This window comes from Myotis nattereri, assembly GCF_964212035.1.
Source record: "Myotis nattereri genome assembly, chromosome: 1".
NCBI lineage: Eukaryota > Metazoa > Chordata > Mammalia > Chiroptera > Vespertilionidae > Myotis > Myotis nattereri.
This window is the reverse complement of record NC_138075.1, coordinates 104,961,208-105,084,098: the sequence shown is the minus strand read 5'-3', so window position 1 is coordinate 105,084,098 and position 122,891 is coordinate 104,961,208. Positions and strand designations below refer to the sequence as shown.

Below are 122,891 nucleotides of genomic sequence, written 5' to 3'. Positions count from 1 at the left end.
CTAGAAGATGGAGACACAGATGTTGGACAGTGTCCCGGGGGAACCAAGTTCCTCACAAAACACAGCGCAGTTCTTAGCAACAAACTGTTTTTTTACCGGTTCCACCATCAGCTCATGCTGACCCGGGTCTCCTTCAGCTTTGACTGGCCAGCCTGTCTTTCTGGGGAGAAGGGGATGTACACTCAGGGTGTAGCTTTGAGCAGAAGGATTGTGTAGGGCCACAGACAGTTACGTGTGACTTCTCTGCTTTGAAGACTCCCAAAATCTCTTAGGGATTCCCCTAAAATGTGGTACAAGGTACACTTCAGTCATCTTGACTGACTTAGAGCTTAAAATCTATTTTCACTGGGTTATTGTCAATCTCAGCGAGACTCTCATTGTATTTATTTTGCTAAGTTATTGGTGTTTTTGCTTATATCTCACAACTGATTCAGTAACTGAGTTCTATAGCCTTCTCTTGCAATGTTTGGATTGGCTCAACGCTGAGAAAAGTGTTCCCACTGGACTTCATCTCAGAACAACATTGTTATAAATCTTTCTCTTTCCTCTACCGTCTTCTTACCCCTTCCTCCCCAACACCTGATCTCTGCCTCAGGAAGGCAAGTATATCTGCCCTGAGACATCAGGTCTGGATGTATATTTGGGGGAAGAGGGTGATCAGGACTCTTGGGGAGGAATTGAATTCTTCTCCGAACCCCTCTACAGCCCTCTGCTTCATGTGGGTCTGTTGTCCTCCTGGCTCCGAACAACTCTGCCACTGTAGTGTTTTGTTTAGGGCTCCTCCTGTAGCATCAAGAGGGAGAAAAGCATCAGTGGCACTATAGGGCACAGAAAAATAAAACACAAACGTAGATGAAGTCTTTAGGTTCTATTTGGTTCAAGACCAGAAGCCTAAGTCTGGGTGTTTCTGTGTGTCGTTCTGGCTTTGTCTATATTGGTGTTCTGGTTTCTTCGTGCAGTTTCTTCATTGGTAAAACCAAGGGTTTAGCCCTGGTTCAGTGGATTGAGTGTCATCCCATGCACCAAGGGGTTGCTGGTTTGATTCCCGGTCAGGGCATATGCCTGAGTGGTGGGCTCGATCCCCAGTGCTTCTGTAGCATCAATATTTCTATCATCTCTCCCTCTCCCTTCCTCTTTCTCTAAAAAAATCAATAAAAACATATTTTAAAATAAATAAATAAATCAAACCAGGGGTTCAGACTGGTTGATTTCCACGAGCCTTTCTGGTTCTTATCTTTTTCCCTGTGCTATCTTCTTTGTATGGTGAGTTTAATAAATTATATTCATGTGTCAAAAAAAAAAAAAGGATTAATTTTTCCCCATCTGACACTGGCCTCCCATTTAAATTGATTCGACGACGGTTTCCCGTGATGCCAGCACTTGTGATGACTATTAATAAATCACAAGACCAACTCTAGACAGAGTAGGCATGTTCCTACCTGAACCTGTTTTTGCACATGGTTAGTTATATGTTGCTTTCTCTCGAGTTTGAAGAGCATGTGATATTACAGTTAAAGTTCTAAGTACTTCATCACAAGGGAAATTAGTCAAGCACTCTGAAAGTGTTTTCACTCTTAATGTGGTGTACAGGGAGATATTAGAATAAATTTAATCACTTTATCAGTCATTGTTTGCATCACTGTTGTTTTTATATCATGTTTTTGTTGTCTTCATATCATGTTTTTGTCATTTTTATATCATGCCTCTGTTGTTGTTATATCCTTTTGTTACTGTTTATTTATTAATAAATTTATACATGATTTCCATATACATTTTACTAATTTCCTTTCATCTCTCACACTTCTATTATAGAGAAAGGGCAAATAGCAATGTTAAAATATCTCTGCTAATTAATTCCCTTTTTAAAAAAATATATTTTATTGATTTTTTACAGAGAGGAAGGGAGAGGGATAGAGAGTTAGAAACATCGATGAGAGAGAAACATCAATCAGCTGCCTCCTGCACACTCCCCACTGGTGATGTGCCCGCAACAAAGGTACATGCCCTTGACCAGAATCGAACCTGGGACCCTTGAGTCCGCAGGCTGATGCTCTATCCACTGAGCCAAACCGGTTAGGGCAATTAATTCCCTTTTAATGTGCACGGATTTCATGCACCGGGCTACATTAGGAGAACATTGGGTAAGGCGTGTTCTCCAACATTAGTGTGCTTCAGAAACACCCATGTAACTAGTTACAAGTAGGAATACCCTAACATACTGCATCAAAATTTTAGCTATATAGAATGCCAACTAAAAGAAACATATGGACACACTCATGTTCTCCTCTATCTAAAAAGCTAATTTTCATTAAGAAACTCCTTATTTGGGTTACCTCCTCAAAAGTGTACCAAGAATTACTGTTTTAGAAGAATTTAAATGTCCATTCCTAAGTCAAGCCTGACACTGGTCTGCTGTAAGTCAGTGTTTCTCAGAGTTCACCAAACTTTAAAAGCAGCACTCATCATAAGCCTTGTTAAGAGCCATTTGTTTTAGAAATCACTGTCCAATATGTCAAACATCCCCATAAGGTAGTCGGCCACAATGGATCTGGCAGGGTTCCTGTGTCCTCCCAGATTGGAGTTTGTACAGTGAGTGACAGACAAGGTTTTCCTTTCAGGCTTCCCATTTCTTCAAACCATAAGGCAAATAAATGCTTTCTAAGAAAGCTGTGCTTTCACCAAAAGCTGGTTGAAATTCATTTATAGAAAAATAGAGCCATCATCCTATCTAATAATAGACAAACATGGTAATTAACCGTAATTTCGCTACCCTTCCCATTGGCTAATCAGGGTGATATGCAAATTAACCGCCAACTAAGATGGTGGTTAACCGCCAACAAAGATGGTGGTTAATTTGCATACGTAGGCGCAATGCTGGGAGGTGAAAGGGGAAGGACAGAAGAAGCTGCCTGCAGCTTCCGGTGATCAGAAACCGAGGAGGCAGCCAAGAGCCAGGGGCAGGAGAACCGGGTGCCTTTGCCCACCCCCGGCCAGTGATCACGGGAAGCAGGGGCAGAGCCAGCAATGGGAGATGGGGGTCCCCTGCCCAGGCCTAACATCTTGGCCAGAAGTATTAAGTCTGGGTAGGGGCGGAGCTGGGGATGGTGGGAGCTGGGGTCCTCTGCCCAGGCCTAATGCCTTGGTCAGAGGCATTAGGCCTGGGCAGGTGCGGAGCCAGCAATCACGGGGAGCAGGGGTGGAGTCAGCGATCATAGGAAGCTCAGGGTCCCCTCCCAGGCATTAGGCCTAGGCAGGGGCAGAGCGGGAGATCGCAGGGGCCTGGGGGTCCCCTGCCCAGGCCTAATGCCTTGGCCAGAGGTGTTAGGCTGGGGCAGGGGCAGAGCCAGCCATCGCAACCAGGGGCGGATTTGGCGATCATAGGGAGCTGGGGGTCCCCTGCCCAGGCCTAACACCTTGGCCAGAGGCATTAGGCCGGGGCAGGGGCAGAACCAGCCATCGTTGGGAGCAGGGGCGGAGTCAGCGATGGGGGGAGCTGGGGGTCCCCTGTACATGCCTAATGCTTCCGCCAGAGGCATTAGGCCTAGGCAGGGGCGGAGCAGGAGATCGTGGGGAGCTGGGGGTCCCCTGCCCAGGCCTATTGCCTTGGTCGGAGGCATTAGGCCTGGGCATGGGCAGAGCCAGCGATCATGAGCAGGGGCGGAGTCGGTGATCATAGTGAGCTGAGGGTCCTCTGCCCAGGCCTAACTCCTTGGCCAGAGGTGTTAAGTCTGGGCAGGGGCACTGCCAGCGATCACGAGTAGCAGGGGGGGAGCCGGCCAAGGTGGGAGCTTGGAGTCCCCTGCCCAGGCCTATTGCCACAGCCAGAGGCATTAGGCCTGGGCAGGGGGCCCCCAGCCCCCCGCAATCTCCCGCTCTGCCCCTGCCCAGGCCTTAGGTCTGGCCAGGGGCAGTTCCAGCAATTGGGGGTAGCAGGGGCAGAGCCTGCAATGGTGGGAGCTGGGGTCCCTGCCCAGGCCTAAGGCCTTGGCCAGAGGCATTAGGCCTGTGCAGGGGCGGAGCCAGCAATTGTGGGGAGCAGGGAGGGAGCTGGCAATGGCGGGGAGAGGGGCAGAGCCAGTGATCATGGGGAGCAGGGGCTGAGCCAACAATTGAGGGAGCTGGAGGTTCCCTGCCCAGGTCTAATGACTCGGCCAGAGGCATTAGGCCTGGGCAGGGTCCAAGCCGGCAATTGGTGTGAACTACAGAGGAAACACCTTTCTGACCGCTCATTGGCTTAGCTCCCTATGTGCCACTGGTAATATTCTTAGTAACTTGGGTAATAAGAGTCCAAATAGGTGATCTAGGGTTTTTCACCACACTCCTGGAGAAAAAAAGGAAGGTCCGCCGCTGGAAGGTTAAGAAATGTCATATCCTGTCCTAGCTGGTTTTGCTCAGTGGATAATGCCTCGGCCTGCCCACTGCTGGGTCTGGGTTCAATTCTGATTAAGGGCATGTACCTAGGTTTCAGGCTCCTCCCTGGCTGGGGCCCAGGTCAGGGCTCATGCAGGAGGCAACTAATCAAAGTGTTCCTCTCACTTTGACGTTTCTTTCTCTCTTTCACTTTCTCTTCCACATTCTCTAAAAATCAATGGAAACATACCCTTAGGTGAGGATAAAAGATATAATAAAGAAATGTCATATCCTATGAAGGACACATCTTGAAAATGCCTAAAGAAAGTTGTCATTTTTTCATGGTAAAGGGACTGGAGTCTGTGTTGATGAAAACACCTTGGTGGCTGTGGTGACTGGCAGTGGCTGCAGCAGCGGGGTGATGGGGCTGTTGCCTTCCCCTAACCAGCCCAGTCGTCTCCCAAAAAGGGAGGCCAGACTGTGGCTTAGGCCCGCTCTCCAAGGGGAGCAGGGAGCAGGGAGTAGGACATCCCCTGAGGGCTCCCAGTATGTGATAGGGGGCAAGCTGGGCTGAGGGACGCCCCCTCCAGTGCACAAATTTTTGTGCACCAAGCCTCTAGTGGTAATATAATAGTTAAGAGGTCTGAGTATTTTTTAAATACATTTTTATTGATTTTTTACAGAGACGAAGGGAGAGGGATAGAGTTATAAACATCACTGAGAGAGAATCATCAATCAGCTGCCTCCCACATACACCCTAGTGGGAATGTGCCCACAACCAAGGTACATGTTCTTGACCAGAATCGAACCTGGGACCCTTCAGTCTGCAGGCCGATACTCCATCCACTGAGCCAAACCAGCTAGGGCAAGGTGTGAGTATTTTAAGTCTCTCTGTTGTCAATAACTATATTTATGTAAATCAACCTGAAATTTTGTGTACTTGTCTATAAAATTAAAGGAGTAATACCTTTATTATTTCTTTTAGCTTTATGATTGTTTCAGTGTGTACACTGTAGTTTTGATATTCCAATAGTCCTTCAACTGTAGAGTCATTTTCTCCTGATTATTATCAGGGATTTTAAAAACCAGAGAAAGAACCACCAAGATCACAGCATAAAGTTCAGACCTGTGCGTGCTGCCTCCCACAACAACATCGAGACTACCAACAATAAAACAAACAGTTATCATTCAGAGTCATGGGAAAGCTGGTCCAGTGGAAGCCCTACAACTGGAAGGAAAGAAAGAAGAGCATTGAGACTGAATAGGTTGTGCAGAGGCTCCAAGAACAGAGGTACGGAGTCATGCGCCAGGCGGGCTGCAACTGGATGCACGTTTTTTTTCAATCGGAAAGGGCTGCAGACTCTCGAGTCCACTGAACTTGTTTGGGGCAGAATTCTGAGGTCCCAGACCCCTACGGGGAGAGGCAGGATGGCCTTGCAACGGGCTGGAGAGCGAGAGTGGTTGCCTCATGGAGCTGCTCGCCGGCACTCCGGGATGCAAGATGCAGTCGCAGAGAGGCGAGGAGTCGCAGAAAAGCCATTGCCCCTTGCTCCGCCTTGGTGATTCCCGGGGACCCCGCCCTACTCAATTTACATCCCCGCCCAAGCTGTGCTAGTGGCACAAAGAGAACCACAGGCACTTTTGCAGCCCAGCCCAGCAGAATGCAGATTTCAACTCCTCGCATATATAAGGGACAAACTCAAGAAGCAGAATCAGGTTCGGAGGAAGCCAGAGCCGGAATCGGCTGGGCCAGTGACGTGGAACCGCTGTACCAGCAAATGCACAGGCAGGTCCACCAGATCCAGTCTCACATGGGATGCTGGGAGACAGCAAACAGGCAGTCTGTGCACTTGGTAGAAAACGAAATCCAAGCAAGCATACCAGATATTCAGCCACCAGGAGCGCCTGGAGATTTTGTCCAGCAAGGAGCTGCCCAACAAAGGACAGAATGCCAAACTTCGTGTTGCTGAGATGGCCCCTGTGAGGCCAGCCCCCGAGAGGCTGGGACGGCCCCCGTGAGGCTGAGGTGGCCCCGGTGAGGCTGGATGGCCCCAGTGGGGGTGGGACGGCCCCGGTGGGGTTGAGATGGCCCCAGTGAGGTTGAAACAGCCCCGGTGAGGTTGAAATAGGCCCCGGTGAGGTTGAAACAGGCCCGGTGAGATTGAATCGGCCCCAGTGAGGTTGAGACGGCCCCGGTGAGGTGGCAACAGCCCAGGTGAGGTTGAAACGGCCCCTGTGAGGTTGAGATGGCTCCTGTGAGGTTGAGACGGCCCCTGTGAGGTTGAGATGGCCCCGGTGAGGTCGAAATGGCCCCAGTGATGTAGAAACAGCCCTGGTGAGGCTGAGATGGCCCCGGTGAGGTTGAATTGGCCACAGTGAAGTCGAGACGGCACCAGTGAGGTCGAGACGGCCCCCAGTGAGGTCGAGATGGCCCCGGTGAGGTCAAAATGGCCCCAGTGATGTAGAAACGGCCCTGGTGAGGTTGAGACAGCCCCGGTGAGGTTGAGTCGGCCCATGTGAAGTTAAGACGGCCCCTGTGAGGCTGAGACGGCCCCAGTGAGGCTGGGACGGCTGAGGTGAGGCTGAGACAGCCCCTGTGAGGCTGAGATGGCCCCAGTGAAGTTGAGATGGCACCAGTGAGGTTGAGACGGCCCTGGTGAGGTCGAGATGGCCCCAGTGAAGTCGAAATGGCCCCAGTGAGGTAGAAATGGCCCCGGTGAGGTTGAAACGGCTCCGGTGAGGTTGAAACGGCCCCGGTGAGGCTGAGACGGCCCCTGTGAGGCTGAGACAGCCCCTGGGAAGCTGAGAAAAATACCACATGAACTCACTCATTTATGGATAATAAGGACCGTTATAGACTGATGAACAAAAATGGATACAGAGGCAGAGCAGCATTGAGCAGAATGTCAAACTATAGTGGGAACCCTGGGGAGGGTTGGGGGGGGGGTAGGAGATCAACCGAAGGACTTATATGCATGCATATGAGAATAACTAATGAACACAAGACACTGGGGGTGGGGGAAGCTGGGGGAATGTCAAGGGTGGGGGGAAGGAGACATGTTTAATATTCTTTGTAATACTTTAAGAAATAAAAAAAATAAAAATAAAATATCTGGTTCTCTTATCAAAAAATAAAAATAAAAACCAGAGAAAAACTAGCACATGTTTTTGTTCATTAGAACAGGAAAGGTAAGGGTATTCCTAAGTCTAACCACTCAGAACCTCAGAACTATCTTTCTTTCAGCAGCCAACACCTGCTTAGGCCATTGCCAGCATGCTCTTTGCTGCCCACATTCTGCCTGTGGGTCCCACCTGGGTGAGAGCCATTAGGACAGAAGATTTTCACTCCCTGCCTGGTTGTACTTCGGTTCTGAGCTCTAACAGCTCTGTGATATTGGCCAAGTTACTTAACCTCTCCAAACCTGTTTCCTTACCTGCAAAGTGGGGATAACATTTATTGGGTTGTTACATAAATAAAATGTGGTCAGTCCCACATGTGCATAGTGTGGTGCCTGTGTCAAGGTAAGCACTCAGTAAGTGGCAGGAACTTTTTTTTTTTTTTTTTTACCACCCTACAGCCTCCATATAATTCAGTACCTAACTGAAGGAACTAGTAGTCACAGTGTTGCCACAGCATCTGGTCCTCTCTTCTGGACTTATTTTTCCCCACATTATATAAACCAGCTAGTTTATGATTTTATAGTAAGAAGTATAACTTTTACCATTCAGACTGAAATACCTATGCCAGCATGGGACAATAATTTAAGGAAACAGGAGGCATAATCAATTAACCATAGGTATCTCTTTCACAAAAAATAAACCGGTAGTGGTTGCCCTGAGGACAACTGGGTGGTTTGGAATCAGAGATTGGAGATTGACTTTTCATTGTATACTATTTTACCTTTTAAATTTTGAACATAAAATATATTTTTGGCGTGATAATTTTTGAAAACTTGTAAGACAGAATTTTTATTTTTTAAAATATATTTTTATTGATTTCAGAGGGGAAGGGAGAGGGAGACAGAAACATCAATGATAGAAATCATTGATCAGATACCTTTGTCTACGGCCATCCCACCCTGAACGCGCCCGATCTCGTCAGATACCTTCCACATGCCCCTTACTGGGGATTGAGCCCACAACCTGGGCATGTACCCTGAGGGGATATCGAACAGTGAATTTCTAGTTCATGGGTCAATGCTCAACCACTGAGCCATGCCAGTGGGGACAGAATTTGTATATTTTTTAGTACATTTTTATTGATTTTATTGATTTCAGAGAGGAATGGAGAGGGAGAGAGAGATAGCAACATCAGTGATGAGAGAAAATCATTGATTGGCTGCCTCCTGCACGCCCCACACTGGGGATCAAGCCCACAACCCGGGCATGTGCCCTGACTGGGAATCAAAATGTGATCTGGCTCCTAGTGATCTCCTGGATCCTAGGTCGATGCTCAACCATTGAGCCACGGTGGCCAGGTCAGAATTTGTATTTTTAAAAAGTTATGTCTCAGCATAGAAAATAGTTAATAATATTGTAATAAGGATGGTGTCAGATGGGTACTAGACTTATTGGGATGATCACTTTTTAAGGTATATAAATGCCTAATCACTATGTTGTACACCTGAAGCTAATATAGTGTATGTCAAAAAATTTTTTAAGTATATGGTTTGGTTTATGAGGAGTATGGGGCTTATAATTCATGACTTTTTCAGTCCTATGTTTGGCTTTAGCTGATCACCACTTCATTTACATGAGTATATTATAACTTAGTGAGTTTTGTTCAATCAACCTTCTTGTCACATGAGCAAACAGAGGCTCATAATGATATAATTTGGATGATTGTAATGTACAAATACAGTCTTAGTTTGGAATAATGAAAACACCACAGTCACACAACTGAATGTCCTTAATGTCATTAAACTCTAGTTTTAAATGGATAAAATGAAACTCTATACCCATTAAACAACTCCTTTTTTTGTGGCATAGAATAACAGTTTTGTAAGGTTAGAAATTTCCCGAGATCTGATTCACATAAATGTGAATGTATTTCACACCATTTAACTGTACACTTTAAAAAAAATGGTAATGACAGCATAGTTCATGTTTTTTAAAACCTTTTTTTATTTTAAATTTTTTTTTATTGATTTCAGAGAGGGAGAGAGAGATAGAAACATCAATCATGAGAGAGAATCATTGATCGGCTGCTTCCCACGTTCCCCACCAGGGATCAAGCCATAAAAAAATGGTAAATTGTATGTTATGTATGTTTTACCACCATTTGTAAAATGTTCTTTGTGATCTATAGAGACTGAAAGTAGATTAATAGTTTTAAAGGCCTGGGACAGTGAGGGAGTGAGGGGCAGTGACTGCTAGTGGATATTGGGTTTATTTAGGGGTGATGAAAATTTCTAAAATTGGAGTGTGGTATGGTTTAACAACTCTAAATATACTAAAACACCATTGAATTACAAACTTTAAATGGGTGAACTATCGTATGTAATTTAGACCTCAAAGTTTTTAAAGAAACCAACAAGTTATGCCTTCCCTATGAGCTCCCTTCTGCGCTGTCTCGTCCATGCACCCCACAACTTGGTGCCATGAGAGGACAAAAGAGAAGGGAAATCTATTTGGTTCAGGATTATTCATATTTTGACTAGTTTCAGCACAAGGGAACCAAAGGAATTCCTATTGTAGATTTGGCACAGGGCTTTATCTCCAACTCTCATCTACTGCCCAGGGAGGGAAAGGCACCAATTAATAGAACAGGGCAAATGCAGTGTGAGTGGGTATTAGTTCAAATAACCCATGCTGACCCAGCCTTCAAAGCTGTTTTTCAAAATATTTTGAAAATGAAAACCTGGAAAAAAAACTGCATCCTTGTGAAAATTGACTGGCTTAGGAGAAACCAAGATGGCGGCATAGGTAAACACCTGAAATTGCTGCCTCGCACAACCACTACAAAAATACAACGAAAAGACAAAACGGACATCATCCAGAACCACAGGAAGGCTGGCTGAGTGGAAATTCTACAACTAGAGAGAAAGAGAAAAGCACACTGAGACTCAGAGGAGGTGCGGAAGTAAAGTGCAGAGGTACGGAGGTGCACGCAGAAAGGTCTGGCAACTGAGGACGTGGTTGTCTTTTTCAATTGGGAGGCAGACACAAGCTCCCAACTGCTCTGAACTCCAGTTCCGGGTGAACCTCTGGAGACCCAGACTCATACAGGGAGAAACTGGACTGTCTGGCATCGGTAAGAACTCGAGGGCGGCTTTCTCTCAGTGGTGCTTGCAGTGATTACTGGGACACTGAGATGCGGGGACCATTAGGGTAGGAATGAGGAGCAGCCATACCTGTTTGCTCCACCCTGTTGATTCCCTGAGACTCTGCCACACCCAAGCTGAGTGCATAGGCTTTTGCATATGAAAGGCCTGGCCCTTTGCAATCTGAAAATTACCTAACAAACTTCAGCTGGGTCAGAGACCCCCAGAACTTCCAAAAGAAGGCCCAAGGCCCCACAGCTACTTGCATTGCTTCACAGCTGGGCCTCATCTAGGCACCTCCAAACCCGAAACAAAGAAGAGGAATCTGCAGATTTCTCCGTAGCTCCAGCTGGGTACCTCAGGCAGAGGCTAAATTAGCACTTCCTTAGAGATCCAAGAGCCAGTGTACCCAGTGGTCAGAGTGGGACCATCCAGATTACAACTCCTCAGATCCAAAAGCGACACACTCAGGGGCAGTCTCAGTGAGCATCAAAGCCCCACTGAAGCAAGTCTTGGCCCAGAAGGGTGTCTCCAGCACAGAAGTTCTCCCACTGCAGACACAGCTGATTCTCACAGCCAATTGGCCTGGAGGTCAATTCCTCCCAGTGATACCAACAACAATCAAGGCTTAACTACAACAAGACTGTGCACAAAGCCCACAAAGGGATGCACCAAGAGTGTCCACCTCAGGTAATTGGGGAGGCTGAGCCACTGGGCCCTATAGAACACCTATCACACAAAGCCACTCTATCAACACAGGGAAGCATAAAAAAGGTGGAGAAGAGAAACAGGACACAAAGACAGAAATGGAGGAAAGCAAACTGCAGGATATAGAGTTCAAAACCACACTTACAAGGTTTTTCAAGAATTTTCTAGAAACCGCTGATAAACTTAGTGAGTCCCTCAAGAAATCTAGTGAGACCCTCGAGGATATGAAAAAGGACCAACTAGAAATTAAGCATACACTGACTGAAATAAAGAATATTATACAGAGTTCCAACAGCAGATGAGAGGATCGCAAGAATCAAGTCAAAGATTTGAAATACGAAGAAGTAAAAAACACCCAACCGGAAAAAAAAAAAAAAAGAAAAAAGAATACAAAAATATGAAGATAGTGTAAGGAGCCTCTGGGACAACTTCAAGCGTACCAACATCCGAATTATGGGGGTGCCAGAAGAAGAGAGAGAGCAAGATATTGAAAACCTATTTGAAGAAATAATGACAGAAAACTTCCTCTACCTGGTGAAAGAAATAGACTTAGAAGTCCAGGAAGTGCAGAGAACCCCAAACAAGAAGAATCCAAAGAGGGCCACACCAAGACACATCATAATTAAAATGCCAAGAGCAAAAGACAAAGAGAGAATCTTAAAAGCAGCAAGAGAAAAAATGTCAGTTATCTACCAGGGAGTACCCATAAGACTGTCAGCTAATTTCTCAACAGAAACTATGCAGGCCAGAAGAGAGTGGCAAGAAATATTCCAAGTAATGAAGAGCAAGAACCTACAACCAAGATTACTTTACCCAGCAAAACTATCATTCAGAATTGAAGGTCGGATAAAGATCTTCACAGATAAGAAAAAGCTAAAGGAGTTCATCACCACAAAACCAGTGAGAATCATATGAAATGCTAAAAGGTGTCCTTTAAGAAGAGGAAGAAGAAGAAAAAAGTAAAGATACAATTTATGAACAACAAATACACATCTATCAACAAGTGAATCTAAAAATCAAGTGAAGAAATAATTTGATGAACAGACTAAACTTGTGAATATAATAGAATCAGGGGCATAGAAAGGGAGTGGACTGACTATTCTTGGGGGGAAAGGGGTGTGGGGGTGCAGGAAGAGACTGGACAAAAATCTTACACCAGAGTACCAAGATGGTGGCATAGGTTAACGCCGGAGATTGCTGCCTTGAACAACCAAATCAAAACACATCTAAAAGACGGAACGGACATCATCCAGAACCACAGGAAGGCTGGCTGAGTGGAAATTCTACAACTTGGAGGAAAGAGAATATCATACCCAGACTCAGAGGAGGCGCAGTGCTGAAGTGAAATACTCAGATACGGAGTGCGCACGGAGCGGGCTGGTGGCGGAGGGCGTGGTTGGTGTTTACAATTGGGAGGGAGTCTCAGATTCTGAGCTCCAGATCCGGGCAAGTCTCTAGGGACCCAGACTCAAACAGGAGACGCGGGACTGTCTGGCTTCAGTCGGAACTCGAAGGCAGCTTTCTCTCCGAGGTTTGCAGCGGTTGCTGGGACTCTGTGAGGCAGAGCCCCTAGGGACGGAACTGAGAGCCGCCATAACTGCTCTCTCCGGCCCACCCTGTTGATCCCGAACCCGAGCGACCCACCCACCCCGCCCAAGCCCTGCGCAGAGCCATTTGCCAGATAGCCTCAGGCAAAGGCTAGATTTGCACCTCCCTAGAGGACAGAAGTTTTCCCACTGCAGACACAGCCGATTCTCACAGCCAGCTGGCCTGGAGGTCAAATCCTCCTAGTATTAACTACAACAATCAAGGCTTAACTACAGGAGGACTGCACACAAAGACCACTAGGGGGTGCACCAAGAAAGCATAAAAAATGCGGAGACAAAGAAACAGGACAAAACTGTCAATGGAGGATATTCAGTTCAGAACCACACTTTTAAGGTCTCTCAAGAACTGTCTAGAAGCTGCTGATAAACTTAATGAGATCCTCAACAAATCTAATGAGACCCTCGGTGTTATGATAAAGAACCAACTAGAAATTAAACATACACGGACTGAAATAATGAATATTATACAGACTCCCAACAGCAGACCAGAGGACAGCAAGAATCAAGGCAAAGATTTGAAATGCGAAGAAGCTAAAAACACCCAACCGGAAAAGCAAAATGAAAAAAGAATCCGAAAATACGAAGATAGTGTAAGGAGCCTCTGGGACAGCTTCAAGCGTATCAACATCAGAATTATAGGGGTGCCAGAAGAAGAGAGAGAGCAAGATATTGAAAACCTATTTGAAGAAATAATGACAGAAAACTTCCCCTACCTGGTGAAAGAAATAGAATTACAAGTCCAGGAAGCACGGAGAACCCCAAACAAAAGGAATCCAAAGAGGACCACACCAAGACACATCATAATTAAAATGCCAAGAGCAAAAGACAAAGAGAGACTCTTAAGAGCAGCAAGAGAAAGAAAGTCAGTTACCTACAAGGGAGTACCCATACGACTGTCAGCTGATTTCCCAACAGAAAATTTGCAGGCCAGAAGGGAATGGCAAGAAATATTCAAAGTGATGAATACCAAGAACCTACAACCAAGATTACTTTATCCAGCAAAGCTATCATTCAGAACTGAAGGTCAGATAAAGAGCTTCACAGATAAGGAAAAGCTAAAGGAGTTCATCACCACCAAACCAGTATTATATGAAATGCTGAAAGGTGTCCTTTAAGAAGAGGAAGAAGAAGAAAAAGGTAAAGATACAAATTATGAACAACAAATACACATCTATCAACAAGTGAATCTAAGAATGAAGTGAATAAATAATCTGGTGATCATAATAGAATCAGGGACATAGAAAGGGAATGGACTGACTATTCTTGGAGGGGAAAGGGGTGTGGGAGATGCGGGAAGAGACTGGACAAAAATCGTGCACCTATGGATGAGGACAGTGGGTGGGGAGTGAGGGCGGATGGTAGGGCGGGAACTGGGAGGAGGGGAGTTATGGGGGGAAAAAAGAGGAACAAATGTAATAATCTGAACAATAAAGATTTAATTAAGAAAAAATTAAAAAAATAAAAATAAGTGAAAGGAAGTCTGAATGCAAGGTTCTATCCTAATCGGACACTGAAACAGAAAGAGTGTCACTAGAGAAGCGGGTTAAACCTAGATAAATATGTAGTTCAGTCAATATTATTGTATAGTCAACTTGGCAATAATGTTTTGAAAATGCTGATATGTTTCAATAAATTGATACCTTGGGGAACAAAAAAAAAAAAAATCTTACACCTATGGATGAGGACAGTGGGGGGAGAGATGGTACGGGAAGAGGGTGGGGTGGGAACTGGTGGAGGGGAGCTATGGGGGGAAAAAAGAGGAACAACTGTAATAATCTGAACAATAAAGATTTAATTAAAAAATATATTTTTAAAAAATGTCTATACTGTATATTTGTTGAAAAAAAAAACATTGACTGGCTTAGAAATAACAGAGTTTGCCCTGGCCAGTAAGGCTCAGTTGGTTGGAGTATCGGCCCATGCATGGAAGGGTCATAGGTTCAATTCCCTGTCAGGGCACATACCCAGGTTGCAGGTTTGGTCCCCAGATGGATCGATGTTTCTCTCTCTCTCTCCCTCTCCCTTCCTCTCTCTAAAATCAGTAAAAATATATCCTCAGGTGAGGACTAAAGAAACAAAAAAGGCAATAACAAAGGTTGTATTCTATTTGAGCAAATACAATATAGTATAACAAAGCAGTTATTTTTCTCCTTTTATTCATCATTTTCCATCCCTGCTGGAATTATTTGTGTGTAAAGATAATAGTCCTGAAATAAATATCTTAAATCTCATTGTTAATTATCACATGGCCAAATGAGTTTTTGAAGAACAAAGTGTTAAAAACGTACTTATGAGAAAATGATTTATGTAGAAAAAAGCTACACATAAAGCATAAAGATTAAGATACACCAAGCTTAAGTAATTCAGAATCAGGCCCGTGTCTTTAGGATGACCTTAGAAAGAAAGGGGTACATTTCTGAGAATCTTGGTCTACTACGATGAAACAATGTCAGGCTAGCTGGCTGGCAACAGTTCCGCTTGTCTCAAACATGTCCAAATTGCTTAATTACTTTTCACTGCAATCTAGAAAAACACAGTGCTGGCTCCACAAGTCCTCACTATATATTTTAAAGGTGTACTTTAGGCACACAGGAAGCTGCATGTACTGGACACAAGAAGAAAACGGAAAAGGGATGGAATATGTCTTGTTTTGGGCAAGCGTAATGCACAAACACATTTCAACACAGAGAAGTTCACTTCTTTTATTTCCCCATTTCAAATGTTTTAACATTATGAACTATATAATGACAAGGTGGTGTAACCCCATGATCCAGGATCAGTAATTTCTATATTCAAAAGTCTTGATTCTAATTCTGAAACTTTTGGAATGAACGCCCCCCCCCCGCCCTCCCCCACCCCAAATGCAGTTCTGGATTCTATGAACCTATGTTGTCAAGATGTAGATATCCATGCAGCTTCCAATTTACTGCTTGCTGTGTTCAGCGCATTTGTAGGCAGTATCTATTGGAGGCTGAGTGGAGAGTTATAAAATCAAGCTATTTTTATAGCAAGAGCTGGTTTGAGGGACAAATTGAATGAGCAAGAATTCAGTTTCAGTGCACCTTTGACAGCTCAGCTGAAGCTGTTACCACCTTCCTGAGCAATGTATGTCCTCACCATCTCTGGATGGCAACATTGTCAGTTGCATCAACAGCTTTCTTCCAGAACCCATTTTATTCGATATTGATGGCCATGCCTCACAGAAGCCTGGGACCATCCCAGCCCCAGGAGTTGAATCTTCACTGGAAATCCAGTGCTTTTAATTCCATTCTCCTTACCAGTGACTGGTTATGATGAAAATCTAGCTAGTAAGGAGTCAGAGGGTCCTCTGTGCAAGTTGTCCTTGCTTTTCAAATAGGACAAAAGGAAGAGATGCTGCCTGTCTCCTCCCTGAAACTGCGGCAGCAACATTAGATCAGGGGACCCAGCCTGAACAGAGAGCAGGGGGAAACATCCGGTCATGATGCCATTATGTCACTATACTGAGCAGCCTACGATTTCCTACCTCTGGACTTATTTGGTGAGATAATAACATTTTATTTACTTATTTTTTTGTTTTTTGTTTAATCCTCACTGGAGGATATTTTTTTCCCTGTTGATTTTTAGAGAGTGCAAGGGAAGGAGGGTGCGAAGGGGGAGAGAAACATTGATGTGAGAGACACATAGATTGGTTGCCTCCTACACGCAGGATCAAACCTGCAACCCAGGTATGTGCCCTTGATTGAAAATCGAACCTGTGACCCTTCAGTCTGCAGTCCAATGCTCTAATCACATAGCAACACCGGCCAGGGCTAAAATTTTATTTTTAAAGCATTATGGAGATGAGGGGACATTTATTAAGTAATCAGATGCAATACTCTTCCTCTGAAATAACTATTTTAGAGTGAAGCACACATTCTTTTTTACACCAAACTAATTCTTGTGTGAATATTGACTTGACCTTCCCCCTCTCCTAAATTCAAGCACCTTGGAGTGTGTGCTCTGGATTTCATCTAGAGGACCTTCCTCCCCAGCACTATTACATCAAGGTCTGGTTCAAAATCTACCTCCTATAGAAATATTCTTATAAAATCCTTGCCTACATCTTTCTCTAATTCTAGCACATAGCATTTACTGCTTGTCTGCTGACCCCTGAGTCTTCTCTGTGTCTGCCATTAGGCACACATTTGATTTAGTGACTAACTGAACGAATGACTGACTAATTGACTGAGTACAAAGCACCATTTTTCTTCACCTGAAACTTGGGGTTTTCCTTACTCTTCTTCCTTGTCTTCTTTCCTCATCTAACTTCTCTATAAGACAAAAATTGAGATAAATTTAGAGCTCAGACTCTGAAAGAAGGATTCGTATTTCTAAAGAAAGCTCCAAATGGTATGCCCTGCCTTCTGGGAGTTACAAATAAGTGACAGAATTATGATGGGGGAGTAGTAGTTAGATGCTATATAAATGACCTCCTGCTGCTGTACCTCCCCACATGCATTGGCCAGTTCTTTTATTGAAACTAGGGGTGGGATGGCAGCTTCCTCAACAAGGCAGAAGTTATAGTAGAAAATATAGCAGAGTCTAGCACAGAGTAAGCCTTCAACAAAGGTCTGAAGAGTGAATGAGAGAAGACATAGGCAAAGAACAGGGCATGGTTAGGGCTTTGGGCTTATACCTTGAAGCTCTTTATTATAAACATAGAATGAAATGTGGATACCAGCAATAATACTGCTGTCTCAATGTAATGAACTTCATCTAAATGTGCTAACATAAAAGTATTTGACCTAATGTAGACTTCAAGCTATTTTGAAATGAAAAATTAAATCTTGGGTTGTTTTTACTTTAAAACCCCTATAGTTGTTACCTAAAACTCAAAATAGAAGTCTAGGCAAATGGAGTAAGCAGCTGAAACTAATAACACCCACTCCAAATTGGCAAAACTACTCAGCTGGTGAGACGGTCTGCAGCCGGGAAGGGCAGAGCTCCCCTGGAAAGGTAAAAAACCAGGGATCTGGGCAGGAAAGTTTGCCAGACCTCTGAGCCCAGAGGGATAGAGGCAGACCTCGCGGCAGACAGCCGCGTCCCTTGGGACAGGCACAGCCCCTGACTGGGGAAAGGAGATCCGCGGGATTCCTGGCGCCGCCAGAGGATTTGAGAGCTGGGTTCTGTGATCACGGAGGACTGAGCCTAAAGGGGGCAGCCTGAAGAGCTGACCAGAGCATGCAGTGCCGGTAATAGAAGAGCTTGTAAGAAAGTCAGCCTTCCCCGTTTCCGCGGCCGGCGTTTGCTTATTTATTTTCACTGAATCCTGTTCATAAGACATCTCGGATACAGACACTCACCTGTGCTGAAGAGAGGGAGAAGGTGCGGATGAGTGGAATCTGGGGAGAGACTGAGGAGAGAGGGGGGGACGGGAGAGGTGGCAGCGAATTGAGTGCTGAGACACCCCTGGGCCCAGGATCGGGGCAGCCATTCTCTCCGGAGGGTGGGACTCCCCTACCTAGCCCCCAGGCAAGGAGCACAGCCACACCCAGATTCCACCGTGAACGAGATCAAGGATTAAAATAATCTGATCAGTCCCTGGGAGTTAACAGGATCTGGCCTATAGAGGGATTTTCAATCCCAGCGATAGAGAAGCCATATAGCCTCAGAGGCCAACCCCAGAACACTGCCACCCAGAGGCTGACCCACAAACTGACTCTTTGCTAAACACAAAATAAGGCAGTCTGGGAAACAAATACGGCCTGCTTTAAAATAAGGACTGTGGTTTACAACACAGAGGAACAGGGTATCGCAGGGAAATTCAACACTCTCCTGAATACCTGGCAGGACGAAGGCGAGCCAGACTGACGAGTAGAAGAACCAAAGGACCGTCACTATTGCAATTTTTTTTTCTTTTTTCACCTTTTAACTAAGAAACCAATTTTTTTTTCTTCTTTTTCCATCACCTGATTTTACCCTTTTAATTACTACATTCTTATTTTTAACGAGTATTATTACTGCTACCATTTTACCATTTTTTAAAGTGCCATTTTATTTTCTCTTTATTTTATTTTGGGATTAGTGTTCTCCATTCTATTTTCATCATTCCTTTAGCAACAATTTTCACTACCTCAATTTTACCTCTATGCTAAAACCCTCTCCCTCACTTTTCCCCTTTTGTTGTCCTGTTTCTCTTATCCTATTCCTGCTTTAGATTGTCCCTATTCCTTCTGTTTACCTCCTGTCAAAATTTTACCCTACTTATATATCCTATTTCCAATCCACTGCTCTAAATCTTTATACACATACCCCTTATCTTTCTTCACTATCCAAAAATTTTTTTCTTTTTTTTCTTTTATCTTTCTATTGTTTTGTTGCTGTTTGCTTGATTGTTGAGTATATTGTTTTTTTTGTTGTTGTTGCTTGTTTTTTTGTGTGTGTCTGTGTGTGTGTGTATGTTTTAGGACTTGTTGTGAGGCTGTTTTGCTTTTTCTTTTTATTTTTTTCTGCTGGTTTTTCCCCTCCTTCCACCGATCCGCCCCGGTTATTTTTGTGCTTCTGTTTTCCCTGGCCTCTCTTGATATTATTGGTTGTTTCTAGTTTGCATTCATCTCCAGGGAACTGTTGCTGGAATTTGTTGGGATTAGTGGCGGTTCTATAGGAGTTTTCTCCTCATATAAAAAAGTCTCTTCCCCTCTTCCACTTCATTCTCTCTTTTCGCTCTTTTTTTTCTTTTCTTTTCTTTTCTCTATTTTCCCCCCTCCTTTTTCCCAATTTCATTTTTGCACTCCTTTTTTTTTTGGTCCCTACTTTTCTTTTCTTTTTTCTCTTTTATCTTTTTCTCTTCTTTCTTCCTTATCCCCTAATTCTCTTAATTCGGGTGGTCACCTTTATTTGGGGTTATTAATATCGTGAATATATTTGTGTTTAGTGCCTGGTACGTGGTGCCTTGTTGTGTTGTATTTTGTGCCTTTAAACCAACGCAGCAGATCCAAGCCACAGCAGCCTCCTGAGCACCACACCCTCTGTCTGAGGAACAGCAGCTGTACGTGAAACCTCCCCCCACGAGCCAGAGGAGCCACCACAGCTGTGAACAGCACCCACCAGAGGAGCTGCTGCTACCGCAACCGCCCGAAGAGCAACCACAGCCCAAGGAGTCACTGCCACCCAAGGAGCAGCTACTGAATGACTCAACGTCTAGATATGTCAGTGAGATCAAACATGGGTAGACAAAGAAACCCCCAAAGGAAAGAAAAAGAGGACTCTCCAGAAAAGCAGCTAAATGATACAGAGGCATGCAACATGACAGAAAAAGAATTCAGCATAAGGGTCCTAGAGTGCATAAACCGGACGGAGGAAAAAGTCAACAACTTATGCAAGAAGCTAGAAGAAACAGATGAAAAAGTCAACTACCTATGCAAGAAGCAAGAAGAAACAGATGAAAAAATCAATAACATATGGAAGAAGCTAGAAGAAACAGATGAAAAAATCAACAACTTAAGTAAGACACAAGAAGAAATGAAGAGTGATATAGCTGCAATAAAAAACACCATTGAAAGTATCAATAGTAGACTAGGAGAAGCGGAGGACCGAATTAGTGAATTAGAAGACAAGGAAGCAAAACACACCCAAACTGTACTGCATTTGGAGAAAAAAATTAAAAGACAGGAAGAGAGCCTAAGGGAGCTTTGGGACAACATGAAACGAAACAACATATGAATAATAGGGGTGCCAGAACAACAGAAAGACGAGCACGGATTAGAAAACCTACTCGAAGAAATAATATCAGAAAACTTCCCTGAGGTGGGGAAGAAAAAAGTCACACAAGCCAAGAGAGTCCCAAACAAGGTGAACCCCAAAACACCCACACCAAGACACATCATAATTACCATGGCAAACGTTCAGGACAAAGAGAGAATCTTACAGGCTACAAGAGAGAGACGGAAAGTTACATACAGGGGATCTCCCATTAGATTATCAAATGATTTCTCAACAGAAACACATCAGGCCAGAAAAGAATGGACGGAAATTTACAAAGTGATGCAAAGCAAAGGACTGAATCCAAGAATACTCTATCCAGCAAGGCTATCATTCTAACTTGAAGGGGAAATAAGAAGCTTCACAGACAAAAATAGGCTAAGGGAGTTTATCACCACCAAGCCAGCAATGCAAGAAATGCTAAAGGGACTGGTGTAAAAAGAAGAAATAAAAAGCTCAGAAAGAAAACAGCCACACAAAAAAAGAAATGGCTAGAATCAAATACCTTTCAATAATAACTTTAAACATAAATGGACTAAATGCTCCAACCAAAAGACATCGAGTGGCTGAATGGATAAAAAAACATGACCCATACATCTGCTGTCTACGAGACACCCACCTCATTAGACGGGACTCACACAGACTGAAAGTGAAGGGATGGAAAAATATCTTTCAGGCAAATGGAAAGGAAAAGAAAGCTGGGGTAGCAATACTTATATCGGATAAAATAGACCTCAAAGTGAAGGCCATAACAAGAGATAAGGAAGGCCACTTCATAATACTAAAGGGATCAATACAACAAGAAGATATAACTCTGGTAAACATATATGCAAACAATGCAGGAGCACCCAAATTCATAAAAAAACTCCTGGAAGAGATCAAAGGAGAGATTGACAACAATACAATCATAGTAGGGGACTTTAATACACCACTGACAGCATTGGATAAGTCCTCTATCAAACCATCAGCAAAGAAACAGCATTCCTAAATGACTCACTAGATCAGATGGACTTAATAGATATCTTCAGAACACTTCACCCCAAAGTCACGGAATATACATTTCACTTTGATGCTCATGGGACATATTCAAAAATAGACCACATATTGGGTCACAAGCTCAGTCTCCCCAAATTCAAGAAGATTGAAGTCATAAAGAGCATCTTCTCAGACCACGATGACATAATATTAGAAATAAACTACAATAAAAACAACCCAAAATACTCAAACACTTGGAAGCTGAATAGCATGTTATTCAATATTGATTGGGTTAACAATGAGATCAAAGAAGAAATCAAAATCATCCTGGAAACTAATGACAATGAAAACACAACAATCCAAAACCTATGGGACACAATGAAAGCAGTCCTGAGAGGGAAGTTTATAGCTCTACAGGCCTATCTCAAAAAACAAGAAAAAATGGTAGTAAATCATCTAACTCTACAACTCAAAGAATTAGAAAGACAGCAACAAGAAAACCCCAGAGTGAGCAGAAGGAAGGAGATAATAAAGATGAGAGCAGAAATAGCCGAAACCGGTTTGGCTCAGTGGATGGAGCGTCAGCCTGCGGACTGAAGGGTCCCAGGTTCGATTCCGGTCAAGGGCATGTACCTGGGTTGCGGGCACATCCCCAGTAGGAGATGTGCAGGAGGCAGCTGATCAATGTTTCTCTCTCATCGATGTTTCTAACTCTCTATCTCTCTCCCTTCCTCTCTGTAAAAAATCTATAAAATATATTTTAAAAAAAAAGATTAGAGCAGAAATAAATGACATACAGACCAAAAAAACAATACATAAAATCAATGAAACCAAGAGGTGGTTCTTTGAAAGGATAAACAAGATTGACAAACCTCTAGCCAGACTCACCAAGAAGCAAAGAGAGAGGACCCAAATAAACAAAATCAGAAACGATAGAGGCGAAATAACAACAGACCCCACAGAAATACAAATGATTGTTAAAAAATACTATGGACAGCTCTACTCCAACAAACTAGACAACCTGGAGGAAATGGACAAATTCCTAGAAAAATACAACATTCCAAAACTCAATCAGGAAGAATCCAAAAATCTCAACAGGCCAATAACTATGGAAGAAATTGAAGCAGTCATCAAAAAGCTTCCAGCAAACAAAAGCCCAGGACCAGATGGCTACACAGGGGAGTTTTACCAAACATTCAAGGAAGAACTAAAACCTATCCTCCTCAGACTACTACAAAAAATCCAAGAGGAAGGAACACTTACAAGCTCATTCTATGAAGCCAGCATCATCCTAATACCAAAACCAGGTAAAGACAACACAATGAAAGAGAATTACAGGCCAATATCCCTCATGAACATAGATGCCAAAATCCTCAACAAAATCTTAGCAAATCGGATCCAGCAGTACATCAGAAAGATCATACACCATGACCAAGTAGGATTTATCCCAGGGATGCAAGGATGGTACAATATCTGCAAATCAATAAACGTGATTCATCACATAAACAAATTGAAAAAAACCACATGGTCATATCAATTGATGCAGAAAAAGCATTTGACAAAATCCAACACCCATTTTTGATAAAAACTCTCAGCAAGGTGGGAGTAGAAGGATCATACCTCAACATAATAAAAGCCATATATGACAGGCCCACAGCCAACATCATACTCAATGGACAAAAACTAACACCATTTCCCCTAAGAACAGGAACAAGACAGGGATGCCCACTCTCACCACTCTTGTTCAACATAGTGCTGGAAGTGTTAGCCATTGCTATTCGGCAAGAAGAAGAAATAAAAGGCATCCAAATTGGAAAAGAGGAAGTAAAACTGTCCTTATTTGCAGACGACATGATATTATACATACAAAACCCTAGAGACTCCATCAAAAAGCTACTAGACTTAATACATGAATTTGGCAATGTAGCAGGATACAAAATTAACCCCAAGAAATCTGAGGCATTTCTATACACCAATAGTGAACTTTCAGAAAGAGAGATTATAAAAACAATCCCATTCACCATCGCACCAAAAAAATTAAGCTACCTAGGAATAAACTTAACTAAAGAGGTAAAAGACCTCTACTCAGAAAACTACTGGATGTTGAAAAAAGATATAGAGGAAGGCATAAACAGATGGAAGAACATACCGTGTTCATGGATTGGTAGAATCAACATCATTAAATTGTTCATACTACCCAAAGCAATCTATAAATTCAATGCACTTCCCATTAAAATACCAACGGCATACTTCACAGATCTAGAACGAACTCTCCAAAAATTCATCTGAAATAAAAAAAGACCCCGAATAGCTGCAGCGATCTTGAAAAAGAACAAAGTAGGTGGGATCTCAATACCAGATATCAAGATTTATTACAAAGCCACTGTTCTCAAAACTTCCTGGTACTGGCACAAGAACAGGCATATAGATCAATGGAATAGAATAGAGAGCCCAGAAATCGGCCCGAACCAATATGCTCAATTAAAATTTGACAAAGGAGGCAAGAACATACAATGGAGCCAAGATAGTCTCTTCAATAAATTGTGTTGGGAAAATTGTACAGATATATGCAAGAAAATGAAACTAGATCACCAACTTACACCATATACAAAAATAAACTCAAAATGGATAAAGGACTTAAATGTACGACAGGAAACCATAAAAATTCTAGAAGAATCCAAAGGTAACAAAATCTCAGACATATGCCAAAGCAATTTCTTCACTGATGCAGCTCCTAGGGCACTTGAAACTAAAGAGAAAATGAACAAATGGGACTACATCAAAATAAAAAGCTTCTGCACAGCAAAAGAAACCATCAACAAAACAACGAGAAAACCCACTGTGTGGGAAAACATATTTGCCAATGTCATATCTGATAAGGGCCTAATCTCCAAAATTTATAGGGAACTCATACAACTTAACAAAAGGAAGATAAACAATCCAATCAAAAAATGGGCAAAGGACCTAAATAGACACCTTTCAAAAGAGGACATTCAGAAAGCCAAGAGACATATGAAAACATGCTCAAAGTCACTAATCATCCGAGAGATGCAAATCAAAACAACAATGAGGTACCATCTCACACCTGTCAGACTGGCTATCATCAACAAATCAACAAACGACTAATGCTGGAGAGGATGTGGAGAAAAGGAACACTTGTGCACTGCTGGTGGGAATACAGACTGGTGCAGCCACTATGAAAGACAGTATGGAGTTTCCTCAAAAAACTAAAAATGGAACTCCCATTTGACCCTGTGATCCCACTTCTAGGAATATATCCCAGGAAACCAGAAACACCAATCAGAAAGGATATATGCACCCATATGTTCATAGCAGCACAATTCACCATAGCTAGAATCTGGAAACAGCCTAAGTGCCCATCAGTAGATGAATGGATTAGAAAACGGTGGTACATCTACATGATGGAATATTATGCTGCTGTAAAAAAGAAGGAACTCTTACCATTTGCAACGTCATGGATGGAACTGGAGAGCATTATGCTAAGTGAAATAAGCTAGTCAATGAAGGAAAAATACCACATGATCTCACTCATTCATGGATAATAGAGACCATTATAAACTGTTGAACAATAATAGATACAGAGGCAGAGCATCCTCAAACAGATTGTCAAACTGTAGCGGGAAGGCCGGGGAGGGGTGGGGGGCAGGAGGGAGGGGTGTAAGAGATCAACCAAAGGACTTGTATGCATGCATATAAGCATAACCAATGGACATAAGACACTGGGGGGTAGGGGAGGCCAGGGGATTGTCAAGGGCAGGGGGAAAAAAGGGACACATATGTAATACCCTTTGTAAGACTGTAAGCAATAAAATAAAATTTAAAAAAAAGAAAAAAAAGTCTATCAGCAGATTTCCAGACCATGTGCAGAGAGGCCTACTCCACCACACAAGCTGAACTTGAACAGTGGCTCTTCTGTGTAGCAGCTCTGGGGCCATCCTTCTGATGAGATGGCAGAAAAAGCATTTGCAGAAATCAGACCCAGTGTGGAATTCAGCTCGAGCACCCTTGAAGGTCTGCAAATACAGTTCTAACTCTAACTTCTACCCCATTCCAAGTTATTAACAATTTTTTGTAACTTTCATTAGGTAACATTAAATCGACACTGGAGTTTCTGCAAGATCTTTTCTATTACACAATAGAGTAAAAACTGTAGGAAACGTTCAGTTAGTTAAATGACCACTAAACACTACATGTGTATTCAACATGGTTCTATTAAGAACGTCCTTCAACTATGGCATTCAAGGACAGTAACACAATATTTCCCTTACAAAGCAACTGATTATAAAAATCTGCAAATGCCATAAATTCAATATAGGCTCTTATTTTCATAAAGGCATGTCACTAGTTTCTTTCAATTCTTTCCTGAAGTATTTTTTTGTGCTTTACTTTTATTGTATTGCCAGATGCATTACCTTTGATCATCCTTTCCTAAAACGATTTTTAAAAGACCTGCAGAAAATTTTATTGCATAGGACACTACTGAGGACACAGAAATTGGGAACTGCAAATATGTGGCACTGGAACAAGTCTTACAAATATTTCATTTTAAGAATTTGCTAAATACAATTTTTTGTAGTTTGTCTCTTTTAAAAAATTGAAGTTACAGCTAAGTTAACTACGTACAATGAAGCATTTTAGGAATGTTAGAATTTCGAGAATATGATGAATGATACAAAGGAAAAAAGCCATAATTCTTGTCGGCTACATATTGTATTGCCTTCAAAAGCAATTGTACATGTTGTATTCAGTTCATAGTTAAATATTTCTACTAATCTGTTTTAGGAGAGCAAATGTCTTTCAAGGTTTCAAGTTCCTCTATAAGCTTCTTGTTCTGAACTTCCAGCACTGCAACTCGACTCTCCAGACATTTTACATATTCTTTCTTTCGACGTCGACATTCTTTAGCAGCTTCCCTGAAAAAAAGTAGAAGCAAAAGGGCAAACAAAACAATTTTTGCATGCATGCTATTGACAAACAGACTGAAATAAGCTTGGTATATGTGACATGGTTGCACTCCAAATCTTGGAACAACATTTCTAATTAAATTTCAAACACTAAGCCAAACCGGATTCTTAAGGGTCACAAATGTCCCTTCCATATGTCCACATGGCAATTAGTAGAATTGCTCCATCTCCTGCCTTGATTAGAGTTCACAGTAAACAAGATCCAAGTCAAAGACCGTTACTCTGCTTTATGGCAATAAAGATCTTTAAGGGCCTTGAGTTCCTCAATGAGAGTCTTGTTTTGGTTTTCAAGCACAGCCACACGGTTTTCAAGACATTTGACATATTCTTTCTTCTTCTTGCGACACTCCCGAGCAGCTTCCCTGGAACCAACACAAGGCAAATGACTCAGGAACAACCTCCCCGCACACTCCAGAGGGACTCAGTGAACTTTGACCCCCCAAACTCAACAGCCAGTCAGTCCTAGGTAAGGTCTGTACAAAGCCACACAATATACCGAAGCACATGCCATTTTTAAAGGTGACTCTAAGACAGTGATGGCAAACCTATGACACGCGTGTCAGAGGTGACACGTGAACTCATTTTTTTGGTTGATTTTTCTTTGTTAAATGGCATTTAAATATATAAAATAAATATCAAAAAATATAAGTCTTTGTTTTACTATGGTTGCAAATATCAAAAAATTTCTATATGTGACACAGCACCAGAGTTAAGTTAGGGTTTTTCAAAATGCTGACACGCCGAGCTCAAAAGGTTCGCCATCACTGCTCTAAGACAACAGGAACAACTTGAGAGCAGTCCATTTGACCAGCATTTATCGTAAATGGTGTTTTCTTAGGGCATACATTCCATGAGAACTGTAACCAGAATTGTTTTCAGTAACCTAAAACAGTAGAACCACATCCCCAAGTGGAATTTCTACAAAAACATTTACAGATCCTTTCAATTATCTTAGTCATTTTTATCCACCAAAAGTCACATATTCCATCAGTTAACTTTATTTGATCAAAAATAATTACAAAAATCAATCCTCAGAAACCTTAAATGTCAATATGGGAGATTTTAATTCTTCAAGACTAAATCTCAGAGAAACAAGTAAATCAATCACAACTGCAAGAAACAGTTTATTGATTGGGAAACAACATGAATAAAAATAACAGTAAATGAATTATAAATCATGCACATTTTCATAAACAAAAATGAAATAAACTCTGCTTCTGGAAATTAAAAAAGGAAAGAAGGCATGGTACATAATAAATACTCAATAATTCAGACAATTTAAATCCAGGAATGTGAGACACCACAATTAAAACCATGAAAAAGAAGCTACTGAATAACTCAAAAGCGCACTTCAAGACTGTTCTCTCACCAAATGCCTTTACTAACCAATATACTGAATTTTAAAGTACTGTAGGCATGCCCAAAGGAAAGAATAGACCAGCAGCCAAAGCAACAAACACAATAAATAGATGATTTACAGTCATTTTCATGCATGACCCTACCCCCAAAAAACAAAACTATGAAAACAGCTAACATTTTCTTTCTCCTTTTCTTCAGGGCAGGGAGGGGATGGCAACTACATCATTTAATTCCTTTATAGGATGTATCCTGATAACAATTTTTTTTTGGAGTTTACAATTCAGAATAAATGACTTTGGGGTAACCTTCACATTAAATAAAAATCCTACATTGCAAGACAATTCAACATTTTATCAAAAGTTGTGATGAATGTCTAAATACCAATTACTGTGAAGCCAATTACCATCGCTGCATTTCTGAACTAGGATAGATGCACACAACATATTTGGCCAATTCTGCTCTATTTTTAGGATAGTTGACTCTAACTAATAATTGTCTATCTGTGTTTTCTCTGTGGGAAGGTAAAGTCAGCAGAAAAGAAGAGAACTTGAAATCCCAATGAACAGCAGAAAAAAAATCACCCCTATTTCCTAGCCAAGAACAAAGCACTCACCCTGTGAACCCACAAAGTTCTCAGACTTCTCAACTGGTTAATAAAACAGTAATAATATACAAGTGAACTGAACTTGATAAATATAGATTAACTTAATCTAAATGATGTACAGGAAAAAGTTAAGAATATATTCAAACACACATAAATCTGCCAGTTTGGGAACACAATTCAACTCTTCCAGGAGGAGCTAAAATATATTTAATGAAACTAAGGTTTTCATGAATAAATCATTATATTAAATTCCAAATCTGGAAGGAAGATAGTCATTTTTAAAAGAATTCACCATTAAATGAAAATTTAAATATGTAACAGATGCTTGCTTTGGCAGCACATACTAAAATTGGAATGATACAGAGAGGATTAGCATGGCCCCTGCGCAAGGATGACGCGCAAAGTCATGAAGTGTTCCATATTTTAAATAAATAAATAATAAATAAATATGTAACAGCAATGTTGTGGGCTGGTCAATTTTTAAATTTGTGTTTACCAAGGTGTACTATTTACTGTGAATACCCATACTTGGTATTTCACGTGCGTGCATGTGTGTGCTACCAGAGTCAAATGTTCCAAGCACAAAGCTTAAATAATCACACTAGTAGATGGCATATTCCTAAGTATTTCTCAGCTATTCAAAACACCTGTTTCTTCTATTAATAGTTAGCTCAGTTTTCAGGCCTTGCATTTGTCTGGATATATCTTCAGCATGGAGAGAAAATACATGGTAAACAAGAAAAGCTGACAAGGCTGTAAAAATATAAAAACTGTCTCCAGGTTGGTAGAAATATAATTAAATATCCATTATAAATGCTAGCCAAAGAGAAAAATGTATAAAGCTCTTTCATGTTAATGAGTAAAACCTATATTCTTTCCATAAAGTTAAATCTGAAGCCCACACTGAGGTCTTTTTGGGGTGACTCTGGTGTTAATGCAGTGGACAAGCTCTGGAATGACGCTTAATTGCATATCCAGGTTCTGTCCACTTTGCACTGTGTAACCAACTTATTATATAAACTCTCTGAACCTTAGTTCCTCAACTGTAAAGTAAGGATAATAACCAGCACTATCCACATGTGAAAGTTAGGTGACAGTTATAGAAACAGTAGTTATAAAGCACTTAAAACTTATATATGGTATTTACTCAACAGATACTGAACAACCTAATAGCCATTTATTATCTGCTTTTCTTTTGTCTTGCTCTGAAATTCAGATTTGGAAAGCTAAAATAGACCCTTCTCAGAATCCCTTGCAGCTAGAGATTCTATTAGCTATTTCTGGTCAATGAAATGTGGGTGAAAGTTGTTGGCAGGGTCTTCCAGGAAAAGTGTTTAGAAGGGTCAGACTTAACCAGCCCCCATTTCCAGCTCCAGTTCACCTCTCTTCTTCCTGACTGAAGTAATGCCTGGAGGTGTGGCAGCCATGTTGTAATCACAGGAACAAATGTCACCCTAAAGATGACAGAGCAGGGAGGAGGAGCTGGATCCTTGATGACACTGTGGAGCCTTTGTTCTGGCTGCATGCACCTCTGGACTGGCAATCAAAATAACACCTCCATTCCCTTTAGTTATTTAGAGCCCAAACACAAATGTTATCCAAAAATTATTAACTAATTATTTTTTTAAAATTCAAAAAAATGCAACCCCCTCCCCTTTCAGGGAGAACTGATATGCGTGTGTATGTAGCTGTGGGGCACCTTTTATAGGAACCTACTGCCTAATATTTTATCTATTTCATTTTGGTAGTTCTGACAAAATTTTTTAATCTAAAAATAAAGGTAGCCCTAGCGGGTTTGGCTCAGTGGATAGAGCATCAGCCTGTGGACTGAAGGGTCTCAGGTTCAGTTCCAGTCAATGGCACATGCCCAGGTTGAGGGCTCCAACCCCAGTGGGGAGCGTGCAGAAGGCAACAGATCAATGATTCTCTCTCATCATTGATGTTTCTATCTCTCTCTCTCCTTCTCCCTTCCTCTCTGAAATCAAGAAAAAATGCATTTAAAAGTAAAGGTATAAAATGACAAAAGGGAGATAAGAAGGCTACTTTTTTAGTTCTTCCTTTTTATTTTCTTTGGGAAAATAAGACATGGATGAACAATTTTGTATTATCATCACACTTTACATTCTAAACTGAACCTCACAATGTACATTCTATGACCAGAGGGGTAACTATATTCATAGCCTAAGATCTCTGAAAGTGCAGTTTTAAAGTATCCATGTTCTTCCATCTAATCAAAGTTAGGGATCTTCGATAACAAGATCTCCACAAAACAACTATGATACTATGTGAGCCCCACTCATTCAAGGCCCTTCAGAATTTCTGAGCAAAATACTGATGATGCAAAATGTGAATCCAGCATGACTTATAAACCTGGAACAACCAGTGATAAATATGCATGTATCTAGCGGGGTTGGTGTGGCTCAGAGGTTGAGCATCGACCTATGAACCAGGAATTCATAATTAGATTCGTGGTCAAGGCACATGCCCAGGTGGCGGGCTCGGTCCCCAGTAGGGAATGTGCAGGAGGCAGCCGATCAATGATTTTTTTTTCTCATTATTGATGTTTCTACCTCTCTCTCCCTCCCTCTCTGAAATCAATAAAAAAATATTTTTTTAAAAAAGATGTGTGTATCTAATGAGCCTATTTCTGGTAATCTGTTGAGTTTCTCAGGGTAGAAAACTCCATCTCATGATTTGTGATAACTAATAAATTTAGGAACTGTAGCAAACATAAGAAATCCTATAATATATCCAATTGTGCCATTTAAAAGGCTATATTAGTAACCTGAATATAGCTTCTATTGCTTCAGATTCTATTACAAAGGATAGTGATGAACTCAGCAGTTGTTTCTGTTTTTGAGAGGCTCAGAAACCACAATTTCTACATTAACTAGGTTGCTAACATCTAGTAAATTAACTACTCCCATGTGGTCCTGATCATAGGAAAACACATAATTCCATCTGAAATGTTTTGTTTTCTTACAATGAGGACATTATTTAAAACCTAGAAATAAGGTAACAAGAGTACTGGGAAAACAGACTATTATTATTTGTTCATTTTGAAAATCAGATTAATTTGCACCATTATCCATAATAAAAATTAAACCAAGAAATGATATGCAAACTAGATTTTAAAAAATAATTTTGGGAAACAGCATTTGTATGATATACTGCTTTAAAAAAAAAAAAATAAGTTACAGTCCTGGCCAGTGGCTCAATGGCTAGAGCATCAGTCCCTGCAATGAAGGGTCTCAGGTTCCATTCAGGTCAGGGGCACGTGCCTGGTTTACAGGTTCGATCCCAGGCCCGGCCCTGGCACATGCAGAAGGCAACCAATTGATGTGTCTCTCTCACATCAGTGTTTTTCTCTCTCTCTCTCTCTCTCTCTCCCTTCCTACCCACCATCCCTTCCACTCTCTTAAAAATCTAAAAGTCAATGAAAGAACTATCCTTGGGTGAGGATTAACAAAATAAAATAATAAAGTTACAGTGATAGGGTGCAAAAACAAGTGAGAAAATGAGAGAGAGCAGGCTGGAAATGTATATATTACTATGCACGAAATTCGTTCAAGAGTAGGCCTTTGCAACCCCGGCTTCATCTGGAAGGTCGTCCGGTCGGTCGTCTGCTGCTCGGCAGTTCAGTTGATTTACATATTCCGCTTTTATTATTACAGATAATATCAGTAGGTATCTCTAAGTGGTGGGGCTATGAGTAATTTTAATTCTTTCTGTTGTTTTGTATTTTCATTTGACTACAATTTATCAGAATAAAGATGTATTTCAAATACAATCAAGAAAAAACAAAGTTAAGAAGTAGATCAAATGAAATATGTAAAAAATTTAAGAGCCCTAGCCAGTTTGGCTTGGTGGATAGAGCATTGGCCCACAGACTGAAGGGTCCTGGGAATGATTCCAGTCAAGGGCATGTACCTCAGTTGCAGGCTCAAACTTTGGCCCTGGTCAGGGCATATACGGAGGTAACCAATTGATGGGTCTCTCTCACATCAATGTTTCTCTCCCTCTGTCTCTCCCCCTCCCTCCCACCCTCTCTAAAAATCAATGGAAAAAATATCCTTGGATGAGGATAAACAAAAAATTAAAAAATAAATTTAAATAAACAAAAACTTAAGAAAATTCTTAACGCATACAAATTTATTTTACTAATAAAGAAGTTAGAAAATTACACTTATCACCTAACTTCACAAAGTAAATACTAAGTACAAAATAAAATTTTATTTGTAATAAAGCCCTTCCATCATCATTAAAAAAAATTAATTTATCTTTCAGACATTACCTTTGTAACATAGGATTCAATCTCCTCCTGATGAAATAGTTTCATGATTAGGAACTCTGACTAGCAGACAATCTATCATGCAGAGGACAAATCCACATAAAATGCCACTTAACACTGAACTTGGGAGAAATAGCTTAGGAAAAGTAATTTTTTAAAAATCCCAAAGTAACAAATTTTATGTCCTATAAGTGGTTGCTGATTTCTAGTGAACCATCTTACCTGTTTTTCATTAGCCTCAACTCTCGTTTGCGTGTGGCTTCTTCTGCAAGTTGCTGGGGGCTGTGCAAACTTCCTGGTGAGGCAGCCATCACTACTCCCTGTGGCAAAGCAGTAGTAGGTGCTCGGATCTGGTAAGTTGGCATGTCACCAGTGGCAGCTGCAATGAAATATTACATGCTTATATAAACAATTTAAAACTTGATATTTTTAAATAAAATTGCCCTGGAAATAATATACTTATTACATATTCTAAGAGGTGATCTTGCTAATGTTTAAGATGACTATTCTGAGCATTATAGAAATCGTAGGTATCAAAGATCTTCAGTACTTGGAACAATGATATTCAGCATGCTCTATACATTTAAGGTAGAAAAATGCCCTAATGCATTTTAGATAAGTTTTTATCAAAGGCTAAAAGTAGAGAGGCTTTTCAACTGAGAGTTCGCTAAGTCTAAAATCAGTGGTGTGCTGATAAATGTTTAACAACCAGATTTGTGGAGGGAAAAGCCCTGATACGTCTGTAGCATGTCAATTCCCATGATGTAAATGCTTGCACCATGGCCAATTTCTAGCTACCAGTGTGACTTCAATGAATGTAGAGTCAGGAAGATATACAGAGTAAGTAGCACACCATACAGATAAAATAGATGTAAATAACTGCAAAAGCATAGATTAAAAAATTATAAATGATAAATTTTGAGTATTTATTAATGTTTTTAAGTAACTTGTTAAACGTATATTTACATTTTTAATAGCTATTTTAACAATCAGCTCACAAAAATCCTGAAAATTTAACAATCAGCTCTAGCAAATCAGTGGGAGTTGGCTCTAGCACATCACTGTGAAAATTTTAATTAAGCAGAACATTTCTATCCAGTTAATTTTCCTATAACCTATACCCTCACCTAATCTCTTTAAGTGGAAGTCCTAACACCAGAATATGACTGAAGTACTGGAAGGAAAATACTAACTCACTGTATTTTCATTTAAAAGCAAATAAAAAACAAAACAGCCAAACTCTTTAAAACTGGTTTCTCTGGGGAATGATAATTTTTGTCTGTCTTAGGTTTATTGAGATAAAAATGTAGTCATTTAAGCGTATGTTTTCTAATGATAGTATAATCAGTTAAATGACAGTATTTATTTAGTATTGAGATTGCATACTAAAGTCCTCAAAGTGTCTTGATTTATAATCAAAATGTGTGTATCTACTGCAGTAAAAAACTTCCGTAAAACAGAAAGATGGGTTGAAGTTATAAAACATTCCTACCATCACTGTTTCAACTTTGAGAACATGCAATCCAGAGTTCATGTGACATTCTGATGAGATATGACAAAATATATGCTCCCTCAGAAATCAATGCAAGAAAATGGGTTTAAAGGTTATTAAATCCTATAAAACTTGGTCTGAACCAAATGCTAATCAAAATATGAAACACATTGCTTCTATATCTCATTAAAATATGTTATATCCATTGACTAAGAACTGAAATTTTACTCAAAAGGGAAACAAATGCTTTTTCCAGGTAAATAGAATAATATCACTGAAACTAGCCAATTAGATTAAAAGGTTAATCAAAATTCATCTATGTGTTTCTTTTGGGGGTAAATGTCAGGTTTTTACCCCCACCCACTCCCCCAGGCTTAAGAATTAGAGGAAAAAATAAAACAATAAAAATATGGCTTTGGGTAAAGATCAGAGGTCTTCATAGGGAAAAAAATACCATTTATAATGTTGTACTGCTTCTTCCTTCTATATGTAATATAAGAAATAATAAGTAGAAATTATGATAAATATAATAATGATCACCAACTTGGGAAAAATCCTAAATTTGTTTTTGTGACAATTTAAAATAGTATATACACAGAAGTCTCATTATATGTCAGAAATTTTATAACTTTGAAATATTTGGAGAGAATTTTCAAGTCAATTATAAACTATTAATTTACTAAAGATTTAAAATATATATTTAAATCAGATTGTAGAGAAGATTGAAGCACAGAATAACAGTTATCTTCTCTGTTCTCTTTACCCACATCAGGAAAAAAGGTTATGGGATAATAAAGGCTGAAACAATGGAACAGCTGGAGCCTACAAAGGCTTTCTAAAATTGGAACAATAGCAGTGACGAAGGAGAAGTTTACATGTCATCATGTTGACATTTTAAGCAGCATGGATGCAGACCTTGGTCTTGTTCTTGCCAAATTACTCACAAATAAATGCAATAAAATTAATACAAAGGTACAGAAGGGTTCATTATTCCCTCTCTAGTTTTGTATACACCTGCTTTTTTCTGTACTTAAAGTTAAAGCAGAATGTTTATATAATATACAAAAGTTAGTTTCAAAGTATCCTCTTTTTTTTTAATGAAAAGGGAAGGCAGGAATACTTCACAGATAAAAAATAAAATTCATTCATTGATCTTAGAACCAGAAATGGTTCTAAATTTTTGCCTATTTCCAAAAGCTGAAGCCACCTTCAAAAGACCAAATTTGGTACCATGAAGGATAAAGGTGACTCAAAAGAAGCATTCTTAAAACATTCTCAGCAACAGCTTAGAAAAAATACCCTAACATGCTAAGTAGGAAAGTGTTACCGGAAAGGGGACCTGGCCCTGAACAGGTCTGCTTAGGGCCAGCAGGTAGTGTGCGGGTTCTTGACTTCATGCAGGAAAGATGTAACAATATGAGTCCAGGTGATTGAGAGGATGTTTGTTAAAACTGGGGACAGTGAAACAAGGAAGAACCTGGGATAGAGGAGGCAACAGGAAAGAGCTAGGCAGAGTTGCTTTAGCTCACTGGGAAGTCAGGGAAAAAAAAGGGGCCTTACGGACAGGTTCAGGGGGTTAGCCCAGCTGAGCTGCCACTGCCCATTGCTCCCCTAGTTGCAAGTTTTGTGGGGAGCCTTGGAATTTAGGTGATACATGCCCGTGGGAGAAAAGGAGGAAGGGAAAGGCATGTGTATATGTGCTGGGCTCTTTGTAAGGTTTTATCTCTTCCTTGCAGAAGGGAATCTTAGTGAAGACCGCAGGGGAGGGTTTCAGGAGAATATTCATCAGCTTTCTAGGTGTGCTCATTCAGAATTGTGATGTCCACTGATTGGTCAGTGCCAGGGCAGGGGTCATTAGCAATTACAGCTGGTCCTGGTGTCCCCCACCTGGTTTTGCTGCTTTGCTGGGATAAAACTGAGGCCTAGATATTATCTCTAGGGGGTGACCTTCTGTATCCGCTATAAATTGCTCTGCCAGTTTGTGCAGCTGTCAGTTTCCCCCTTTCACCTGCCAAGGAATTTTCCTAGCTTCTTACTATCCTGCTTCAAAAGGATGATATATTTAAACGTATTCTCAAATGTTAGCTAACAAATTGCTTTTATCACAATTTTTCAGACATTTCTTTGTCAACAAAAATCTGATTGTACCTTATTGGTTCAAGCAGAAATATGAATTAGTATAAATTAGGAATTATAATAAATTTCTGGTCATGGTACAACTAATAGTTACTGAATAAATATCAATGGATAAATTCCATATATTCAAATATGATCTACTAGTAATACATTAAAAAGATATGGGCAAAGAGAAGCTCTTGTTTTAAGGAAATCCAAAGGTCAAAAAGTTTTATTATTGAAACAAGTTCTGGAAAAAACTTTATATAAAAGTTAGCTTCTATTTCCAATATTACAAACTTAGTGATAATTTAAAACAGATGAGATACCTGGCATAATAGTTCAAAGAACGACATTCTTTGATGAAAAGCCAATTCCTGTTCCATCTAACTACTAAAAGGGCCTAAATTATTTTTTATTCTAAAATTTCACTGTATAAATTATTTCTGAAAATAAGTGGGTCATCAATGAAGAGTGTAAACTCATGATTGAAGGAAGATAATAAAAAAGATACACTAATTTAATTTTATTCTAAGGCAGTAAAAAACTTGAGACAAATCAAGGTACCTTTTTTACCTTTGGCATCCCTAGAATCCAGCACAGTACTTGGCATATAATGGGTGATTGGTGAGTTTACTTGTGCACTATGAAGTAAATTTTGAATTTTCCAGGTTTTTGCACAAGCCCGCTGTCACTTGGAATGTTAACACTTTAACACTAATACATGGAAAGCCCTAAAAGACATTCAAACTGGCCTTTCTTTTTTTTTTTATTTTTTTTTATTTTATTGATTTTTTACAGAGAGGAAGGGAGAGGGATAGAGTTAGAAACATCGATCAGCTGCCTCCTGCATACCCACCACTGGGGATGTGCCTGCAACCAAGGTACATGCCCTTGACTGGAATCGAACTCGGGACCCTTGAGTCCGCAGACCGATGCTCTATCCACTGAGCCAAACCAGTCAGGGCCAAACTGGCCTTTTTTGATAAAATGTATTATTTCCTAAGTCTTCCCCTAGATACTGATAATCTAACCTGGCATTTTAGAAGCAGAGGAGTTCTACTTGTAGTGTTTCCAACCATCTAACTCCTGACATGAAAACAATGTTTTAGGTTTGGTATCAAATATTTCATGGGAAAAGAAAATTCCTAGAACTCTCAATTCTGGTCATTAACTTCATACCTCTCTGTGCAAGCTTTAAACACAGTACAGAAGAGAAAGTAAAGGATTTGGAATCTGGGTTCTAGTGCAGCTCTGCCACTTACCAGCCATGTGACTTGGGGCAAGTTCAGTTTCCTCATCTGTAAAATGGGGATACATTATCTCATTTAATACTCACAATAAACCCTGTAATGTATGACAAAGTGTCTAGCACAGTGCCTGGCACATGGTAGGCATTCAGCAAATGTTAGTTCCCTTCCTCTTCCCTTCCTTAAGTTCTGAAAGACAATGTTCCAAATTATGCTTATACTGCGTATTAATTAAAAGGCAAATAACATCCATAAATATATTTTCCCCTCGAGTTTCGCTTCTAACAAATCTAGGTAATAGAATGATTGACATGTGTGGCTCTTATTCCTTATTTTGTTTAAAAATATGCCTATTAAAAACTTTTATAATTTTTATTATATCCCTTTAAAGAATAAATTATTAAAAAATAATATCACAAAAATACCCCTTTAAATATAATAATTTAAAATAGACAATGAGGAATCACAAAAAAATAAAATGATATAATCTCATCAGACTGGTAAAGCCCACAAGTCAAAGAGGTGTTTGTTTCTTCCTAACAAAGAAAGAAATAAGAAACCCAGCCAAATGCCCATCTTGATAGCTTCCAAAGTGAAACAGTTTATCAACACCCCAATGGTGATTTTATTTGCTTATTATTTATCAATTGAGATCTCTATAGTACTGAGCACATTAACTGATCAAAACAATTTTTATATATGGAGCTACTACCTTCATAAGTCATTTCGCTATGTGTCACTAATCCCAAGTACACCGAAGTAGTAAGCAACAGAGGTAACAGTCATACTCAGAAGCAGGGAGCTCCTCACTTCTCTGTCTTTGTTCTCTCCCTCCCTACTGCCACACCAGGTCTCCTAATGCCCAGATCAGGCTTGTCATTGCCTGGCATCTAACAATGTCAAAAAGTTTCCCTCCTCCATTGCTCCACTTTTTCCAGGAAAATTAAATCCTACATAAACATAAATATTTAAGCACTGAAGTTTTCAAATTTGTTACAACACACAAACCACATAAAACTAAGTCGTTAATTTTTACTTAAATTACACAAGTTGTGCATTAAGTGAAAATCTTAACAGTGAAAAAAAAGTTTGTAAAAAATTATAAATATTGACATTGAAAGTTCTATATAATAAACATATTGTCCTAGGAGAGTAATAATACTCTAGAAAAAATCCATTTTGACTACTTAAAATGATGCTAACTTCCTTTTTTACGTTTTATAAACAGTGTTAGTTTATCAATGTAAGGTGAATTTTAAGGAGCAACATAAAATGGTATGAACAGAACCAGACAGTCTGAAGAGCCAAACTAGTTTACCACTTATTAGCTATGTAAGCTTGGAAGAGTCATTTATCCACTCTGATCTGTGTTATTATATGCAAAATGAATGTAATATCCGTACATCAGGGAGAATGAATGGAAATTGATTTTTCCTTATAGGTTATTTAAATTCTAGAGGTCTGGTGCATGGGATTCGTGCACTGGCCGGGAGGGGGGGGGGGGTGATGGTCCCTCAGACCAGCCTGCACCCTCTTGCAGTCTGGGACCCTTCGGACTAAGGGGTACCAGACTGTGAGGATCAGGCCTAAGCCAGTAGTCAGACATCCCTCTTGAAGTCCGGGGCTCTTGCAGTCCGGGACCCCTCCCTCCTTACCGCCCATCTACAGTGGAGACAGGAGAAGCTCCCCGTTTGCTGCTCCTTAACGCTGCCTCAGAGGTGGGAGAGGCTCCTGCCACTGCTGCTAGGTTTGCCAGCCATGAACCCGGCTTCTGGCTCCATGGGAGCACACTGACCATCTGGGGGAAGCTCCTGCATTGAGTGTCTGCCCCCTGGTGGTCAGTGTGTGTCATAGTGACCAGTCGTTCTGCTGTTTGCTCCTTTTATTATATAGGATGGTTTCCTCAGTGAGGCCTACTCTAACCCTTCAACCTATATTACCTGTGGGTCTCTCATGATCTGATAGTTTCTTTGATAGCTCTTACCACATTTATATTTATTTTATTTGTAACATTAAGTGATTTTTTTATTTTAAAGTTTACATAAATGCAAAGTATTATTTTATTAGACAGTATGTTTATATAGGCAAATAAAACTGGGAAAAGTGAAACAACTGTCCCAAATTATCTTTCATTAAACATTTTTCAAAAATAGTGGGAAAATAGCATAATGGCAATTTCATACAGATTTGAAGTATTTATTGAAACTTACAGTGACTTATATTTTCACTTCCAACATGATTATAATTTGCCTTGCTACCAACTTCAAGAAGCTAGTACACCTGATAAAAATCATTCTTTTACATGAAAATATCCAAACAAAAACCTTTTCCTCTCACAAAAGTGAAATGTATCCTTGTATCCCTATTCTCATGCATCAAATATTAACTAAGATACTATTTTTCAAATTTGAATTATTTGGAATGTTTGTTTTTAATAATTAGATGTGTAAGCTGAATACTACTTCTGAGTTTTTTAGACTCAGACACTAAAAGATAAAGAGTTGGGCTCTTAACAATCAGCTTATAAATAAAGCCAAAACTATTTCTAATAAAAATGTAAATTATATCCAACAGAATTATATAATTCTACAAACTATAAATATTCCCTCTTCACATTCAATTCAATGAGCCTATAAATAAGTGCTCCTAAAAAACTTTCCCAGGCCAGTCATTATTGTTAGCAGCCTGATTTTGGTCTAGATCGGTTTTTAAAACTGTAAGATGTAGACCATTGGTGAGTTATAAAATCAATTTCATGGGTCAAGAATAGCATTTTTTAAAAAACAAGTAGGAAAGTATGAATACATAACATATACTATGGATAAGCATTACTTTTGAAGTGGATTTTATATAAAAGGGGGTACACACACACACACACACACACACAAGTCTACCACATCATGATATAAATGTGGGTCACGATCAAAAAGTTTGCAAGCCAATAATCTATCAATCCACCTCAAAATACAAACAAACAAAACAAGAGGCAATGTCCTTTCCATTGTCAAACAGCATTTCAAATAGAATTGATTCTGTCAGAACTGACTAGATTTCCAAAAACAATGATTTCCAAAGGCACAATGAGGTCTACTAAAAAAGTTTGACATTTTAAAGTTTCAACATTTAGAAAATTTTTAATTGAAAAGGGTAAATCATGGTGACGTTCATTTATTTACAAGCAATAGTTTAAAATTATGCAAATTTTTACCTTAAATATTCATCTTTAAGTATATTCTGAGTATTTTAAAAGCATTTTACTTTATTTTTTGTTATGATTCTCTATCATGCTTAGAGAAGTCAAATGGTAAATTGAAAGGCTTAGTTAAGAAAGATATAAACAAACTAATCACTTTTAGAAAATGAATATATGCACAAAATGCATTTGGTTCTAAAATCATATGACATGCAGTATTTGAGATTAATTCCACCTATATCTTATAATAAATTTGATAACTTCTGCAATCTATAACATCTTTAAAACTTTACAAAACTTCTTTGAGAAAACCAATAGCTCAAGATAATCTTGAAATAAAGCACCACTCAATAAACAAAGTTGGAACAACATAAGGGGCATTAGCGACTAAATCAGAAGCATTACCTATAACTAAGAAAACCAAACCACAGAAAGAATTACGGATAACAAGTTTAAATAATGCGGTCTGAGGGCGATTTCAGACCTGCACTTCCCTAGCTGTGCACTAGAGGGCGCCGTGAGCTGCAAATCCCACAGAGCAATGGAGTGAGGGAGCCTGGGCCCAGAGCCCACCTCTTGCAGCACCTGTGGGCCTCTGGAGTGGTGCAGGGCTCAGGGGATCTGCCCACAAACGGGCGGTGCCGGCTTTCTAAAGTAAATACTTACCTGCAGAGAAACACTAAAGTGAGGCTCACAAATCAAGCTACTCAGTCCAAGAGCGATCTCTGAGAGAGGCAAGCCAGGAGCTAGTTAACAACCTCAAGCTGTCAACAGCGCTCTGCTCAGCTCGAAGGAGCCGAAAGGAACTGACTCAATCACAACCTGACTGGGGGCTGACGTAAATGCGCAGTCCGTTTGGAGTTTAACTTTTCCACTTTCCTGAGGAACCACGATTCCAGGAAATGCAATGACGTCAGCCCTTTGAACTCCATTAGAGAGGAACAGACCATTTTAGACACTCGAGCATCGAAACAAGTAGGCACACAAACAGTGGTCTGCTTTGGAGCTACATTTGTACACAACCACGGAATCGAAAGCTTGATTTTTTTTTACAAAATCATGGTGACATTCATTTATTTACAAGCAATAGTTTAAAATTATGCAAATTTTTACCTTAAATATTCATCTTTAAGTATATTCTGAGTATTTTAAAAGCATTTTACTTTATTTTTTGTTATGATTCTCTATCATGTTGGATATGCAACAGGCTGCAGACGAAGTAACAGCTTATTTTAGTGAAGCAGAAAGAGAGAGAACTGCCTTGGGTCAAATAATATAATACTGAGCACAGAACCAATTACATTAAGATGCCTGTGTACTGAATAGACATACAACTCCTCAGAAAAGCAATACTTTTGAAATACTCAGAGGTCCGTAAATAATTTTTCAAAACTTCCAAAATAATTTTGCAGAATTTAAATCTTTCTCTGAAGTTCTTACCGGTTTCATCTCCAGTTACAGCCATGATGGGTTTCTGCATACAGAACTGCCCTGTTCCTCCTTTCACAGGTCAACACAAAGTGTTCCAACTAGCAAGCATGTGCAGTTATAAGTGGCAGTACTGACATCACAATGACATCACTAGCCTATCACTGCCATCAATCTGCTTTGTCACAGACAGGCTCGCTGAAACCAAAGCCCTTATAAAAAGTCTGTAATAAACCATCAAATGCTATTGTTTCTAATTTTTCATAAAAATCTGTTGAGAAGGGCTATGGCAAAAAAAAAAAAAAAGTCTCATTAGCATTAAAAGTTATCTGTTTGTTTCTTATGGGGCTACTTCTTTATTATTATTCTGCCCAAGGTTTCTAGGTAAACAAAGGGGGCATTAGCCCTTTGGAGGACAAAAAACTTGGAGATTTAAAAAGTAAACAAGTGACAATCAGCACAGAGAGATGCTGTGAAATACACAGAAATGTATTTTGCAGACACTTCTAGATTCTCCAAATAAGAAATACCTAACAACTAAATAAGTAAAAAAAGAAATATCTAACCACCATTGTTTACTTGTAACATATTTCTGTTTGCAATACCAGAAAATCCAACTATTCCCAAGGTGACATAGAATTTGCCAATTTCACTTGAAAGGAGTAGATACTGAAGTTTTAAAAATTCAAATTTAGTAAGTGTTATTTAACACTTCCATAAATATTAGATTGAACCATATAAACTTGCTCATATTTGACCTTTTTGGCCCACAAAAACAGAAATTAGATGTGGCTCAATTTAACACATAATTTTACTCAATTAAAATCCCTTGAAAAGAATTTTGTGACGTTTAAAAATTCATAAATAAACCATAATTACTATTTGTAAATTTTAAAAATATGTCCAATTTTATTCACTTAATGAAGGTTTGGTACATGGAGAGCTGGATCGCTATAAATTTAACAAGTCCAAGGTTAGACACAATATTGGTACCTGTTCAACAGTATAACACCACAGCCAAGGGAAAAAAATGATTTGCATCTCTACAGCACAAAAGTTACATGTCACTGAGAACTTTTACCTTCATTAGCGGGCCGTACAAAGTCCAGTCCCTTGTATGCTTAGAATTCAAGCCGACCTTAAGTCAATGAAAGGTCATTCCACTACATTTTTTTTTAATCCTCACCCGAGGGTATTTTTTCCATTGATTTTTTTAGGAAGAAGGAGGGAAGGTGGGGAGAGAAAAGCATTGAGTTGAGAGAGACCAGGGCCAGGGATCCAGCCTGCAATCGAGGTATGTGCCCTTAACCAGGAATCCATGGGAGTTGAACCTTCAGTCTGTGGGCCCACGCTCTAACCACTGACCAAATTGACCAGGGCCCACTACATTTTCACCTTATTCAATGAAGCACCTTCTAGTAAAGGCAGGGACTTGACACCCAGATGCTTAGGAAGAGAAACATCAGGAAGGACCCATCTCCAATAATTCTCCAGAACACATGAACTGAAGACGTCCTCCTAATATGTAAGCAAGTCTGGGGAGCACCTTAGACATCACCCCTATCAGAGGCTCTGTAAAGGACTCTGTCGTCACAGCCACACCTCAGGGTTTGGATCCAAGAATACTAGTTGGTTTATTTCAAATTTCAGAAAGTTCAGATTACTCTCAACATTTCTTTACATTGGCACTTAGATGCTCAATAAATATTAGTGTAAAAAAAGGTCAAGGAAGGAAAGAAAAGAGGAAGGTTGGTTGCTTGGTTGACTACTATTAGTAAAGTTTTAATAAATTCCCTATACCCAATAAACTCAGTTAATCATCACACAGAACTAATACATTTTCACTAGAGAAAGAGTATTTCATTTTCATTCAGTAAATGGCTACTGAATATTCATCATATGCCAGGGACTGTGCTGGGGACTAAGAATCCCTGTCCAAACAGAAGTTACCATCTAGGCAGGACCCTAGAGAGTCACAATTCAGTGATATATGCCCTGAGAAGTTGCAGTGGGAACTGCAAGAGGTGACCTAAGCCAGATGTGGTCAGGGAAGGCTTCCTGGGGAAGTGCTACCCAAAATGAAACATGAAAAACGTCTCAGGGGAAATGGCTGTGTGTGAAGGCCCTAGAGAGGAGAAAGGGCACAGCTATGACAGGAAATTAAAGAAATTCAGCATTAAGAGTTGAGAGGGAGGAAGTAAGGCCTAGATCAAGCAGAGATTTGGGCCATGTTAAGGATTTTGACTAACAAGTAATAGGCATTTGTTGAAGGGTTTTGAGCCAGAGGCTAACGTGACTAGATGTGAATTTTAGAAATACCACTCTGAACTGCAGAATCAAGAGTATAATGGAGAAAGGGAAATGTTGAATGCAGATACTTTTATTTTAAAGAAATATTAGCTCCCAGAATCATTGGGAGGGATGAAGAAAGAGAGCCTAGCTGAACTTTCATGAACAATTCCCTCCAAAACAGACAGAGAAGGGATATGCTGTCTCTGGCATGATTAGGAAAATCAGGACACTGCCCCACAGCTACCAGCTTCAGGCCAGACACCTGGCAGACCAAAGTCTGCTGCAGGAATCCAGGTCAGAGGGGACAGAAGCTGGAACTGGGATTATGACAGTGGGGGTGGAGAAGAGTGAAGAGATGAGTGATTTAATAGGAGGAAGAATGAATGGAGAAGGTGAAGGAGAGTAAAGCATGATATCCAGGTTTCTGGATTGAAGCTACAGAATGGACAGAATCCATTACTGAAATAGAGTAAACAAAAGGAGAGTTGGGGTAGGGGAGTGGAGTTTTGGATTTTAAAAGTCAGAGATGTGTGAGATATATCTAAGTAGCCCGTTGGAGTCAGGGGGCATAGTCACAGAGCTGAAGCCATGGCGGGGATGAGTTCAGCCCGGGACAGTACACAGTCAGATGGAAGCTGGCCCAGGATGCAATCCAAGGAACACCACTAACACTCAGGAGATGGGCAGAGGAAGGTTAGACCAATAAAGGAGACTGAAAGAGAGGCAGGAGAAACAGAAGGAAAAATGGTAAGAATGCAGTATCAAAGAAGTGAAGGAAGCAGAGGTCAACAGTGTTAAATACCGCAGAGGAACCAATCAAGATAAGAACTGAGATCTCAAAAATAAATTGCTGTGACCTTTCAATGGGATAGAGAATAAGACAAAATTCCCACTGACCTGTTGTTTCACACAGAACTCGAACTCTTGGCCATCATTATTTTTTTTTAAATATATTTTTATTGATTTCAGAGAGGAAGGGAGAGAGAGAAACATCAATGAAGAGAGAGAATCATTGATTGGCTGCCTCCTGAAAGCCACTTACTGGTGATTGAACCCACAACATGGGTATGTGCCCTTGAACAGAATCGAACCCGGGACCCCTAAGTCCACAGGCTGACGCTCTATTCACTGTGCCAAACCGGCTAGGGTGACCATCATTATTTTTAAAAAGAAGGAAAGGAAAGGAAAAGAAGAGGCAAGACAAGGAGAAAAAGACAACAAGAAGAATAGAGATGGGAAGGGAAGAAACAAAACATTTGTATCTGATATAAATATTCACATAGTATCACAGATAGATTAAAAATAATCAGCATATTATTAAAGTAATTAAAGTTTCAAAAGTTAAAAGGCAAGATACTTTTTAAAAAAATCAATAATATTTTTCTACACCAGCAACAACTGGAACATATAATAGAAAGGTATCATTCAAAATAGCAACAAAAACCTGCACATGTTAGTAGCATGGTGACTATAGTGAATAATATTGCACTGTATATTTCAAAGTTACTAAAAAGTAGATATAAAAAGTTCTCATCACAAGAAAAACAAATTTGTAGTAGGGATAGGTGTTAATTAGACCTTCTGTGATGATCCTTTATTGTGACTTATACAAATGTCAAATCATTATGTTGTACACCTAATCATTATGTTATAAAACTAATATCATGTGATATGTCAATTATACCTCAATAAAAAAAGAAAGACTTAAGTTCTCACTAAATTAATCTATAAATGAAATACATCTTATCATTGGTTTTATATTATTATTATTATATTATTATTTAGAAACTCAAACGTATTCCAAATGCATATCAAAAAATAATGGTTTACAAAAGCTCCATCAGCACTTTAAAAAGACAAAAAAGAGGAACTTGTTTTGTGAGATAATAAACCAGCATGATACTGGCATATACAAAAAGAGACCAACACTGCAAAATAGAGTTCTGAAACAGATCCAAGTATATATGAGAACCTATTGTATAATTAAGATTGCCCCATAAATTAATGGGAAAAGAACAAACCATCAGTAGGGGAAAAGTGGCTCCATGTGTAGAGAAAAAATAAAAATAGATCCCTGCCTAATACTACAGAGGTGAACCTCAGGTGAATTAAGGACCTAAATGTGAAAGGTAAAACTATGAAGCTAATAAAAGTTATGTAGAAAAATATATTGGTGACTTATGGAAGAAAAAAACATTCTTAAATAAATCCAAAAGGACAAAACTTGTGTATTATCTATGCAAAATAAAAAACAATTAAAAAAAACTCTCATTGTTGAAATACCAAGTTTGTGGTGGTGTTTTTATACTTAAACTATACTTGGAATTTTGAATTTTGATCTTTTCCAGGACCAGTGATGTTAGGTTCAATCCTTTCTCCCGATGCTGGGCAGGTGCAGTGAGTCCCAGCTCCCCATTAGCCAGGTGATCACAGGGTCTACAGTGCTCACTGTGTGACATGATTGTGCCCAACTGTGTCTAAAGTGCCCAAATGAGCACATTTAAGGTAGGCTCAGCTAAGCTATGATGTTCAGTAGGTTAGGTGTATTAAATGCATTTTCAACTTACTATTATTTTCAATTTACGATGGGCATTTCAGGATGTAATCCCACCATAAGCCAAGGAGCATCTATAATGGGTGGCTTTAATATACATTTAAAGAAAACATTAGAGAAACGGTTCACAACCTGTGGGTCGCGACCCCTTTGGCGGTCGAACGACCCTTTCACAGGGGTCGCCTAAGACCATCCTGCGTATCAGATATTTACACTGCGATTCATAACAGTAGCAACATTACAGTTACGAAGTAGCAACGAAAATAATTTTATGGTTGGGTCACAACATGAGGAACTGTATTTAAAGGGCCAGAAAGTTGAGAACCACTGCATTAGAGTATTGAGTAAGTACTATAAATTTTTTTATACACCATAAATGCTACCCCTTCAGTTCTTCATACATTTTTATTACAGTCCACATTAACTTCCAAAATACCTATGAGTAAAACTAATTAATAAGAGAGATATCAATTATAATCTGCCCCCCTAAACACTTGGAAGATTTTCAAACTAAAGGAACTAATAATACTCCTCTTAAAATTAGTGCTATGTAAGTCCTCAGCAAATGGTCCAAATTTAAAATGCAGAATTTTGAAAGTTGTAATAAACACATAGTTATTATAAGCACAACTGAATGAAATTAAAATAATGTATAACTGAAATTTAATTGAAATCTTGGGTTCCCCTAAAATACTTAGGGCTACAATACAACTGCTTTATTTCACTACTGTGCGCTTCCATAAGAGGTAGATCAGGTACCTCAGAATTCAACTATACTAAGAAAAGTGTAAAGAAAAAAATCAGCAATTGTTTTGAAATGAGGTATCTATAAGACTTAAGCATAACAGCTTGGGAAAGGCCCAAATTCAGTGCATCATAGACTGGATACTCAAATCTTTATAGAGTAGGTAATAAACTTCTTTAGGTACATTTATAACCCTCAAATAAAAGATATTTAATTAAAGAATTCACTCAGACATTCAACTCCCTTTTTTATCATGGTACTTTGATTTTGACTTTCCTTTAGAGCCAGTAAAACCTGCTAAAAACAAAATTCATATAATTTATTTAACTTGTTTAATATACTAAAATATTTCTTCTTCAAGCCATTAAGCGCTTCTCCCTGCCGTCCCCCACCCCCATCCCATCTACCTCCTGTATATTTCAGAAAACTATAAAATCACCACTAAATGGTGTGGTATAGTAATCCACAGGTATACTAAAAGTATCAGATTAATAAAATATACCTTGAACAACAACCTGGCTGCCTGGGACAAAGAACTGCTGTGTGCCATCAGCTGACTGTGCTGCATATTGTACAATTGCAGCACCTGGTGGAGGAGCTCCTGAATTTGTCATTGTTAATGCCTGTAGTCCCTGAACACCATCAGATCCTGGGTTAGAAATCTGGATTGTTCCACCTTGGGCTATGGCAACTTAACAGAAAAAGAAAAGAAATATTAGAGAATTTCAAGCTTCATTTTTAATCATCTCATATTGGAAGAATATATTCTGGATCTATGTGTTCATTACCAATGTTCTCAATTTACCCTTATTTCTCAACTAGTAGCCCAGTGCAAGAAATCCGTGCACATTAAAAGGGAATTAATTGCCGAAACCGGTTTGGCTCAGTGGATAGAGCGTCGGCCTGCGGACTGAAGGGTCCCGGGTTCGATTCCGGTCAAGGGCATGTACCTTGGTTGCAGGCACATCCCCAGTGGGGAGTGTGCAGGAGGCAGCTGATTGATGTTTCTCTCTCATCGATGTTTCTAACTCTCTATCCCTCTCCCTTCCTCTCTGTAAAAAATCAATAAAACATATTTTTTTAAAAAGGGAATTAATTAGCAGAGATATTTTAACATTGCTATTTGCCCTTTCTCTATAACAGAAGTGAAAGGAAATTAGTAAAATGTATATGGAAATCATATATAAATTTATTAATAAACAGTAACAAAAGGATATAACAACAGAGGCATGATATAAAAATGACAAAAACATGCTATGAAGACAACAAAAACATGATATAAAAACAACAGTGATGCAAACAATGACTGATAAAGCGATTAAACTTATTCTAATATCTCCCTGTACACCACATTAAGAGTGAAAACACTTTCAGAGTGCTTGACTAATTTCCCTTGTGATGAAGTACTTAGAACTTTAACTGTAACATCACATGCTCTTCAAACTTGAGAGAAAGCAACATATAACTGACCATGTGCAAAAACGGGTTCAGGTAGGAACATGCTTACTCTGTCTAGAGTTTGTCCTTGTGATTTATTAATAGTCATCACAAATGCTGGCATCACGGGAAACCATCGTCGAATCAATTTAAATGGGAGGCCAGTGTCAGATGGGGACAAATTAATTCTTGGAATCAGAACAGCCTCTCCCTCTGCAGATCCTGTTAATACTTCAGCTTTGATAATGTTAGGTCATAATCTTTTGATAATAAATCTGGTACCATTACAAAGACCCCATTTACTATTGAGATTTCTCAATAGCATGATGATTGCACCCACTTTCAATTTTAATTTATGACATGGCATTCCCGAAGGAGTAATACTATTCAGAAATTCGATGGGGAAATTTTCCTTGGTTTCTTTGTTATGAGGTGGGGCCACAACAATAGTAACAAAGAAACAGAATGAAAACTTTATTGTGGGGAGCCGCTACAGTGTTTTGGACAGGTTCAAGCCTTGGACTGAGGAGAGGGCACAGTCCTCTCATTGTCACGTGCAAGTCCCAGCTTGGAGGGCAGGGCCCTCCCAGCACAATTATAGCCAACAGCTGTAGTTGTAAACTTGAACCTATGGTCGGAACACGTGGCCCCATGTGCCTGAGTGATGTGGGCTTGGTAGAGTTCAGGTGCATGTAGTTGAGTAGGATTGAAATTCAGGAGAATGTTTGTAAACATCTTGGTCACGCCCTTACTTTGCCTCATAGCTTCTGCTATAAACTAAAGGCATGGCTGTGGGCATGGTCACTGTCTCTCAGAGAAGCAGTGTCCCACAGAGACCTGGCTTTCATTCTCTTGTCTGTCTTTTCTAAGCCTTTCAGCCGCCCCACTCAGGTTCACCCTGTGCTGGCATGGCACACTTTAGAAAGATCTGTCTCCATGCTCCCAGGGCGGGTTCCTGCCTCAAACTCCGCCCTTACAGGAAACAGCTCCGGGAAACAGCTTGGGGGAGGGCGCAGCCGTTGCCAAGACAACCCCTGTAGGACTGACTGACTTCCTTCCACTCAGTCACGGCTGTTCATCTGTATGGGAGGAACACCACCCATGGTTTTTATATAAGTATATGTTGAATTGATAAGGAGATCCTCTTTCACAGGACAATATTCTTTTTAAAATATATATATTTTTATTTATTTCAAAGAGGAAGGGAGAGGGAGAGACAGATAGAAATATCAGTGATGAGAGAGAGTCATTGATTGGTTGCCTCCTGCACATCCCCTACTGGGGATCAAGCCCGCAACCCGGGCATGTGCCCTTGGCCAGAATCAAACCCAGGACCCTTCAGTCCGCGGGCTGGTGCTCTATCCATTGCGCCAAACCAGCTAGGGCAGTGATGGCGAACCTATGACACGTGTGTCAGAGGTGACACACGAACTCATTTTTTGGGTTGATTTTTCTTTGTTAAATGGCATTTAAATATATAAAATAAATATCAAAAATATAAATCTTTGTTTTACTATGGTTGCAAATATCAAATAATTTCTATATGTGACACGGCACCAGAGTTAAGTTAGGGTTTTTCAAAATGCTGACACACCAAGCTCAAAAGGTTCGCCATCACTGAGCTAGGGCCACAGGACAATATTCTGAAAAGGCTCCTAAGTATTTGAAAATAACTTATATTCAGAACTGATCGAAATATATAGAGCTCATGGAGCCTTCTTCTTCCCTGGCACCCATCCAACTAAATTATTTAAAAAGAGAGCAGATACATATAGGGAGAAAGTCCAGCTTCAAGAGAGAGAGAGAGAGAGATAGAAACATCGATGGGAGAAAATCATCCATCAGCTGCCCCCTGAACTGGGGATCGAGCCCACAACTTGGGCATGTGCCCTGACCAGGAATTGAATTGTGACCTCCTTGTTCATAGGTCGACCCTCAACCACTGAGCCACACTGGCCAGGCCCTTTCAGATATTTTTAGGTATAAACAGCATTCTTTTAAGAAATGGTCAGTGAAATTCCATTGAGCATCATAAATATAATGAATTTGTACCTTCATTCAACTACTTTTCTAATTTATCATCAGAAGAAAATAGCTTTTCACAAAACATATATATATTTTTAAAGCTCAAGTCTACAAAACTGTAGCCTTTACCATTTTGACTGTATCAGGAGAATCCTGAAATATAAAATGTTAAGTTGCAAAGGACCTTAAAAGATACTGTATTGAAACAATTTGTGCTACAATATTAACCTCTACACCAAGTGTCTTAAATAACTAACTCAGCTAATAGCAACAACTATGAGGATTTCCTCTAAATACTGAGACTTGCCAGTCATGTTTTTTTTTTTATTGCTTAAAATATTACAAAGGGTATTACATATGTGTCCATTTTATCCCCCCCGCCCTAGACAGTCCCCTAAGCTCCCCTATCCCCCGCCAGTCATGTTTAAAAATTAACATAATTAACTGAAAGTTTCAAAGGAATAACTAATCAAGTGAAATGTTTTTAAATGTCACTTAATAGACAAATCTAAGTATCTGAGAGTTAGGTATACTTGAACATAAAGATTATGACTCTACGTTTTAAACACTGAAGATTAGGTGGAATCAATAGCTATCTTTTTAAAAAATGTATTTTTTTAAATTTATTTCAGAGAGGAATGAAGAGGGAGGGAGACAGAAATATCAATGATGAGAGAGAATCATTGATCAGCTGCCTCCTGCATGCTCCCAACTGGGGATGGAGCCTGGAACACAGGCATGTGCCCCGACCGGGAACTGAACCATGACGCTCAACTACTGAGCCACACAGGCAGGCCTATCTTTTTCTTTTTTTCTTTTTTAATCACATAAAATAGCTAACTAGATTTTACAATGAAGAAAAAATAGCACATCATCAGAATAAGACAATACTAATAAATCAATGTAAATACCTTACAGGAATGTTACAGTAGCATCTAAACCATACTCTGAACATTTCCAAGTCATTCCCTAATATTTTAATAGTATCTAAGCAAAGGATCACTTAAGTGATGAGTGATCCTATAAACCTGTCAGAACCATTGGAAAGAGTAACAACAACAAATCTTTAATTCGTTGACATAAGGTTCTAGGGCCTTACACAAAAAGATGGGTTACCATTTTTTTTTAAGAGTTCAACATAGATATATCGTCCGTATTTTAGCTCACTGACAGGCCACTATTAGAACAGGGTTAGCAGAAACGGAAGAATCAGTATTAAATGTCAACATTGCTGAAGCTGAGACACTCTGCTGTAACATCACTTATTGGGTTCATCCAGAGAATTATATTCTGTCCACATTTTAAAAACAAGATTCATCACGACTTTCCAAAGATTTCAAGGGTCTCGAGATTCACCCTTTGCAATAAAAGGGTTTGTGAGAGATTTAACCATATCTACCTTCTTAAAAGAGAAGTACAGTATGAAAAAGAAGAGATAATGCTTCCTGAACCTTCATGGCGGGACATGAATAAATTTTATGTTATCATACATTTGAGTGTGTATTTTCAGCTGATAATTAGTTTGATGTCATAGAAATAGTGCTTTGAGAAACAACACCCATAGTAATGTAACTACACTGTATATGAAGCACAAGGCCTAGTGTTAACCTAAATTTTAAAAGCCGAAATGAGACAAGCATTTATTTGGGGTCAAAGAATTGTAATTTGGGGAGCAGTTTTAGGCAGAAACTCAAACAGTGCCCTGATTACAGGGTGAAAGCAAGAGGGTTTTATGAGAAAAAGGAAAGGAATAATTATAAGAAAAAAAATTCATATTAGTACTGATAAGCTGAGACATGCAACTGAGACAAAAATGCTTATTCCTATGCCCACACTGTTGTGAGCAATGAAGAGTCCACATTGGTCTACGAATACTACTTGGGACTCAAGCAGAAGTAAAATTGTTCTTTTATTTTAGTCTATATGCATACTTATTTTCCTCTTTTAAGTAATCCTTAATAACATTATAGTTTCATAAAATATCTAAATTGAAATAAAAACGAATAACTACATTATATATTCAACTATATTCTACTCCAATGTCCATTATTAATTTGTTCAAGACTGTTAGTATGTTATCTGCTCATAGAAGTGGTGGGTAGAGGTTAAGCTCTGCTATTCTAGTTGCTCTGGGAGATACCTACCTTCCCCCACCCCAAATCTTAGGTGAGCTATACCACATAATTAAGTGGGGCACTCTATATGCACCAGTTGAATGTTGGACATACTGATCTTTCATTAAGAAAGAAACTGTCTGGGTAAAGTGTAATTCATTAATTTACTAAGTTATTTTTCTACTACATTAGTTCTAGTGGTTACACAAATGTTTTTTTTGTGTGTTTTTTTGTTGTTGTTTTTTTATTGATTTTTTACAGAGAGGAAGGGAGAGAGATAGAGTTAGAAACATCGATGAGAGAGAATCATCGATCAGCTGCCTCCTACACATCCCCCACTGGGGATGTGCCCGCAACCCAGGTACATGCCCTTGACCGGAATCGAACCCGGGACCCTTCAGTCTGCAAGCCGATGCTCTATCCACCGAGCCAAACCGGTTTCGGCACAAATGTTTTTATATATAGCCTTATACAGGCATGGCATTAGTTTAAAATCAGTATTAACCCAAGTATGATTTCCTCATCTCCAATTTACCATTTATCACAGTTACCAAGATGCTATCATATCAACTAATCCAGGCAATATTTTTTTTTAAAATTCCTATTATACAAAACCATATTTTAAAAATCTGCTATTTCTACTATTCAATGCCACTGAGGACTTCTCCCCTAAAACTATTAATATCGTTGTACGGAATATATTACTTATAGGATGAAAATTCAAGAATTTTGATGTTAAAAAAGTTTAATTAAAAGATATTTTAAAGCCTTGTAAAATCAACAAAAGACAAAAAGAAAGATAAATAAGGGTAGAAAACAAGAAAAAAAGTTCATGAACAAATGAGGAAAGAGAATTTATTTAAAATTTCATCTGACTGCCCTAACCAGTTTAGCTCAGTGGATAGAGCGTCAGCCTGCGGACTGAAGGGTTCAGGGTTCAATTCCAGCCAAGGGCACATGCCCTGGTTGCAGGCTCGATCCCCAATAGGGGGCATGCAGAAGGCAGCCAATAAATGATTCTCTCTCAACATTGATGTTTCTCTCTCTCTCTCCCTCTCTGAAATCAATAAAAATATATTAATTTTAAAGAAAGAAAATCAAAAGAAGATAAATTTTAAAAAAATAAAATAAAATTTCATCTGACCTTTTTACTTGATGCTAACATATTTTTAATCATAAACATGTATGAAAGAGCTAATTCAAATACATAAATATGTAAGTGTTTAATTATATTTTAAAACTATCTTTATTGTAAATTACAATTAAATTTTCATTTAATTAACTTTAAATAGAACAACAGACTTTTTTTTCCAGTGAATTCTAAGCTTTAAATTCAAAATGTGAGTACAAAACAGACTGTGTAAGTACTCCTACCTTAAAAGCAGAAGAAACACTAAAACAGCCTCAAGCTAAAACAAGAATAGCAACACCAAGGTTAAAAAAAAACAGATTTACATTAAGTAGATACCTCCTATGTTTGCTTTGACAATTACCTTGGGAGAATGTAAGCAGTCACTACTTACAGTAAATAAATGCAACTGCATATATTTTAGAATATGTAAGCCTATCATGTGCAAATTCTTATTATGAAGAATTGGAATTGTGTTTACTCATATGAATCGCCTGATAATTCTGAATTCTTTAGCAGTCCATACAGTTCATTTATATCTTTTTCATAATGGTGGATTTTGGATTGACCCACTTACCTTTAGTGTATAAGAATTCCAGTAAAATGAGTTAATAGAAACTCATTCTAACAAAGTCCCTAGTAAAATAAAGTAGAAGCAAGCAGAGACAAGGAACATTTGGAAAAATAATATTTGAAGTCTTGGGTGATAGTTCTTATTTTTTAAGAGGTCAGGCTAGGTATAGTAGAATGAGGGATAAAAAACAACTGTCTTTAGAGAAAATTTAATGAAGTACACTTCAAACACTTTAATCTCTATAGTTGCTTTAACTATGCATTTGTGAATTCTCTCTCATTTAATTCATGTCTTACACAGGAAGTAAATTCTTTGCTAATTCTAAACCCCTGAACCACCATCTTTAAAAATATTCTCCTGAGACAAAATAGATTTTCTTTGACCAGAATGATTTAATTGGCATACAACAAACCTATAGCCAAGATCTGTACGTTCAGTAAAGATACTGAAGTGTAGCTCATTTTCTTGGTGTTACAATAATGAATCCCTGCCCATTTTAAGTTATTTTTCCTACCCCCAGTGTAGAAAAGGTAAGACTATTCTTTCACTTCTTAGTTTTTGTTATTAAAAATCAAGTTGAAGTAACAAGGCCAGCTTCTGTCAAATATTTAACATTCAACTATTTAAAATGTAACAACTTAGCCCTGGCTGGTGTTGCTCAATGGTTAGATCATAGCCCCACACATCAAAGGGTCTCGGGTTCAATTCTAGGTCAAGGACATATACTTCCCTTGCAGGTTCAATCCCCAGCTCGGTCAGGGCACCCATGGGAGGCAACCAATGAATGTGTCTCTCTCACATCTAAGTTCTCTCTCCCTCTCTATATCTCTCTTACTCCCCCCCTCCCCCCACTCTTACATTCTCTCTAAAAATCAATGGAAAAAATATCCTCAGATGAGGATTAACAAAAAATAAAATAGTAATAAACATAAAAATGTAACAACTTGCGTATGGGGAAACCTGAATACACTTACTTTTTTAAAAAAATATTTTTATCGCCGAAACCGGTTTGGCTCAGTGGATAGAGCATCGGCCTGCGGACTGAGAGGTCCCAGGTTCGATTCCGGTCAAGAGCATGTACCTGGGTTGCGGGCATATCCCCAGTAGGAGATGTGCAGGAGGCAGCTGATCGATGATTCTCTCTCATCGATGTTTCTAACTCTCTATCTCTCTCCCTTCCTCTCTGTAAAAATCAATAAAATATATTTTAAAAATATATATATATATTTTTATTGATTTGAGAAAGAGAGAAAGGGAGAGGGAAGAGACAGAAATATAGATGAGAGAGAAACATTAATCGGCTGTCTCTCGCTACTGGGGATCAAGCCTGCAACCTGGGCATATGCCCTGACTGGGAACCAAACCAGCGACCTCTTGGTTCATGGGTCAAAGCTCAACCACTGAGCAACACTGGCCGGGCAATACTTATTTTTATTTCTTCAATTTTGACACACAAAATTATTTACTTCTTTTTGTTTTTAACTTTAACTTTATATTATACCAAATTAAAAATACTATTAACATAATAAACTTTGAAAAACAAACAAAGTTTTAGGAAAAGTCATCCATGGATAAAAGTTAAAGAAAAAATTAATTTTTATAATAAAAGGTTATGAAAGGGTTTCAAAAATAGGTACATGAAAATACATAGAAAAATCTCCAGAAATTCTAGTAAAATGAACTTCACTAGTCTAAAACCAGATTGTTTCTATTTCTAGATATTTAGGAAGAACATTAAAGCATTAATATCTATTAAGTTATTCCTAGTAAGAAATACAATGAAAGAAAACAGATCTTGTGCATGTGTAAATATAAATTATCCGCCAATTAAAATAAATGTCTTATAAAAAGTTGAAATGTTAATATTCACTCTTCAAATGAAAGAATGTGTCTCTAGCTTCAACAGAAATAAGTGTTACTAAATGTTTACACAATTCATTTTTAACAGAGGCAATACCATTTTTTGTGAATCAATAAATGCCAATTTTTACATGGGACAACACACACAGAACCAGCACAAACTTTTCATTGAAATAATTGCCAGGAAAAAAAAATAATTGCCAGGACCAATACTGTATGTGTCCAAATTAAGAAACCTAAATAAGAGATAGTCCAGGGCCTCTAATGTGGCAAATAGATAAATGCCTAACTTCTAAACACTGGACTTTCAATTTTTCAACCAGAGCTCCTGACTGCTCCCCTGCTTGCCCCCAACTCACAGCGATGTTTAAAGCTGAGCCCTCTTCTCCAAACTGCACTAAGAGCACAAGAAGTAAAGGCTTCAGGGAATGTGAATAGACATCGCCACAGCTAGCTTACATTTCTCTGTGACATGTCAAAATAGCATATTTCTTTTCCCTACTTTTGCCTGTTATCTCCTTGTGTTCTCACGCTAACCCCAGAGTTTGCCAATTTACTATTATTCCCACTTCAAAGACTAAAAACCTGAGATGGGAAAAACAAAGCTTGCTTTGATACAGTTGGCAAATGACAGGACCAGGATGCCTTCACATCATCTCTAGCTTCAAAATTCTCTCAACCCAATGTTTTCATGATTTCAAAATTATGGCTAATAATCTAAGCAAATTAACCCACTGCTCATCCCTGTCCATATCACCTTGTAAAGAGATCACTGCTTTTATCAATTCCTAAGCGGCATTAGGATATGCCAGATGATGTTCAAAATTATATGTTCAAGATGGCATCTTAGATAATTCCTCAAATTTTAAGATGTCCCCTGAGCATTATTTAATCAGTAATTTCCAACCTTTTCCCTGTTATAACACAAATAGAAAAAGATAATATGTGTACAGCTGACCAGTCAGGAGGTCCCAGGAGGTCCATGCAAGCCCTGCGCAGCCACTCTGGGGATGGTGGACACTGTATGTTGCACAATGCCAAGGCACACACCTGGCAAACTCTGATTTTCAGTTCTAAAACTCCCACCATATGTCACACAAAGGCATATAAATCTGAGAATTAATGAAGAGAAATGACAGTGAAAACCTCAAGGTCCAACTCCTACAGACAGCAGGACTTAGGACATGTCCACTCAGCAGCCTGTAGGGCAGCGGTTCTCAACCTGTGGGTCGCGACCCCTTAGGGGGTCGAACGACCCTTTCACAGGGGTCGCCTAAGACCATCGGAAAACACATATATAATTACATATTGTTTTTGTGATTAATCACTATGCTTTAATTATGTTCAATTTATAACAATGAAAATACATCCTGCATATCAGCTATTTACATTACGATTCATAACAGTAGCAAAATTACAGTTATGAAGTAGCAACAAAAATAATTTTATGGTTGGGGGTCACCACGACATGAGGAACTGTATTAAAGTGTTAGCATTAGGAAGGTTGAGAACCACTGTTGTAGGGACTGTGGACAAATTATACCCCAATTCTGCCAGGTGTTATGTAGGAGCTACCCACAGAATCAGAATTACCAAAGGAGAGTTTAATGCTGCAAATCTACCACCATTGTAAGAAAAATCCTAAAAAACTAATGACTCTATAAGGTTTTCCCAAAGACTAAAGGAGATTATAGCTTGTTTTAAGAGACAAGTCTTAAATTAAGACTTGAGACTTTCTAGGTATTACTACTTTAAAAAATATTTTAATTGATTTTTTTTAGGGAAAGAGGAAGGGAGAGGGAGAGAGAGATAAAAACATCAATGATGATGGACATTATGCATGCCCCCAACTACAGCCATGTGCCCTTGACTGGAATCAAACCCGGGACCCTTCAGTCTGCAGGCCAACGCTCTATCCACTGAGCCAAACCAGCTAGGGCTAGGTATTATTACTTTTTAAAGGAAAACAGAAAACATATATAAAATCTTAACACTGTTTTTGGAGAAACACAGTATTTAATATCACACATATTCCAGTACCTAAGCAGCTTTGGTGGGTTTCTTTGCTCTTTTTCAGTCCTTTTTCTATCGTGTTTCCCTACACACTTTTTCCTTCCTAGAGCTCCATTTTTTACTAAAGTATTTTTATGTATCAAATGGTCTTGATTGGGGGGGTGGGGGTGGGGAACCTAGTGCTTTAATTTGAGCAAAAAGCACAGAATGAATAGCCCATTAAAATGCACAAGACTAAATGTGAATTTATCTGTTTATTTAGAGCTTTTGGTGCTTAAAATTTCAAATAAAATGATCTAATTGCTGTAGTTTTAAAAAATTAAACATTTTTCCATTCTAGTCTGGGAAAAACTGCAGCATAAATCAACACAGTAGACTAGTGAAAACAGAATTACATTTAAAAACATAATTTAGAAAACATATGTCCTTCTTTTAAATTAGTAAGTAGAAAATGTAATTGTTGATAGTAAAAGCCAACAAGAATGAAATACAGACATTTGTATCTTATTATGTTTGCATGCATCATAAAGGCAACAGGCAACAAAAAACAGTTAAGTTTAAAATTTTTACTACACATTAATATAAACATATAAATAAGAAAAAAACTCCCTTTATTTTAAATTCAAAATTTTCTTCTATATTCAGTAAAAGCAAAATTTTACCAAAAGTATATGACAGTTGTCAATACAAATCTCTCACTTCTTTAAGATATACTTTTCATTCTGATACATAGTTTAGATATTATGATGCATTTTTAAAATGGAACAATTTAATGTCAAAACCCAGGTTGCTTCAATGTAACAAGAGAAGATTTAAAAGCTAGCACTATCATATCGAATTGCAGCATACATACTGTATTGCCCCGTGCTAGTCTGATATATGCTAGTCGGTACTGCCATGGTAGCGATGTTAGGTGGTGTTCCTTCTCCCTCTGATTTTTCTTCTTCAATCTTGGGAACACCAGACACATCAGAGGAAAGTTCATTCAGTATTTTTCTAAAACATAATTTAACAATACAAATAATTAAGATACAGTAATGACACTTAGAAAAGCTATAGTGGAAGAATTGGTTTAATGTATAATTAATTACTCTCCCTTTTTTTAAAAAAAAGTATCATTACAGTGGAAACTTAACTTACCGATAAGAAGGTCTTCGTGAAAGGATTTCTCTGTGTTTATGAGAATCAATTACACCTTCTGATTCTGTAGACTCATCTGTTTCTGTGATTGTTGCTACCTATAATACAAGAGTTTCTGAAATGCATCATAAAAGATATGATCTCCTTTATTTAAAAAAGTGTGACTATGGCCCTGTTTGGGAAGCTCAGTTGGTTGGAGCATCATTCTGTGCACCAAATGTCGTGGGTTCAATTCCCATCAGGGCACATACATACCTAGGTTGCAGGTTCAAGCTTCAGTCAGGGCTCATACAGGAGGCAACCAATTGACATGTTTCTCTCACATTGGTATGTCTCTGTCTCTAAAAAACATATCCTCCGATGAGAATTTAAAAAAAAAAAAAAGTGTGACTAAGGGTCTCTGTGTGCAGTATTAAGTCAGGTACTCAGAAAGTGTCCAGCAAACAGAACACACTGAAACCGCACTAATGGAGCTTACACTTGGCTTAAGAAAGGAAGCACAGACACAAACATTTCAGTTGTAGAACAAGTGTGTCTGGAAAGGAATGGTGAAAATAATAAATAAATATTACAGAAATGCAAATAAGAGTGGTTAGAACGTCAAGTGAGGCTTCATAGGAAAGGCCTAAATATAATATACAGCAGACCCAACCCTGAAAGCACTCTCACATATCCAGCAGGGAGTGAGTGAGCCAGTAACAGAGGCAGAAAAAAGCATCTTGATTTCACTGCTCTCTTCACAACACCACAGCTGACTGGAGCTGGGTTTTCAAATCAGACATTAAATAGGTCCAAAGAAGAAAGAATATTTAAGCAGGTAAACAAGTCCGTTGGGGCTTGATAATGGTAGGTCTTGAAGGTCAAAATAAGGAATTTCTCCTTAAAGGAAAGATCAGAGTTTTGAGCATGATTTCATTTTTTTTTCAAGTCAATAAAATGATTATTAAACAAAGTCAGAGAACTAAAATAAAAAATCTCTCTACAACATGACTGCTCTCATTATATTCAGCCATTTCTCATTCAAGGCCTAAGATAGTTCTGAGTTCACAAAACTCACTTTACTTAATATTACAATTACATGGGAATTTTATTTAGACAAAATCAAAAGAGCTTATTAAAATCTGAACAACACAAACAGGAATATAAACTTCCCAAGGCATATAGGATGAGCATACATGTTCACCTACACATATGACCATGCATCTCTGGTCATGGACATCCCACAAATAAGCATACTCGCCAATGAATAGAATATATTAGAAAAAATGTTTCAATCAGATAATCATGTACCACCATCAAAAATTTATCACTTTACACTGGGCTTTCACACATCTCCCATATAATCATAAGACCCTCCTTATGTGAGCTGTTAATTTACCCATTTCAGAAAGTTGAAAACTGAAGTTCACACAGAGATTGACTTGTCCATCGTTCAAAAGGTAGGAATTTAAAGAAAAGATCCACCTCTACCTAAATCACCTATTTCACAAAATCCAAAAAACCTACTGAGTATAAAAGATAATACTTTCTTCCAATACCAGCCAGGTTAAAACTAAGAAATATCTGCACCCCAATAAAAGTCATAATACAAAAAGAAGAGTAGAAAGATTTTCTTGTTTTATTATTGGAGTCAGAAAGAGTCAGAAACACTTGGAACCAAGAGTCAGAAACTCTTGGAACAGGAGGATAAAAATAAAAGACAAGCCCTAGCCGGTTTGACTCAGTGGATAGAGCACTGGCCTGCAGACTGAAGGGTCCCACGTTCAATTCCGGTCAAGGGCATATGCCCAGGTTGCGAGCTCAATCCCCAATAGGGGGCATGTAGGAGGCAGCCGGTCAATGATTCCCTCTCATCATTGATGTTTCTATCTCTCCCTCTCCCTTCCTCTCTGAAATCAATAAAAATATATTCTAAAAAATAAAAAATTAAAGACAATACTGAGAATTATTAAAACACCTGGTGCTGCAGAGATAGCTAAGCTTTTAATGAATGTGGATTTATTACTTCAAACATCATGTTGCAGCCTTCATCCTTATTTTGCAATAAACTGTATTCAAATATGCAGGGGAAAAACAAGACTAATTAAGTATGTGCTTCTATTTTTCCCTCAAAGAACTTTTGTTACCAATTAGGTTCAAATAAGTCTAGCATCTAAAGGTCAATTACAAACTGACCTAAAAAAAGAAGAGAAGTAAATTCAGTACACAAGAAAAGTATCTATACTTAATAATTTATATTGATGATGCATTAAAAAAAAGTTTGTTTCAAGAAATGCTAAGGGCCCTAACCGGTTTGGCTCAGTGGAAGAGCGCTGGCCTGCGGACTGAAGGTCCCAGGTTCAATTCCGGTCAAGGGCATGTACCTTGGTTGTGGGCACATCCCCAGTAGGGGGTGTGCAGGAGGCAGCTGATCAATGTTTCTCTCTCATAGATGTTTCTTACTCTCTATCCCTCTCCCTTCCTCTTTGTAAAAAATCAACAAAATATATTTTAAAAAATGCTAAGGATTTAAAAACAACCTTGAGCCTGGCTGGCATGGCTCAGTGGTTGAATGTTGACCTATGAACCAGGAGGTCACGGTTCAATTCCCGGTTAGGGCACATGCCCGAGGTCGTGGGCTCGATCCCCAGTGTAGGGTATGCAGGAGGCAGCAAATAAGTGATTCTATCTCATCACTGATGTTTCTATCTCTCTCTCCCTCTCATTTTCTCTCCAAAATCAATAAAAAATATTTTTTTAAAAAGGGGGAAAAAAAATAAAAACAATCTTGATAATAAGAAGTAATAAAATACATCTCCAGATCACAACCATAATAATAATCACATCTACAAAACCAAGGTTAAATATGAAAGGAGTATATGATGAATAAACGTAAGGCCAAGAGACAATACATAATTATTTTCTATGGATTATGTATATTGAATTAAAAATAATATACTACCTACTAATGTGATTATTCATGAAAATAGCATCAGTGCTATAATCTTTATATTAACATGTTTATCAGACATCTCCAAAGAATCCTCAAAATATTTTTAAGCACCTTTGGAGAACTTTGCTAAATAAATCCGAGTTTGAGCAAAGAGTAACAATGTGAAGAATTATTTATCTGACATTATTCATTCTGCAAATTAAAAGCTGACAACAAAATGGCAACTCTTAAGTCAAATCTATGGGTCTAGCAGAGTACAATGCACTTCACAGGTAAAAGGAAAATTCCTCCAATTCTCTAATAAAATGACTTGATCATAAAAGCTACCCAAAGAAAAGAGGATAAATTAGTAAAGAAAAAGCAAAAAAAAAAAAGCTCAAGCTCAAGAAAGTCAAAGACAAATCACCCAGGAAGCTAACCTGAACAGTTTGTATCTGTGGTGACTGAATAACCGATGGCTGTGGTGTCTGAATTACACCCTGGACATGTACAGTTTGGCCCGAAGGTAACTGTACTAGAGTTATAGCTGGGGAGCCTCTTCCGGTGCCTGATCCAGCTACAGAAACCTGCAAAAATGAGCATGATTGAGGATTAAGGCTGAACCTTTTTGTTGTTCTTTTTGTTTTTTTTAAAAAAAAGAAATACCATTACTATGATAACTGGACTATTTTTCCTGCTTCCAAGAAATAATAAGCAATCCCGGGTACTTACCATTAGGAAGTGGTCACTGTCCTGGAACAGTCATTCTCTGATGTGATAGATAGTAAAGAACCCATGCTCCTCACTTTCGGTTCCCATGCTTCGGTGGCTAAGAATGTTCTAAGCACAAAGTTCTAAAGCAGTTAAACTACCTCACTACGACCTCAGGACTACTAACAGGCCAGAGTATAAATTACCCTCTCTAACTTAAGAGAAACTGGAGACAAAACTTAAATATGGTGAATTATTGTTTAATAAATGAAATGTTCGGCGTAGTGTTCTAGAATTATTCCAGATGCAAACTAATGCCTTTTCTCAATACTGATGTAAATTGCAAAGTTACCTTAATGCTCCCCCCCGCCACACACACACAAATTATGAAAAAAGCACAGGCCAAAGAAATCCCAAGGTCTCTCATGCTCTTAGTGTTTCTGACCCATAAAAAGCTCATGCCTTGGAGCTTGTGTGACCCTCTCACACGTTTCCTCTCCCCTAGCTTGGGCATCCAGATAGAAAGCTAGAACCATCACTTAGCTTGCACAGAAAGAAGACAATACAGATATCTTGATTGCTTTTGACAGAGATCCCTACTGGAAAAATAATACCTCCATGCCTCTGGTTTCAAAATCTGCCAAGTTTCTATTTAGTAAACAATTTGGTCAGCATATTCTTAGAAACTGCCACATTTTACTAAGTTCCACTATTCATTATGACTTACTCAATAAGCTGCCAGTTTTCATTATGAGTGGTAATGGAATCAAACAAATTTTGCAGAAAGCATCTGTGGGACCTCACTTTAAGAAACAGGAGTAATTTCCAATCTACTTATACTAATACTTTCAGAGAATTATTAAAAACTGGGTTTAAAACAACTAAGATTGCCTAGCCAGTGTGGCTCACTGGTTAAGCATCATCGACCTACGAACCAGGAGGTCGATTCCTGGTCAGGGCACATGCCCAGGTTGCAGGCTTGATCCCCGGGGTTGGGGGGGGGGGGGGGGAGGTGTGCAGAAGGCAACCAATTAATGATTCTCTCATCATTGATGTTTCTCTCTCTCCCTCTCTGTTCCTCTCTAAAATCAATAAAAAATATGTATATATTTTAAAACAACAAACTAAGATTTTTTTTACAATATCATGTCCTTGGAAAGTAAACAACTTTAGCAATCCAAAAATAAGAAAATCTTTATCCATGCACTAGAACCTATGTGATGAGCATTAGGGTAAAAAGCAAAATTGCTAAAACTAACACCTAAGAAACAATAAATAGCACGCCAAACAGTTGAGAGCCAAGTGCCCCACTGTATGGTATATAGGCCATAAAAGTCATCAGAATTGTATAGGCCATAAAAGCCCAGAATAGAAAGATTAGTATGGACCTGAACAATATGTGAAGGCTTTGTATAGAAGCCATAGCCTCAATATGAGCCTGGAACAGTGGAACAGAAAAGTGAGAAACTAGGGCAAAGACACTCAACATGCAGGTGTCCCCCCAAAAATATATACACACTTTAACAGCTGATAGCTCAATTTTGAAAATGAAATGTATATTAATAAACACTGCCTTTACAATTATTCAAAGTGTATGTATATATTTCTTTGGGATACCCTGTATATACTAAGGGCAAATTCATCTCACATGCTCTGGGGTATTATTGTCTACCTTAGATTTGGGGGAAAATAAAAAGGTTATCACATAATGGAACCAGTAGACTTAACAAGAAGTTAAAAAACAAACAAGTAAACAAACAAAACCATTGGGAGGATCTATTCTTTAAATGTTACCAGCACAAAAGGAAAATTAAAAAAAAGGTATCCACCTCTGTGTGAATCAATTACTAAAAGGTACTCCTTTCGCCATACAACTAATTGTCAAACTTTTCAGTCTCAGGACTCTCCTTTACACTCTTAAAAATTAATAGTGACCTCGAAGAGCTTTTGTTTATGTGGTTTATATCCAGTAGGGTGCTATAAATGTTTAACAACCAGATCTTGGGAAGGGAGAATGCTGATTTGTACCTTTTGATGATTTCTGTAATGTAAATACTCCTACTATGGCAGATTTCAAGCCAACAGCAGATGACACTGAATCCAAAGTTGGAAAAAGTGCACATAGCCAGCTCTCATGAGTCAGCGCCAGCCCAGCACTGGGTATATGTATTGATATTTACTATATTAGAAATTAAAACTGAGAAATTTAAAAAATACTTAGTAACTCATTAAAGAACAATAAATCTATTACAAGCTACAAATATTTCATGAAGAATTAAATTTTCTAAAACAAAAAGTAATGACAAGTGTTTCACATTTTTTTAATATAAAAATATTTTGTGAATGGTTTAACCGAAACAGCTAGATTCTTATACCTACTTCTGCACCGAGTCTATTGCAATGTTTTTTTAGTCAGTATGTAGAAAAAAAAACTCTAGTTGAACCTCACTCAGACATGATTGGTAAAGGAGGAGTATTTTAATAGCTTTTTCAGAAAAATGTGGATATTGTTTGATATTACACCAAAACTCAACAAGTGGTTGTCTCTTAAAGGTTAGTTGCAATGTGGAATATGAAATCATATCTGTTACATTAAAATCTATGGATCTATATTTTACTTTGCATGATGGTTACCCATGCACAATTTTGTAACATCATGTGGTAGTTACTTGGAAGATATTGCCTCACTGAGTTGAGCAGATAGCCTAAATGCTGACATTTCATTATACACTATCAGAAAACCACATTAATTGAAATAAACATCAATCTCATCAGAAAACTATACATATTGGGAAGCCATCAAGCTCAAAATAGCAGATGCAGGCTTTCCAAAATTCAAAACTTCTGCTTAAAACCTGGAATTTTATCATTGGCAATAAAAACTGTCATTTTCCTTGAAGGGACAAACTCACTTCATTTGCATTTGAGATAAAATATGTTCCAAATAAGTGTAAATAGCCACAGTTTGGTTATTAGACATTCCTTTGAGAAAAATTATGTCCTATAAAAAAAACTCAGCTAGTTCATCTTGCCACTCAAACAATAACTCAAGTGTTATTTTTTCAAGAACACCATCGGTCTTCAGTATGCAGCAGAAATGCTTTCAGTGATTGTCCTAATTGCATAACTCAGAATATTAAAACATGTACTTAAGGGTCAAGACTCAATACAATTGGTAATATTTACTGTTTCACCAAGAATATTCCTAAATGAAACTGACTTTTTTTCCCCACTGCAAGTGAATGGCAGTGAAGAAAACAATGACTTCTATACAGTTTGGTGCCACTGACTTGATTCCAGCTAAGGCACCAACAGCTTTACCCCCCATTATTTTTGCAACATTAGTATAAATGACAACACAGAGAAAAAGGAATATAGATCTTAACATCATTGTGAAAATAGTTTTATCCTCCCAAATCTCCAAAAAGAGTCCTCAGAGAATCCCCCAGTGTTCTGTGCACCACACTATGAAAATTGCTGCTCTCTCGTAATGTAGGCTCCAAGCCCTGGCTCACAGCTTGAAGAGCAGGGTGCTGACCCAGGCTGTAATTTCAGCTCCATAGCCAAACCACCATATCCAGTAACCTTGATGGAGATTTCATATGTCAGAGAATAAGCAAAGTATTATATAAATTATACCCAAGAGTACCACAAGTATTCCTAAAGACCAGACTTGTGGATTGAGATGGTAGATAGTGCTCATATTCACTTGGCGGAAGGGGGGATGGGGTGGGGGGAGAATGGCTCAGCTTCAAAGAAATTAAATACTTTGAAGAACTGAAAAACAACTCAAGAAAGAGTCATGGGTTTTTTTATCAGTATACATCATGCTGTAAGTTGCTTTGTCTTTCAGGGTTTTAATTTATTAAACAATTGCTCTATCAAAATGGCTTAGTGTCAAGAATACTGCTGTTGCTCAGTCCACATAGCTCGGTGGTTGAGCATTGCCCATGAACCAGGAGGTCACGGTTCCATTCCCATGGGTCAGGGCACATGCCCAGGTTTCAGGCTCGATACCCAGTAGGGGGCATGCAGGAGGGAGCCAATCAATTATTCTATATCATCATTGATGTTTCCATCTCTTTCTCCCTCTCCTTTCCTCTCTGAAATTAATAAAATAAAATAAAGAATACCTGCTACAGAGAGAAACCAAGATGGCGGCACAGGTAAACACCTAAAATTGCTGCCTCGCACAACCACTTCAAAAATACAACTAAAAGACAAAACAGACATCATCCAGAACCACAGGAAGGCTGGCTGAGTGGAAATTCCACAACTAGAAGGAAAGAGAAAAGCACACTGAGACTTTACTCAGAGGAGATGCGGAAGTAAGGTACAGAGGTACGGAGGCGCACGCAGAAAGGTCTGGAAACTGAGGATGCCATTGTCTTTTTCAAATGGGAGGGAGTCTCAAGCTCCCAACTGCTCTGAACTCCAGTTCCAGACGAGTCTCTGGGGACCCAGACTCATACGCGGAGAAACTGGACGTCTGCCATTGGTCGGAACTCGAGGGCGGCTTTCTCTCAGAGGAGCTTGAGGCGATTATCGGGACACTGAGATGCGGGGCCTCTTAGGGTAGAACTGAGGAGCAGCCATAGCTGTTCGCTCCCCCCTGTTGATTCCCTGAGACCCCGCCACACCAAAGCTGTGCGCAGAGGCTTTCGCATATGAAAGGCCTGGCCCTTTGCAATCTAAAATTACCTAACAAACTGCAGCTGGGTCAGAGACCCCTAGAACTTCCAAAGGAAGGCCCAAGGCCCCAAGCAGCTTGCATTGCTTCACAGCTGGGCCTCATCTGGGCACCTCCAAATCCAAACAAAGAAAAGGAATCTGCAGATCTCTCTGTAGCTCCTGCTGGGTAGCCTCAGGCACAGGCTAAATTAGCACCTCCTTAGAGATCCAAGAGCCAGTGTACCAAGTAGTCAGAGTGGGACCATCCAGATTACAGCTCCTCAGATCCATAAGGGACACACTCAGGGGGCAGACTCAGTGAGCACCAAAGCTCCACTGAAGCAAGTCTTGCCCCAGAAGGGTGTCTCCAGCACAGAAGCTCTCCCACTGCAGACACAGCTGATTCTCACAGCCAATTGGCCTGGAGGTCAATTCCTCCCAGTGATACCAACAACAATCAAGACTTAACTACAACAAGACTGTGCACAAAGCCCACAAGGGGGTGCACCAAGAATGTCCACCTCAGGTAATTGGGGAGGCTGAGCCACTGGACTCTATAGGACACCTAGCACACAAAGCCACTCTATCAACACAGGGAAGCATAAAAAATGGGGAGACAAAGAAAAAGGACACAAATGACAGAAATGAAGGAAAGCAAACTACTGGATATAGAGTTCAAAACCAAACTTATAAGGTTTTTCAAGAATTTTCTAGAAACCACCGATAAATTGAGTGAGACCCTTAAGAAATCTAGTAAGACCCTTGAGGATATGAACAAGGACCAACTAGAAATTAAGAATACACTGACTGAAATAAAGAATATTATACAGAGTTCCAATAGCAGATGAGAGGATCACAAGAATCAAGTCAAAGATTTGAAATACAAAGAAGCAAAAAACACCCAACCAGAAGAGCAAAAAGAAAAAAGAATACAAAAATATGAAGATAGTGTAAGGAGCCTCTGGGACAACTTCAAGTGTACCAACATTCAAATTATGGGGGTGACAGAAGAAGAGAGAGAGAGCAAGATATTGAAAACCTATTTGAAGAAATAATGACAGAAAACTTCCCCTACCTGGTGAAAGAAATAGACTTACAAGTCCAGGAAGTGCAGAGAACCCCAAACAAAAGGAATCCAAAGAGGACCACACCAAGACACATCATAATTAAAATGCCAAGAGCAAAAGACAAAAAAGAGAATCTTAAAAGCAGCAAGAGAAAAAATGTCAGTTATCTACAAGGGAGTACCCATAAGACTGTCAGCTGATTTCTCAACAGAAACTATGCAGGCCAGAAGGGAGTGACAAGAAATATTCCAAGTGATGAATACCAAGAACCTACAACCAAGATTACTTTACCCAGCAAAGCTATCATTCAGAATTGAAGGTCAGATAAATAGCTTCACAGATAAGGAAAAGCTAAAGGAGTTCATCACCACCAAACCAGTATTATATGAAATGCTGAAAGGTATCCTTTCAGAAAAGGAAGAAGAAGAAAAAGGTAAAGATAAAAATTATGAACAACAAATACACATCTATCAACAAGTGAATCTATAAATCAAGTGAATAAATAATCTGATGTACAGAATAAACTGGTGAATATAATAGAATCAGGGGCATAGAAAGGGAGTGGACTGGCTATTCTTGGAGAGGAAAGGGGTGTGGGGGGTGCGGGAAGAGACTGGACAAAAATCATACACCTATGGATGAGGACAGTGGAGGGGGGGTAAGGGTGGAGGGGCGGGGTGGGAACCGGGTGGAGGGAAGCTATGGGGGAAAAAAGAGGAACAACTGTAATAATCTGAATAAAGATTTAATTTAAAAAAAGAAGTAATACCTGCTACAGAAAAGGAGCTGTACTCACTAATATAAAACTATATTCCTAGCCTTCTAGAGATGAGCTATATGAATTCTATAATTGCAATGAAACTTCTCTATGTCCAAACTCTGGGTAGTGCAAAACCTCATGAGACAACTCTTTCACTACCCTATTGAAATAAAGAATTCAGATGTACAGTATCCTTAAAAACAAAACAAAAACCCTTTAGATCTAGAGAACCTGTCAGACATTCTTTATTCTTATTGCCAAAAGTGACTGGCATTAAGTGAGTAGTATTAAGCCTATAACTGTGTTGGTACAGCTAACAGGCTAAATTTCACCATTATTCATAAAATTTTAAAAAATTCACATGGCTCCCTACCTTCAACATCTTAGCACTATTTTATTATTATACTGATTATATAGCACCCTTGAAGTATGGTACACAGATGGCTGAGAAGGAACAGGCAATGACTGAAGAACATGCATGGTGGCCATAAAGGCAAAGATGGGTAAATAAAAAAACATCTTTTTGTTTTGGGGAAGGTGGCAGATTCAGTTAGGAAGGCTAGGTTGAAAGCAATGGCAGGGCAACCAGGTGGAAATGTTTAATAGGCAAGGATAATTATGAGACTCATGCTTGGGTTACAGCTCAGACAGAAAATAAAGATCTGAGAAATGTTGACAAAGTGTAATCTGCAGAGTATTACATAGTTACTTAATTCATAATGTACAAATAGAATTCTAAAGAAGCCCTTGAAAGAGAAGGGAATTAAGTCTTTCTTAAAAGACACCAACCACTGTTACAGAGATGTAAGCTTTACTTCACTTAAAATAAAATATGCATACTAAAGGTAGAAATAGAAAATTTTCTTTTAGTCCTGGCCAGGTAGCTCAGTTGTTTAGAGTATCATCCCAATATGCCAAGGTTTTAGATTCAATCCCCAGTCAGGGTACATACAGAATCAACCAATGAACGGATAAATAAGTGGGTAGAACAACAAATCAATCTCTCTCTCTGCCTTCCGCCCTCTCTCTAAAATCAATAAAAAAATTTAAAAAAAATTTCTTATAAACATCAAATATTCATTTGAAGAGTTTCTAGTAAGCAAAAATCTCACAGGAACAAGGGAGCATTCCATGTTGACTAGTCTAGACAGTGGGGACATAGCAGTAAACAACAAAAGTCTCTCCTCTCCTAGATCAGGAGGAAACAGAAAATAAAGCGTGTCCCAAAATTCACGCAAGAAGTAATTTTGATAGAAAAAACAGGTTTATAATTAAAAATTGTAAATTTTTTATTGATTCATAAAGTATACAGTATAGGGTTATGTATGGAATAGCATATCGGGTAAATGGCCTCCATGGCTTTGCTGGCACATATGTAAATGGATTATGGAACAACAAGAAGTGGATGCTGATTTTTCGAACAAAATCATCTTCAGCGATGAGGCTCATTTTCATCTAGATGGCTTGGTTAATCGACAAATTTGTCACATTTGGGGTTCAGAAAATCCACGAGTGATTGTTGAGAAACAAATGCATCCATAACGTGTCACTGTTTGGTGCGGATTTTGGGCTGGAGGCATCATCGGACCATTCTTCTTCGAAAAAGCGGCTGCTCAGGCAATAACAGTTAATGGTGCTCGCTATCGCGACATGATAATCCAGTTTTTTGTGCCTAAATTGCAACATATGGATGTGGACGACATGTGGTTTCAACAAGACAGTGTCACATGCCATACAGCCTGAGAAACAATTCAATTACTGCATGAGTCTTTTCCTGGTCGTGTAATTTCCCGTTTTGGTGATCAGAATTGGCCGCCCAGATCATGCGATTTAACGCCGTTGGGCTTTTTTCTTTGGGGTTTTTTGAAGTCTAAAGTTTATGCCAACAAGCCCATGACCACCCATGCCTTGAAGGAGGAAATTGAGCGCTGTATCAATGAAATTCAGCCACATTTATGCAAGACGGTCATGGAAAATTTCAACAACAGAGTACGTATGTGCCAGCAAAGCCGTGGAGGCCATTTACCCGATATGCTATTCCATATATAACCCTATACTGTATACTTTATGAATCAATAAAAATTTACAATTTTTAATTATAAACCTGTGTTTTCTATCAAAATTACTTCTTGCGTGAATTTTGGGACACCCTTTAGCTGAAGAGACAAATATATAATTTGGAATGGTACTAAATTCTTAAAAAAAAATAAAGCAAGGTAAATAATCAGAGAATGACAAAGGCTATTTAGAATATACTTGATGTGGAAAGCTTCTCATCAAAGGAAACATGTGGGTAAAAAGCTTAAATGAAGAGAGGGAGAAAGCCATAGGAAGATCTATTAGTGTATTCACCCCATTCCAAAAATCAGGTAGGTGTACCTTCTCAAAAACCAAAAAACATTAAATGGATATATTTTGTATTTCATAAGTTTATACCTCTTTTTATGCAGAAAGAACTCACAGTTGACATAATTTACCTTTTTTTCCAGCTCCCCTGAATAATCCTCTTCTATAGGATGCCTGAAACATAGATTATGCTGATGCCACCACATCCACAGAAAACCCCACTACAGACAATAGTTAATCTGAAGAAATAAGTTAAGATGATGCAATTGACAGCCTTAGTTGGCTTTGCAATAAAACAAAAATCCTAATAATGACATTTATAACTGGGAAAACCTCACAATTTGTAACACAGTATTTGATTAACACCTAGTAGACTACCTTCAGTCTGTAGCTAGGTTCTCTTGCAATGGGGTTTATGATGTCACAGTACATATGCAAATTTCACATGCAGTGGGCCTGTATTCAAAACAGTTAATAAGGGGTGAAAAAAACATGTGAGTTCACAATATAACAGATTTTGCTATCAACTCTGCTGCTGAGAAATCAAACCTATATACAATTAATTATTTTAATGACAAAGCTACAATGAAAATCCATTAACACACCAAGTAAGAAGTTGGAAAACTATCTTGATTTCTTTGTATTAAGACAGGATTCTCAAAGGACTCTGTTTCTTCCATGGAAGAAGTGTTTACAGAATATTTCAAACATTTTAAGGTGGAAAACAATATTATAAACTTGAATAAAGATGCAAAATAATGAACATCACAAACTGATGAACAATAATAGATACAGAGACAAAGAAGCATCAAACAGACTGTCAAACTTCAGCGGGAAGGGAGGCGAGGGTTGGGGGCGGTAAGAGATCAACCATATGTATGCATGCATATAAGCATAACCAATGGAAACAGACACTAGGAGGGTGAGAGCATGAGCGGTGGCCAGGAGGCGGGGGAAGGCGGGGGGAGGAGGGGGTCAATGGGGGGGAAAGGAGACATATGTACTACTATTTGTAATACTTTTAAACAATAATAAAGAAAAAAAGATAGCACAGTGTTACTGATAATGGCTTGTGGAGGACGTAAGTCCCCAAAATACTAGTTCAAACATGGATTAAACAGTAACAGCCATCTCCAGTAGCATAACCAACAAATGCACTTACATGCTATGTTAACAACAACAACAACAAAAAAAAAGAGCCAAGAGAAAAGCCAAAGCCGGGAAGGATAATAATATTCAGAAGGACATGTCAGTCCAAGGGCGTCAACTTCGGAACAACAAGAAATGTGAAAAGTGCTTGTAGCCTTTCCTATTGGCAAATAAGAAATAAGGAGTGTCTCATATAGCCCATGATCTTGCACCTAATAGGTGCTTAATATCTGTTCATTTGACCAGCATTCTAGGTGCAGCTTTCTTATGGTATGTCTGGTAAAAAAAAAAAAAATTAGCCCTAACGGGTTTGGCTCAGTGGATAGAGCATTGGCATGCAGACTGAAGGGTCCCAGGTTCGATTCCGGTCAAGGGCACGTACCTAGGTTGCGGGCACAACCCCAGTGGGGAGTGTGCAGGAGGCAGCTGATCGGTGTTTCTCTCTCATCGATGTTTCTAACTCTCTATCCCTCTCCCTTCTTCTCTGTAAAAAATCAATAAAATATGTTTAAAAAAAAATTAGAGGAAATGTTTATGTTCTAATAACTGGCAAGTGTTTGTTCAATAAATGAATTAGAAATCTCTTTAAAAATAGTAATAAATATATATTTTTTAAAAGTTATAATAACCTTGGCTGGTGGTTCAGTGGTTAGAGCATATGCCCACGCAACAAACCAAAGGGTCAAAAGCTCTGTTCCAGTTCAAGGGTATGTACCTAGGTTATAAGCTCTATCCCCTGCCCCAGTCAGGGCACGTGTAGAAGGCAACCAATCCATGTGTCTCTCTCACATCAGAGTTTCTCTCCCTATCCTCCCCACTTCCATTCTCTCTGAAAAGCAATGGGGAAAATATCCTCAGGTGAGGATTAATAAAAGTAAAATAAAAAACCATAATAAACAAAATGTGGTATAGTAGGTACATATAATGGATTATTCAGCCTTACAAAGGAAGGAAATCCTATCACATGCTACAACATGGATGAACCTTGGTATTATATTAAGTAAAATAAGCCAGTCTAAAAAGACAAATATTGATGATTCCTCTTATATGAAACTAGAGGCCCGGTGCACAAATTCGTGCACAGGTCGGGTCCAGCCAGCCCGCCCTGATCGGGTCTGATCAGGCTGGGCCAGCAGGGGGGTGGGGAGAAGCTGTGGGCGGTTGGCCAACTGGCCCTTGCCCCCTGGTCGAATTCCAGGTCAAGGGGACTATTTGCATATTAGTCTTTTATTATATAGGATATCTAAAAGTAGTCAAATTCATATAGACAGATGGTAGAGTGTTGGCTTCCAGGGGCTGAAGGAAGGAGTAACAAGGAAGTAGTTGTTTAATGGGGATAGAGTTTTAGATTTGCAAGATGAGAAAGTTCTGGAGATCTGTTTTACAACCATGTAACTATACTTAACACTACTGAACTGTACATTTACACTTCTTAAGATTGCAGGTTTCATTCATTTTCTTTTTTTTAAATAGATTTTATTGATTTTTTGTTTTTTAGAGGGATAGGGAGAGATAGATACATCAATGATGAAGGAGAATCATCATCAATCAGCTGCCTCCTGCATGCTCCCCACAGGGGATCCAGCCCACAATCTGGCATCTGCCCTAACCAGGAATCAAACCATTGGCCTCTTGGTTCCTGGCTCGACGCTCAACCACTGAGCTACACCAGCCAGGCTTCATTCATTTTCTTACCACACAAAAAACAGTAAAGAACGATGGCCTCAAATATGGTGAAAATTATAATTAACTTGCTTCTTGACAGGAAAACACTCAAGAAATTGATTTTACCAAAGGCATTGGGACTGATTTCCTCATTATCTCATAGATATAATTGTAAAGCTCTGGTGCGCTCATATTTTTGGTCCCAAAATTACAGTTCAACACACAGAATGGCTTTTGGTACCAGGAATTATATGGAAACAATTACTAATATAAATCAAAATGAATAGTATTTTTAAATTTTCCATGCTCTTTCATATACCCAAGATCAGAATCTGAGTTGAAATCTAAATCTGTGTGTGTGTACTTGTGTGTGTATAGTATTCATGCACATATACAGTTCTATATGGTAACTATATATAACATATATTAATACTTTTTGCAAACTATGGATTTTCCAAGGTAATGCCCTCTGTAATGGTCTGGTTCAACACTAAGTACCCATCCTATATAATAAAAGGATAATATGCAAATTAACCCTAATGGCAGAACAACCTGAATGACGGCTCGACCAGCCACTATAAGGCGCACTGACCACCTCTTGGTCCCTTTCCCTGGCCAGCAGGCTCCAATTGCCAATGGGGTGGGTGGTGGCAGGGGGCAGGGCCAGCTGCCAGGGAAGATGGCCCTGATCACAGGCCAGGCCTAGGGACCGTATCCATGCACAAATTTCATGCGTCAGGCCTCTAGTCTTATTTAATAATAGGATAATATGCAATTTGGTTGGGACACCGTCACGTAACAACTGATCAGCAGACTGTATCCCCGCCCCCTGCACTGTCCCGGAGATATGAGGCTTGCATCTCTGACCCCAGCAACAGGCTCCTGGAAGTAAGGCTCGCGTCCCCTCACCCTGCACTGGCCCAGAGACATGAGGCTTGCATTCCCGATCCCAGCAATGGGCCCCGGGATGTGAGGCTCGCATCCCTGCCCCCTACGTCGGCCTGGCAGTCCGCAGGCACGCGGAGGTACACAGGCCTCCGCTGCGGCCCAGCCCAGTCCAGGTGCGGGGCCATAGCGGGGCCTCTGTGCGCCTGCACCAGGGGTCTGTAGGCCTCCCCTGGCTCCAGCCTACCTCTTTGGGGCAATCCATTGAGGAGCGCCGGATGGGTGGGCAGGGCCTACCTCTTTGTGGCGATGGATCGTGGGGCTCCCTCATTAGGACAGGGCACAGGCCAGGCTGGCCCCTCCCCACCACCAACGCCCCAAGTGCACGAACTTCATGCACAGGGACACTAGTGTATTATAAGTAATAAAGAGTGCTTAATGAAATCTAAAGCCAAATTGCCTGGGATCTAATCTTGGCTCCGCCTTTTACTCACTGTGTGACCTATTCAGCCTCTCTGTGTCTTATTTTCCTCAACTGCAAAGGAGAATGAAAATAGTACCTTTTCTATAAAGTCAATGCATGTAAAGCACTTCGAAAAGTGCCTGGAAAATACTAAGTATTCAATAAATGCTCAATTTTCTTATTTTTATTGTTGTTAATTTTATTTAAGTTAATCTTACATTAAATTTTTAATTACATTAAAATATTTTGTTAAATCTGCAAAAATAGAGGTCTTCCGCTACATAGAATATACCTATTTAAAGGCAAACATTTTTCCTGAACTATTTCTACTTGCATTGTCTTCATCTTATATTGTCGCTTAATACATGCAATACCATAACCAGGCTTTTCTCTCCCCTGGCTTTTTGGAGAACAACTAGAGTTTTATCTCTGATAGGGCTTAAGAAAACTCTGAAAGGCACTATTAAGATGTCATCACAATTAATCAAAAAGAGAAAATTTCCCAAAGCCCATGTTTTCCAAATGCAATTCCTTTAACAGTATGAGGTTTATTAGTACAAAGGTTGTAGTAACAAAAACTAAGACAAGATAAATAATCTTATTCAAAGAAGAAACTATAAAAATGTTGCCCTTTTTCATATCCCAATGTCCTATCTACTCTTTTATTGTTGTTCTACTTTTATTGTGGTAAAAAATAGAGAATACAGCCTTAGTCAGTTTGGCTCAGTGGATAGAGCATCAGCCTGCAGACCGAAGGGTCCCAGGTTGGATTCTGGTCAAGTGCATATGCTTGGGTTGTGGGCTTGATCCCCAGTAGGGGGCGTGATTCTCTCTCATCATTGATGTTTCTATCTCTCTCTCCCCCTCTCCCTTTCTCTCTGAAATGAATGAATATATATATATATATATATATATATATATATATATATATATATATACACACACTAGAGGCCTGGTGCACAAAAACTTGTGCACTCGGGGGTGGGGGGGTGGGGGGAAGTCCCTCAGCCCGGCCTGTGCCCTCTCGCAGTCTGGGACCCCTTGGGAGGTAACGACCTGCTGGCTTAGGCCTGCTCCCGGGTGGCAGAGGGCAGGCCCAATCCCTAGGTGCAGCCCCTGGTTGGGCTCAGAGCAGGGTCAATTGGGGAGTTGGGGCGCCGCCCCCTGTCACGCACAGAGCAGGGTGGATTGGGAGGTTGTGATGCCACCCTCAGTCACGCTGAGGGTAGGGCCGATTGGGGGGTTGGGGTACCGCCCCCTGTCACACTCAATGCAGAGTCGATGGGGAGGTTGTGGCGCCACCCCCTGTCACGCACAGAGCAGGGCCCATCAGGGGGTTGGGAAGCTCCCCCCTGTCACGCACAGAGCAGGGCCAATCAGGGGGTTGAGGAGCTCCCCCCTGTCACTCACAGAGTAGGGCCGATAGGGGAGTTGGCACGCCGCCCGCCCCCTGTCACACACAGAGCAGGGCGGATCAGGGGGTTGGGGCGCCGCCACTGTCACACTCAGGGCAGGGCCAATGGGGAGGTTATGGCTCTACCCCATCACACACAGAGCAGGGCCCGTGGGGGAGGGGGGGCACCGCCCTCTATCACCCACAGAGCAGGGCCGATCAGGGGGTTGGGCACCTTCCCCTGTCACGAACAGAGCAGGGCGGTTAGGGAGGTTGTGGCCCTGCCCCCTGTCACACACAGAGCTGCAGGGCAATCAGGGGGTTTGGGCGCTGCCCCCTGTCACGCGGATCCCGGTGCCGGGAGGCCTCGTGGCTCCGCTGATCCCAGTGCTGGGAGGCATATTACCCTTTTACTATAGAGTATAGAGGCCTGGTGCACGGGTGGGGGCCGGCTGGTTTGCCCTGAAGGGTGTCCTGGATCAGGGTGGGGGTCCCCACTGGGGTGCCTGGCCAGCCTGGATGAGGGGATGATGGCTGTTTGCAGCTGGTCACACACCCTTCAGGGTGGGGGTCCCCACAGGGGTGCCTGGCCAGTCTGGGTGAGGGGCTGAGGGCTGTTTTCAGGCTGGGACTGAAGCTCCCAACCGCTCCTTTTTTTCTTTTTTTTTTATTCTGGGCCAGCTTTAGCTCTGAGGCTCCAGCTCTTAGGCCTCCGCTCCTGAAAGCAGGTATCTGGTTTGTATCGGTTCTCGAAACTCTGTATCAACTCCAGCTCTGAGATCCCAGCTGGCTGAAAGCTGGTTTCTGGGGTTTTGTTTAGCGTCTGTATTTGTTACAATGTTTGAAACTGCAGGCTCAGAGGCCTGCAGCAGCCAGCGGGGAACGTTGGAGTCCTCCACCACTGAAGCAAGCAAGCCTCGTGTTAGTTTCAAGCTGCCTGGCTGCTGGCCGCCATCTTGGCTGACAGTTAATTTGCATATTGCCCTGATTAGCCAATGGGAAGGGTAGCGGTTGTACGCCAATTACCATGTTTCTCTTTTACTAGTGTAGATAAATCACAGGAAACTCACATTTAAAAAAAATAACAAAATTTACCATCAGTAAATTTACAGTTCAGTAGTAAGCATATTCATCTTGCAAACCTGAAATTCTATACCCCTTAAGCAACAGTTCCCCTACTTTTAGTAGAGAAAAATCTAAGAAAAGGGTAAAAAGAATAACTGCATTTATACCCAGTTATTTTCCCATTATAGCTAGTCATTACTAAAACTAAGAATGTTAACATCAAACAAAAAGTATCCAAACCTCAAAAGAAAATCATTATAATATAAACTAGAGGCCTGGTGCACAGATTCGTGCACCGGTGGGGTCCCTCAGCCTGGCCCGTACCCTCTTGCAATCCAGGACCCCTTGGGATCTGGCCAAAATCGGCAGTCTGACATCCTCCAAGGAATGTAGCAGTTCAGGAAGTGGCAGGTGGCAGGGAGGAGCCCAAGACAGGCCAAGTGCTGCTCTGCTCATCCCGGCCCTGCTGCACCTGCCGCAGCTGCCACTCGCTAGCACTGCCACGGAGGCGGGAGTAGCTCGCGCTGCTGCACCTGTGCTCATGAGACTAGCTTCTGGCTGAGTGGTGCTCCCACTGTGGGAGCGCACTGACCATCAGTGGGCAGCTTCTACATTGAGCATCTGCCCCCAGGTGGTCAGTGCACGTTATAGCAACTAGTCGACCGGTCGTTCGGTCACTTAGGCTTTTATACATATATAGACTAGAGGCCCGGTGCACAAAAATTTGTGCACTCGGGGAGGAGAGGGGGTCCCTCAGCCCGGCCTGTGCCCTCTTGCAGTGTGGGACCCCTCAGGAGATAATGACCTGCTGGCTTAGGCCTGCTCCCGGGTGGCAGAGGGCAGGCCCAATCCCTAGGTGCAGCCCCTGGTTGGGCTCAGAGCAGGGTCAATTGGGGAGTTGGGGCGCCGCCCCCTGTCATGCACAGAGCAGGGCGGATCGGGAGGTTGCGATGCCACCCTCAGTCACGCTCAGGATAGGGCTGATTGGGGGGCTGGGGCACCGCCCCCTGTCACACTCAAGGCAGGGTCGACGGGGAGCATGCAGTGCCACCCTGTCACGCACAGAGCAGGGCCCTTTAGGGGGGTTGGGGCTCCGTACCCTGTCACGCACAGAGCAGGGCCCATCAGGGGGTTGAGGAGCTCCCCCCAGTCACGCACAGAGCAGGGCCCATCAGGAGGTTGGGGAGCTCCCCCCAGTCACGCACAGAGCAGGGCACATCAGGGGGTTGGGGAGCTCCCCCCTGTCACGCACAGAGCAGGGCCAATCAGGGAGTTGAGGAGCTCCCCCGTCATTCACAGAATAGGGCCGATAGGGGAGTTGGGGCACCGCCCCCTGTCACACACAGAGCAAGGCCGATCAGGGGGTTGAGGCACCGCCACTGTCACACTCAGGGCAGGGCCGATGGGGAGGTTATGGCTCTACCCCGTCAGACACAGAGCAGGGCACGTAGGGAGCGGTTGGGGCGCCGCACCCTGTCACACACGCAGGGCGATCAGGGGGTTGGGGAGCTCCCCCCTATCAGGCACAGAGCAGGGCTGATCAGGGGGTTGGGGCGCCTTTCCCTGTCACGAACAGAGCAAGGCGGATAGGCAGGTTGTGGCCCTGCCCCCTGTCACACACAGAGCTGCAGGGCGATCACAGGGCTTGGTCGCTGCCCCGTCATGCTGCTCCAGGGGCCAGGAGGCCTCGCAGCTCTGCTGATCCCAGTGCTGGGAGGCATATTACCCTTTTACTATATAGGATAGAGGCCTGGTGGGGGCCGGCTAGTTTGCCCTGAAGGGTGTCCTGGATCAGGGTAGGGGCTCCACTGGCGTGCCTGGCCAGCCTGGATGAGAGGATGATGGCTGTTTGCAGCTGGTCACACCCCCTTCAGGGTGGGGGTCCCCACTGGGGTGCCTGGCCATTCTGGGTGAGGGGCTGAGGGCCATTTTCAGGCTGGCGGGTGACTGAAGCTCCCAACCTGTCCTCTTTTTCTTTTTTTTTATTCTGGGCCAGCTTTAGCTCTGAGACTAGGCTCCAGCTCTGAGGCCTCGGCTGCTGAAAGCAGGTAATGGTTTGTTTGGGTTCTATAATTGTAACACTGTTGCGGTCCTGCTCACTCTAGCTCTGAGATCCCGGCTGGCTGAAAGCAGGGATCTGCGTTTGTTCTATAATTAAAACAATGTTGCGGTCCTGCTGGCTGAAGCCCGGCTTGCTGAAAGCAGGTTTCTGGGGTTTTGTTTAGCTTCTATATTTGTAACAATGTTTCTTAACTGCAAGCTCAGAGGCCGGCAAGGCAGGCGGGGAACGTTGGCTTCCTCCGTCACTGAAGCAAGCAAGCCTCCTGTTCGCTTCAAGCTGCCTGGCTGCCAGCCACCATCTTGGTTGGCAGTTAATTTGCATATCACCCTGATTAGCCAATGGGAAGGGTAGCGGAGGTACAGCTAATTACCATGTTTCTCTATTATTAGATAGGATGACAGAAAACATTTAGCTATCTCTCAAATACTAGAACAAATTGGGATGCACTGTCTTATGATTATCCTATATAATAAAAGGCTAATATGCAAATCGACTGAACGATGAAACAACCGGTCACTATGATGTGCACTGACCCCAGGGGACAAACGCTCAAAGCAGGAGCTGCGCCCCGGTTGTCAGTGCGCTCCCACAGGGAAAACACTGCTCAGCCAGAAGCTGGGCTCATGGCTGGCGAGCACAGCGGCGGTGGCGGGCGCCTCTCCTGCCTCCGAGGCAGTGCTAAGGGATGTCCGACTGACCGAGGGCTCCTAGACTGCAAGAGGGCGCAGGCTGGGCTTAGGGGTGCCCCACCCCCCACTGAGTGCATGAATTTTGTGCACCAGGCCTCTAGTAAGTACAGAAACAAAATCTTTTTCTGAAAACTGACTTTTGATTGTTTTATACCTGTTGAAATTACCTTTGAATACCAAATTTTATTCAAAGCAAAATATTATCACTTTTAATACACTGAGATGAAAAGATAGAGTACATTCTAAAGCCAAAATTAACCTTTAAAGAAATCTATTAGCTATCATATACAGAGTTTTCAAAATATTGCCTGGCTAGTATTCACAGTGGTTAGAGCGTTGGCCTGTGCACCAAAGGTTCTTGAGTTTGATTCCCAGTCAAGGGCACATACCTGGGTGCAGTTTCAATCCCTGACCCTGGTAGAGGCTTGTGCAGGAAGCAACCAATGCTTCTCTCTGTTCCTCTCTCCTCCTCCCTCCTCCCTCCTCCCTCCTCCCTCCTTTCCACTCTCTCTGAAAAGCAATGGAAAAAAATCCTCCAGTGAGGATTAAACCCCTACCCCTCCAAAAAAAAAACCACGTATATGAGCACATGTGTATAATAAATTCTTGTCCAATCTGAACAAAATGGTCACTAATATTAACAGTTCACAATTACTTTTACTTATGTCTTTCAAACCTTGAATTGCCTTCAAGAATGAGCTACATTTCAAAGCAATATATTTTCTTATATTAGTTGACTAAGGAACAATATATAATGCAGATTTAACAGTTATTAAAAAAATTTCACTGTTTTATTTTTCTTCGAACTTTTGTTCATTTTTACAAATAATTCTCAGTGAATACAACATTGTAATTTAAAAAATTAAATTAGGGCAATAAAAAAGAGCTCGGAGAAGGAATACATAAAAATACAGAACAGAAAGAAAGTCAATAATAAAGTGTACATTTTTATTTCAAAATCTTAAGAGAAACATTTTTCTCCTTCAATAAGAATCCCTCAAGTAAGGGGATTAGCATACTGAACTTTACAAAAACAAGATTCAATTAAACACTGAGTTTAAGCTAGACCTACTTAGGTGACAGTAAATTATACCAAATCAATCTGATACAATGCAGACCATCTTTAATATACAAATATGATGTTGCTGACCCATTATCATTAGCAAATGTTGAGTCTGGTGTGTGTGTGTGTGTGTGTGTGTGTGTGTGTGTGTGTGTGTGTGTGTATAGTTGTGGGATTTTTTTTTGGGGGGGGGGGGAATGTTGTTTTGTTTTCTGATAGCCATCCACATCCTTCCTGGTCGTAATTAGGACCACCAAAACAAATGAGAGTGTTATTTCAATTTTCCACAAGATTGAAACGGAAGACATACAACTCATACATTAAAATGTACCCTTGTTGCCCTAACCAGTTTGGCTCAGTGGATAGAGCGTCGGCCTGCGGACTGAAAGGTCCCAGGTTCAATTCTGATCAAGGGCATGTACCTTGGTTGCGGGCACATCCCCAGTAGGAGGTGTGCAAGAGGCAGCTGATCAATATTTCTACCTATCTCTCTCCCTTCCTCTCTGTAAAAAATCAATAAAATGTATTTAAAAAAATAAAAAAAAATGTGCCCTTGTTAAATCATTCCTACTTCAATCCCTCTGAATGCCAGGCCTGCTTTACTTTGAGGTGCTTCTTTACCTCCTGTTTGCATTTACAACAGGATAAGAAAGATTAGCAGAATATATATAATCCCTGAACAAGTACCTGGTGGCCTTCTCTGCTCCCTAAGGTCTCCTACTTTCCAAAAATATACAGGTCCTCCAAAAGGTTAACTTTTTAAAAAAAAATGTATTTTTACTGCTTTTAGAGAGGAGAAGGAAAGATAGAAACATCAATGATGAGAGAATCATTTATTAGCTGCCTCCTGCACGCCCCCTACCAAGGATGGAGCCTGGAACCCAGGCATTTGCCCCAACCAGGAATTGAACTGTGACTTCCTGGTTCATAGGTCAACACTCAACCACTAAGCCACAACAGCCAGGTCAAGGTTAACTTTTATATTAAAACTAATTCTCACCGAAACCGGTTTGGCTCAGTGGATAGAGCGTCGGCCTGCGGACTGAAAGGTCCCAGGTTCGATTCCGGTCAAGGGCATGTACCTGGGTTGTGGGCATATCCCCAGTGGGAGATGTGCAGGAGGCAGCTGATCGATGTTTCTCTCTCATCGATGTTTCTAACTCTCTATCTCTCTCCCTTCCTCTCTGTAAAAAATCAATAAAATATATTTAAAAAAAAAAAAAAACTAATTCTCTCAAAGCATGATGCTGACCTTGATGATCTTCAGAGTCTCCTTCCAACTCTATGACATGTGATTCTGCTCCTTTCTTCTTTTTATCTTTTCTGAAAGCTTGAGAACTGGTCATTTACAAAGAAGAGTTACTGAGCTTTCAGATACTCAGGCCCAAGGCTCAATCAGCAGTTATAAAGAAAGAAGCTCCAGAAAGGTAGTTTTAAAGTGTGTCTTTTTCAGTGGCTCCATGTGGATTACCTCACCTACTGGGGATCAAGCCCGCAACCTGGGGCATGTGCCCTTGACTGGAATTGAACCTGGGACCCTTCAGTCTGCAAGCCAACACAATATCCACTGCACCAAACTGGCTAGGGCAGCACAAAAGAAATTTTAATCTCCCATTATCCATTTAAAGATTATATTTTTTCCAGAGAATATGTGTGACTGTTTTAAAACTACTTATGAAGTATGGTACCTATTTGCTTTGTTTAACAATGGACAGGTTATTTTGATTTTCTGAATTGTATAAATCATCCCATTCGATTGAATGCCTTATTGATTGAATGACTATCCCATTGATTGTGATCTTACTGGTTATCAAAGCACATTCTTCTGTACCTGGGAAACAGGACAGCACAATTACCCTAAATTGTTTTAGTGGCCACAGGTGGTGCGTTCCAGCTGACTCAGTGGTCACGAGACCAGGACAGCACAATTACTCTAAACTGTCCTGACAACTCAGTGATCCGGAGACCCAAAACTGTAATTTAGATAACATGCCTAAGTTTAACCCAGGTTACCCGAGGGCTCTAGATAATGTATTTCTGTCAATTCAGTGACCCCGAGACCCAAAACTGTAATTAACATGCTTAATTCTGCTTCTGTAATCTGCTTTTTTGCGAGCCAGGTGCCACATTCCAAACCCTGGGATGTAATCAATACCTTTGTGATTTTTGCCTATATAAGTCTGGTTTTGCCACCATCTTTTTGCTATGAGATTTGGGAATGGCCCCTCATAGTCCCAGATTGCAATAAACATGACTCTTTAATTCGACTTCTTGAGGCATCCTCCTGTGATTCGCGGGGTAATTACAAGACTTATATTTAGTGATTTTGCTTTTCACCAATTTAGCTTTTGGAAGGACTTCCTCCTGGTTTGGTTATTTAAAATAGACTCTCCAAATTACTACCAAGAGTTTTTCCAAGGGGTAGGGGAATGGAATTAATCTAAATATATCAATACATATACTTAACAAATAAGATACCAGCTTAATTAAAAGTATATCAATATATATTAAAAAAAAAAAAAAAAGAAAGAAAGAAACTGAGGAAAGAAAGCCATCACAGCCCTGCTCAGCAGTTGAGCATCAACCTATGAACCAGGAGGTCAGGGTTCGATTCCCAGTCAGGGCACATGCCCGGGTTGCAGGCTTGATCCCGAGGTTGGGGCATGCCGAGGCAGCTGATCAATTATTCTCTCATCATAGATGTTTCTCTTTCTCTCTCTCTCTCTCTCTCTCTCTCTCTCTCTCTCTCTCTCTCTCTCTCTTCCTTCCTCTTTGAAATCAATAAAAATATATTATATATTATTAATAAAGAAAGAAAGCCATCACAATAATTAACCTCAACTATTTGCCACGCCAGGGTTTATTTATGATGTAGGTATTAGGTCGGAGGGAGCCCAGGATGGATGCATGCCACTGCAAGGCAGATGGTGACAAGATAATGGACCCTCCATGGAATTCCTAACAGATCAACATGCCAGACAGATGCCAATACACAAATAATGACTCTGTCCAGATACCGTGAGGATCCCTGATCCCCGCAGCGGGAACTTCCTCAGTTCACGCCCCCACCCTTCACCCAACTGCCCCTCACCCAATCGCAGTATAAAACAAAGCACCCCCCTCCCTGTTGGTGCGAATTCACTGGCCCCACCTTTGGGCTGGTTAGTCTCGCCCAGGGAGGCGGATTAAACTTTCTCCTTTCCTCCTCTCTGACCTGCTTGATTCTCTTTGTTTTCTGCGCCACCTCCTGAGCAACCTTACAGTAGGGGCTAAAAAAATATTAATACTTTTCCTCCTACCTTCTCAGTTCTTCTGGCTGAGCCAATAACTAAATTAACAGGAAAAAAATCAAAGTTTAATACATGCACATGGGGAATTCACATAGACATGATCAATACATAAAAATTCCAAAGACAGTGAGGCAACTTGGGTATATAAACATTTTGGACAAAGGAGAAAAGGGGTGGGGAATTAAAGGGTACTAGATTTCAGAAGTGAGAATGGGTGATTTACACAGGACAGAAAATCCTAACTAGGTCTCTAACAATGGGACATAGAGAGTATCTAGCTAACAGCCGTGGGCAAACTACGGCCGTTTGAAATGAATAAAACTAAAAAAAAAAAAAAAAAAAGACCGTACCCTTTTATGTAATGATGTTTACTTTGAATTTATATTAGTTCACACAAACACTCCATCCATGCTTTTGTTCCGGCCCTCCGGTCCAGTTTAAGAACCCATTGTGGCCCTCGAGTCAAAAAGTTTGCCCACCCCTGACAGGTGCTTGCCTAAAGCCCTCCAGTTTACCACACTTAATTCAAATCAGGCTGAGTCACCATCCTAAGATCTTCCTGAAGCAGGTTCCTCTTCCTGAATCTCTTGTGCAGGAAAGGGGGGAGGGTGTACGTTTCTTTCTGAGTCTTGTTTCATAATAAACAGCTTAAAATCAATATCCCAAAAAGCAGCTTCTGGGTGGCAGAACTTTGGTCCCTACAGTGGCCACTCCCAATTCCAGCTCTTTCATATTATCATCACGGTGACTTCTATTTACTTTTGACTACAAATAGAAGGGAAAGGCTCCATTTATGACTGCAAAGTTATAAAACAGAAAAACTGAAAACTCCAGCTTTCCTTGGAGCACTACTGCCTCCCACAATCAGTTAGGACAACAGAGGCCTGTCGGCCAAGAGCAAGCTCAAGTTTTCAGATCTTGGGATGATTTGCAGAGTGAACTTGACTAGCAGATGCTATGGAAAGGCCAGGGTACTCAAAACCACTACTGTTAGTGTAGGTAGCTAGGTATAAATAAAGCAAGGAAGCAAAGGGAATCATACATTATTAAGCATTAATAAACTAGGGGGCTAAATCAGACAATAAAGTCTAAGTGTTGAAGTTACAGCTTCAGACACCTCAGGAGATAACACTATTGTGTCACCAAGGGGATTAACACCCCTCCCGCCCCCCTGTGGGAAGAAAGGGCCAACTTTCCAATCTCCCAGGGTACAACTGGTCTACTGTCTGGACTGGTGGAGGAGGGGAGCGGGGGGGGGGGGGGGCAGGAAAAAAACAATAAAGAGGAAATTCTTCTACTGGACACATGCCCAGTAAAAGACAAGATAGCACAGGGGGAGGTGCTTCTACTCTGAGGCATATGGAGTAGGAGCCAAGATGGCGACCATGAAGACTGTCTAGCCTGGGGAAAGGATCAGATTGGATAGGGAACACAGAACCCCAAAATATCTAGGAAATGGGATTGGTTAGGGAGAGGGCCCAACATCAGCCCGGGCAGGATTGGAAAACTGATTGTATAGTTTGAAAGAGCACCTGGTCTTTTCCAAGCCCAAGATAATATAATCAATCCAATCTTAACAAAGGCAAGCTCTCTCTATGGTCCTGTAACATGCATTTGTTCACATGTTCCCTCTCAGTAGCAGCCATGTGGGCCTAGCAGCTGCCTGAGAACGGCAATGTAGCTCCAGCTGGAGCGCAACAGGGGGCTGGGGGGGAAGATAGAAACGACACTAGACACTAAGTGGAGGAACAAGGGCTGAACTGGACTAAGCTTTGGTATAAACTGAATCAAAGAATTTGTGGACCCTGGTCTTTCCTCTGAGCTTGATAAAGACAGTAGGACCAAAGGAGATGAGACACTGGGAACCTGGGGCAGCCTTCTATTTCTATTCTTTATTTTTAATCCTCACCTGAGGATATTTTTCCATTGATTTTAGAGAGAGTAGAAGAGGGAGAGAAGGACAGAGAGAAATATCTATGTGAGAGAAACACATCGATTGGTTGCCTCCTGCATGTGCCCTGACCAGAGCCCAGGCCTGGGAGGAGCCTGCAACCGAGGTACGTACCCTTGACTGGAATTGAATAATAGTCCCTTTAATCCACAGGCCAGTGCTCTATCCACTGAGCCAAACTGGCTAGGGCTATTTCTATTCTAATCAACTTTACCACTACATCTCATCTTCCCATGAATGGGTCTCCCAAAATGCTTTTCTTGTGACTCCGTGAAAGGACCCCATTTCCACCAGCAAGACTACTATTAAATGACCAGATGCAAAGGATCAAAGTGACTAAATCTTTTGATCACACCTTTTGTTTCCACACTATGTAATGATAATTTGAGCATGTAAAAAGGAAAATATTAAAAATTTCTCTTTGTACAAAACTGAATTATATGTAAAATTTCCAAGAATTTACAATCCTCCAGTTTGAATAAAATAAGTGACAAGTAAATACAATGACATGTGGAATTATTCAGAAGAGTCAATCACTTTTAGCATACATTACAGAATTAATAAAAATTTTAGTTTGATGTTCTAATCCTTCTATTATATAATACTGCATAATAATAATAATAAAAATAACTAGTCATAAATGAACAAATTCAGGCATCATAAAAGTCTAAATTGGTAATTATGTTTAGAAAATTTTGACTGCTGAGAATTGTGTACTAATTCTTCAAAATCATGATCTATGCATAACATTGAGGATAACTCTTTCGTTGTTGTTGTTAATCCTCACTTGAGGATGATTTTCCTTTGATTTTTAGAGAGAGTAGAAAGGAGTGGAAGAGACAGAGAGAGAGAAACATCGATGTGAGAGAGACACATTGATTGGTTGCTTCCTGCATGTGCCTCAACCATGGTCTGGATGTAATCAAGCCTGCAACCAAGATACATGCCCTTGACCAGAATCGAACCCAGGACTCTACAGTTAGTGGGCTGATACTCTATTCACTGAGCCAAACTATCTAGGGCGAGGATAACTCTTATTTAACCAAAATAATCAATGAACCCACATACAGATTATTTCTTAATATCTTAACATTCCTATTAGGTGAAAGATAAAAACCATAATTTATTTTTATTTATTTTTAATATATTTTTATTGATTTCAGAGAGAAAGGGAGAGGGAGAGAGAGACAGAAACATCAATGATGAGAAAGAATAACTGATCCGCTGCCTTCTGCACTCCCCCAACTGGGGATTGAGCCTGCAACTCGGGCATGTGCCCTTGATGGGAATCGAACCTGGGACTCTTCAGTCTGCAGTCTGACGCTCTATCCACTGAGCCAAACCAGGGAGGGCAATAATTTATTTTTTTATTAAATATTTAAGAAACAGAATAATATAGCAAGTCCATGAACTTGCTATCTAGATTTAATGAATATCAACATGTGATAGGTTTGAGATTTTGAAAGAAGTTAAGGACTATAAATGTAAACCACAGGCTTTTTCTAGTTGTGATGCAGCCTTCTCAAGTCTCTATCTCCCCCTTCTATTTTGTTCAAAACACACCTAACTTTCCCAGACCCCAGTTCTCTTCTTTGTCTCACAGACCCATCTTTCTCTGTTATTTCACAGAAATGTTTCTCGAGGAATCTATCCTTCCAATTTCCACTTCCTCTTCCCCATATTTATTCTCTAACCTACTAAAACCTAGTTTTTGTTAATTGGACTCCAATTCCAAAACCTCATAAATCCAAGGTTATTTTGAACGCTTCATATTATTTGACATCTTTAGCAACTTCTGAGGCTCACCCAGGTTGAAGGTCCTCAGAATTGCAAATTATTATCTTTAGACAACGGAGATTTATTGTTTTGATTGTGCAGGCCCAGAATGCTGGGGGAAAGGCCTGTGTGGAGGTCAGTGAGCCAGTTTCTAAAGGGAGGAAGCTTTGCTTAGACTACCACTTAGGCAAGGAAGGACAGAATTTCAGCCCAGGAATCATAAAAACTCTAGAAGATACCAAATTCATGAAAGAATATATGTGGACTCTATACTATTCACACAAAGATGACTAAAGAATATATACCAAAATGCTAACAATAATTATATTTCTCAATATTAAGGAGATATTTTATTTTCTTCTTTATAATAATATATATTTACTTAATTTTCTTCCATGAACATGCATTATTATTTTTTTAAGTAAGAAAAAGGGTGCTACTTTTTTCCCCTTAAATAGCAATGGTGTCTGCATGCCAGTCTTCCAAGGTAACAAAGAAGAATGTTGCCAGGGAGATGCAGCTCCACAGAATACTTAGGAGGAGAAACCTCTGTGGGGTGAGTGGGTGTCAGGAGCTTAAAAGAGTTAGCAGGCTGGGTGCATGGGGCCCACCTAGTCTCAGAAGAGAACTCAAGGGAACCAGTCTGGCCTGAGACAACCCAGGAAATGCCTGATGTGCCCCCTGAGCCATCTAGTCAGCCATCAGGCCCTAGATATTCTCCTTTCAAGACACAGTGGAAATCTCACTGCTGCTGTCCCCACACTACCATGACTCCACCCAAATGATAACCTCTTACTGGCTCGCTGACTTCCAATACAACCTCCACACAGCTGCTAAGTGTTCTAAAGTGTTCACTGGAAAATCTTTCAAGAATATTTAGAATACAGGATATGCTACATTCTCAAATGTATACAACCTTCTGCTGACCTTGCCCAGCTCCAATTCCCAGCCCAGACACTAGCCTCGGTACCTGCAATTCTCTATCTGCACAGTATTCCCTGGACTAGAATTTTCTTCCCTATCCCTACCTAGCTCGCAAACTCCTACACACCCTTTACATCAGTGGTTCCCAAACTTATTTGGCCTACCGTCCCCTTTCCAGAAAAAATATTAGCGCCACCTGGAAATTGATTTTTTTAAAATTTTAATAGCAATTAAACAGGAAGATATATGTATTAATGTTTCTACCTTTTTCGTAAAATATAGTAAAGAAAGGTGTAAATTAGAAGCATTGAAGTTTGAAATTATGAAACTATTTATTGAACTCAGAATAGAAAGGTAATACAAAAAAAGTTAAAACAAATGCACCTGTGGCCATCACCGCCCCCCTGGATCGCTGCCGCGCCCACCAGGGGGCGGTAGCGCCCACTTTGGGAATCACTGCTTTACATCTAGCTCCAAAGTCAATTCCTCTGCAAAGCACTCCTAGTCAACTGGCTTCTCCCTCCTCTATATGTTTTAGTGGTTTTGTGCATCTTCTTGCGATCAGTTAAAATAGCAAGTTTAGCCCTAGCTAGTTTGGCTTACTGAATGAAGTGTCTGCTTTGTGGACTAAAAGTCCTGGTTTCAATTCCGGTCAAGGGTACATGCCTGGGTTGCAGGCACAATCACCAATAGGGGGTATGCAGGAGGCAGCCGATCAATAATTCTCTCTCATCATTGATGTTTTTATCTCTCTCTCCCTCTACCTTCCTCTCTGAAATCAATAAAAAAAAATATTTTTTTAAAAAATACCTGTCTATCCCACTAACCCATTTTTTTAAAATATATTTTATTGATTTTTTACAGAGAGGAAGGGAGAGGGATAGAGAGTTAGAAACATCGATGAGAGAGAAACATCGATCAGCTGCCTCTTGCACACCTCCTACTGGGGATGTGACTGCAACCAAGGTACATGCCCTTGACCGGAATCAAACCTGGGACCCTTGAGTCCGCAGGCTGACGCTCTATCCACTGAGCCAAACTGGTTAGGGCAACTAACCCATTTTTAAGGCCAAGAACCACATGTCCCCATGCATCTAGAATAGTGCCTACTAGATACTGGGGGTACTCAATAAATATTTGATTAACTAAATAAATACATGAGTTTGTTTTTACTATAAATATCTATATTTTTATAGGTATCTCAGAAATAAATTTTAGAAGCTAGAAAACAAAGTTTAGACCTAACTTTTTTAAAAAAGAAAATAAAGATTAAACCAAATAAATACTGGGCAAACAGTAAGACTTCTGACATATTTATAAATAAGAGTATAAAACTAGAGATTTGGAATTACCAACCTTCTCAAATAATAATAATTTGAGGCCCTAGGTGTTTTGCTCAGTGGATAAGAGCATTGGCCTGGGGACTGAAAGATCCCGGGTTTGATTCCAGTCAAGGGCACATGCCCAGGTTGCAGGCTCAATCTCCAGTGGGGGGCATGCAGGAAGCAGCCGATCAGTGATTCTCTCTCATCATTGATGTTTCCATCTCTCTCTCCCTCTTCCTTCCTCTCTGAAGAGACAAAAGGGTAACTAACCGTACCTCCGCTATGCTTCCCATTGGCTAATCAGCGAGATATGCAAATTAACTGCCAACAAAGATGGTGGCTGGCAGCCACACAACTGAAGCGAGCAGGTTTGCTTGCTCCAGTGATGGAGGAAGCCAAGGTTCCCCGCCTGCCGCGGCCTGCTTTAAGCTCCAAAAGCAACAAAGTTTCAATTATAGAAGCTAAACAAACCCCAGATACCTGCTTACAGCCAGCTGCGGCCTCAGAGCTGGGAGCACCAGTGAAGGCAACAGAGTTTCAATTATAGAAGGTAAATAAATCCCAGAATAAAAAAAAAAAAAAAGGAGAGGCTGGGAGCTTCAGTCGCAGGCCAGCCTGAAAATGGCCCTCAGCCTCTCACCCAGACTGGCCAGGCACCCCAGTGGGGATCCCCACCCTGAAGGGGCTGTGGCCAGCCTGCAAACACCCATCAGCCCCTCATCCAGGCTGGCCAGGCACCCCAGTGGGGACCCCCACCCTGATCCGGGACACCCTTCAGGGCAAACTAGCCGGCCCCCACACATGCACCAGGCCTCTATCCTATATAGTAAAAGGGTAATATGCAAACTGACCCTAACAGCAGAAAGACTGGGAATGACGGTCACTATGACACACACTGACCACCAGGGGGCAGACGCTTGATGCAGGAGCTGCCCTCTGGTGGTCAGTGCGCTCCCACATGGGGGAGCTCTGCTCAGCCACAAGCCAGGCTGATGGCTGCCAGTACAGCAGTGGTGGTGGGAGCCTCTCCTGCCTCCTCAGCAGTGCTAAGGATGTCGGGTTGCAGCTTAGGTCTGCTCCCCGCTGTCAAGTGGACATCCTCCAAGGGCTGCCAGGCTGCCAGAGGGATGTCTGATTGCCAGCTTAGGCCCAATCCCCCGGGGAGCAGGCCTAAGCCAGCAGGTGGTCATCCCCCGAGGGGTCCCAGAGTGCGAGAGGGCACAGGCCGGGCTGAGGGACTTCGCCCCCCCCCCCACCCCCTGAGTGCACACATTTTTGTGCACTGGCCTCTAGTATATACATATTAACTTGAGTATTACATATTATGGAGAGGTTTTTATTTTTCCTTTGCATAAGTGGTGGAAAGTGGTGCAAAGTGTCTGTTACAATGCAAAAGTAATTCAATCATGTAGATTCCCTTCTACATCAAATCAGTAAGGATACCTAATCAGGAAACAAGGGAAACTTAAAGATCAATTGCAATAAAACAGAATCTAAACATAATTCTCATTTTCATATAGTTTAACTTTCATCAGTTTCTGCCTATTGCCTACAATGAATTTACCTGAGCTAAATTAGGGATTGAATTTTGACCAGTCTGAGCCTGCATATTTGCAGATTCTCTCTCTGTCACAGAATCTGTTACACTTCCATCCTGTTGAGATTCAATTGTTTCCATGGTCATTTGTCTGAAAAGACAGTAAAAAGGAAGAAACATTAAGGTCTTATCTGAAACATTTCTCTATTTTTACCTATCTTTCTGATACTCATTTCTGTCATCCAAATGTACTAGTTTATTTTTTCAAGAAATAAGTTTATTTGCAGAGTCCCAACTCTCCAAACTTAAGGTATCTCCTCTGCTCAGTGAATATGGACAGCAAAATGTTTTATGGAAATTAGTTTCTTAAAAATGTTTTGAATCTTATAGTAAAGTTTCCTTAATAATTATTTTAAGCCCTATAGTATGAATAAGTGATAAAAATCAGTGTTTTTGTTTTACATAAAGTCTATGATTCTCAAGGCCAAATACATCTGCTTTATAATTTGATGTAGTATGAAAGAATTTTGCAACTATCCAAATTGAATGCATTATAATCCTATATAATAAAAGGCTAATATGCAAATAGGTCGAATGGCAAAACAACCGTAACAACTGAATAACCGGTCGCTATGCTGTGCGCTGACCACCAGGGGGTGCGGACCATGGCGGGTGTTGGTAGCGGCTGGATAGTGGAGCAGGTGAGCAGGGGCACAAGACCAAGGCAGAGCACCAGTTGCTGTCATTGGGGCGAGCCTCTGGTAGTTACTGAAAATTCTTTGCTCCCACGAGCACCGCAGTCCTGCCCAAGCGCTTACACCCACTGCCAGCGCCGGCCCTACTCACACCTGCAGCCAGCACCAGAGCTGCTGCTCACACCTGCTGCTGGTGCCCAGCACCAGTTCCGATCACTTGGCACCATCAGCAGGTGCAAGCGGTGGCTGCCAGCCCTGATCTCCCCTGAGGGCTTCTCCATCTCCCCCTGCTCCTGAGGAGCGATTGGGGCTGCAGCTGCCACTTGCATCTGCTGCTGGCACCGGCCCCAATCGCTCTCGTCCATCAGCGGGTACAAGCAGGGCCAGTGCCATCAGTGCATGGGGGCAGCAAGAGCGGGACTGCTGGCAGACAGGAGACCGGGGGCCGAGCTGAGAGAGGCTGGGCAGGGGTGCAGAGGATGGGCCTAGACCCTCCCCTGTGCCCACCTCAGCCTCATGGCTCACAGTTCCTTTCAAAGTGCACAAATTCGTGCACTGGGCCCCTAGTCTATAATAATAAAAGCATAATATACTAATTAGACCAGACAGCCGAACAACCTTCTGGACATCATTCCAGATGAAGCTGCGGTGGCGGGGCCTGAGGCAGAGGCAGTTAGGGGCGATCAGGCAGGCAGAGTGGTTAGGGGCAATCAGGCAGGCAGGCAGGAGAGCGGTTAGAAGCCAGCAGTCCCGGATTGCGAGAGGGATGTCTGACTGCCGGTTTAGGTCCTATCCCGCAGGAAGGGCCTAAACTGGCAGTTGGACTCCCCCAAGGGGTCCTGGATTGAAAGAGGGTGTGGGCTGGGCTGAAAGACCCCTTCCCCCCGCCGTGCAAAAATTTTGTGCACAAGGCCTCTAGTATAATAAAAGGCTAATATGCAAATTGTCCCCACGGGCGGGAGTTCAACTGACCGGGAGTTAGACGTGTGCTGACTACCAAGGGGCAGTGCACAACATGGCAGGCATAGGCAACGCAGCGCTGGTAGTTGGTGGCAGTGGAGGAGCTGTCAGCCCTAACAGGCCCCGACAAGAGTGGGACCACGGTGGGATGGTGAAGTAGGTGAGCAGGCGGCACCAAGCCAAAACAGGTGCAAGCAGGGGACCCGATCGCCACACCGGTCACCCCAAAGAAGGTGACCGATGGCGGGGTTGGGGGCGGGGGTGGGGCCAGCAAGGCGGGTGCGAGCGGGGGCCCCAATCACCCCATAGATCAGCCCTGATGGCCGGCCAGGCCTAGGGACCTTATCTGTGCACAAATTTCGTGCACCAGGCCTCTACTTATAATATAAAAGTGTACCTAGCTTTTTCAGCACTAAGTAGTTTCTGATAAACAAGCCTCTCAAATTAAATCAATCAGAATTGACCACCTGTCCTGCAGCTCCCCAGTTACTTAAAGAATAGAATCTAATTTTTTTCCAGGAAAAACTTTTGTATTATTGTTTTCAATTTAAGTTAATGATCTCTACATGGAATCTTTCCAGACAGAAGGTAAGCCTTACCAGAATAAAGTTTACCCTAATAAAAAGTTAAAATGCAAACAAAATAAACAAACTCAATTTTTTATTCCCTGCTATTATACAACTTTCTTTTAAATATATTTTTATTGATTTCAGAGAGGAAGGGAGAGAGCGATAGAAACATCATTGATGAGAGAGAATCACTGATCAACTGCCTCCTTCACGCCCCCTACTGGGGATCGAGCTCATAACCCGGACATGTGCCCTTGACAAGAATCAAACCCCAGACCCTTCAGTCCACAGGCTGATGCTCTATCCACTGAGCAAAACCAGCTAGGGCTATTGTACATCTTTTTAATTGTCAGTAATATAATATGATTTTTTTCCATCTTAGAAGTTAAAATATGTATCCAAAAAGTATGCAGACCACTTAGAACTTTGAATTAAAATGTCCAGATCTTTTTGCCAGATTTAATTAGTTGCCAGATCCTACAGTTAAAGTCTTTCACTTAATACCTTCTTTTGCATTTCAACAGCCACTACCTACCTGAATCCAAGCCTTCCTTTCTCAAACTTGTGGGCTATAGTCTATCCAGCGGTCGCCAACTGGTGGTCCGTGAGGTCCGAAAGGTTGGTGACTGCTAGAGTTGCATTTTCCGCTAAAAACCCTTTTCCACAAAGCATGTCCTAGCAGTAGTATTTTGGAAACAACTTGAGAAATGCTGTCTTATGCTATTTCTTACACCTTTATTAAAAGCTCTCAAGAATTTGAGTCTCAACTTCAACATGACGTTACTGAAAGGCCTTCCAGAGTAAACTCAATTCATTTTAGGAACACTCATTTAGCACCACCTACATGATAGGCCTGAAAATACAAAAGTGGGTTAGTTACAACCCATGCCCTGAAGAGATTCACTGACTAGTTGATCCTTGGTTTTGCAAATACAGTACTTGTGTTACAAGATTCCAGGGCAGGGGGGATAGGGAAACTGAGACAGGAAAGTTAAAACAGGCCAAACAGTGTGGGCAATTTGCAGCCAGCTTGTAACTAACAAGCCATTATCTTCCCAGCCAAGAAGACAGAGTAAATGGTTAAAGAAACCACCTTAAAGAAAGAATGCAGAAAGAGAGGGCTAAAAGGAAAAGGAAAAAAGGGCAGTTTTAGAGAAGCCAGCAGTCTCAAGACCTGGCAAGATAAAGTTGCCAGGTGTTTCTCATAATTACTGGGAAGGCCACAACAAAGTAAAAAAAAAGGGGGGGAGGGGGAGACCTTGAGAATTAATTTCTACCAAAATACTCAGCAGAGGAATTTTGAGGCCTATAGACAAAAGGGTATATAACACCTCAGACCCCAACCCAACTTGCTCTTCAGATTAGCAGAGAGCCTGTCTGAGCTTCATAAGCCAGATGTATATGTTTACTTGCTTTGCTTTTTCAATAAAGGTGCATGCTTTAATTGCATTAATAAATTGGTTTTTCACAACACCGTCAAGGTCTCTCGTATAAATTTATATATATGAGAAGACAAGGGTGGAGGCTGGGGACAGCCCTCTCCCACTGACTCTGGGGCTGTCCTATCTGGTAACACTTCTCTGGTGTCAGTGAGATGTGCCTGTAACATTTGGACAACCTAGATCAGAACTAACCACAATACTTGTTAAAAATAATAATAGTAATGCAGATCCCCAGGCTCAACCCCAAATCTACTGAAACAAACTTTGAGGATCTAGTTTTTTATATCAAAGAGATTCCGATGTACATTAAAATTTGAGGAAAACTTAGTTTATTGGTAAATTCTATCAGGTAGACCAGTAATAAATATAAGCAAACTTCTTAAATTGTATGAAGGATGTTATGTATGAAATGATTTAGGAAATTTAGAAGGAAAAGATTTAGTCTGCCTGAGGATGGGGCCATGAGTTGTATATTGAAGGATGAGAAGGATTTCTTTCATCAAGTAGAAAAGGAAAGGACTGAGAGGAAGGGAAAGTTCAGAGTATGTTTAGAAAACATTATAGCTGGTTGTGGTAGAGTATCTGGATGACAGGGTAGCCTATTCAGATTTAGGGGGAGGAAGAGGAGGACGAGGATAAGTAAAAGATGATCTGGTAAGTTTGGATGGAACAAGATGAAGAATAGCTTTTAATGCCTTGAAGAAAAAAAATATCCACCTCACTCAGATATCTCCTGTTATAGGTCCTTCCGTATCTATGGAACCAATCTATATTGTATAAAGTTTCAATTACTTAATATTTACACAGAATTCAATCAAGAAACAGACAATAGCCCTAGCCGGTTTGGGTCAGTGGATAGAGCGTCAGACTGTGGGCTGAAGGGTCCCTCGATTCTGGTCGAGGGCAACCTAGGTTGCATGCTCAATCCCCAGGCCTGATCGGGGCCTGTGTGGGAGGCAACCAATCAATGTGTCTTTCTCACATCGATGTTTCTCTCTGTCTCTCCCCCTCACTTACACTTTTGCTAAAAAAATCAATGAAGCCCAGTCTGCATGGCTCAGTTGGTTGAGCATCAACCTATGAACCAGGTTATGGGCTCGATCCCCAGTGTGAGGCATGCTCCCTCTCCCTTCCTCTCTGAAATCAATAAAAATATATATATATATTTTTAAATATATTTTTTATTGATTTTTTACAGAGAGGAAGGGAGAGAGATAGAGAGAAACATCGATGAGAGAGAATCATCGATCAGCTGCCTCCCGCACATCTCCTACTGGGGATATGCCCGCAACCCAGGTACATGCCCTTGACCGGAATCAAACCTGGGACCTCTCAGTCCGCAGGCCGACGCTCTATCCACTGAGCCAAACCGGTTTCGGCAAAAATACATTTTTTAAATCAATGAAAAAATATCCTTGGGTGAGAATAAAAAAAAAAAAAAAAAAAAAAAGGAAGAAAAAATAAACAGAAAATAAGCAAAGGTTACCCATTAACAGCCAAACAGATGGCCCAAATCCACACACTAAAACTTCTGAAACTTCTGAATGAAGAGAACCTCTCCCAGTCCATACTTCAAAGCCATTCATTTTTATTTCAAATACAATCCTCATTTATCTGGTTAATAAATATACTCAATATAAGACAATGGGGGTTGCTGGGGAAAAACTATAAAATATAATAAACATTTCAAGAATTCCAACTGTGGCAATTTGGGTCCACACAGGGTAAAATTGCCTAATTCTTTAAACTCAACCAATTTAAGGGTTTATTAATTAAATTCAATAAGTGATATCCTATATAATAAAACCCTAATATGCAAATCGACCGAATGGTGGAACGACCAGCAGCACGACCGTTGCTATGACGTACATTGAGCAACAGGGGGCAGATGCTCGATGCAGGAGCTGCCCCCCATTGGGCATTGAGCATCTGCCCCCCGAGAGGGAGGCAACCAGCGGTGGCGATCAGAGAGCAGGGCCGGCCGGTGAGTGCCCCGCCGGTCATCTCCCACAAACTGGCAGTCGGACATCCCCTGAGGGTGCAAGCCCAGCTGAGGGACACCAACCCCCACATCTGTGCACGAATTTTGTGCACTGGCCCTCTAGTTTACAATAACTATCCTGAGTCATTAAGAAAAGTTTAACTATACCTAGTATAGTTTAAGCAAAAGGAGTACATGTAACAGAATCCAGGATGATTCCCATAAAAAAAATGCTTAACCCTTTTTGGTCCAACATGGAGGCTGACTTGACAGACCAGGCACTAGGAGCAGGTCCAACATCGAGCTGAGGTCTAGTGAGACAGATAACTTCAACATTCAATCCTGTCAATTAATCTGAACCAAACTGTTTGAATTCCAAAAATAAAATTGGACCGCAAAGGATTAAAAGGTAAACCTAATCAGGACCCATTTTTAGAGATATAATGAAAGACTTTATAAGTTAGTAATATTTTAAAGTGTTTTACACATTAAAGTGTTTTTATCTGATGCAATCACCTTAATTGTTCCCTTTTTCTACTAGGTCCAGCCCAGAATTCAATCCTTTGCCCTTCTCCTTTTTTCAATCTACACATTCGGTATGGTGGTTAACTCCCAAATCCCTTTTATACACAACCCCTCCTATTCGGCATCTACACCTAGAGTTTTCAGACACCTTTCCTTCCCTTTTTTCTTTCTTTCAGTCAACACCATCACTGTCCATTAAGCTCCAAAGCTAGAATCATGCATCTATATGTGAGTCAGTACCACAAAAAAAACAACAACAATCCACAGTTAAATATCAGCTAAATCAGGATGCCACAAGGCCCTGAGCCTCCTAGTGAAAAAAGGCAGGAATGGAAGATCAGTTCATTCTTGCTACACTTTGCATCATCTTATCTAACAAAGAGGAAATATGCAAATTGATCGTCACACCATAATGGTCAAGATGGCTGCACCCACAGCAGAGGCAGGGATTCTGTAACACAAGATGGCTGCACCCACAGCGGAGGCTGAGTTCCCGTAATGAGCCTTAATGAGCAATCAGCAGGGACCTGAGACTGCGCCCCCGCCTGGTGGGGCTTGACAGGGGACCTCAGGCCGCGCCCCCTACCCTGGCACCAGGCTGGGGAACCGCAGGCCACGCCCCTGCCCTGGCAGGGCTTGACAGGAGACTTCAGGCTGTTCCCCCCGCCCAGCGGGGCTTGACAAGGAACCTCAGGGTACACCCCCCACCTGGCGGGGCTTGACGGGGGACCTGAGGCCGCGGCCCTGCCTGTGGAGCTTTATGGAGAACCTCAAGGTGTGTCCCCCACCCTGGCCCAGGCTGGGCAACCTGAGGCTGCACCTCCTGCCCAGCAGGGCTTGACGGGGACCTCAACGCATGCCCCCTGCTCCGGCCCAGGCTGGGGGAACTCAGGCTGTGCACCATGCCCCGGCACCAGGCTGGGGGACCTGAGGCTGCACCCCCTGCCTGGCGGGGCCTGACGGGGACCTCAGGCCACACCCCCTGGCCTGGGCCAGGGGACCTCAAGGCACACACCTTGGTGCTGGGCCGGGGACCTGAGGCTGCACCCCCTGCCTGGCGTGCACCGGGAGACCTGAGGCTGCACCCCCCACCCCCACTCTGCAGGGCTTGACAGGGGCCCTGAGGCTGCACCCTCCCACCCAGTGGAGTTTGATGGGGGACCTGAGGCTGCACCCCCTGCCCGGCAGGGCTTGACAAGGGTGGGGCCGGACGGGTCTGGATCTCGCCCAATGGGGTGGGGCCAGCTGGGTCTGGTCTCACATGATTTTGAGGTGCCACGGGTGTGCGGGGACTTGACTCTGGGCCCCACGGTCCAACCCAGACTCTGACAGGAGGAAGATTTTCATATACGTTTTACTAGTTTTCTTTCCTCTCTGACACTTCTATTAGAGAGAAAGAGCAAATAGCAATAATAAAGTACTAGTGGACCGGTGCACGAAATTTGTGCGGGGGGGGGGGGGGTGTCCCTCAGGCTGGCCTTCACCCTCTCCAATCTGGGACCCCTCGGGGGATGTCCGACTGCCGGTTTAGGCCTGATGTAGGATTGGGCCTAAACCGGCAGTCGGACATCCCTCTCGAAATCTGGGACTGCTGGCTCCTAACCACTCACCTTCCTGCCTGTCTGATTGCCCCTAACCACCCTGCCTGCCAGCTTGCTCGCCCCCAACTGCCCCTCCCCCGCCAGTCCGCGCGCCCCCATCTGCCCCCCCCCCCCACCAGCCTGATCACCCACAACTGCCATCCCATCCTGGTCTGATCACCCAAAACTGCCCTTCCCTCTTGGCCCCTAACCGCCTCTATCTCGGCCCTGCCACCATGACTTTGTCCAGAAGAACGCCCAGAAGGTCTCCTGGGAGGTCTCCCAGTTTAATTAGCATATTACCCTTTTATTAGTATAGACAGAGGCCTGGTGCACGGGTGGGGGCTGGCTGGTTTGCCCTGAAGGGTGTTCCCGATCAGGGTGGGGGTGCCCTTGGGGGGCGGGGCAGCCTGGGCGAGGGGCCTGTGGTGGTATGCAGGCCGGCCACACCCCCATTGGGGTGGGGGTCCCCTCTGGGGTACCTGGCCAGCCCGGGTGAGGGGCTGATGGCTGTTTTCAGGCTGGCCATGCCCCCCCAGTGGGGACTCTCACCCCATGGGGGCATGCCCAGCGTGGGTTAGGGTTTGAGGGCCATTTTCACGCTGGCCACACCCCCTTCAGGGTGGGGGTCTCTGCTGGGGTGCCTGGTCAGCCTTGGTGAGGGGCTGATGGCTGTTTGGAGACTGGCCATGGCCCCCAGCGGGGGCCCTCACCCCAATGGTGGCCTGGACAACCTGAGTGAGGGGCTGAGGGCCGTTTGCAGGTCCCTCCCTCCGTGGCTGGCCTGGGTGACCCAAGGCTCCCGCTAGCTCTGGCCTGCTCCGTGGCCGCTGCCCACAGGCCCCTCCTTCGGCAGCCAGCCCAGGCGGGCATGAAACTTGGCTTCCTCCGTCGCCAGGGGTGACTCAAACTTCCCATCCGCTCTGGCTAGATCCGTGGCCGCCGCCATCTTTGTCCCGGTAATTTGCATATTCCCTCCTAATTGATGTGGTGCATCACAGAGGTATGGTCAATTTACATATTTGTCTATTATTAGTGTGGGTTTCCTCTAATTAATCCCCTTTTAATGTGCACGAATTTCGTGCACCGGGCCACTAGTTAACTATACCCTCCTATCCCAACACTAGACCAGCAATTGAGTTGGCTGCTCCTCACAATTGCTCCTGTCCATTCTAAGGACCATATATCACAGACCACAGGCCTCCCCCAAAAGCCAGGCCTGTGCAGCCATACCAGAATTACATCCATTAATACCTTACATTCCTATTTTTCCAGACAATGTGAAAGATATATGCCCCTCCCATTATTTCATCTTCACTCTCATAGCTAGTGATTCCTTTCCCCACATAATACAACTGCTCCTCCTATTTTCCTTCTACACCTTTGTAATGTGCTACCTGAAACTCCCAAAGCCTCCACAGCCCTCTTAAGAGCAGCTCATCTTCCCACACCTTATTAAGATCAGAATGTAGACTTGGCATCCTCTTTGATCCCCACTACTATTTCCCAGCTGTTCCTCCTCTGTTCCTTTGTAAAATCCCTTGTTCCCTCAAAGCTCACAGTAATTGGGTGTACCATCCTATAACTGGAGACTTTGGCACCTGACTCAAGAGCCTTCCTCTCCACCAGTCTGTGTGTTGTTCAACACAAAGGGAAGAACCCATCCTTCTCACCCTGATGCCTCAATTCAATGACTTTCTCATTCCACTTCAGCTATCTACTTGAGTGACTGGCCATACACTGAACCTTGTCTGTGTTCAAAACTGCTCCATCTCTGAAAAAATTATTTCTGACATCCTATTCTCCCACCTTACACCCTTCCTCAGTAACTCCTACCACTCCTGTTACTCAACCACACTGAGATCTCCAGACCAATTTCTCCCTTCTCCACAGCCTACCCCTATCTTCACATCCCACCCTATTCCGTTTAGAATCCATGGTTTCTCATTTTAACTACTATTCCAATATCCTAAATTCCCTCATCCCTTTTCCTTTTGTTGTATCTGTTTAGTAAATGCCAATTCAAGACAAAATCAGTTCTGTCTCCTCCATGCCTGCACCAAGGCTGATGAATGATACTGAATAAAATTATAAAACAGTATTAAATTATTAAATTCATGGTTTTCAACCCAAAATGGGCAGTAATTTTATTATATTCCTAGCAAGCTTACTCTGTCATTCTTTACAACTATTTCAAGTTTTATCTCTCAAATCACTGAGCTTACCTACTATGTAAGACCTTGCTGTAAATAAGTATACATAACACTAAATCAGCCTCAGCTAGTCCAAACAGAATTTATTTTTAAATATAAGAGAAAAATCCATTATACTCTTGCATTGATCACTACACATTTTATGGTGAAATTGAAGAAACAGAATGCTTCCTCCAAAATCTCACTTTCCATCACAATCAAATATTAAACATAGTGTACTAAAAAATTAATAGAATAATATATCAATTAATTATACAATAATTTAATCTTAAACAGTAATTCTTATTAGAGAGAAAAGACCAATTAGTAAAGATAAATTACAGAATATCTAAAAATAAAAACATATAAGATGAAACAATAATAAACTAAGACAAACAAAAAAGTCCATTATGCACTATAGACTAAAAGCAAACAAAATACTGGCAAACATTCCACAATTCTAAAGAACAGATAAGGATTTGCTAAAGTAGGTATATTAATATTTAAACTTATGATTAACAATAGTAGCGATATTCTTTTCTTATAAAGATTAAATATTTCACATGAAGTCTTCTTTTTATTATTTAGCGGAACTACTTTCTTTCACAGAAAAGTGAACCTTATCTCAATATGTTCTGAATATACTGGAACTCAGTTTAACGAAATATTAACATACCTATTGTTTTAAATGAATAGGATTCAACCATTAGCACATTTTTCAACTACTTCCTTCTACACCTTTGTAATGTGCTACCTGAAACTCCCAAAGCTTCCACAGCCTCTTAAGAGCAGCTCATCTTCCCACACCTTAAGATCAGATCAACTACTTTATTTTGGGGGGGGTGGGGGGGTGTAGAACTGTATTGTATTTATTTGCTGACTCTGTTCTTTTCTAGGACATTAATAGAACATCTACATCATACTGCAATTACTCCCCCAAACACCAAAGTACAACAGAATTGTACTGTTCATTCAGTACAACATAAACAATAGGTAGACAACCAGTAACAAACTCTCAAGAAATAAATACAAAGGAATATATTCATAAAACTAACTTTACAATTATAGAAATGCCAAGATAATTATGACCAAAGTTATTTAGGCATACCTATGTATCAAGAACACACTAGCCATGTAAGTAGGAGACAAAATGAGAAGAAAAGGAAAAGCATTTTAAAGAAATGCTATCATAGGTACCTAGGAAAGTGTTCTTAAAAGAGAAGATAGGAACAAAGAAAGGAAAAGGAAAGAGGCCAAAAATATCTGAATGAAAATAAGTCAAAGGCAGTTTCCTAGTTATAATTAAAATGTACAATTAACTAATAAACTTCCAAAATCTTAGTTGTATTTAACTTTGGAAAGACAAATTACACTGCAGAGCCCTACCCTGGTAAAAAATTTTTCACCTCTTTTAAAAACAAAACCCAGCTGGAAAAGAAAAATTAAGTTGTTTCTAGCCCTGGCCAGTTTTCTCAGTGGTTAGAGCGTCAGCCTGCAGACCAAAGGGTTGTGGGTTCAATTTCAGGGCAAGGGCACAAACCTCTGTTGCCAGTTCACGCCAGTAAGGGCACATACAGGAGGCAACCAATTGATGTGTCTCTCTCACATCTATGTTTCTCTCTCTCCCACCCCCCAATCTCCTTCCCTTCCACTCTCTCTAAAAATCAATGAAGAAAATATCCTGGGGTGAGGATTAAAAAGTAATAATAATAAGTAAAGTTGTCTCTATTCTCTATTTCTAAATCGTTTTACAAAAAAAAGTAATAGAAAATTTATTTTCTTTTTAAAGCTAGATCCAACTGATGAACCAAAATGTCTCTGAAAGTAACCAAAAGAAAAGTTAAAAAATTCTATTTGGGTTTCTGTAAAATATTGGTAGAGACTTGGGCAAGGAGGGAGGAAAAGGAAAACTCTGTCCACATTCTTATAGATGGTCTCCTTCCTAACTGAAAAGGCCAGCTTTTAGAATAAGCTAAATGTGCATGTCCACTTACTCCCTACAGAATCCAATAAAGTACACAGTTGAAGATGAATTCCTTAATTGAATGGCTGAATAATATGGGTGCATACGGTTATATCTTATTATAATTATAATACATATACACATACACTTATGTATGTATACTTAAGTACATAAACTTATCCATTTTAATTTTAAACTCACTAAGTAATATTTTCAAAACAAAAAACAAACATATGTATATCCACCTACCTTAGATTTGTCTTAATATATTTTTTCCTGCCACATTTGTTCATTATTAAGACATTTGTAATAAATGCTTTGCTCCTTCTTGGTTTTCTTCTTTATGTATCCTGCAGTGAAATTATAATGTTGAATTGGGAGATCATAACATTTAATTTTTTAAAAATTAAAACCTCTCAAAACTACACCAGAAAAATACCCTAATTTCTGAAAAACTGAAGAAAAAAAAAAAAACAGTATAGAAAGCTGAAAACAAGTCTATTTTTTTTTCAACTTTAACTCTATTTAATTTTATGATCTTCTTAGGAAAAAATTTCAAAATCCTTAAATCATGTGCTATTTCTCAGATTCTTTTCTACTGAAGAGAAAGTAGTGCTGTCTAATTACTTAATATATACTATGCACTACTCATGAGTATCAGCTCTATTTTTATTTATTTTTTACTTTTTCAATCCTCACCCAAGGATCTATTTTCCAATAATCTTTAAAGAGAGGGTGGAAAGGAGAGAGAAGGGGGAGAGATAGAGATAGAGATAGAGATAGAGATAGAGATAGAGATAGAGATAGAGAGAGAAATACTGATATGAGAGAGGCACATCAACTGGTTGCCTCCTGAACTCACCATGACCAGGGCTGGAGATTGAACCTGCAACAGGAATCCAACCTGAGACCCTTCAGTCCGCAGGCCAACGCTCTAACCACTGAGAAAACTGGCCAGGGCTATGTTTAAATGGTAATAATCACTTAATAAACTGAATAAATCATTTTCTTTTTTTCCTTTATTGATTTTTTAGAAAGAGAGAGAGGAAGGGTGTGAGAGAGGGAGAGACAAAGGGAGGGAGGATGGTTAAGAGAGGGAGAGAGAGAAAGAGAAACATCAATTTGTTGTTCCACTTATTTATGCATTCATTGGTTCATTCTTGTATGTGTCCTAACCAGGAATCGAACCTACAATCTTGGTGTATTGGGACGACATTCTAACCAAATGAGCTATACAGCCAGGACAAATCATTTCCTTAAATTTCACTTCACTGCAACAAATTTGTCAACCATTTTACATTTACCTTAAATCTGAAACTGGGTTTTGGCAAAGAATTTTAATTCCAAACAAAATATTAACGTTTATTTAAAATCTCCGTCGAGAGGAAGCAAGATAGCGGCATAGGTAAATGCCTATACTTGCCGCCTTTACAACCACATCAAAATTACAACTAAAATACAGAAAAACCATCATTCAGAACTGCCTGAAAGCTGGCTGAATGGAAGTCCTACAACTAGATTAAGTAAAGAAGAAACACATTGAGACTGGTAGGAGGGGTGGAAGCCGGAATGGGCTAGTCCAGTGGTCAGCAAATCACGGCTTGCAAGTCACATGCGGCTCTTTGGCCCCTTGAGTGTGGCTCTTCCACAAAATACCACGTGCGGGCGCGCACATACAATGCGACTGAAACTTCGTGGCCCATACACAGAAGTTGGTTTTCAGCCTGGGAAAGTCTATTTTGAAGAAGTGGCGTTAGAAGAAGTGGGGGTACGTTCGCTGAGGTCGACCCCGCAGATTGAGGGCATTTTTAGCAAAGGCCAGCTTAGGAGTACTCTAATTAAGTTAATAACAATGTACCTACCTATATAGTTTAAGTTTAAAAAATTTGGCTCTCAAAAGAAATTTCAACCATTGGACTGTTGATATTTGGCTCTGTTGACTAATGAGTTTGCCTACCACTGGGTTAGTTCAATACTCATATGTGCTGTTTTTTTCATCGGAAGGGCTATCTCTGGGGCAGATGCCGCCCATGAGAAGCAAGGGGTCCCAGTTGCACACCAGCCCACCAGCCCAAGGTTCCAGAGCTGGGAAGAGAAGTCCCCGAAACTGCAGGCTGTAAAAACCAGTGGGGATTGTGGCTGAGTGACAAGAAGGCTGCTGGAATCCTTGGTGTTCCTCTTAAAGGTCCTGCACTCAAACTTCCACAGTCCGGTTTCTTCTGACCTCCAACACCAAGGGACCCAGAAACATACAGGGAGGAACTGGATTGTGTGGCATTGCGGCAGGAACTTGGGGACAGTTTTCTCTCAAACAGGGAGCTCACAGGGGTCATTGTTCCTGTGCTTTGACCTCCCCTGTCACAGGGTTGACTGGCAGGCATATCTGAGGCTCCATCAGCCTGGAGAACATTGTTTGCTCCACCTTGGGGATTCCCTGAATCCCCGCCCCATTCAATTTGCAGCCCCACCCATGCTGTTTGCAGCAGCTTTTCCATATGAATGGCCTGTCCTGGGTCAGGCTTCAGACTTTGCTAAAATCTGTCAACAAGCTACAGCTAGTGACAGCATGCCCCAAATTGATCAGTAAAGGCCCAAGACCCAGCCCTAGCACCAGCCTGCTTTGCTTCACCAGGGATTCCAGCAGCCTCCTTGTCATTCACCTGGGCAACTCCAAGCTCAATACAAATAGCAAATTGCAGGTCCCTCAGTAGCTCCTGCTGGGTGGCCCCAAGCAGTGGCTAACTTTGCATCTCCCTGGAGGCCCCAGAGCCAGTGCACTTGGTGGACAGCTTCAGACCACAGCAGAGTACAACTCTACACATCCTCAAGCGACATATTCAAGGGGCAGACTCAGTGAGCACCAAAACCCCACTGAAGCAAGTCCTGCTCCATAGGGGTATTTCCTGAAAAGCAGCTCTCCCACTGTAGTCACAGCTGTTCCAAACAGCCAATTGGCCTGAAGGTCAACTCCTCCCAGTGACATCAACAGCAGTCAAGGCTCAACTATAAGACTGTGCACACAGACCACACTGGGGTGCATCTGGAATGCCCAGCTCAGGTGATTGGGAAGACTGAGCCACTGAGCCCTACAGGCCACTCCACCAACTCCAGAAGACATAGCAGCTCTACCTAATACATAGAAACAAACACAGGGAAGCAGTCAAAGTGCAGAGACAAAGAAACATTTCACAAATTAAAGAAATGGAAGCAAGCAAACTACTGGATACAGAGTTCAAAACAAGTTATATGGTTACCCAAGGATCTTAATGAGACTTTAAAGGATCTTAGTGAAAATGTCAAAGACATGAAAAGGACCAGTCAGAAATTAAGTATACAATAACTGAAAGAATAGTTTACATGGTTTCAATAGTAGAGTAGAGGATTCCTAGAATCAAATGAACAATTTGAAATATGAGGAAGCAAAAAACACCCAATGAGAAGAGTAAAAAGAAAAAAGAATCCAAAAATATGAAGATAGTGTAAGGAGCCTCTGCGACAACTTCAAGCGTACTAACATTTGAATTATGGGGTTTCCAGAAGGAGAAGAGAGAGAGCAAACTATTGAAAATATATATATGAAGAAATGACAGAAAACTTCCCCAACCTGTTGAAAGAAGTAGACTTACAAGTCCAAGAAGCACAGAGAGCCCCAAACAAGAGGATCTCAAAGAAGCCCACACCAAGAAACATCATAATTAAAATGCCAAGGATTAAAGACAAAGAGAGAATCTTAAAAGCACCAAGAGAAAAGCAGTTAGTTACTTACAAGGGAGCACCCATATGACTGTCAGCTGATTTCTCAACAGAAACTTTGCAGGCCATAAATATTCAGTGATGAATAGTAAGGACCTACAACCAAGATTATTCTACACAGCAAAGCTCTCACTTAGAATTGTGGGTCAGATAAAGAGCATCACAAATAAGAAAAAGCTAAAGTAGTTCATCACTACCAAACCAGTATTATATGAAATGTTGAAGGGTATTCTTTCAGAAGAAGAAAAGGAGGAGGAAGGAAGAAGAGGAGGAAGAGGAGGAGGAGGGAGAGGAGGAGGAGAAAGAGGAGGAGGAAGAGGAGTGGAGGAGAAAAAAATATGAACAATAAAATGGCAACAAATACATATCTATCAACAATTGGATCTAAAAATCAAAATAAACGAACAAGAAAGCTAATGAACAAAATAAACTGGTGAATAAAATAGAATCAGAGGCATAGAAGCATGGAATAAACTAACGAATCTCAGAGGGAAGGAAGGGTGGGAGCAGAAAGAGATGAACCAAAGCTCTTACTGGACACAGACAGTAGGGTGCTGAAGGCTGGGGTTGGGGTGGGAACTGGCTGGAGGGGGACAATGTGCGGGGAAAAGGAGACATCTGCAAGACTGTCAACAATAAGGATTTTTTTTTTATGTCTTTATTGTTTAAAGTATTACATATGTCCCCTCCCCGCCCCCATGAATCCCCTCCTGCTCACCCCCAATATTTTTTTAATACAAAAATTAAAAATCTCCTTCAACCTATTAAAAAAGCTGTTTTAAACACTCTAGCAATTAAACCCATTTTTTACTAATATATTTTTTAAATATGCCTTTGGGATGCTGAATGAAGTAAAATTAGCAAAGAAAAAAGATAAAAGAATATCTGGGGTCCCTTATTTTAGGGTTGCAAAGGACAAATGTGCACATCCATAAGTACCTTTTAGGCATCTATCCAGCTACTGTAGTGCTTAGTCACAGACATAGTACCTTCAGAGTTCCCTCCAGAGTGGTCCCCTCTAGGGTGGTGTTATACCATCCCAGTCAATTCTGAAACTGAGTTGCCCCACTTAACTAAGGGCACTACAGCAATGGTTATTTTTGCCACACCTACCCCCTAGTCCAGTACAGGGACAATAGATGGTTGGGCGTTTGAACCAGGCTACCTACAACATGACCAAAAAGCAAACATGGTGCCACTCCTTCAGATTAAACTATACCTCTGATCCTATTTTATTCACCAATTTATTTTTCTCATTAGATTTCTTATTCATTTATTTTGAGTTTTAGATTCAATTGTTGCCGTTTTATTATGCTGACATTTTACATGGGGATATTTCACCTTCCATAAAAATTGTGGCAAGGACCACTTATTTATTACAGAGTAATAGGGCCCTCGCCGGTTTGGCTCACTGGATAGAGCATCAGCCCGCTGACTGAAGGGTCCAGGTTCAATTCCAGTCAAGGGCACATACCTGGGTTGTAGGCTCTTCCCTCGCCCAGACCCTCGTTGGGGCACGTGCAGGAGGCAACCAATCTATGTGTTTCTCTCACATCGATATTTCTCTCTGTCTTTCCCTCTGTCTTCCACTCTATCTAAAAATCAATGGAAAAATATCCTTGGGTGAGGATTAAAAAAAAAAAAGAAGAATATTCGGCACCCATGACATATCAGGCCCTTGTGCTTGGCATCAGAGACACAAATAATAAAATGTCCCTGCTCTCCAGGAGCTTGCAATCTAATGAGGGAAAGAGATGATTAAAGAAACAATAATATTATCTGATCTAATAAAAGACAAACATGCAAATTGACCGTACCTTTGCTATGCCTAAAGCCACACCCACCAGCTAATCAGAGCGACTATATGCAAATTAACCCAACCAAGATGGCAGCTGGCTGCCATGGAGCTGAAGCGGAGCAGGAGGCTTGATTGCTCCAGTGATGGAGGTAGCCAAGCTTCCTGGCCAGCTCTGAGCTCCACTGAAGGCCACAAAGTTTCAATTATAGAAGATAAATAAACCCCAGATACCTGCTTTCAGCCGGCCGTGGCTACAGAGCTGGAGCGAGCAGGAGCTGGCTCTGAGCTCCAGTGACGGCAACAAAGTTTCAATTATAGAAGGTAAATAAATCCCAGAATATAAAAAAAAAGAAAGGAGAGGCTGGGAGCTTCCGTCGCCGGCGGGCTTGGCCAGCCTGAAAATAGCCCTCAGCCCCTCACCCAGGCTGGCCAAACCTCCATGGGGTGAGGGTCCCCATTGGGGAGGGGGGGGCTTGACCAGCCTGCAAACAGCCATCAACCCCTCACCCAGGCTGGCCAGGCACCCCAGTGGGGACCCTCACCCTGAAAGGGGTGTGACCAGCCTGCAAACACCCATCAGCCCCTCACCCAGGCTGGTCAGGCACCCCAGCGGGACCCCCACCCTGATCCCAGACACCCTTCAGGGCAAACCAGCCAGCCCCCAGCCATGCACCAGGCCTCTATCCTATATAATAAAAGGGTAATAGGCAAACTGACCCTAAAAGCAGAACGATTGGGAATGACTGGTCACTCTGACACATACTGACTACTAGGGGACAGACGCTCAATGCAGGAGCTGCCCCCTGGTGATCAGTGCGCTCCCACAGGGGGAGCTCTGCTCAGCCACAAGCCAGGCTGCCAGCTGCCAGTACAGCCTCTCCCACCTCCTCAGGAGCGCTAAGGATGTCCGACTGCAGCTTAGGCCTGCTCCCTGCTGGCAAGTGGACATCCCCCAAGGGCTCCCGGGCTGCCAGAGGTATGTCTGGTTGCCAGCTTAGGCCCAATCCCCTGGGGAGCGGGCCTAAGCCAGCAGATGGTTATCCCCCGAGGGGTCCCAGACTGCGAGAGGGCACAGGCCGGGCTGAGGGACCCCCTCACCCCACCCAGTACACAAATTTTTGTGCACCGAGCCTCTAGTTAAAATAATGATGATCAGGACACCATATAAGGAGAAGTAACTATAATTTTTTAAAAGAATTTTTATTGATTTTGAGAGAGCGAGAGAAAGAAAGAAAGTGAGAGAAACATCAATCGGCTACCTCCGGCATGCCCCCTACCATGGAATCCAGCCCACAACCTGGGCACGTGCCTTGACTGGGAATCGAACTGGCAACCTTTCAGTGCATGAGCTGACACCCAACCAACTAAGCCACACCAGCCAGGGCATAACTGCTAGTTTCTATATTTTTCTAGGAAATATCATTTCCTTTAGCTTAATTTTTTAATAAGTAACACATTCTTATGATTCAGAATTCAAAAAGTAGAAAAGAGTATTCAGTGAAGTCCAGGAATAGCCACTCATTGCCTATTCCCCGAGGCAAGCAGCACTGAAGAAAGTACTAGCTTCCTGTTACCACAGCCACAGAATGGCATTACCAGAATACTGACCATCATGTAAACCTGACCCTGACTCAGGCTTATCAGAGAATTGTTTTATCGCAAGTACTAAAAATTCATCATTGAATGAATGCCTGCTTGCCAAATCTAAAGGATACCTTTCAGTCCCTATCTTCCTGAACATCCCTCCAACATTTCCTGCTCTCCAAATTTCATCCTCCTTTAACCTTTTGTTGTTATTTCGTAAACAACACAAATTTATTATCCTACAATTCTGGAGGTCAGAGTCTGAAATGGGTCTCACTAGGCTTAAATCAAGGTGTTGGCAGGGCTGTTTCTCTGGAGGCTCTAGGGGAGAATCCATCTCCTTGCCTTTGCAAGGTTCTAGAGGCGCCTGTATTCCTTGGCCCCTTCATCCATCTTTAAAGTCAATAACATTAGGCTGTTTTTCTCATGCTGCCATCTCTCCGGTTCTCTCTTTTTGACCACTTAATGGCACTACTTTCATGCTTTTCTTCTAGATTATCTAGTCCTTTGTTCTGTCTTCTTTGGTCCACACCTTAAAAGGTTGGTATTCCCACCTGGCTGGTGTGGCTCAGTGGTTGAGTGTCAACCTATGAACCAGGAAATCACGGTTCAATTTCTGGTTCCTGGTCAGGACACGTACACGGGTTGCGGGCTTGATCCCCATTAGGGACACATGGGAGGCAGATAATCAATGATTATCTCTTATCATTGATGTTTCTGTCTCTCTCTCCCTCTCCCTTCCTCTCTGAAATCAATGAATATATATATATATATATATATATATATATATAGAGAGAGAGAGAGAGAGAGAGAGAGAGAGAGAGAGAGATTGAGAGAGAGTGTGTGTTGTTGTTTTTTAAGGTAAAAATTGACCTTGTCAGGAAAGATGCCAGCCTAAGACAACATCAGCGCAAAATCCAGTGAGCCCCACAAATAGTGGACCCAAAGGTGAGTTTGTTTGGGTTTTGTTTTTTATGTTTGTGTGTGAGAAGATCTTTTGTTTCTTGTTGTTTTTCCTCCCTTTTTTTTCTTTCTTCTTGCATATCTCTAATTTCTGTCTTTCCTTTTATTCTATTGTGGATGAAAGGGGCCACATGCTAATCGGACTAACTCAAGGAAAGCCTGTGTGACAGCCTTGCAAACTCAGAGATCTAAAGTAACCACAAAGGATGGTCTGAAATTAAACTTTTTAACTAAAAAGCAGTTTATGATGGGTAGTCACTTCCTAGGCCGGTATCTTCACTGACAAGGTCAACCTTTACCTTAACTGAGCCTATCTGTCTTTTTGCATCTATGATAACATATCCTTGAAATATCTGGGTAGTAACTTCCCTTTTTCCAGACCCCTTGGGCCACAACCTAATGTGCCTAGGCAGCAGGACAGATACCACAAATTCCTTCATTATTATTTTTATCATGTTAATTGTTGACGGTTGTGTCTAGTCCAGCCGTGGGCAAACTACGGCCTGCCGGATCCGGCCCGTTTGAAATGAATAAAACTAAAAAAAAAAAAAAAAAAAAAAAAAGACCATACCCTTTTATGTAATGATGTTTACTTTGAATTTATATTAGTTCACACAAACACTCCATCCATGCTTTTGTTCCGGCCCTCCGGTCCAGTTTAAGAACCCACTGTGGCCCTCGAGTCAAAAAGTTTGTCCACCCCTGGTCTAGTCTATCATTTTATTCTTCATCCAATACCAGAGGTTCCCCACTCCTTTGCTTTCTCCCGCCTCTCTAATCTACTAGTATCACCAATGAATTTCATGTAACGCACCTACGTCCCCTCATTTGATTGCGATATATAAAAATAGATGAAAAACTGCCATTCTCTGGAGCATTATCACAATCCACTGAGATACTGCTTCCAAGGAATTGTTGACAGTTTGGCTCAAATAAACTCACAAAAATTCTTTACAGGTTTGAATGTTTTTACATTAACACTATGAAAAGTTGGAAACATAATAAAGGCAGATTGCTTTTTAAAAAATGTTGCTTTTGGACCAGACATTACAGTTGAAGATAACTATAAAATATTGGGAAAATATTACAAAAATGTAGTTCTTTATAAAGACAATTGTACAAATATATATATATATATAAGTTCTTGCTCCACTTTCAAAACCAAAAAATGGAAATTGCTAATTACCCACTGAAATAGTTTTTTGCAAAAAAGTTAAAAAAAACAATCCACCATTGCAATTACCATAGTCAAATTAAAAAGAATGTGGAATAAAAGGCAGTGTACCTCTTATGGAAGCAGGAAGAGGAAGAGAACGCAGAAATGCACAAATCTGTTTCTTTGGTTCTGGAATGAAGGAAGATTTTAGTTCTTTGGAAAAGTAGATCTTCATAGGTTAACTATGATTTAAGAAAAATAGCGAGTAAGCCCTAGCCAGTTTGGCTCAGTGGATAGAGCGTCGGCCTGCGGACTCAAGGGTCCCAGGTTCGATTCCGGTCAAGGGCATTACCTTGGTTGTGGGCACATCCGCAGTGGGGAGTGTGCAGGAGGCAGCTGATTGATGTCTCTCTCTCTCTCTCATCGATGTTTCTAACTCTCTGTCCCTCTCCCTTCCTCTCTGTAAAAAATCAATAAAAAATATATTTAAAAAAAGAAAAATAGCAAGTAAGGTTTAAAAGATCAAGGAAGAAGAATATGAAGCTCATATTGTAAAGTTGGTCCTTCTCAACTAAGTAGAATAGAACGTTGGAAGAAGCAGGGCTAGCTAGAAGACAAATAATTCCAAAGTGTGTGTATTTGAAATTGACAGGGATGAGCCTATGGTTATTATGCATTTCAAGCAAGGTGATGAGCATAAGAAAAACAAAGGGAGACTGTAGTAGAAGGAAATTACAGCAGTTTTAAAGTTTGTAATCTTTGTGAAGCAAAATTAGCATGACTGTCAAGTGATCTATACTTTTGTGTAAGAATAGAGGTAGCCAATGGTTGTAAACAGTTACTTAAAACACTTGTAAACAATGTCCTTAATATTTTGGACATGAATCATACATAAAATTGGGCAGCTTTCTAGTATAGATTTAGGGACACTCCAACTTAATTGCTTCAGATACCTACTATACAAGAAATCTTAACTCTACTAAAATCACCAAAGGATTAACTATTCAAGCATCTTTCTTTTCAATCCATTCCCCACTTGGTTCCTGCTTTTGGCTTTTTCACAAACAATACCAGAATGGGCAGCTAAAGGAGAAAATGAAAAATAAATTCAGCCCAGCCTGTGTAGTTCAGTGGTTGAGTGTCAACCTATAAACCAGGAGGTCACAGTTTAATTCCTGATAAGGACACATGCCTAGGTTGTAGGCTCAATCCCCAATAGGGGATGTGTGGGCGGCAGCTGATCAATGATTCTCATCATTGATGTATTTATCTCTCTCCCTTTCTTTTCCTCTCTAAAATCAATAAAAACATGTTTTTTAAAGTAAATAAATTCAAATAATCCTGGTCTACACCCCCAACAACACTACCCCCACCACTACTAACTTGATGAAGGGCAATAAAATATAAAATCTCTTGGGATAGATATTTGCTGGACTAGAGTCGTTGTAGAGTTTTATGTTTCAATGGCATGCTTCATTACTGCATTTTAAGTACATTTCAAAACATTTGTCTATACATTACGTACCACTGTAATGACTACTAACCAGTAAAGCTGGGAAAGAGTAGATAAGATACTTGAGTTACCTTAAAGTTCAGAAACTAATTACAATGTTATTATACTTTCCTAGATTGGTCCTATCTTGTGTATTTGAACAATACCGGTATCTTTCTAGATGCAAAAACATGCCTAAATAAGTTAAATGTAACTCCTCCAGCAATTTTAAGAATAGCATGTGGATGAAAAAGGGCCACATGCTAACCTGACTAACTCAGGGAAGGCCTGCATAATGGCCTTGCAAACTCAAGAGACCTAAGGTAATTACAAAGGATGGTCTGAAATTGAAACCTTTTAATTAAAAAGCAGTTTTTAGTGGTAGTCATGTCCTAGGCCAGTATCTTCCCTGACAAAGATCAACTTCAACCTTTACTGAGCCTACTGTCTTTTTGCATCTAAGATAACATACCTGTGGAATGTTAGGGTAACTTGTAACTTCCTTTTTCTGGACTCCTCAGGGTACAACAAATGGCACCAGTGTGCAGACCACAAATTCCCTCACTATTAGTTACCATGTTAATTGTTGACTGTTAGCTATCCTGAACCCACCTATGTAAAAGAAATATGTGTCTATCATTTTACTTTTTATCCAATCCCAGAGGTTTCCCCACTTAGCTTTCTCCCGCCTCCCTGATCTATTACCAATGGATTTCATGTAACCCAACTGCCATTCTCCAGAGCACTATCTCAATAAATTGAGATTCTGCTTCCAGGCAATTGTTGACAGTTTGGCTCAAATAAACTCACAAAAATTCCTTACAGGTTTGGTTTTTTTTACATTAACAGGCATCTATATACAGTAACACTGGTCTTTATGCAAGATATAGTTGCCCCAATAAACTATATCTTTGCAGAAACAGAAGCTTTCATCATAACCAAGGCTACCATAAAAAATCCTGCTTAAAACATTTATCAACAAAAAACCCCAAGCCAAAACAAAACAGCTCTAGCCAGTTGTTCAGTGGTTAGAGCATCGGTCCGAGGACCCAAGGGTCACAGGTTTGATTCCTAGTCAAGGACACATACCTCCGTTGTGAGTTAGATCCCATCCTCAGTCAGGTGGTTGCAGGAGGCAACCAATTGATACCGCTCTCATGTCAATGTTTCTCTCCCCCCACCCCTTCCTCCATTATACTCTGTCTGAAAATCAATGAAAAAAAAATCCTCAGGTGAGGATTTAAAAAAAAAACAAAACATTTTCACGCACTCAATGGGGAAAAAAATGCGGTTGTTTGAGATTATGAACAGAACTATGATACTTGACATTGTGAGTTAGCATGGTCTAATTTTAAGTCTACTGAGTTGAAAAAAAAATAAAAAAGCTTCACTAAGATAACTGAAGAAACTTGAGTTTGTGAAAATCTCAAAGTAAAATATTAAAATCACATTAGCCCACTGTCAAAATTTCACAGGATTTTATTTTAACAATTAATTTGTCTGGTTGTACATTGTTCAGAAAAATATGTATAAAGATGCTTCCTATTTTAGGAGAACTGGCAGGCTTCAAAAGAACCTCACAAAAGAGTTGCTAGTAAGATTTCCTTGGAGACAAGCATCATCCATCACTAGGGAGACAGTTTATTTAAACATTCTTTAAGCAAAACTCCCATATAACTTCCTAGCCGATGCTTTACCTCAAAATTGTTTCACTTACACCTTGCCAGTAATTTCCTCCAACACTCTTAGGAAGGCCAGTGAAGAGATGTGCAAAATATTTTATTTTTAAACTTTGCTATAACTGAATTGTACCAATAAAACTCAAGGAGTCTTCATGAATAATATCAATATAAATTCCCACTAATGTTATCCTTAGGTTTTCCTCCTCATTCTCCCTAATTCTCTATTGGATATCCGAGAGCATTAAAAAAAAGGGAGGAAGGAAGGAAGGAAGGAAGGAAGGAAGGAAGGAAGGAAGGAAGGAAGGAAGGCCAAAACCGGTTTGGCTCAGTGTCGGCCTGCGGACTGAAAGGTCCCAGGTTCAATTCTGGTCAAGGGCATGTACCTGGGTTGCGGGCACATCCCCAGTAGGAGATGTGCAGGAGGCAGCTGATCGGTGTTTCTCTCTCATTGATGCTTCTGTCTCTCTCCCTTCCTCTGTAAAAAATCAATAAAATGTATTTTAAAAAAACAAAAAAAGAAAGAAAGAAAGAAAACCCATGAAGTTAAAGTGTTTACTTTTAACAGCACTGTTTATTGAGAAGTTCCTATGGTAAAAGTATTTTAAATACCTTATGTATTCTTTAAAAGGAAATTAACACATTGCATACCGCATAGAAATCTCTAAGACATACGCCAGGGACCGTACATTTTGGGGCAAACTGCACGTTATTTAAATCATCATAATGCACTTTAGGTGTTGTTTTTCAATAATTATAACATTTTTATTTACAAAAACAATTAAACAATTAAGTTCCTAGTACTTTTTTAACGTATGGTACTGTGTAAAACATTTTCCTCTATGAAGAGGGACCAAACAAAATTTACATAAATATCTAGATTCGCTCCTTTTTCCATGGGCGTGAAAAAACGAGAACACTCGTGAGAGGTCCTTAACAGATGGCGCGCAAAACACGAGAAAACTCCTGAGCGGTACGAAATGTGTTAACAAAATGATTTTAAATGTTTATATCTACCTACGTGAAACGGGTGAGAAACACTTTCCCTGAAATCTACATTTTCATAATCTATATATTTGTATTAAAAATATTGAAATAACATTCAGTGCACAATAATAACTCTTCTCAAAGTTGACTTTTATATATGGAATCCATCAGTTCAATAAAGTAGAAATACTTAACAGAAGGCAACATTTCAGGCTTATTTCCTTAATGTCAAATATCAATGGTTCAGGTGTTAAGTGTTTGCATTATTCAGGTTTTTTGTTTATGTTTTTAAGTCTATCTAAATGGAACAGGGCATTTGAGTGCTTTTTTTACCCACTTCAGCAATAAACATGGCTTAATTTTCAGGCCCAATACAGTAGAAACTCGATTTTCAAACTTAATCCCTCTGGGAGGCTATTCACGAAGCAATTTGTTCAAAAACCGAATAATCGTTTCCCCATTAGAAATAATGTAAATTGAATTCATTCCAGACCCCTAAATGATTGTTTTTAACCTTTCTTATATACAGTACAGGTCTAATATACAGTTCAGTCTATAAACAAATACTTACTTTCTTAAATTTATCAGACTACCCCTGCTAGCCTTAATCAAATCACTTTCTGTACTGGGTCTAGGGATCTTTCGGGAAGTCAGATATAGCATCTTCACTTTTTTATGTATCATTGACTCAGAAAAGCTGACACCAGCTAACTGCTTTTGGTTTATCCAAATCACCAATAGTTTTTCTACCTCTTCAATTGCCTGTGATCATTGTTATCGTTTCTTTCACACCCTTAGCAACATTAACACTCTTGATGTCCTCTTTATGTTTTAAAATTGTGCTAATCATCCATTTCACCAGAAATAAAAGCAAAAAAAAAAAAGTTCACAGCACAATTTCCTGAGACGTTAACCAGGCAAGATTTAGCTGTTTACTGCCTCATAGTAGCACATTCTCTGTTTTGTGGCCCGAGAGACATTTTTTGTCATGCTGATACATCAGCATGAAAGGGTTGTTAGGTCAAGAACCAAAGTTAACCTGGCATTTTTTCATGTACAACTTGGTCGAGAATCGAACTGTTTGAGGTGGGAGACCATTGAGAACTGAGGTTTGAGTGTACTTACTTGCAGAAAATATCAAGATGGGGAAAACAGTCAGAATCAGAAATACATGTGTACACTGGTAAAGATTTAGTCAGGATTCCTTATACATAGATGTTAATAATCTGAACTCTTCCCTACTTTCTATGAAATAGCCACCACTCTAAACAATATCTCATATTTTAGTCATGGAATGACTTGTCTCAGTAGGAAACTAGAGTAATTTATGGAGTCTGGAGTTTGTTAAATTCATCAGATGCAAATTTCATTACCTTTCCAGGACAATGCAAAACAAAACGATTAAATAGCTCCTCGGATTTGCCACATCCAATAAAAATTTATTCATATACTCTTACAAAAATATGTACACAAAACAGTGTAATTACAGCTTCACACTCACCAAAACAATTCCAGGTTGACCAGAAAGGCACTGGGAAAACATATGCTTAACATTGATCTATTTACAAATTCACCAAAAATCTTTTCAGTAATAATCAACACTTTCTATGACAATGCTTTCAGTGTTTACTCATCCAGGATCACATTCACTTAAATATCTCTTTAAAAGTTATGTTTGGATCAGTAAGTACTAGTTCCATAAACATCAGTTTTTAATACATAGTATTCATTGGCCAAAACGCATTGTTTGTAATTGCCTTCCTTTGGAGAAAAAATAGTTACTTTAAGTCAAAGGTTTAAAGACTACTCTGACTTATGAAAGGAAAGCAGCTTGTCACCCAAAAAGAGTATAAAGACTGAGAGAAAACTGTGGCACCTAAAATAGAGAACATGAGTCATTAACGTAATCTAATACAATTTTCACACTGCACCTCTGTAGCTGTGCACCTAGATTTTTAGTTATGTCATGGGAAGGTGGCTGCACTCTCCGAGGCCTCACATATTAAGCAGAAAAGAAATTCTATGCAAGCCATGTAGGTAAACCGCAGTGTTGGAGGAGGCTCTCAGTTTTAGTCAGATTTTCAAGCTGATCCTGTAAGTCAGAATTTCTGGCCGGAAACTGACAGTGCAGAAACAGGTAGGTGATTTCAAATTCAGGGCTCCGGTAGACTGGACATAGCAGTAGAATAAAGAGCTATGTTAACAATTTATTTCCTGTTCAGCATGTTCTGGAAGCCTTACTAGGTGGCCATAAAAAGACAAAAATCAAAAGTAAACAGTAAGAAAAACCGCGATTTAAGGCGGATTTGCTTTCTTCGCATTATCTCATCAGATCATGCCTGGGGCTCAAAATGAGCCAAAAGCGATGTCCCTCAGATTCAAGTTTCGGTGAAAAAACGGGTTAACGTTAATTTATATCCCAACTGAGCACATAAAACAGGGACACGGGTGCTACTCATGGTCAGCTGTGACAAATAAAACCATCGTCCTGACTTCTTGCTTGCTCTTTCTTTTCAGAGTGAGGACCGCTCAGAGCAAGAAGGCTTTTCCAGAAAGACTTTTCCAACGTGTACCAAGTTCAAAGAGGTCAGGCTGAGCGCAGGCGAGCAGCCCCAAGCTCCGGGCCGCTGTACCGCCAACGCAGAGGCGAACGAGAGCGGACGAGGGCAGCGGACGAAGGCAGTGGACCGGGGCCGGAAGCCCGGCCGGCGGGGAGGCCTCCCGAAGAGCCCGGAAAGCCCGCTGCCCCGCACCCGCTGCCCCAGCCTGGGCTCGGCCCCGCCTCCTCCCTTCTGCCTCCGCCTCCTGCGCCGCGTCCCAGCTCCTGAGTCCGGACCAGCGCGCCACTTACCCACCGCGAAGGGATTTACGTAGCGGCCTCGTCACTGCTTACGGACGCGAGGAGGTGGGGACCGCAAACCAGCAACGCGGCGCCGGCGGCGGCCCCACGTCGTCCACGTCAGCTCTGATGCGGCAGCCGCGGCCTCCCCACTGATCCCGACCTAAAGTAGCGCGGCAGCCGCACGAACTGCGTCCGCGCGCGCGCGCGCGCCCCGCCCTACCCTGCCCACCTCCGCGACCGCCTCCTGGGGGACGCCTGGCGGAAAAATCCAAGCTCGAACTCCGCCACCTGCCGGCCGCTTGCGGGAGTGCGGCGCTGACAATCCAACAATTAAATGGAACGGGGGTAGGGGAGAAGGGCCAAGGGGCGGAGCCTCAGGCTGGCGAGGAGGAGCGGTCAGGGGGCGGGGCCTCAGGGGGGAGGAGGACCTGGCCAGGGGGCGGAGCAAGGAGAAAGACCAGTGGGGGACTGAGGAGAAAGACCGAGTCGCGGGCGGGGCCAAAGGCGAGGCTGGGAACCGGAAGCTTTCGCCGCGCGTGCCCGAAATCCAATCACCTGAAAACGAACGTGTCGATGATTGCTGACCCCAAGCCGAGATCCGCGAGCATCATGGGTCTCTCCCGCCGGGACGCGCATCCTGCGGAATATCAGGAACCTCCTCTCTCCCACAGCTCAGCAGCGTCCACCTTCCTGAGAAACGCCCTTGGGCGCGGGTGCCCCGCTGGACGCGAGACTCGGGAGACCCTACTGGCCTCCCATATACTCAGTCTGCTGCCGCCCCCACCACCGTGGTGGCCTTGTC

General features: G+C 41.0%; 1 protein-coding gene across 19 annotated transcripts; it reads right to left on the bottom strand.

Annotated features, from left to right (window-relative positions):
* Positions 1–25,327: 25,327 nt before the first annotated feature.
* Positions 25,328–122,312, bottom strand: CREM (cAMP responsive element modulator; the record flags this gene model as incomplete). Of its 19 annotated transcripts, XM_081109789.1 has the most annotated exons (9): positions 25,841–26,972; positions 33,087–33,243; positions 37,737–37,772; positions 48,436–48,624; positions 59,939–60,081; positions 60,226–60,323; positions 63,577–63,723; positions 93,956–94,079; positions 122,099–122,283. In XM_081109789.1, the coding sequence occupies 8 exons, from the start codon at positions 94,073–94,075 to the stop codon at positions 26,828–26,830; spliced, it is 1,035 nt and encodes a 344-aa protein (XP_080965915.1). In that variant the 3' UTR covers positions 25,841–26,827. The 19 variants fall into 19 exon arrangements, with proteins under 19 accessions (XP_080965918.1, XP_080965927.1, XP_080965915.1 ...); XM_081109800.1 differs by lacking the exon at positions 48,436–48,624 and having other exon boundaries at positions 122,099–122,293; XM_081109795.1 differs by lacking the exon at positions 122,099–122,283 and having other exon boundaries at positions 26,284–26,559; positions 93,956–94,075.
* Positions 122,313–122,891: the final 579 nt, after the last annotated feature.